Source organism: Sprattus sprattus, assembly GCF_963457725.1.
Source record: "Sprattus sprattus genome assembly, chromosome: 4".
In the NCBI taxonomy this organism is placed as follows: Eukaryota; Metazoa; Chordata; class Actinopteri; order Clupeiformes; family Clupeidae; genus Sprattus; species Sprattus sprattus.
Genome location: NC_137923.1, coordinates 45039899 through 45181470, shown reverse-complemented (window position 1 = coordinate 45181470; position 141572 = coordinate 45039899). Strand labels below are relative to the sequence as shown.

At 43.0% G+C, this 141572-nt stretch overlaps 7 protein-coding genes across 15 annotated transcripts; 3 read left to right on the top strand and 4 right to left on the bottom strand.

The window, feature by feature from the left end:
- Positions 1-12685: 12685 nt before the first annotated feature.
- On the bottom strand, positions 12686-16292 carry cdca8 (cell division cycle associated 8; the record flags this gene model as incomplete). The annotated part of the gene is made up of 10 exons (XM_080836337.1): positions 12686-12721; positions 12951-13037; positions 13476-13605; positions 13929-14024; positions 14139-14221; positions 15224-15297; positions 15392-15461; positions 15641-15678; positions 15799-15927; positions 16199-16292. 10 exons carry the CDS (start codon positions 16290-16292, stop codon positions 12686-12688), a joined length of 837 nt encoding a protein of 278 aa, XP_080692463.1.
- Positions 16293-17178: 886 nt separating this feature from the next.
- airim (AFG2 interacting ribosome maturation factor) lies at positions 17179-18714 on the top strand. Its single transcript, XM_080837916.1, has 4 exons — positions 17179-17696; positions 17774-17953; positions 18083-18201; positions 18484-18714. The coding sequence occupies exons 1-4, from the start codon at positions 17428-17430 to the stop codon at positions 18519-18521; spliced, it is 606 nt and encodes a 201-aa protein (XP_080694042.1). The 5' UTR covers positions 17179-17427; the 3' UTR covers positions 18522-18714.
- A 1002-nt stretch (positions 18715-19716) lies between these two features.
- On the bottom strand, positions 19717-21952 carry cldn35 (claudin 35). The gene has a single exon (XM_080837249.1). It carries the CDS (start codon positions 20859-20861, stop codon positions 20172-20174), a length of 690 nt encoding a protein of 229 aa, XP_080693375.1. The 5' UTR covers positions 20862-21952; the 3' UTR covers positions 19717-20171.
- Positions 21953-27648: 5696 nt separating this feature from the next.
- Positions 27649-45338, bottom strand: ago4 (argonaute RISC component 4). 6 transcript variants are annotated; one of them, XM_080837683.1, is made up of 18 exons: positions 45183-45338; positions 38986-39169; positions 38736-38856; positions 38069-38250; positions 37423-37559; positions 37079-37213; positions 36420-36531; positions 35926-36073; positions 35613-35732; positions 34074-34235; positions 32633-32781; positions 32332-32516; positions 31894-32053; positions 31324-31639; positions 30481-30615; positions 30125-30226; positions 29580-29779; positions 27649-29418 (listed from the first exon to the last, which is right to left on the bottom strand). In XM_080837683.1, the coding sequence occupies exons 1-18, from the start codon at positions 45199-45201 to the stop codon at positions 29310-29312; spliced, it is 2676 nt and encodes an 891-aa protein (XP_080693809.1). In that variant the 5' UTR covers positions 45202-45338; the 3' UTR covers positions 27649-29309. The 6 variants fall into 6 exon arrangements, with proteins under 6 accessions (XP_080693809.1, XP_080693810.1, XP_080693813.1 ...); XM_080837684.1 differs by having other exon boundaries at positions 32633-32766; XM_080837687.1 differs by having other exon boundaries at positions 32633-32766; positions 34107-34235.
- A 13191-nt stretch (positions 45339-58529) lies between these two features.
- Positions 58530-72404, top strand: brd2a (bromodomain containing 2a). Of its 4 annotated transcripts, none has more exons than XM_080837399.1 (12): positions 58530-60827; positions 63941-64256; positions 64525-64662; positions 65277-65424; positions 65610-65809; positions 66097-66552; positions 67545-67673; positions 68277-68480; positions 68859-69160; positions 69410-69720; positions 70422-70550; positions 70731-72404. In XM_080837399.1, the coding sequence occupies exons 1-12, from the start codon at positions 60796-60798 to the stop codon at positions 70862-70864; spliced, it is 2499 nt and encodes an 832-aa protein (XP_080693525.1). In that variant the 5' UTR covers positions 58530-60795; the 3' UTR covers positions 70865-72404. The 4 variants fall into 4 exon arrangements, with proteins under 4 accessions (XP_080693525.1, XP_080693524.1, XP_080693523.1 ...); XM_080837398.1 differs by having other exon boundaries at positions 69410-69732; XM_080837397.1 differs by having other exon boundaries at positions 68277-68492.
- A 1319-nt stretch (positions 72405-73723) lies between these two features.
- On the top strand, positions 73724-78412 carry hsd17b8 (hydroxysteroid (17-beta) dehydrogenase 8; the record flags this gene model as incomplete). The annotated part of the gene is made up of 9 exons (XM_080836939.1): positions 73724-73829; positions 74755-74957; positions 75107-75223; positions 75405-75500; positions 75737-75822; positions 76285-76369; positions 76723-76765; positions 77081-77155; positions 78090-78412. The coding sequence occupies 9 exons, from the start codon at positions 73724-73726 to the stop codon at positions 78107-78109; spliced, it is 831 nt and encodes a 276-aa protein (XP_080693065.1). The 3' UTR covers positions 78110-78412.
- Positions 78413-81250: 2838 nt separating this feature from the next.
- LOC308363531 (uncharacterized protein) lies at positions 81251-126446 on the bottom strand (the record flags this gene model as incomplete). Its single annotated transcript, XM_080836336.1, has 66 exons — positions 81251-81397; positions 82352-82594; positions 82718-82786; positions 83033-83145; positions 83531-83807; positions 84017-84070; positions 84179-84214; positions 85851-85904; positions 86112-86273; positions 86386-86439; positions 86933-87040; positions 87182-87235; positions 87335-87388; positions 87797-87850; positions 88101-88154; positions 88241-88348; positions 88439-88492; positions 88771-88824; positions 89643-89696; positions 89997-90050; positions 90162-90269; positions 90393-90446; positions 90565-90618; positions 90733-90840; positions 91120-91227; positions 91341-91394; positions 91669-91866; positions 92998-93051; positions 93341-93394; positions 93493-93546; positions 93641-93685; positions 93776-93829; positions 94371-94415; positions 95489-95542; positions 95645-95698; positions 96018-96125; positions 96486-96539; positions 96714-96758; positions 96995-97048; positions 98117-98161; positions 98551-98604; positions 98699-98743; positions 99541-99594; positions 99808-99852; positions 99974-100027; positions 100507-100551; positions 100767-100820; positions 101030-101083; positions 101281-101334; positions 102776-102829; positions 102990-103043; positions 103251-103307; positions 103447-103533; positions 103737-103811; positions 104126-104188; positions 104322-104363; positions 104605-104658; positions 106106-106330; positions 107745-107873; positions 109489-111567; positions 113373-113486; positions 115136-115258; positions 115638-115797; positions 116758-116968; positions 118134-118295; positions 126332-126446. The coding sequence occupies 66 exons, from the start codon at positions 126444-126446 to the stop codon at positions 81251-81253; spliced, it is 7524 nt and encodes a 2507-aa protein (XP_080692462.1).
- Positions 126447-141572: the final 15126 nt, after the last annotated feature.

Genomic DNA, 141572 nt, shown 5'->3' with positions numbered 1-141572 from the left:
TACGCAGAGACAGATGCTGTGGCAAATCTAATCCAGCATATATTTATTGTGTGTGACAAGAAATATTGGTAAATGTAATGCCTCATTTTGTAAGCTGCTTTTTAAACTAAAATTTCCAAATGTATTTCTAGTGTTTGTGTGATCAAGCCAGGCAGTTTCCTGAATATCAAATGCAGCAGGGGAAAAAATGAACACACATTTGAGATGCTTTTATGGGTGGTTCATAACACGTTACAGTTTGACCTATAATATTGTGGACCCCGTAGGATCACATTTCAGCAGTCATGGCTTAGAAATGTAGAATTGTGCTCTAAAACTAATATTATTCATTCTTTCTATTTAAATGCACCTTTGGGGGATAAGCTGATAAGTGTTATCATCTTACATTTTGCAGAATTATTGCTTACCCAGATTTCTTCATTTAGGTTAGTAGGCTCACAGCCACCAAATTGACCGGCTAGACCACACCAAAAGACAGTGTTCATTTCTTCTGTGTAACGGGGGCAGTTGAACCACTTTACATACCATGTGACCACAGACCATTTAGATGAAGAACACGATTTCTAGTTACTCGTTTAAGGGGAAGGACAGATGGAGTGAAATTAGGAGTTGACCTTTGAAGTGGAAGGACGAATGCAAGTAAGCATTTCAAACACATTCACACAAGTACAAGAAAAGAACGGGCATTCTAATATCCGTATGCGATATGGATTGACCTACATATTAATCAACTTAAGGAGCAATAGATTGCTTTGTAATTACGCAATTTTAAAACGTTTGCACCAACGACGGAGATTTATCAGTCTAATCAAGGTGTACAAAAGAACCAGGTGTAGGACGCATTAATGTAATGTTTTTATTCATTATGATGAAAGTAGTCCCGTTTCTCACAATCTCACTCTCTAAATTGCAGATGGCTATGACCTTCATCACAATATGTCGTCGTACTTAATTTGCGAGCGCTTGTAGAGAGCGTGAAGAGGACTGCTGCGCGAGACGCCCCATTCATCACACCTTCCGCGCACGGACCGCGAACTTGTGGCTGTCACGCGCCCATAGATGCTTATTTCCCCTAATTTATTTATCTTTCTGAGGAGAATGCCATCTGAGCCAAATCCAAACAAGGTCACCTCGCAACACCCCAATTTGCCAAGATCACACTCACCATACGTTACTTGTCAGAATACTAAAATCCAAGCATCAGTCAGCGCGAGATTAAACATTAAAAACGGAATGTCCGGGTCATATTCAAATAATGTATTTCCTTAGAGGTGGGACTAGTCCATGACATAAGGGGAACACAGAACTTTCGGGTTAAATAGTAGCCTGACCAATCGTGGGCTGATCAATCCTGCTACCCATGGGCGTCGGTTTGGGTTTGAAAAGTGCTGGGGTGTGATCTCATGCATCAAAAATGTCCATCTATAAACTGGTGATTAAGCACTTTTAAAAGCTATTCAATGTAGTGAGATTTGTTTTTCAGTTGTCCAAAATTGTGGGGACGAAATTGTTGACAGCAAAAAGTGGTGGGGCGACATCCCCAGCATCCCCAGCGTAACTGACATGCTGCTACCACACCCAAGTGTGTAGGCCTACAGGATTATAGGACCATTGGCCTCACATGATTGGATTTTCAAGAATTTAATTCAGGTGTTGTCTAATCTTAAAACACACAAAAGATCATGTGCAGTAACTATATGCCTGTGACTCAGCTCACAGAGCCCCTATAAATCTTGTGAAAGGGAGGGGGTTCTGCATAAAATACTGCTTATAGATTGTGAATAGGTTTTTTCCCCCTCTATGAATACCATTTTATGGCATCTCATGTCTTGCATTGCTCCCTGCGGCAGCACATAGCCCCCTGGTGATTCTAATGCTTTATCATATTTCTCTTTGCTGGGGGGGTCATTTTAGTCGCGAATGTGGCCATAAATTATTTCAAACTGCATTTTCCAGGAAACTCAGGCCTGGCTTGTACTTGTCCTGTCTCTAAAAGGGCTACTTTATAAATTCAGATTTGAATTTTGAAGAGAGCATAAAAAGATGGCACAATCAGAGATGAGATCACACCTGTCACCTGCTGTCCAATAAAAGGTGGTTGAGGCTTTCATTACATCCCCAAGTCCTCTTATTCATCTCTCGGATATTATTATGTGCTATATTAGTCTGTAGTCTATCATAAGAAGCTTCAGGGCACTGCACAATCTACCAGAAGCTCTATTTCTGAATCTTGTTTTAAAACTAATTTGGAACTTCCTAAGTTGCATTTTAATTAACCTTATGCTTTCTTCCCAGTATTTTTTCTTCTAGTCGTATTTCTCTTAGTTTTGCTTTGGATTATGTTATGTTGAGCTTTCTACATTTCATAATATTTATCTGTATTTGAATTGACTGAAATAAAGAGAAATATTATTCTCCCCTTTTAATTTGTTGTCTTTAATTACCCTGGGAAACATCCACAATTATTATGTGCTCTTTTAAACCCTTTCACTCTACCTCATTTATGAAAGGATTCTTGGGCATTTAACATACTTGACCCATTTGCAATCAAATACACACACAAGTAAACCAGTAATTTTCATTGCCTCAGCTCTCCAGATGACAGACACAGCTGTGTAATATAACCTTATCAGAGAGTCCGTAAAGCTAAGCTGAGGTCAGAGGAGGGCAATAGAAGTAGGAAGCCATCCCTTTGTTTATGGTCATCTTCAATACAGGAGAATGCAGGGATGTCCACAGAAAGAGGCTGCAAGCACACATTTCTGACTAATGTATGCGTAGACACAGATTTAAACAATGATAGCAAACACTCCCCACATAGAAAGTGTGTAATGTGGAAATCTGCCACATATTTCATTGTAATGATGCGGCTCAGATAAGCTGAAGGTATAAAGCCTTAATATAGTGCTCTGTGTCATTTCCTGGGCTATGCGTATCACGGTAAAGCCTGATTTCCCGACGCAGCCAAATGTCACAACTCAAGTAAATTCGGTGCAAGGGTTGCCGAGGGTGCTTGGTGCGGCCATAGATTAATCTACATCTGTTTTCATCTAACTGTTCGTTCATCTAACAAATCACTGAGAGACTCATAAACCACCCATAAAAATATAAGTAGATTCAAAGCACAATGGAAAAGATCCTGTTGAAAGGGCGTTTTCATGGCGGTAGCACAGGCTCTGAGGTGTTTTTTATTAGCTGCCACTGTGGTGCTGATGGTAACATTCCGATGGCAAAACTCCAGAGTGCCTGGCCTGTCTTGCTCCTCCCTGATTGGCTGGGTGCATTTGGTAAAGGGGTTAAAGTAGCAGACTGGCAGATGGTGGGAGAAATCCCACTCCCCTCATTGGGGGAGGGGGGGGGGCTCCACTCAGGCTTTGGACCACTCAGGCTTTGGACCACACTCCTTGGACCCACTCAATCTGTGGCCAGCATACTCTGCACTGGCAAAAGGGGACAGAACCGCCTGGCCCTTGCACTCTATGAGGACCTGGAATCTGCTAAATGGATTCCCTGAGCATGTATACTGTCAGTGCAGTGAGGGTGGGAGTTAAGGGTTTGAGATAGATTAGGGGGGAAAGGAAGGGAGGGGGCATAATATAAACACGGAAATGCAGTGGTGTAATTAGTGGTAGGTGATTAGAGCCTTGATGCCCTCTAACCATTACATTAAGGCCAAATCAATGGACATCAAGTCTGAGGGGACCTAAAAACAGCCAAAATCCAACACTTTTCAGTGCCATGACTTTAGTATAATGACCTGAGTTTTGTGCAGATGCCCTCTCTTGCTCCTCTCTGCTCTGAAAGGGCAGTGTATTATTACCATCAAACCCAGGCCAGACAATCTAACAGAGACAACATAGACCAAAAACACTAGAAAAAAGAAAGGGCAACAAAGCAATCAGTCATGTCAGCAGGATAAATATAGGCAATGTTGATGTAGCCCGCAGCTGAGTTCTACTCGGGCATCTCAGCGGCCTGACCTGCCAGGTATGGGGTGGTGGGCCTGTCCTCTTCACTAGCCTGACAGGTCACTGAAGCATGAAGGTCGTGCAGGGTTTCTTGCTAAAGGTCAGCGGTCCTGTGCCTGGATATATCTTTCCTTCTCACTCTCTACCTCCTGCTTCAGAGCACAAGTGCTGCATCATCCACTGCAGACACACCTCAAACTGCTGCCAGGTTACCAGCAGACCAGTCTGATGTAACATATTGTATTTCATAAGAGTAATATTTTTGGTTCATATTTTTTGAGTTCACAACAAAACAAGAACACATAAACAGACCGAAGAAAACTTCTGCATCAATTTCCACTGAGGCTCCTGTCAGCCAACCAGCCCATGGACCGGTCTGATGTAATGTATTGATTAAAGTTGCGGCCATCTTGCATCAAACATGAAACTCTATGGGCCAGGTTCCCAGATGAGGATAAGGTCTTGTTGAGACTAAATGTTCTTCATTGAAAGAAGCATTTGTTTGTTCAGAACCAGTTTGTTCAGATCCATCTCTGGGAAAAGGGCCCATGTAGGTGGACGTTTGATACCAGAGTAATGATCTAGGAGGATCAAAAAAGGCAGTGTCATGGCACCATGACCTCAATCTGCTCAGAAATCATGCCCACTAAAAAGGCATAACCAAACAACAGAAGCAAGTGATCTATCTTCAAAGAGTCTTGCTATTTGTGTTGACATCCTTAAAAGTTTGCAAATCGTCATTAATGATATACTTTTGTTTGGGTCAATCTTTTTTGCTGCTGTACTTACATAATGCTACCTTTTTAATAGTTTTGGGTATGAAAATTTGGAACTCATTTGAATAGGTTCTTATGTTCAGATTGCATCTTAAAGATGACAAACGGTAATCAGCCAACAGCATGACAAGAAAGGTGGCCAGCCCAAAGTCTGATTTTTCACGGACAACAGAAACCTCGCCCTTCTAGTCTGCTCACCTAATGAATTGGTTTTACCCTGTTTGGTAGCAAATTACCCTTCCCTACCCTCCTAATTTTCCCATTTGCTGTGTCATTTATATGTAATTTAGGCTCGCATTGGGACATATTACTCTCGCAAATAGGGTGATATACTTTATCGGAGAGCCGCTTGATAAAAAGGGTGCACATGAACCAACATCAATTGCGATTTGAGATAGACTGAGTCAATCTCTGACTCAGTGGAGGCTGAGGAAAATAGCAGCGCTAAAAGGGCATCTGGGCTAGGGCTAATTATCCCTCGGAGGCAAGTGTGTGCTGTTTCACCGCCATCATATGGTCACTTTTTTCCCCTTCCACTGGCCGTAATGACTGAGCAGAGTAAACCCACTTTAATTCATTTCAGTTCCCCTGGCCTAGGTAGTGTTTGTCTTTCATATCCTTGGTGTATTAACAGGGACGCTCTGGTCACAGGGATAAGAGCTGGCAGCCAGGCTGTATCATATCCCATATCAGAGCTCTGGATCGGCTCAATCAGTCTTAAATGGTCTGCCAATCGTTGACGACGTCCATGGATTTTTCTCTATGTTTTTTAGGTTTATATGATGCATTCATTGGGTCTACATGCCAGCAACTCACCCTTTGTCTATTTAGCATCTGTCGCCAAATATTTTAGTTCCTTCAGCACCTTATAATTGGCTCCATGGCTTCTTCATGATGGAACTCTTTCACCAAAGAATAAGAGGAGCACAACCCCATGAATGTGAATCCAGATCTTAGCCATAATTTGCCTCAATCATGTGTTAGTACCAAATTGCATCCTCACATCACTGGTATGGCTTTGCATATACATTTACAACATTGCACTTACAGCTATCTGGCAGGAACTGACCATTGACACTTTCCCATAACCTCTCTGAGCCTCGCCAGCCCTCAAGGCAATGTGGCAGACGAAGAGCCTGTGAGTAAATTGATTAGGGACTGCCTGACGGATGGGCATCGTAGGAGGACAGGACACCCGTCAGAGAATTAATTTGGCCAGCGAGAGGGCCTTGCCAAAGCCATTCATCTTGGCACAAATTTGGTAATGCCCCACATCCCAGGGCTTCATTAGGCGGGATTCAAGCACTGATGCATGTGGTTGATTTGCTTTGCTGATGTATCAGGCATGATTGTTAATAATGATGCTTCTGAGGAATTTGATGAGAAAAAGTGAGAACGAGGGATTAAGAGGGATGTTGGTGTGTGGTGGTAATTGAGAAGATTAATTGAGATAAAAGCAAGAAAAAAAGAAAGGCTTGAAAAGGCTTGAAGACAAAAAAATATGGATGTCTTGGAAAGAGTAGCACAGCTCAGCTGAAACACTGGCTAGTCGGCCTTGACCATGACGGATCACTCTCTCGATAGGCCGTAAGGTGAACACGGTTTTCGTTTCAGCCCGTTCCACTCACTGGCATCTACACAATCTTTAGCTTATAAAAAAGAACGAGTCGTGGTTAGTTACCAAAAAAAAGTTCGTCGCTGATTTTCCAGTCGATTGTCTATATGGCTTTGTTTTATGCAGAACTAGAGACGACAGAGCGTAATAAGATTTTTGTCGGGAGCCGTGCCACGGTTCGACACGTGATCATGCTACACCAATGAGAAGGCTGCATTTGTCAACAGAATGGAAAAATGGCGGCTCCCGTGTGGTTAGAAACATCGTTAAAGATAGAGGAAAACATCCGAACATCCTCAAAAGTGGGCTAAATTAATTCTAATTAGTGCTGTATAGATAGCCGCGTATAAGAATAACAATGAGGCAAATATACGATAATGTTATTTTTATGTTAAGTTATTTACATCAAGTTTGACATACATGGGAATACCCATTACTGAAGATCTTACATGGACTGTGAACACCCACCGAAGAAATCAAGGCAAAGACTGTACTTCCTACATCAGCTGAGGAAGTTCAGCACCATCAGCTGTGTGTCCTGACAGCATCACTTGGTATGGGAACTGTACAGCCTGTGACTGCAGCACCGAATCATCAGAGCATCTCTCCATATTCTGCAGGAGACCTGCAAGAGAAGACCTACCTACCAGCGCCCAAGGTATTGTAAAGGATTCCTAACATCCTGGCCATGGACTTTTCAAAACACTGAGGTCAGGCAAACGTCTCTGCTGCTACAAGACCAGAACAGAGAGACTGAGGAGGAGCTTCTTTCCTCAAGCATTCCTTATCCTGAACACACACAATGACTATAAAACATCAATTACACCTTTTTTCACACACTGCTCTTTAAACTCCCTCTTGCTATTTATGAAAAATATTTCTTGATCTTTCTTTCTCCACACTCGCACAGAAAAAACAGTAGTATTTTTATGTATGTGACAAATAAACCTCCATGTATCAATAAAAGGCAGTAATTGTAAATACCAATGACCATCTGTTTGTTCATTCATTCATTCTTCCACAAATGAAAACAACACTAATGAACCATAAAAACACTCTTCATGAAACATGAAATATGATAAATAAAACTGTGCAAAACTGAATAAGAAATAACAGATTAGGGACACTCAGTCCTCACTGTTAGTGTCAGTGTCAGGACAGTTATCTTCCAGTTCATACAGCAACGACATAGGTCAACTACATGCAACACAGTCCTGCAGAAAAACATCTGTCTGTCTCACGGGCACCTTTGCAGCCACAGTGTATCACATGCAAAACACTGTCAGGGGCTGGATTTCTAGTCATCCAGGTGACGTGCAAGTTGCCCATCCTCTATGCCAACCATATCCAGCAGGTGATGGAGCACTTATATTATGTTTGAGACAGGACCTCATTATTGCAGCCTGGTAGTTTGCCCTTTTGCAGTGCTGATGGAGGGCATCAGTGGTAGGGGGAATGGATAATTCTGGCAAGGCTGATGATGTCATACAGAAAGCCTTGCTTTATTTACATTATCAGCAGCCGACTGATCATATAAGTGGCATACATACTGGCAAAGAAATGCAAATGTTGACTGCTCCAAGTTTAAGTTAGTACCTAAACTTTTAAAATCCTTTAGGTACTCATCTTTCTCACATGCAACAGAAAATGTCTTTCTTTTTCCTTTGCCATAAAAGGCACTTGTGGAGTCACACCCAGAGAATGTTTGAATTCCGATCAAGGCTGAACACACACTGGTTCCAAGAGCTGATGACACCTTGGTAATGTCAATGATACATGTCCTGTTGCCAGTCCCTGTGAAAACATATAAAGTGCATGGCAAATCTGTCTGCACACTTACAGCAATGACTGCCACATCTGTAGATGCCAGACAGTGTAGCGGGTTAAAACGGAAACAGGGTTCACCTTACAGCCTATATGAGGATGTGCATGTGTGTGAGTGTGAGTGTGCACACACTGGGCACCTTCACGAGGCTTCTCTCCAGTCTTCTCTTCCACACACACACACACACACACACAAACAGAGTTGAAGACCTTGTAAATGTTTTCCCACATAGTATGTTTTTGCATATGAAAATGCCAGTGAAAATGCCTTTACATATTGTAAACATATAAAAGGTCAGGCACATTTATGTGGACCTTCCCTGCCATGTACTATCAGGTGACGTTTTAAAGACCCAGCTTGTTTAGAAGTTTTTCCACATGGCATGAGTATCAACATATGCATTTGAGAAGGGCAAACTTCACACTTCAGAATTCAAGCATTTAAGTGGCTTTTCTTCACTGTGCAACCGCTGATGGCATTTCAGACTTGATGTCCTAGTGCAGTGTTTCTCAACCACTGGGCCGTTGCACTTATCATCCTTATTACTACTGTATTTTGTGCTGTGTCTTATTGATATAATGTATTTAACCCTTATTTAATGTTAATCACAATTACAAACGAGGGTCTGACAGGGCTTACAATTAGGTGTGAGTGCTCCAGATCAATTAGGAAAAGTCAACCCCCTCGCTGGATTTCTAAAGTTGGGATGATTATTGTATTTCTGTAAGTGTGTGTGTGTGGGAGAGAGAGAATCTGGGAGTGGAGCTGTAATGTTATAGGGGAATGAGGGTTTATTGTTGTGAATGAAATCTCACCTGTGAGTGTGTGTGTGTGTGTGTAGGCTATGTGTCGATGTGGAGTGAAATGTGTGTGTAGCCTACTGTATGTGGGGTGTGTGTGTTTGTATGTGGAGTGTGTGTGTGGTTGTTGCCACCTTAAGTTTTTGCCCATTTTCTTAAATCCATAGTGTCAAAGTTAGTTAAACTCGCAGGCAAACATAGTTTTTGCAGGGGCAGTGAACCAGCTCAAGGATCACCTTTGGAGCTGGTGGAAGTGACATCCAGAGTCATAATTCTTGTCTTTGTTCATCTGTCAGACGATGTCATCATTTCTTTGTGATTTCTAAGAAATGCTCATGAGTTCTTACAATGTTGCATGGAATTGTTTGTGTATCATCTAAGCCTATGATTTCTCATAGTTAAGATCACCTCAGCTGACGTAGGAAGTACAGTCTTTGCCTTGATTTCTTCGGTGGGTATTCCCATGTATGTCAAACTTGATGTAAATGACTTAACATAAAAATAACATTATCGTATATTTGCCTCATTGTTATTCTTGGACGCGGCTATCTATACAGCACTAATTAGAATTCATTTAGCCCACTTTTGAGGATGTTCGGATGTTTTCCTCTATCTTTAACGATGTTTCTAACCACACGGGAGCCGCCATTTTTCCATTCTGTTGACAAATGCAGCCTTCTCATTGGTGTAGCATGATCACGTGTCGAACCGTGGCACGGCTCCCGAGAAAAATCGTATTACGCTCTGAAGTCTCTAGTTCTGCATAAAACAAAGCCATATAGACAATCGACTGGAAAATCAGCGACGAACTTTTTTTTGGTAAATAACCACGACTCGTTCTTTTTTATAAGCTAAAGATTGTGTAGATGCCAGTGAGTGGAACGGGATTCGTTTTCTAAAGGACTTTTCGTGCTTCACCTTGCGGCCTACGAGTGAACACGTTAGGCTAGAGCAAGTTAAGAGCCTTCATCTTTAGTCTCCCCGCAAACACATGACTGATGGTAACAGGCATCACTGCATCCTGGAGCACAGTGCCTCTTCACAGAAGAGCGGCTGCGATGCACTGTCTCCCCGGGTGATTTATGCGCAAGGGTCAATGCCACCGGCCACCAAAACCCCTCCTCATCCATACAACACCTGTCACTGGTGCTGCGCGGAAACGTGCGCTTATTATAGAGGAAGCCATGCATGAAATATGGCCATCCGCCCCCTTTTTTGCTTAAAAAAAGAACGAGTCAGAATTCATATTCGCCAGGAAGGCTCTACCGTGATAAGTAAAGCAGGTACGCACCACTGAATCCGCTAACGAGGGAGCTGAACCGCACGCGCCACTGATCACAACATCTGTCGAGCAGCTGAATCAGATTTCAGCGCTGGAAAACCGAGTATCAGCGGAGAGGAAGTCAGTAGAGGACTCGGAGGAAGTTACGCAAAGACAAGGAAAGAATAAACTAAATTTAGATCTGAATCCCTAACAAAACAACACAAGCCACTACCTGCAATAGTAGGGCAACGAGTTCACCATTCCCTGGGCATTTACTTTGCCTTGGACCTAACAGCTGAGTCCTGCGAGTTCACTGCATCTAATTGGATGAACTTGCCGAATTAATCATGAGCTGCAAGGTTAGACAGACAGCAAGGTGAATAGGCCGGAGGTGAATGCCGTGGTTATTGCCAAAAGAAACCCGAAAGTATTAATCGTGTAATGCTCAATAAGCAGTAGCCTACTGATAGGATAAACTAAGAAGTCATGGATGCGTCGACCATTTAAAAAAAAAAAAAAAAACGAATGGTTAGCAGACCAGTTTATTTCATTATTGGATGTTCGGGCGGGTACTTTTCACTCCAAAGCGAGTCTATTACTACTAAGTTACAGCTCCTCTTGATGCAGAGTCGGCTTTCAGTTTTTCTCCTCAGTAGTTAATGGAAAATTTTCCCTAACACTCTTTTGCTGTATCATACTGCCCCCCTGTGGAAAAGGTTATATTTATGGTCACTGTCTCAACCCCCTTAACAGCATTATGAAGTACATTCCCTCTTTTAGATTGAGTTTTCAGAGGATGGTGTGCATTGATTTGTTCTGGCTGCTGACTGTTGGTTGAACCTGGCCCTGGATACCAACATTTAAATAATTCCCACAGCTCAGCTCCATACTAGTCTTACCCCCCACGCCCACCAGAACCATCTATCTAAACCATTCCGATCAATAACCAACAGCAAAATCCACTGCCTTAAAACAAATTATGTCCTCACCCCCTAGCTACCAAGGCTTTTTAAAATCTACAGATACTCCTGCTCGCCCACAAGAAAACTAGTGGAGCATTTCCGTTAGATAGAATGTCAGTGGCACATGGAAGGCCTTGACCCTTATATTATATTTTTTTAAATGCCTGAAAACAAAAACTATACTAACAAAATTCTGTTTCATATACTCAGCATAGTAAGCTTGGCAACTACACCCATGTCAACACACACAGCTTAACTTCCACATTACACCCATGCCAAAATCTTTAGATGTGGTTCAGCTAAAGCTCCACTCCTGGATGGCCCAAAGCCTCACATGCAGCAGGATGCATAATTAATCGACAGGAGTACGGTTTACCTCGTGCACAAACCACCTTCGCAGAAATTGAATTCCAGGTCGGGGTATCTTGTTGCCTTGGCCAAGTAGGGCATCCGGTAAATTAACGCGTAGTGAGCCCAGCAGGATCCGAGCTACCCACACTTGCTGGATCGCATTAGTTACCGTCGAGAGGGCTGGGTGGGGTGCAAAGCTAAAAGGGCTGTGCTCATTTCATGGTTCCCTTTGCAGGGATGAGAGATGTGTGTAGCCACATTTTTTTATATGGAAGGGTGCAAACTGGCTCAAGCAGCCCCAACTAAATTTTAAAAGTGGACAGCTTTGATCGAATGCAACACAGTCCATAAATATATGCTCTGCAATAAGCGAAAATGTAATGTCATGTGGCCTTCAGAAAGAACATGAGGAAAGCCCCCACACAAATCCTATATTATGTAAAACCATAACTTGAGTACATTTACCCATACATACAAATGTCAACAGCATAAAGATGTGGAAAAACCCATTCAAATGTTTATTTGTAAAGCATATGATGGCGTATGATAAAAGGTTTTCTTGCTTGATAATAACAACACAAATGGAAAGTCAAAGTTGAATAATACTGGACAACCACCCAAACAACTACTAGGAGAATGAAGCCATTGCATGGTACATCTAGGCAAGCCTCTTCCTTAAGTGGTCATATTAACAGTTCGGTACAGAACGGGAGCGTCCCAATGACCCATCTGTTGCAGTAAGGAAGCAGAATTATATTATAATGGATGTATCTTGAGACCTAGAAAACAAATGAAGCCACCGGTTCTTTTTAAAAGGGTATCACTGGTCTCAAGGGGCCCTGGCTGACAGTTGGATTCAACAGACTTTCACACATATTTACAAAACAGAAAAGGGAAATAAGCTATCCTACACCAGACATATCAGTCCAGAGTTATATACATTTCAGGTTTTTTTTCTTTAAATTCCCCCTCCCCAGCTCAGCATTTCTATCTTTAAAAAAATAAAAACACAGAAAAGCACTATAACAGGAATGTCAGAATGACACTGAAGAATTGTCCAATAAAATAGTTAAGTGAAGGAAGTAAAAGAGTAAAACTCAAAATCAGGTCCTAAAACTATGCCGTCACTCCGAAGATCCACAGAGTGCCGTTAGCCGACTCTGAAAGAAAAAGGGGGGAAATAAAATAAATTAGAGTAGAGTAGCTTTTTCAAAACTGATATATGTTGTTCAGCCTTTCAAAATATGAATGTGACCAAAAACAAATACATACAAACACCAGCAACAGTTCTAAATCATGCCTCAACTGAAAAAATTCTGGGGGGGGGGGGGGGGGCTGGGGGGTCCCAAAGCCTTCATACTCTAACTGCCTGTTTCTCAAAACACCAACCTGTAGCTGCCGCATACTCCTAATAGTATTCTCATCCAACTGGCTTAAGTCAACCGAGTCCATCTCACTGGCCAAAAGCTGAATGCACTGAAACACCAGAAGGAAAACATGTTTGTGGCAACATCAGATTATTAACATTAAAATTAGGAGGTCATAAACAAGATTTCATATTGAGTTATTCAAGCTATTCAAAGACAAGCAAGTGTCCTAGCAAGGATTATAAATGATGGAGGTGGCTCTCATTTAGCCACATCAAGGAGAGGTTGCTTCTCTTCCACCTCTCATGCGACATCACGCTTATGGAACTTTACATTTGGAACACACCATCTTTATCCGCACACTGTTAGATTCACATGGTTTTTTTTGTCACTTTTCTAACAGTACATAATATTGACTGAGTGGTTAGTTGGTTCTAAGTTAAAGTTTGGTAAATGACAGTGAAGGCATAGAAGTGCAGCAAGGATTCTAAAGCCCTTCTGATTGGAGGCGGCACACATTTCAGCTGGTACAACTCCTCCAGCTCACCTCTCCATTCCCAAGGGGAACGTTGATGACTATATCCTGACTGCCCCCGGCGATAGGCGAGCCATTTACAGAGATGCTGTAGACCTTCTCTCGGTGGCGGGGGTTCCTCACTGCAGGAGTCTTGGGCAGCCTGAGAAAAAAAAAAACATGTCAAATGTTAGCATGACCTTTGGCCACAAACCTCAGGCAGTACACATCAAGTCGCCAGCTGGCTTATATGAAAACATTGTTTTCTTAAAAGCTAGACAGAAAAATACTAACAAATTTTAGTCTTGAACCCTTTGAACGGCAATTCTGGCACCTTGTGTGTCCATTCTCTCACATTGTAAATCCTTATTCAGGAAGAAAGTGCCATAATGTTTGCATTTCCGACAACAATAACAAGTTATTATGAATCGCGATGGGAGTCGACATTCACAGTCAGTCTCGACCACTGTGTCACACTAGGCCCACCTGGCGTCAAATCGAGGGGTGATGAGCGGGGTTGCGCCCATGAGGGAGGTTTCCACAAAGCTGCGAGCAGGAGTGTACAGCGCCTTCTTAGCAGACCTAAGAGAAAAGAGGTATGGTATGATGACCAAGTTATTGAGATCAATCAAATGTACCCCATACCAAAGGACCAGTCAAAGATAGGGGGCAATCCAAACTGCCTGGATTTCTTACTTCCTAATGGTACCGTTCTGCTTAAGGACGGAACCCTTTTTGCTCTTCTGCGAGGTCGATGGCACCTTCTTGGATCTACCAACCTGAACAGAGAAATAACAACTTAGTTCACAGTCCAAAAGAGGGTGATTTGAAGGCCATTAATGACACTTTAGACGTGCTTGTGTGTGTGCCAATGGGCAGCCGTGGCCTACTGGTTAGGGATTCAGGCTGGAAACCGTAGGGTGGCTGGTTCGATCCCCGACCAGTAGTGTGTGTCACTATCTCTGCCATAAACAGTCACTAGGGCTCATTTCCATTTCATTTCCAAGGCCAGTTCTGTTTTCATTGACACTTCCGGGTCTTCATCGTGCCTCCTCTGGGCTTACGACTGAAGATCAGAAACATCGCTTCGGTTTCCATTACATTCCTTTTCTTTAATAATTCGGCTATAGGTCACAAGTGCCTGGCAACCAGATATTGTATCGCATGATATCTTACTTGCTTGTGAAATGGGTGGATGGGTGACATTTACACCAGACAGCATGTTATAAAACCCCAGTGATATGCTCACAGAGGCAGCTTTGTTGTTTTTGTAATTTGCTGCTACGTTCTATGTTTTGGCAGTCATGCTGTGTTTAGCACTTGTGAGCACCAGACAGCTGTACTGTGAAGAAGGATCCCGGCTTCAACATGCAGCACATGTTATGGCTGCCTCAAGCCCGATGTGCATTGTTCGTTGCTCAGCAGGATCTATGGTTGGGCAGTTGTTATACTGGTTAGGTTGGGTTGCTACTTGCTATATATAAGTAGTTGCATGTGTCAGTAAAAGGATTGGCTGCTGTGGGAAGTCTCCAACCAATAGCTTCTCATGTGTATAACTAAAATATAAAAATTCTGAAAAGTTGTTTGACAGACCAGTTTATAGGAGTAATCATCATCATTATCAATCCTTATGACTGCAATACGTCCAACATTCTCTCTACAGGCATCATACAATTAGCTATTTTGTCCGAATAATGGTTTGTCCTTATTTTTAAATAGTAGTTACACCATCTTATCTTATCAATTGTAATTGTCATGATAAACATCCTAAATTCTCTCACCTTCTTCACTGTGGACTTTGGAGGGACACCTTCCTCATGTTCATCAGATTTGACTCTGCTCTGGGTCTTCATGGCTGCAAAGAAACAAGTTGGCATGAACAATGCAACACTGGGAGGATGAGAGGGGCAAGGAGAACGCAAACACAATGAAAAAAGCCAGTGTCTTACATTTTTTGGTGGATTTTGTATGGTCTTCAGCCAATGTGCTCTCCACTTTGGCAGCCTCCTCAGCATCCTTCTGCAAAAGGCAAAAATAGGTTTGTCTTGAGTCAACATTGCAAAGTAGACCATCTATCGCTAATATTTAAAAGTCCAGAGTAATCATGAAGTTGGGGCAGGCCGAGGTGCATAAACGAGCATCACAAGCTTTAGACACAATCAAATCAGAACCAGGGAAAATACAAGCCAGACAATCACCTTTTCATCCACGGCTGGCGATTTGGGTTTCTCTGAAGCTTAGAAACAAACAAATATTTTTGATTACCATGACAGATTACCAATTCAATTTAATTCAATAATTGCAATGTTGGTGTAGAAAAAATTACGTTCTTAAATACTCTTACAGTTACACGTACCACAAAAGTCGACCCAGTTCATTTGACGAACCACTTTAGGCAGTTTGATAAGTGCCATGTTATACAGGTGGTCTGCATCCTTAAGCAGGTTGTTGGTCCTCTCCTTCAAGCGCTCAACAATGCTCTGGACTGTATAATATCAAGAAAAGGTTAATAGCAATGCATGGTATGTATTTTACAGCATTAATCTTCTCAAACTCTGTCCATGTTGTGTATCCAGAGAGTACGATTCATTACTAATATGACAACAGAAGGCCATTTAATAAACAGAATGTAGTAAAATTACTTTTCAACAGTAGGTGGTCAAACTTAATCAAGTCACAAATCCCAGCCTCGTTCCTGCTAAAAGTAGTTTTCAAGCCATTTACAAACGTTGAGTTCGCAAGAGGGAAAAGCTTACCTTCGCCATCAAAGTCGGCTAAAAACGCTTCCAATTTAGCCGTTTTTGGGTCATTTTTTTGTTTTTTATTCGTGGTCCTTTTTCTTGGTGCCATGATCTATGGCAAAAATAACATTCAGAAATGACGATACTAACAAAATAGCTAACGTGACAATAAAAATAACTAGCATAGTTCTCTGTTGTTAGCCAATATGTAGGATAGGAACACGGAGTTCCGTTAGTTAGATACACATTTGCACTTGTTACTTTGTCAGTAACAGGGCAAACATTATGCTGTATGAAATGAAATCTTACTCCAATGATTGGGTTGACGGCGTTAAATCATGTAAGCTCTATAATAAAACCGAACTGTTGGCTATCTATCCTAGCTATGTTCAGCATTCGTCACCCAGTTGTGTCAATTATCCATATCATAGCTACTTAGCGGATATGTTAGCAGGAAAAGCTACGCTTTACAAACGTTAACACAAACAATAGCCAATGATATCGATTGCCGTGGCAATCTTAATGTCTTTGCTTTATTATAAAGATAAAAACATGCTAAACAAATTATATGTATACATATTTTCTTACGTGTAGGATGTTAGACTCCTTCGTCTGTGTTCCCTCTTTCTCGGCACACACAGCACAGTTAACTGTTAAGAAAGGTTTTCAAATTCTGTCGCTGAGAGCCATCCAGCCACTGAGAGCAGACTTGGCTATGACATCACGAGTCGCGCTTGTTCATCCAATCACCAGTCCTGGAGGCTTTCCCCATCTTCCTATTGAAACCCGCTTTGTTAGCACACTAACCAAAAGACCAATTATTGAATGACAAACTGAATTGACAGAATGAGAAATGAATACGGATTGGTTGTTGTGCAGATTCGACCACCATAACAGCGGAAGTTGATTAAACGTGTCGCTAAAACACTTCTATGTAGTGACTCTCTTTAGATTTCACAGATTACTTCGTGAAACGTCAAGGTTAGAGTGTGTGTCTTAAGAAATTGTCAATATGCCAAGGTATAGGTTAATTTATTCATTCATAACATTAACGATGTCCGAAGAACACATATGATTTCAGAAACAGATGTTGACAGTCAATCAATGGGTTTTTACCTTAACGTGGTCAGTTTGAAAGCTATAACGATAACTTTAGCTAAACATCTTGTCGGCTCTCCTGTAAGGTTTTTAACCCGTTCAGAGTAAATCGTTTGCCGTAAACTGTTACTGGACTAGTCCTGAAAATGGACCAACTAGGTGTTTCAACATGTCATCAAAATCTAAAGCAGTGTTTCCACACGTTGGAAACTAACCACAAAGCATGGAACTTAGTGCTGACTGAATGCACTCCTCTGGTCAGTTCGCTGGGAAACTTAGGGGAGCAATTACGGGCCCTGGACAATATACAGCTCGGTGTTACTCAACTGCACCGCTTCCCCGATTTGCAGGAACGTCTGCGTTTTAAACTTCTACAAGCTGTTGATGTTGTTTTGGGCAAATTGACGGATAAAATGTAAGTTGAATGCTTTACGACAACACATAAATGGCATATGTCTGAGTCCCTCGTATGAGTGCAGTTCCATCTTCTAGGGACGAGCTTCAGAAATTGCTGAAAACCCTGAGCAACCAGGTTTCTACAGTGTTCCAGTTTTGCGAGCAGAACACGGGTATACTCGACTTAGCCACCTGTACCTTGAGGTCTGCCACATCGCCATCCATAGCAGACATGTTGGAGTGGCTTCAAGATGCCAATAACTACTACCGCCAGCAGTATCCTTATCTCAGTAATGCTATGGGGCTGTAGATACCTTGTTTGGTTTCACTTCCATGGCAGGGTGGGCAAAAGGGGACATATATGGAATATTTGATTACTGTTTATTTTTCCTCAACTGAAGACAGATTCTTGAGGAGAAAACACCTGTTGCAAGTGCTGAGACCTGATGACCTCTCACTTGTGGAAGAGGTTCTCAAAAGATGGGAATCTGTTGACTCACCTGATGGAGAGGAGCATATTTCAGGTACCCTCACTGAAAAGCAATGTGTAACCTTTATTTGCAGAGTGAGTTTTAATTGAACTCCTTTAAAGAGTAATTGCAGTGTTTTGTATAAAATGTCATGGTAACCTAGCTAGCTAACAGCCAAAACAGCCTTGCGAACACCAATAACAATACTGATAAAAGGTAGAGAATGATGTATTTCTGCACTATATTTAAAGGATGATGCTTCAAAAATAAAAACTGCATAATGTCACTCTAAGCTTTCTCTTTTAAGGCCTTTTTGTATGTTTTTTCTCTTGACAGACACACTGTCCAGAGTCTCTTTCTTTGTTGAATCCTAACAATTACAACTCCTCACATCCTAACACCCTGAAGACTGGATAAAGTCTTGGACATCTAACACTGTCTGTCTCAGCTTTGTTGTCTACTGTCCACTCAACCTGGCTTTGAAAAGGGACAGACCTGAACAGGAATGACCATCTGCAGTGAATGCATCCAGAGACATAGGAGATGCATCTGTGTTCATCAAGAGCAATGAAGGCTGGACAGTTGGAGAAATTGGACAGGAGCGACTTGAGCTATGCTGCATGGAGTGAGCTCAGCATGGCTTTGTCTAAAACTGACTGAAGTGCAAGCAGTCTGCCTCGAGGCTGTGGTGTATTGATGAACAGTTTGCAGAGGAATGGGAACCAGTATGGTCTGGAACTGTCACCTGTGTTTTTTTTCATGAGAATTCCACCTCTTAGAAAATAAATTACTTTGATATTTCCAAAGAGTGGATAGTAGTCCTTCAGAGAAAGCCATTATCATGACTTACTTTTTATCTACATAACAATTATATGATCATCATTTTAGGATATAAAAAAATAGGTCAAATGTTATTTGTATTGTCCTGTAACAACAGGGGGCAGGCTTTAGCTAGTTAGCTTCAGCCAGCCTCCCTCTGCTTGAATGTTGGGAATGAATCATGCTGTATAAAAGCTAATTCTCCATACCTTTCCAAAAGAAGGCCATTTTTCAAACAGCTTCAGTTCCTTATTTCTTTGTATCATAGTATATATGTTGCCAGCTATCTATATTCATTGAGTGAATAACAGGGCAAATAAACATGGTTTCTCCCAATGATGTATTGTAGATTAGTCAAGCCATGCACAGCCTAGATTATGAGAATGTTGAGAATGCATCCTTTTAACTTTTTTTTTTTATCTCTGATAAGAGAATTTCGATTACCTTGACCACAGATTTTGTCATAAAAACACATTTCCCTTGATTGTACTTCAAACAGCAAGGCTAATGTTCATTGTTAAAAGTGAACAATTAAATGTTCTTTTAACCCTGTATCATTTCATTATGATTCACTTGGCAATGGTTAGGTGAGAGAATCACTAGTCTCCTTCTTTAATCCACACATTTTTTTATTTGTGTCTTCAAAGGTGGTCAGATTTTTATGTCACATAGTGAATAAATGCAGACAGGTAGATACACCATTTGCCTCACTCAGTAGCACACATCACACAAACAAATGTTTTAATGGTGTCAACAATACGTCCTAAAACATACGTCACTGCGATCTAGCTTTTGTGCTGTCATATTTTTCACAGCAGTGTTCTTAGTCACACTCAGAAAACTCAATAAATGTCTCACTGAAAGAATAATGCTAATATTACAAAACACATGGCAATAAACATTTGAAACAATAACGACATCAAGAGAAATGTAAGTAATTTAAATAAATACTTGAAATGAAAAAAACAGCATTTCTATACATCATGCTTATTTCAAAACTTAAAGGGAGGAAAAAATAGAGGTAGGAGCCCACCTTGATTTTGCAGCAGGTCTTCAAATCCACTTAATCCTTAACTTAACTTAACTTGATCCTTAGTTTATATAAGTTTCATATGTCTCCCTTATCAATCATTCATTGCATACTGTAATCCTGCTATCAACCTTCCCTGCTTAAACCCTTTTTTAGTCACTTACATTCCATCACGTCAGACATACTCCTTGAGGGGCAAGCTGTTGCTGGAGATGGGTTTGGGTGGGTCAGGTGCAGAGGGCCGAGTGCTGGTGAAACTCCGTGCTATGTATCCACGCCGATAGCCTCCCTCTCTCTCAAGGTGGGGGCAGGTGCTGCTTAGGACTGCCCCGCTAATCATTAGGATAACAGCGGATGCCCAGCCCAGGTAGATGGCCTGGCCAAGCTCCCGCTTGTGCACAAGGGGCACGCTGGGGTTATAGAAGTCCCGCACCACCGAGTTGGCGGTCCAGGAGATGGGCACCAGCACGCACAGGCCCGTGAGGATGAAGAGCACCCCGCCGGAGAGAGCTATGCCAGCCTTGGCATGGCGATCGTCCGCGGCACAGGTGGTGCACTTCATTCCACAACAGGACACTGTGCATGATAGCCATCCCAGGAAGATGGCCAGGCACATCAGTGCCCGGGCAGCCTGTATGTCTGGTGGGAGGGCCAACATGGAGTCGTAAGTCTTGCACTGCATGTGGCCTGTAGTCTGATAGATGCAGTTCATCCAAATGCCCTGCCACACGATTTCCGACGTGAGGATGTTGCTGCCGATGAAGGCCGTCACCTTCCACTGGGGCAGCGCTGTCACGGCGATGGCCATAATCCACCCGGTCACGGCGCAAGTGAAGCTTATGAGCTGCATGCCCGTGTTCACCATCCCTCCGTCCTCTCTGCTTCCCACGCCCGGCCACAGCCTGGACCCGATTTTTGCTGCTGGTGTTTCTGCTGTCAGAGATGACGCCCCTGGTTCCCCTATCCAACTCTTTCCTGTGGTCTTGTCTAACAAGCCTCTTCTCCCCTTCTTTCCTTTCACTACCCCTTCAGCTTCCGACTGATTAAAAAACGTATGGTTAAGTTCCTAAATTCTGTCTAAAGTCTCTCTTGACTATCTCTGACTATGTTTCAGTAACTCTTCTCAGGCATTGTCGTTCCTCCTGCAGCCTTCCCTGTTGAACTTTGAGTGATTAATTATTGACAAGCCAGGAGAAAGACCCGTTGTCAGACCACTTGGCTGGGATGGATTGACCCGCAGTGAAAGCCAGACTTCTTGATTAGCTCGTTGTCAGTATAAATATGTTGCATGACACAACCAGCTGCATTGCTCCTGTCCCATTCACTCCACTGTAAGCTAAGCCATTAGCCGACGGCGGGGACTTGTGTCTAAGTTACAGTCCAAGTTCAGGGTAGGTTTACTCAGATGGGTGAAGCTGATAAAAATTTGATACCACAGCCCGCTACTGAGGGTGGATCCTTTCCAGGGAGGCGTCAAAAACATCTGAGGTTCAGGAAACTCAAATGAGCTTGTGAGAAACACAAAAACACAAATACAAAGAAAGAATTGTCCTCAAAATATCAAGAGACAAAAGATAAACAATCAGTGTTTAAACAGTCAGTGGTGTCTCTGAGCTTTGAAACTATAAAAGGAGTTTTTCCTCACTTAGCCTTATTTGTCCCGTAGCTGTCCAGTATAGTGTTGTCTCTCGCTCAGTCTCGGCAGTAATGAGGATATTGTCCATTGGCGCACAGTTTGGCCAGCAATGTGAACAGGCAGACCGTACAGGCAGATTCGCTCCTCTCTCTCCGAGTGCTTTTAAGAGCCCTCCTGCCAGATGAGGGGGATCAGGCCGAGAGAAGCAAGAGGGGTCAGGCCATGGGGGCCATCCTAGCCTTGACAAAGCCCCTCAGTGCAGCGAGCCCCAGCTGGGTTTAGCCTGCTCCGGTAAAAGCCACAATCACTCGCAGAGACATCAGGACGCAGAGACAGGTGCACGGCAAATCACACCAGTCTCTTTCATCGCAGAGGACTGACACGCTGCACGGCGGTAGACAAAGCCTCGACGGAACCTGGGAAGGGCAGGGAGAAAAAGACAGACAGACAGAAAGAAAGAAAGCACGCCAGAGCCAGTGAAAGAGGCAGGGGAGGGAGAGGGGGATGAGAAGGAGAGTCATGTCTGTAGGTGGATCAATAAACACAAAAGGGGGGCCTCAACTGTGAGGTTTAAGCCCCCTAGTTTTCCACACGGACACAGGGAAAAAAAGGCTTTTGCTCTGCTTTTTGGTCACGCAACAGTTAAAGGGAAAAAATATTCTTTTAAAAGATGGGGGGGGGGGGGGGGGGGGGGGGGGGGTGAACATGATTGTTTTCATTGGAAGGGTATGAGGGAAGCTGAACAACACCAATAAACAAAGCTAAAAACCATATGCAATAAACAGCCCCAGAATCTGGCCCCCCCTTTGCCTTAGTGATTGGACTTACAGGAAACAGTTCACAGTTGTGTTTCCTGTTAGATACCACAGCAAGGATACCAACCTGATGACTGATGACAAAAAAACATTGTTCTGAGCCGAATCGCCATTGTGGCAATGAAATCAACTTACTTAACCTGCCTAAATAAGCACATAAATTACAATGATGTTATACTGCTACACTGAGCTGATAGCACCATTTGGGATGGGAAGAGGGACCTCAGCCAGGAACATTTAGCACTAATAGTCGGGCTATTGTTTTGGTGGTTTTGTAGAATGGGCGGATGTTTTTTTTGTTTGTTTTTGAGAATTTCTTTGTTCTGTTGTACGGTTCTGTTCCTTATCCCCTCCACCCTCAAAACATTGCGGGTAGAACATCAGTGTCCATGTCGATGAATTAAATATCATGGCTACAAGATCCCCAGTTCAAGTTTCCTTTCTCATGTGGCCTCTTCTCCATGGCAACGGTGGTCATGGAGACAGGGATGGGACACAGGAAATGAAAGAGGTGGGATATACAAAGAGAGGCCAGACAGATGAGATTTGGGGGGGCGGGGGCGAACAAGGACGCTTTTGGTGAAAAAACTCAAGTGGATCTTTCATTATCAAAGCCAACGACTATTGTTGCATGTTAGAACAATCAGACAGTCAGCACATTTTGTCAAATGAAATTGTAACAGTGCTAAAAATGAATAAAATGATTATGATAACTGTTATAGCAAAAAACTAAAGGGAAACTTTTATTTTATGACACAAAGATTTATTTTAGCTTGTCCATTTAAACAATTGGTTGGTCTTTTTTTCTGTCCTACATAAACTACTAGGCTAATATCATTAATGGCTGTAGACTAAACAAATCCTTTTTTTGCAACAGTTTTATTGGCACCCGAAAATCTGGATAATACTGATAAGACCGGATTTATTTGTTCAGTCCCAGAGGAGTGCAACATGTTTTTCCATTACTTGTTTTTATTGTTTAGTATTCCCATTCCCATGTGAATATATAAACCTATTTCAAATAATTGCCATATAGCTTGTAAACAGCCATCTCCTGTTTCTGCGCAAAGCTACAATGCAGAGCAGAGGCCACTAATTAATTTGGTGTTGCCAAGATTCTGTGCTGTTCCAGGTCTCATGTTCATTCATGAGGCATCCTCTACCCTTTGTGTGGGTTGCCATCTAGCGGTATTTGTGTTTTAGTGGGCTAGCAGCGATAGTGAAAATCAACAACTGGCATAACACAACGCACCACCTTCTACCCAACAAGAGCAAAATGGCTGTCAGCAACCTCAAGGCTTCAATGCTTTTAGCCATAAAAATAAACTAAATGGTGTAATCGATTTTTTTTAAACACTGATATGGTCTCAAAAGCACAAAAGATACCAAAATATATTATACATAATATATATACAGTGCCACTTGAAAGTATGTGAACTCCTTGAGCAGTTAAGAGATTTCTGTTGTTTCACCATGATTTAAAAAAAATGTCATCACCAATTTTCCGTAGATGAAATGTCAGGTTTATGTTTATCAATTGCGTATACTTTAAACATATTTGTGTGCTTTTAGTCAATTAAGCAAAGCAATCAAATGAGACATCCTTAGGAAAAGGGTTGGGCAACACAGATTAAAAGAGAGAGGAAACCAAGCAAACTATTGTAGTGCCAAGGATCAACAATGCTGAGAGGAAGATATCCAAGGACATCAGGAAGAAGGTACTGACAGCTCATCAGTTTGAGGAAAGCTATAAGACCATCTCCAAAAGATTCCAGCTCCATCCATCCACTGTAAGACAAAGAATGCACATATGGAGGGCATTCAACATGACCACGACTCTGCCTAGAAGTGGACGCCCATCAAGACTATCTCCAAAAAGCACCAGAAGAATAATAAATCTGGCAAAAGCCAACCCACACATCACCTCTAAAGAGTTGCGGACCTCTCTGACAGCATCTGGGGTAAATGTACATGCGTCTACAATCATAGCATAATTCTGAAGGAAAACTGAAACGATCCCACTTTTCTAGTGCATGCTTTGTCCTTTTTATGCTCAGCAACATTATCACACTAAACCTTTATAAAAAAAAAAAACACAGTAAATGAGACCGTGGTTTGACTGCTATGACCTGTACAAATCAGGAAACACTGTAGGCACTGTAAGGCATTGGCAATAATGCCACAGTAATGTCAGTTTTAACAGGTATACATGTTCTGAAATTCAAACAATTGCTGTCACAGTAGTCGTCATGTAGGAACATGGGACCTCTTGGCTGTAATCAGAATGACCATTGAATGCCAAGGAATATCATCACTTTCAATTTGGTGTGCAACAACTTCCCTTAACAGCAGGCCCCTGTGGAGCTGCATAAAATGATCACATGAAGTCCCCCGCCATTAAATCAGAACCAGCTTGGACATCTGTGTGACCTATAATTGTTTAAATTACAGTCTGTCCGTTGGCCTGCATGTTGGCTGTGGAAATCACTTGGATCAGCAGTACTCAGGATCCCTAGGGATCTGTAGAACAGTTGCTATAAACAACTGGGTCTTGTTCTGCAGGATAGAAATGACTCACTAACTGATGTTTTTAAAAATTCTATAACTATTAGCTGTAGATTTAAAGGTCATGGATGAATCTGAACCGATGGCAATATTTGACAAGTAATTACAGTAGGCAGGAGCTGATGTGCTGACAGCTCAACAGCATGTAAGAACAAGAACATTCCTGAATATGCCCATTAGATGATATGTGCTTTCTCTTATAATACAAGTGTAACATCAGAAAAAGAGGGCAAGGAAAACACACAGACACAACAGGAGCGAGGCATTAAAATACCAATTTATTACTTAGTTTGCACAATAAAACACAAATATTCCCTGCAGGCTAAAAAAAAGAAGAATTTTTAACATGTCACTTTAGCAATACAGCAACTGACCAAGCACCCCGTCAGAAGAGGCTGGCTATAGCCCCCACCCTCCCCCCCAGACCTTCCCAGCAGGACCTCAAGGGCGCCCCCCCAACCCCTATTGCTACTGGTTACACAGCTCGGAACACTAGAGTTAAATCAGCACAGCGCTACACACCAGTATAAGAACAGAGAAAGAAAAAAAAAATTAAAGAAAAGAAAAATTTAAATTACAAACACACATCATCAAATAACAAATAACAAATCCTTGTATATATATCAAAGAGGAATTCAAAAATAAAACCATGCTCTGTTGATGTCTGAGTAGGGGTGTGTGAGGGCCAGGTACAGAAAGAATTAATAAAACGTTTAAAAAGAGGTAATCCTGTTGCCGGGAGCCCTACAAGGGGTGAAGGGGTAGGGTCGCCACCCACTACAAGGAAGTGCATTTGGGAGGGTTGTGGGCTGGTCAGTGCCAAGGTATGGGGCAGGGCATGGAGGGTGGCCAGCGAAGGACGGCAAGGGAGGGGAAGAGAGAGGGAGGAGGACGGGAGTCTTCACCAGCCCCTGATTGAAGAATGTACCTCGTTTGACTTGTGAGCGAGTGCAAAGACTCCCAAGTCCTCACCTCTGACCCCCCTCCCTCAACCCCAATGGCCCCAACCCTACCTTAGCTTATGCCGCAAATAAATGTAATTTCTGTAGGAATCGTTATTCGTTTGTATCTCTGTGAAGTCCATCTGTCCTTAAGAGACTCTGCAAATTTTGCTACCCAAAAAGTCTCACCTAAAATACTTAGACATAATTTTTTTTGTTTAAAAAAAAAAAAAAAAACCTTTATAAGATCTTTTGCTTTTTCTGTTGTCATAATAAATAGTCTCTAAGAGTTTTCTTCTTTCTTTTCTCATAAGGACGATACTCTGGCATGCAAGCGAGCAAAGTCTTAAAAGTTTTCAAAACTGTTAACGAAGCCTAAAGAGCTAATCCACCAAAAGCACATTCTCACTGATTGATACAAGCATAAAAATAAGGAAAAGAAAGAGTGAGAAAAAAAAAAGCTAGCACAGAAAATACAAACACCGCATATAGATCAGACCAACAGCCATAGCAACAGACAAAAACGAGCAGTTATAGCTTTTTTTTCTTTCTTTTGAAAACTTGTAGAGGAACTTAAAAGCAATGCAAAAAAAACATTGGGTTGGGTTCATATTGCTTCGCAGTGAGAATAGGAGTTTGAAAGTGAAAACTGTCATGACGTGATAAGAAACTGGGACACACTTTGAGGGAATGGTGATGCCAGTATAGGGGGTATCAATCAGTGTGGCGAGGAGGCCCGCTGGACATTGAGGTCCCCATGTTAACCTTTCTACACCCCCCCCCCCCCCCCCTCAACTAGTCTCATCTGACTCCCCATTGGTCCTGGTCAGAAGGGAGCGGTCTCCACGCCCCCCGGGGGGGTCAGCGCTCAAACTCATTCATAGCAAACCTGCTGCTTAACCGGTGGTTTATTATAAAAGGTTTTTTTGCCGAGTGCCCCCTCCCTGCCGAGGCGTGGAGTGCCGCTCCCACCCAAAACTGACCAACCCCCACCCCACCCCACCCCAATACCTGACCTCTCCACCCAAAACCGCTGAAAACCTGGGAGGGACCTCAAGGGCCTCCTTCTGGTTACTAATCGCGTAATCTGAAGGGCAGTGCTTATGACCTTGAGCTCCAATGGCTGGCATACGATAAGTTTGTGTTTTGCGTCTTTTTTTTTTTTCTTTTCTTTTTCATAAATGATCCAAAAAATTAACAAAAAAAACCCAACAATTTAGTACAGACTTTTCAATAGATATAGATACACATGGTCAAATACACACAACAGGATAGAAACATTTTTTTACGTGTAAAAATTCAAAACCACCGCCTGCTGCCATTTTATTCCTTTCCAGCTCGTCAGCTTCTAATAATTTGGCCTCCTTTAGGCTCTGATGATTGTCACTTTAAAAAACTTGCTCTCAACCAAAATAATGTTTCAACCATAAACATAATATGCTACCTCAAACAAAAGGAAACGAAAATAAGAAACAAACAGAAACGCCTCTGTCAAACCAGTGGGCAGGTTTCTGAAACAGTGCAATTGGACGACCGCAGGCCCTTTAGGACGAGAAGTCAATATGAGGACAAAGGTAAAGGAAACTAACGTCCAACCAATTCCGTCTCCAGAAAAATTACAGAAAAAAGGAACATCCATCAGGAGCCAAAAGGAGAAACCCCTCCCCCACCCTCCCCAGCACACACACCCCACCTCCTTAAATCAGCATATTAGGCAAATGGACCCAGCACACTACCCATGCACACACACCACACACACACACAGACCTGCACACCTTACAAATATCACAAACTCTGCTGAAAGATCCAAGAGCATCTCAATCAAAGCTGAACTAAACATCTGGCTGTTGACAGTCTCCACATCATCTTCACCATCATCATGACCATCATAGTAAGAACAACAATTAACAACAAGAGCAACAACAATGCATCATCTAACTCTAAGAACAGTTAAGATAAGTCACGAAAAAAAAAAGGTCTCTTATTTATATTAAACTCTTACAAATCTGATCTGAATGTATAAATGCATAAAAGGTGAGGGGAAAGGGAGAGTGCCTCCTGTTTGCCTTGCCAAGTCAACCTTAAGTACACACTACGAACTAGGTCTGAAAAGACCAAAACAAATTTAAAAAAAAGAGGCCTTTCTTCGCTAATCCACCAGACCTAGCTGTTGCATTTACCCCATCGAGACACACAACAGTCTACCCACTTCCTCAACCCCATCACCCTCTAAACGAGGGCATAAGGAGGTCACTCAAGACACCACAGGTTACCGTGGCAACAAAAGTGACTCCCATGATGCTCTCCCTGGTCTGCCACACAGAAAAAAGGAACACGATACTTGATGCTGCTACGCACCACCGCCAGCTTATGCAAGTCAGTAAAATCTACTGAAAGACGCTTATATTGTAGATGTAAATATTTTTATATATATTTATATATGTGTGTAAATATAAAAAACAGAGGCATTTACAGCAGTTCTCCTTGATATCCCTTTACAATTCAGTGGCCTGCCATGAAACACACACACACACACACACACACACACACACACACACACACACACACACACACACACACACACACACACACAGCTAGTCTTTGCAGAACAGGAGATATAGAAGTCGCAATGGGCAATGGCTACCCAGGTCACCTCGCTTGTAAAAGATTTTGAGAGGAGAAAGTTAAAACACAGTTGTAAAAAGGAACAAAACATTTTCATTGTCATCACCTCTGAAAGTTCAAAACGCCCCACGCACCCCCACCCCGCCCGCCAAACCCCATAGACATTTGTGACATTTTTGTTGCCCAAAAAGGGCTTGAGGTAAAAGTGAAGAGAGTCCTGCTTAGCTGAAAGAGGCAAAGCTTCACTTGCCAAGATGGCAGCTGTGTGTTGCTTGCGCTCAGTGTATCTTACAAAAAGAAAAGAAAATCATAAAACAAACAATGACAACAACAATACATTTCAACATTCAAAATGAAGAAATGAACAAAAAAATGGCTCAATTTGGGTTTTCTTATGTTGTTTTTGAGTGTGTGTGTGTGTGTGTGTGTGTGTGAGTGCGAGAGTGAGTGAGTGTGTTTTTTTGTTTTTTTTTCAATTTTTTTCTGTGTGCATTGGAAACTCGAAAGCCTCTCAGTGCTGGATTGCTGGTAGAATGGCGGTTCGGTTGGGTCTGGGTCTGCTCGGTTTGGACTGACAGCCTGGTTCGCTGGCTTATGGAACCGCTCCGTAGCAGAAGAAGACGCGCGCGCAAGACAGAGATAGAGATAAAGAGAGAGAACGATAAATGACAGTAAAAGAGTGGAGAAAAACTATTTAAAAAGAGAGAAATGGCGCCTCCTGATGGCTTGGGTCAGGCGAAGTACATGGTGTGCTGGGTGTCATAATGAATCTGGACCGCCTTGGCCAGGGCCAGAGGGTCACGGCCGTTACTCTGGCCCGAGACATGGCTGCCCTCCGCACTGTATAAGAGGGAGAGCGAAAGAGGAAAGAAAAGAGGAGGGGGAGAGAAAATGAACAATCTTTTTTCAGTATGTTGGTATAATTACTTACTTACTTACTTACTTAAAACACTTTAGTCAGGTTAGTCAGAATGGGACACTGGGGTTCCTCCAGGTCTCACCTGTCATGGTCTTTGTCCACCAGGTGGTAGCGCGCCCGGAAGGCCACCAGGCGGGCGTAGTAGGCTGGCGCGGGGATGGAGACGGAGCGGGTGCAGCGCACGTAGGTGTGGCACAGCTGGTAGGTGAGCAGCTGCAGCTCGTCCGCTGTGAAGCAGTTGTCATCCCACAGGACGTGGTAGTGGGAGGGCCGACTGGTGCCCTGCAAGAGGTAAGTGAGTGAGAACCACATTCTCCCTCAACCATCACACTGCAGTAGACAGACAGACTGCCTCAACCCCAGGTAAGTAACTCAAGCAGTTAGCGAGGTTCGGTTTCAAAAATGAGCCATCAACTTATAGTGATAGATAATATAGTGAAGGTATTTGGCAGAACATTTTGCCAAAAAAAGGAAGAAACCATGCCGAGTCTTATCAATACATTTTAATATCCCATATAATGTATGGAATGTGTAAACACTTCATTTAAAAAAAAAAAAATAGATAAAATAAATGCAAAATGTCATGAATTAGGTAATTCATCTGGGAGGCGAGGTACTGGCACTAACCTGAATGCCCGCATGGCTGCAAAGGTAGAAGTCAAACTCTGAGGGATGGGTAATGGTGCTGTCGACTGTGGTGCCTGCTGGGACGTTGCCACTCTTCCCCACCTGCAGAGGGCAACACCGCAGAGGAAAGCTAAATTAAATATACACCAGCAGTCACACTGAAGGCCTCAATAAACTTCAACGACTCCGTGGTCACGCAGTTGCCTCGACTGACTCATTTTCATTTATTGTTCTCCGACGGTTGTGTGTGTTGCAATGCCATTTAAAAAAAAATTAAAATGAGGATGCTAAAAGGCCTTAGCCCAGGTCACTCACCCTTCACTGAGTGAGGATGCTATAAGGCCCAGGTCACTTACCCGCTCAGCCTTGTCGGAGCAGAAGAGGCGGGTGTGGTGGCGTTTCTGCACCACGATGTAGGTAATGCCCGGCCGGTAGTCCTCCTCCAGGCTAATACAGGCCTTCCTGATGGCGATCAGCTCTGGCCAAGCCACCTGATGAGACACGAGAGTATTTAGCCTGAAGTGCACTCTGTTTTGCTCTCTCCAACACACACGCACAAAATAAACAACCACAGATAATTATTTCTGACAATCTCTCCATCTCACACACCCACACATATTCTATGATGCTTTTTACACAAGTGTTTTCAAAGCGAGAATGCTGCGCCTTCATTCTGCCTCGCCATTCTGTTCCACCTCTGAGATTTTCCTTTTACCTGCTGGGTATGAATAATTAAGAACAACTTTTTTTCTTGTTCTTTTTGACACACTGCCTCTTCATGCATCTTCTCACACATTTAAAAAAGGTTTGGAACCTTTCATATAAGTCTAGTCATTACTGCTAATCTGTATCATCACTTGTGGTCAGTGGATGCGGTGTATAGCTCCTGTCGCTAATGAGTTGCAATGCAATTCTCACCAGTTTTACTAAACATTTTATAGTTTATTCTGAATATTATTTATTCTGTTATTATTCTCCACAGAGTCAGCACGTTCGATAACACAACATTGTACGTTCATGAATAGGCCTAAATGTTTTATTTAAAAAACATTTGAATGCTATGTACTATGCAATAGTACATCAGTCTTGTCACTCACTCTCTCTCTCACACACAGACACTAACCCTCACAGACAGACAGACAGACAGACAGACAGACAGACAGACAGACAGACAGACAGAGACAGAGACAAACACAAACCTGCTTCATCTGGCCCTCGGACACCCCGCCTCGGTAGTAGATAATGCGTGTGGGCTTGAAGCGCGTGGCCTTGTAGAACTGGATAAGCAGCTCGCGCACCATGTTGGTGAGGTCCTGGATGACCTCCTGGCTGTAGAGCTGCTCCTGGGCCAGGTCCTGCCGCGATGTCTGCACGCGGACCGTGGCGCAGTAGCGGCTGGGGTGGCCGTCCATGCTGCCCACCACCGCTGCGATGGACGGTTTCTTGCCGTCGCCCGCCGGAGGGTGAGTCACGTCCGCCCCCAGGAAGATGACAGGCTGCTGGAACACTGAGGGCCTGAGGGAGGAGAGGCGACAAAGTGTCAATCAAAATACCCCTGTATCAGTTACCACGGAGATCATCAATTTATTTATTTTTTAATGTAAGATGGCATGTTAATTCTGCTTGAATTAATTTCAACACGTCACGCTTTGACAATAAAAGCATGCCAGCTAACTAGTTAGTCATTGTTTTTTTTTTTTTATAAGGGTGGTATATAGAGCTGAGGGGGTATCTGAAGTAGTGGGACCAAACAGTGTCCTCCTACTCACCTCTGATGGGGCACCAGGACGTTGTTGATGCCGCCTAGCTTGGCGTTGATCTTCAGGCAGAGGTTGGACAGGGTCTGGGGGGACGTCTTCACCACGTTCTTCACCTGGACACACTGGGTGGCCATGCCCAGGAGAGTATCCCCAACGCGCTTCACCTCCGCTGCAATGGAGAACGGACAGCTTAGAGTTAGCATGTTAACATGAACATCGCACGCACCCACGTACGCACACACACACACACACAAGGTGGGGAATATTCCACATACTTGACCGCTTCCATAGAAATGAGGGAGGACCGCAAGTTCATTTCCAACACAAGCACACTAATGCATGCCTGGTTAAAACCAGTCGCCTGCTTAAATTATTGTAAAAACAGAGAGAACGCTTCACTTTTGTATTACTGGTAGTGCATTAAAGTCCTTAGCCATTCCCTCTCACCATAGACGGGAGTCTTTCCAGGCAGGATCACAACGATGAGCTGCAGGCCCACGTAGGACATCTTGAGGTGTTTGAACATGGGCTCCACGCTGTCGGCTCCCTGAGCGTACTTGCAGAAGCAAGGCTGGCCCTGGATGGGCATGCCAGCGTCTTTCGAGATCTTCCTCAGTTGGTCAGTGAAGCTCCTGGCGTCATAAAAGCAAACATTTAAGCAAACTGGTTTACAACTTGCCACGTCATCAGGGAAGGAAAAGAAGAGAGGAGAGGATGACGAGCGAAATGAAGAAGAGGAAGCACTCACTTGAGTAGGTCCTCTCGGCACTGCTTCTGAGGGGCGAAGCACGCTACAGCCCACACCTTGATTTCGATGCCGGCGTAGAACTGCTTTCCCCTCATATCCCACACGCCCTGGTTGGGCGTGGCCACCGTCTTGTTCTGGGGAGAGAGTCCCTACATTCTTAGTGAACCCCTCGGTCTCTGTTGCGGATGCTCACACAAGCCAACCCCTGTACCCCCACCCCCGCAAAATCATCCCCTCCCAACATGTACACATCAGAAATCAGAAACAAATCATCAATTCATTTCAAAACCTGGCCCTAAACATAAAGCATTTAATTTAACACTGGGAGTGTAATTATATTATAATTATATACTTGTTTCCACATAAATAACAAGCTATTGCTGAATAGAACCCATATTATTGCCCAGAGTAACATCTTACTGTGGCAATTTACTTCACATGTTAAGACCCCAACTAAACAAGCATCACAGTTCCAGTGTTCAGGGCTTTAAAAACTGTTGAGTTTAAACATTAAGCACTTAACTTAAGCAAATGGTAAACATTCATATTTGAACCAATTTGGGTAACAAAACACCCTGAAGACTGGAGAATTCGGCTAACTGTAAATCACACAGTATTAACATGCGTGTAGGCCAGCAAAAGCATTTTTTTAAAGCAAGCACAATTACAGCAGTGTTTAAAAATCCTCGTGCCAAGTCATGTTGCCCAATCTCTTCCGTGACAAAAATAAAAAATTGTTAACATGAGGCAGCCAGATATATCCTGTGGAAAAGTTATAAAAACAGACAGAGTTGCTTTTCTCCTCACAAGTGTCATGGCCAAATGGTGTTGAAAAGCCCTATCAATGAGCCCTCGTAACTAAATGTTGTAGTATGTGAGACACTCAAGGTCACTCGAGTGTCCTGTATATTGTATTGTGTGAGGAGAGAAGCAGCTCAGTAAGATCTTTCCCCCAAACATTCATCCACTCTGAGTCACAAAAAAAAGACTATGTTACCCAGCAATCCCTGTTACCGTTTTCAATCATATATTGGAATGTGCTTATATTTAAATGTAGGACTACAATCCATTAAAGTGAAACAGTGCTTTGGTAATGTTACACACACAGCCAATTTAGAGCAGTGTGAACCCAAGTCACCGGTAACATGTCTCCCACTCAAAAAAACAACTGGTTAATAAGTAACCTAGTAGCTCCAGGGGAACAGTTACGCTTCATGAAAGAAAAAAAACAATGTTTACACAAATGTCAAATGCAAAAAGTCCGTATCAAGGCACAAAAACATTCCTTCTGAATGGCTGGGAACAGTGGAGTCTAATATTTGTCCTCATTAGGTTAGTCAAGCCAACACACACACACACTCACTCTCTCTCTGTCTCAAACACACACCCACCAGTAACTCATCCCAACCGTAGCCACCCTGCCCGGTGCCCCAGTACTCACCCTGCCACAGTCCCTGCCAGTGTCAGTACTCACCCGGCCCCCATACTGCAGCATGGGTGCTGGGAGGACTCGCCCGGTGACCTCAGTCATGTCGTTGTGCACGACTATGCCAAACTCTTTCAGGTAGGGGTCGGGGCCTCCCACCATACTGTTGCTTTTGACCTGGTGCACAGTGGGGTCAGAGGTGCTTATGAGCAACGTTAAGAGGTAGGATACCCACACATCCTATATTATTATTATTTTCCTGTTTTACCTTGCTTTACATCTTCCTTGTGCTCTATTTGAACTTCAGTTGGATGTGTGCACCTTATCATTTTTCAACGCTAAGGGGTAACATTAATTTCAAATGGTGGGGGTACTTCACACTTCCTTAAAGATGCAGTCCGCGATTCAGTTTTCGGTTTCACAAAAAGGACGTTTATTTGAACAGTCAATCAAATAACACCCCTCCCTTCCGTGCTGCTAAAGCACCGTGCTGATTGGTTTGGATTGTTTATGGCTCGGTCCGAGCCACCATCTTAGTTTCCTAATTTACAGAAGCAGGACTGTGTATGAATGCCCGTTATTTAAGTGCAAACACTGACAATGGCAATAGACAACTAGAGGACTGAAAACTAGGGGACCCCAAGAAGCAATTCACTGAATCTGAACAGGGGGAGTAGATTTACATTGCAATGTCATGTTTATTCCACCTCCGATGGCGGTGCCAACCTCCACCCACGAGTATTGCTGCTGAAGACTTGGATTAGTGCATCAAAATGCAGCGCAATAGCACTTGAGGAATGTTATGAATGGCACTCCATACAGAACCACTGGAGCAAGAAAAACAACACCTGAAAGACAGTTTTTGGGGGATAGAAGAAGAAATCGCCACTACCTGGGTGTAGTGTTTGTGTGTTCCCACATTTGGATTCAATTACCTCCTTTGACTGTCAACAATGCAGCACCATACATGGAAACTGACACCTTGCGCCTGAAACTGGAATGTGAAAATGGGCTCGATGTTGGGAGGATTTACCCAAGATGGGAGCTCTCAAAGACACAAGGAATTCAGTCAAGAATATGTGGAAACATTTTACAGCCCAGAAAGTGGTGCATTAGTTTCAGAAAGGAACAGTGATCTAGGAACTGTAGAAGTGCACACTTGCTGTGCACACAGGCATGCAGAGTACTTCAACTACCAGTACTTCAGAAGGTTGAGTATACTGGACAGTCACACTATTAAATGTAGTAATCAAGCGATCATGAGTTTAAGGATAGTGACGCCATATCATCTCAAAGTGCTGTGCACAACATCTGTCGGTGGACAATGGGTGCTAACCAGACAATCGGTGATAAGTAAGGAAGTAAAGAAGTAATTCTGGTCTCTGATTGGTTAAGACCTGTCACCTGACCGGAACGGAAAACACGATACACGACAACATTCACACTCTGGTTCTGAATCATCTGAACCTGGGCCAGCGACAGACTAACAGGTAACAGGGTGTTGTATGGTAGGTCTGGACTGGAGGTGGTCCATCTGTCTGCGGTTGCACTCACCAGCCTGCTGATCTCCTCCTGTCGGTCAGGTGCTGAGCGGGCTGTGGCTTTGATCATAGTGGAGGTCTGGTTGTCCGTCAGCTTCTTTATGCACCGTTGGCCTGCTACTATATTACAAACCTGCAGAGAGAGAGAGAGAGAGAGAGAGAGAGAGAGATAATATAAGTGCAAAAGTTCTTAAGCTCAACTGCATTTGTAAGAGTCTATATGTTGTTATCATAGGGAGGTTACACAAGTCAACTCTGAAGTGAAATCAACATGCTTTGATGTGTCTCTGTGCTGGCGAGCTGAAGTCAGGAGCGGGGATACTGACCTCCAGGGGCAGATAGGTGTGCTTCTGTTCCTGTCCCACCTGGAGGCAGGGAAGGTGGGGGTATTTGAGCTGCAGGCTGTACTTTTGTTTGAAATACTGAGCCACTGTGCACTCCATGGCCTGGCCATTTTCTAGCTGGAGGGGGAACCTGTACAAGAGAGAAAGCACTTAAGACAGTCAGAAACACACAGCACCTGTGCACACAACAGCTGTCACACTACTGCTACTGTTAAAACACTACTCACTAAACACTAACATGATCAAGCTGCTGCAAGTGTCATTACTAGTGCTTGCCAACTTCCACTTGTCTGAGTAAAAGTCCACGCCCTTCAGTGTTCTGTGCACATGCAAAATAACTAGAGGGCAGATATGGTTTCTTTGTAAACCTCTGAATTAATAATACAAACAGACCACAGCTACTAATGTGTGTATGACATTCAACTAAGCTCGAGAGCTCTCTGTGCTTTGGGTGTTAAAAAAGGGCTGGCACTTACGTCTGATGGCTGGCTGGGCGGCGGGTGACATTGCACACACGGTACTTCCTCTTCATCTGACCGCAGTGGGTGACCTCCACTTTCAGTCCTTTAGAAAGCCCAGAAACAGAAACTGAAATTCTCATCAAGAAGAATGGGGTACTAAAGGCAAGACCTATCAAAAACTACTTAAACTAGACAAAAAAAACACAATTTTTACTCAAGATATTGTGTTGACATGCATGTATGATCTGGTCAAAGGCCAATTACAAGTTGTGCCCATCATTTCTACTAAAGAGATAACTACAACCAGAAATAATAACTACCAGCAAATGCAAGAAATTCCAATCCAATTATAACATCACTGAAAATATCCTGTCTCAAATAAATAACTTAAAAACTTCAGGTTTTCACGAGCCAAGAGGTTTTGGCTCATCACACTCAGTCATTAAGATGATATGATATGGAAAAGTAAGCAAACATGAAATATAAAAAAAATGTGTGAGTAAAGGCATGCAGTTATTTTTTAGATTTTTTTTGTGCCAAAAAGGTTTTAAACCAATCAAAGGTAGTTGCCCAAACACTGCCCAACATAGCAGCAAGACTCAACACATTTATTTGAAGGGGGCCTGCTTAAGCTCTATGGATAAACAAGGACATAATAACACATTTACACACACCTCTAATCTCCTTGGTGAACTTGACACGTTGCGAATCTGTGAGGGGTTTGGTCTGCTCATTGATGTTCTGGATGTCCAAGACTTCGCACATGAATTCGATGACAGGCTGGGCTCGGTAGAAGGCAGTGGCTGAAACTGAGGTGAAGAGACAAACACAAACAGGATTACTCTGTCTTCTGGGTAGTGACCAATGGCAAGTCATGATACCCCTAAAAGAGCTTTTCACCCCCACCCCACCACACACATACAAATGAAGTGCTATTTGAAGGATGTTGCATTCTGCGGGTTGCAAACCAATAACAACTTGGTTTCCTCAGCACCGAGTTGCTGAACTGAGGCCTTACCATCAATGTTGAGCATCATGTTCCACATAGCTGGGCGGACGGACTGATGGAAGCCGAACCACACCTCCCTGCCTCCACCGAGGGGGTGGTAGTAGCCCTCGGGTGGAGAGAAGAAAGAGCGGCCAACCGGGGTGTATCTGCATAAGAGGAGAGAGAGAGGTCAAAATTAGAAAGGAGCCCCTCGAGGAACAGAACTCACTTATTTTTGACCCTTAGAAAGCTTAGTTTGGCAGAACACACCGCCATCAACACAGGTCTGCAAGTCACCTTCAAACAGTGTAATGGAGTTCTGGTCTAGCAAAGTAACTACCTAAATAGCAAGCAAAAACTTTGCCAACACCACCAACAGCTCAGTTGGCACTGATAAAAGCTTGCCAACATGGTAACTGGTCTCTTTTGTTGATATAGTTAGCGATGTTGTGCTGTAAAGGCTTCCCTTTCATATTGACTGTGTGTCTTGTCCCAGACCACAGAACTGCATGAACTATCACATCCTGGACCTGACGATATACTATCAAAATGAATTATGACTATCTTTTGCTTCACCAAAAGCATTGCCAAAACAAACATCATGACTGCAAGTGTTACGTTTCTATTTTTTTGGCCCTTGTTTGATCCCATACAGGACAGCCTTGCCCCATGTTACCTCATGGAGGGCAGATGACGGGTGATGACATCCAGCGCCTGCACACAATCCTCGGGGACCTCCGGATGATGACCGGAAAGAGCATCAATGAGCATCTGCAGGCTCACTACGGACACCCACTGCAGAGACACCTTGAAAGTCTGGTCCTTCCCTTCACCTGGCAGAGTCACCTCAAGATCCACCTGAGGGCCGAAGGGAAACGGAGGAGTAAGGGGAGAGAGAACCAAATGATTTAGAGGTATATTACAAATATTGCAGAGGCATATGATGAGACCATGATGATGTTTGAAATAACAGCACAGATAGTGTTCTGTGGTTTGCTTTCCCTGATCTCCCTCAATAACCTCACTGCAGCGCAGATATTACACTAAGAACAAATTATGTTTTCTAAACAAAGTTCAGGAGTAGCCCATGGGGATTGCCAGCTGTTGGTCACCCCACTTCCACATTCCAGGAGATTTCAATCTGCCTTACCTTTCCCTACGTCACATGCTTAATGGCCAGCTACCAAGCCAAACATGCTTATTATTAGAGGTCTAAATCAAGCAATCTGATGGGTGAACTAGTGAAATTCAAATTAGAGACATTAACTCTTTAATCTGGCCCTGAGCATAATCCTGGCTGCGGACAGCACCCCACTGGAGGTTGTAAAGGAGGGGTCCCTTACCCGGTCCCTTCCAATGGGCAGCGGATGGGCCGTATACATGTTCCTCTTTCCATCGTATCCAGGCTGCCGGTCCCCAAAGATCTGCATCTTGAAGTGCCTGACCATGGTGTCAACCACCTCTCTGTGAGAAAGAGAGAGAAAAAGAGAGAGTGTGTGTAAGAGCAAGCACAAGGTATAGAGAAAAATCAACGAAAGACACAAATGCACCTTTGTTTGTTCATGCAACTGAAACTTAAACACACACACACACCTGTTGACCCTCCGTGGTCTTTTCTCCGGCTTGATGTCGATGTCATAGTGGTAGACGTCGATCTTGGGGATCTGTACCTGAAAGTGATTGGCCAGCAGGCGAATCGGCTTCCCAACGGTGCCCAGGCCGGGCCGCCGCGGCGGTTGAAAGAGGGAGGTAGGGGCCGGCGGGCCTGGGGGAGATTCTGCACGGGAGCGGGGACATCCCGTACGATCAATACATATTTTATGAACGTCACAACACACATCAAGAACATAAGGCAAGATACTCATATTACCTTGAATAGGACCTTTGACACACACACACACATTTTTCAAATGTAATGAGGAGATCTGAAACATCCTTGTGAGACAGATACAAGTTGCTTTGGTGGTTGTGCTTGGCTGTACCTCAAGTAAATCCCCCCCAACCCCCCCCCCCCCCCCCCCCCCCCCCCAACACAGTGTGAATTACTGCAAAAGTATGCCACGAAATCCTCAGTCCTTTGAGTGAAATTCAAGTAAACACAAACCAATACAAGCGTATGCTTGGCAGACCTGACACACAACAAGAAAGGCTGTTGCGGTGGACCTTGACCTCTGACCTAGGAGGCCACAGGGGACTGGGAGAACAATATAGAACAATGTAAACCCAATTACCGCCAGCCCAATGAAAACCCACTACCCCGCCCTCCTAAACGCACACAAGCCTCCCAGACAAAGAACAGCGTGCCTGAGACAGACAGTGGTGGAGCCATATGGGGGCAAGAGAGAATGGGATTACTCCTACACACACACACACACACACACACACACACACACACACACACACACACACACACACACACACACACACACACCTGTATGTACGTCTTATTACTAACACAAATTATCATCTAGTTGAGTCTTAAACGGGAGTCTTAAACGGGAAACATGGTCATTATATATATACATACGCATGTCTTAACTAAATTTCCGACAAAGCCTCTTGGCATGGTTCCCCTTTGGTGAAAAATGCTGCTTCACCAGACTCGCCTTAAACAACTGCCCAGTATTGGGTTCCGTCCCATGCACCAGCGGGTAGGGACAGGGGAAAGTCCCTCGGAAGGTTTCTGGGAAGAACTACTGTACCAACAAAGTGTGACACCATCGTCTGGGCAACTAGCCTCACTTTTAATGCTTGAGGTTCAGAATAAGAAAACGGGAGTATGGAGGAAGACTCGGGACTAAACCAAATTGGGAGCATGGGAGTAGTGCGTGCTCGAGTGCCTGTGTATGTGGGCAGGGGGAGGGCAGAGGAGTAGCGTATGTGTGGGTTTGTTTTTGGGGAGGGGGGCTGCTATTGGTGAGTAATATGTGTTTGGGGGCGGAATTTTGGGAGTGGTGGGGGAGGGTGGAGCCAGAGTCTCACTGATTTTCCAACTGATGAGTAGCTTGCAGGGGTCCAGTCTCTAAAAGTCCTGACATGCTCCAGTTAGCCAGTGAGGCGGAAAGGGGATTGGTATGGGGGTAGAGGGTAGATGGTTGGGGGGGTCAATCTATACTACTGTTTCTCCCTCCCCTGTAACCAACCCCCTCCTCTTCCCCACCCCACTAAAGCGCTCTTTCTGTCTTCCAAACTCTCCTGAGCCACTGGTAGCTCCTGTCTCTTAGTCCTACTCTCAGAAAAACTGACTGGGTACGGTTAGCGGGTCTGAGTGGGTCTGTAAGTTCTGTCAAGAACCAGACACACACCGACACACACACCAAAAGCAGAGACTGATCTATTTTTAGGTCTCTCAGCTGGTGCTCAGGAGCTGGGCTGGTGTCACCGTAGTCCTTGAGTGGAATGCTGCACCCCCTCACACGCTCATAGCTTCAACCACACACAGTCTCACTGCTTCAACCACACACTGTCTCACTGCTTTAACCACACACTGTCTCACTGCTTCAACCACACACTGTCTCACTGCTTCAACCACACACTGTCTCACTGCAAATGTCTGGCTTCAGCACTGACCTCACCGCCACGGTTCATCCATCAACAGGATCCCCATCACTGAGAACGTGCTGTACAACACACTTCCTCCATTCGATAACCCTAACCGCCATTCTGGTTTTTGGCAACGCCAAACATTGACATGTCCACCATGAATTTCAGGCATAATGCTTTAAAATTTGGCTACCCCCCTAACTCATGGATGGATAGCTGATTAATATCTTCTCCAGACCAGTTTTAAGAATTTGCTATGGCATCCTGCCGCAGTAGTTTACACGCTGATGGGAAATTATTAGAGAACACAGGGCACTAGACATAAACCTGAGTCATTGATGGATACAAATAGTCAACTCTGACTAACCTATATGAACGTCAACAGATGTGTGTGTGTGTGTGTGTGTGTGTGTGCCAATGTAGATCTAGGCATGACCCTTGCAAACCGCCGGTCGAGCTTAGCATAAGGTCACGGAGGAGTGCCCTGATGAGTGGGACACTGCCGCATGTGTGACACCCAGTCACCTGTGAATCACCTGGATTAGAAGTCAGATACACTTTTCGCTTGCCAAATTTGTGATGCCCTGTATGCACAACCCAACATGTCTGTTTCTGGCCTCATGAGTTTACACCATGTAAGCTGGGAAGTTAGAGCAAACTTCTAAATCTTACCGCTGCTCTCTACTTAGTCTAAGTCATGTTCACATGTGCATTGGAGCTCGTTTTAGTTTTGTTTGTGTGCTAGTTCATGTAGTTAGTTAGTCTCCATTGTTGCTTGTCGAAGTTATTCATGTAATGGGCTTGCCCAGTTAAAGCCAATTTAAAGGAATCATTTTGACACAAACGACATAAACTAATTTAGAAAAGAAATTGCATGACAACTGTGTAAAGTCCCATTGGCAAGGCCTACTCAATTTTGCAACCAGTACATTTTCTACCTGGCTATCCTGTTCAGAGATAAATAAAAAACAAGTCTTTTCAACAAAAACAACAAACAAAAAAAAAACCGCAAATATTAATTATAGCCAATTACACATTCATCTATAGGATGATAACTACCTCCATCCTACAACCTTCGAAAAGCATATCTGAAGACAGGACAGAAGACAACTCAACAGGCAAGAGAGGGACCTAATCTTTTCACAGCGGTTCCGTTTAACCCTCTCTGCAGGTAGCCCAAATCACACAGCTTCACAGAATGCTTAAATGGTGCAATCAAGGGGAAATTTAACACAAATCTGATATAGCACATATAATATAAACTCCCCCAGGCCTACGCGGAACATTTGATATAAACTTAAAAACTTCTTGATATAAACAACGCAACTACATTCACAAAAAAAACGCTCATTTCAAAAGTATGAACGTCTACTCATCTGACTGCCTGAACTTTCGAGTCATGGTACTGTGGTTATACCTTTCACCTGAGCAAGTAATTTTTCAGTTTTTCTCTCCGTTTCCTTACAAGTTAATCATCTTTAAGTTATTGTGAGTCTTAGAAGTTCTGTAGAAGCAGCAGCCCCAGCCACACCCCTTGATTGAACTATGAATAACAATTTACCTTCAAATCTCATCCATGAAACCAATCTGTTAGTCAGATCTCATGTCGCATGTCACACAGGATGTCACACAGGATGATCTATTATGATGTATACACATATACTCTACACATATCAAGTAAGAACATAATAGTTACACAAAGCAAATTCAGAGGCCATGTGGCGGTGGATGACATAGAAATACAATAACTTGGAACTTGACTAGAAACATACAAGAACAAATTCACTCTTTTGGCAGTGGCTATTTATCCTGAAGTTAGGTAAAGTAACGCCAATGTTGATCAACCAACCACCTGAACCCAAGCTTGTAAAGCAACGCATTCACTCTTCAACGTGCCTTGTGGGATATAAGGTTGTTGAGTAACAGTTTGAATGGCTGCTATCATGGTAGCCAAGTAATTCAATGAATGCTGGCTGTATTAGGAGGTGCCCTCTCATACTTAGAAAGGTAGACACTTCAGCCTACCTCTTTAATTGTAATTGTATCCTTTTGCACTGAAAAAAAAAAACAATTGTGTCATGCACTCTGGACTGGCTGTAGGTGCTTTGAGCAATGTACACCCATTTGAATGATACACTGTGGTAAAATCTGGTCATTTGTATTGCCTACTACTGCAGATGAGCAGGCCATTTTACATGTTTTGCCTGAATATAAAATGAGCATTTCTACCATTAGCTGAATAACAGCCATTTCCTTTACCATAAACACAGCTTTGATATCAAGGAAAAATTAATAACAACCTTACCAAAAATATTTGGTGAATGTGTATGTTTATATTACAGATGAAGTGAGCAAATAATGACGCGGTATACTCTAATCCATTCTATAATGTTTTTATGTCTTTGTTTTAGGCAAAGATTACTTTTGAATACCGTTTTTTTATATTTTGAAGCCTGAAACAAACTGATGAGAATGCACTTGAGTTTTGAGAAACTGTCATTTACGATTGCATAATCACTGTAGGTCTTCGTTTTCATTTCCTGACAACAAAAAACACAAATTGGTCTTTTGAAAGGGACATGCATTTATCAGACAATAAATGAAACGCAGTGAAGCCAGGTTGAATTATTATATAGATATTAAATTAATAGCGGCTCTTCCAACAGTAATGTCAGAATTTTTCAAAACTGATGCAAAAGACTGCAAAACCAATTTTCTGAGAAATCATCACTCTATAATTGGCTAGAGACATTAACTTAACCTTCTGTTTACATGTAGTGTGAAAATGGAATGCCTAAAGCGCTCATTTGAAATTGAGAAATAAATCTGACAATGCAGCCATTGGAATTTGCCTTCTGAACATGCATTCTGTACAGGCAGTTCTGAATTTAGATGTAAGGACCTGTGGCCCTCGTGGGAAGACTTGCATGGTGTTTGTGAAAATAGCAATGTGAAGAAGTGTGTACTGCTGTGTTTTAACACTCCACTGTTACGCTCTAACATGCTTTCGCAAAAACAAAAAGTCCCTTTTTTTTAATTTTTTTAAAAGTTCAAAAATACACTTGGACTAAAATGTGCAGACAAAATATAAAAAATGTGGCCTACGTGTGTGTTTGGCTCATACTGTCTGTTTTGGTTCCGTTATTTTGTTAATATGTTACACAATCATAATTGCAGTAATGATGACTAAATAGCCGTTATCTCCGTATTCTATATTACCAAGAATAAGCGAGCCACAGGAAATAATTACACCAATGTTACGGAAACGGCAGCCGGCGATGTGTACAACCCGAGGTAGCATAGAATGGAAACGGTAAACTACATCGAATGGCTTCCACTGACGACCAAAAATGTGGAAATTAGCGATCGTAACTTTACAGTGTAAAACGGAGTAATGCGTTGTGTTTATTTGCTTCCAAATAAAAATAAATAAATACAATCAACTAAAGACAAAGAGCGTCGAGTGTACTAAACGACGATGCCATCTTGATGCATTGTTATTGTAGTAAACGTTAGCTATCGCTATGTTGGATAAGGCCAATAAGCCTTGTGCCACAATCGATAGCATAAATAGAAAGGCGATTGGCCTCAAACACGCATTATTTACATTGCAAAGGACTTGTTGTATTCGAGTGGTGACAGATACGCGGAAACCATTCCGTAGAGCATGTTTTTTTTTTGTGAAGGCATGCTCATTTACATAGTCACTACTCTGATCACGCTGCTCGAATAGGATGCAAAAAAATCTTTGACGTTAATTCCACGTTGCTCATGCATTCCTCATTCTGTGCACAATATCGACTTTCACGACATTAAAACGAATTAATACAAACACTATGAACATGTCTAAAACTGCAGTTTGGTAGATTAAAACGAGCCAAGATGGTAAGCTTGCTAACTGCATGACAGCAGACGTGCGTCCACACACACGACACGGAAGAAAGTCTTGGTTAAATCCCCCACACAGTGCTGCGCTGCCCTCCTCCTTGGCTACCTGCTGCTTGAACGCCAGCAAACAAATTAGCTTGTTTGACCAATAGTTCTGGTTTGATCACATACTATAATGTTGAAGCTCAATGAAGAAGAATCGCCCAAATTATTCATTGGACAAATACATGAGGGCCTGATAGCCTCGTTTGTTTTCGTTCTCGTCGTTGAGGCCTATCATGCAATCATCCACGGCCCCCAGTGAGGCAATCCATTAGCCCGCACTACTCTGTCATAAGGCTTCTCATTTTAGCTCTTACCGGGTCCGAGCGCTTCCATGGCCGAGGGCTCTCTCTCCGTCTCTGTCCCGGCCTGGCGGCTCCGTACCGACACTGATATTGGGGGCGGTATCTCGAAGCTTAGTGGGGCTAATTTAAGAAATGGAAGAGGTGCGTAGATATCCACAGCCCGTCGAGGGTGCGTTGTCTTCTGAGTGATTTAAAGCAGATCCTGGGGATATTTAACCGAGCATGCGTCAGGACGTATGAATCCAAACTGCGCCTGCGCGAAGCGAAAACAGTAAGCTGTCTCACAGACAATAGCTGTTTGGCAAAAGTAACGTTAATCCTAGTTGCTTCTAAACACGGTAATTGATTTATTTGTAAATTAGGGGATTATAATTGACAGCCTCGAAACAAATTATGACCAAATCATCATCTTAAATGGAACGTATTATATCTCAATATGAAACGTGCAATGTGTGAGTCAGATGTAAAGAGAGATGCAAAAGTGTGTAATGTGACACTTTATTGTGTGTTAAAGGAGAGACGAACTAGGTGTCTCACCGTTGAGCAAATTGCAAGCATGTGGTCTTTTTACGTATGTGAGGGTGAAAACTCTCCTTCCTTTATAGACCATGTAGGCCTACACACGTAGCCAAAGAGATAGGCTACTGGCAGTATTTGCACTTAGAGACAACTATAATGTTGATGTTTTCTAAGGTTAACTTCACTCGTAATATGTCATTTTAGGTTTTGGATAGATCGCCTCAGATGTGGCTTGTGATTGTCAATGGTCTCAGCGGTCTTCCGATTTCCTATTCAGTTACACTTGGCTGCCCTCTTGGGGTCAACTATGTCATATGCAACAGGTTGGACTTAGTGCTGCAGTGCTTACTTTATTACCACCGTTTTGGTTTGAACAAAACGTGCTCTTGGCTGCAAATTCCATCTTGGATCACACCCAGCTCTGTCACTGGTTTGGGCACCTTCGTCCAAACTTTGATTTAGCCCCTCACAAGCTAATTCACATTAGACAGGGAGTGTCTGTGAACCATCACATTGCCATTGCTTATTAGTCCCATGTTGTTCAGTGCAATGTTTCAACTATTTGTATAATGTGTGATTCGTTATTCTCTTGTATCTAATAAACAAGCCCCGGAGCGGTCCATCAGAACAGGAGACAAAGCACAACACCTGCCAACTTCTTAACACTGTTCAAGACTGGGAACTCAAGTTGACCGAGGGACTCAGTTCATTAGTGTATAATCACCTGTTATTATGAATTGTTTCGTGAATCATGTTTTTGTTCACTTAGAATCAGTGGGCCTCATTCTCGAACGCAGTTGAGAAGAATTTAAGAAGGACTTTCTTCTGAATTCCACTTCGGTGGATTTAGGAAAACATTTGCCATTGTCGATAGTGATTCTCATCTGGGATTTCTTCTGAACTTCAGAATATTTTCAGAACGTGAAATAGCAGTCGTAAGTTTGCCGGAGTCTTCTCAAATGCGATTCCTCAAATAACCACAAGATGGACCAGGGACCATGTATTAAAAGGGTTAACGGCTGAATTTGTGAGAAACCGTTGGTGATTGCGTTCACGTCAACTCTACAGACATCCTCCTGATTAAAATAATTATAATAATAATAAATACGAGAATTTTTGTATCATTAACATGATTCTACGAGGCATCGTGATGCCATTAAATAAATAAAAGGACTACACCAGGATGCTAATCCAGTCTATTCTTATTTGTAGATCCACGTTAGTGGAATGAACTGCCTAGCTAGCACTACCAGAGCAGGCGCGTCCCTTCTCTACCTAAGAAGCTTTTGAAGACCCAACTCTTCAGAGAGCACCTCCCTTCCTAACTGACACTTCGATTAGTGCTTGACTTGCACTTACAGCAGTTGCATTCCTGCACTTCTTTTTTTTTCTGCCTCGTTTTTCTATTTCTTATGTAAAGTAATATTTATTGTTACACTAGGTCTCTATTGCTCGTAGCTTGACTGTTCTCAAGGGAGCTCCCATGTAGCCTACGTCACTTTGGACAAAGGCGTCTGCTAAATGACTGAATGTGAATGTAAATGTTCACAAACACTGCAAATGTAAGTGAATAAATACATAAGCACTAAACCCAGTCGCGTTAAAATAGCCATAGTGGAATAGAATGGACAAAAAGTCAAAGTCAATGTTTTGTTGCATGTACCAAATTGCTTCAGCACAGCAAAATTCTTACGACTTGGCCAGCATCATCATCTACACAGTAGACGTCATACAGATAACATATACCAAAAAATAACATAAAACTCTATAACACTACATATAACATATAACATGTTACATTAACATACAACAATTTAAAGAACAACATATAGCTCTGTAACACTATAACACTTTAACAATAAAACATATAATATATAACATATAACATTAACATTCAACAATTAGGAGTAGAAGGGCTAGCAGCAGTTTAAAGTGTGGCGTGAGGAATGTTAAAACATTTTTAAAATGTTTTTAAAATTGTGCAAATATATCTAGGAAGTGTATTGTATGAGTGGGGGAACAGGGAGTGAGTGGAGGTGGCGACTGTTCAGTGGGTCAGTGTTTAAAATCTTTTGTGCTTTCCTCAGGCATCTAGTGTTATAGATGCCTTGCACGGAGGGGAGATGGCTGCCGGTGATACGCTCCGCTGTCTTCACCACCCTCTGCAGGGCCTTGCGGTCGGCAGGCGGAGCAGCTACCATTCCAGGCAGTGATGCAGCCTGAGAGGATGCTCTCAATGGTGCATCTGTAAAAGTTTGTGAGTGTTTTAGAAGACATGCCAAACTTCTTGAGTCTCCTCAAGAAGTATAGCCGCTTCTGTGCAGTTTTGACTGCTGAGCCTGCCTGCATGGACCAGGTTAGGTCATCCTTGATGTACACACCGAGGAATTTGAAGTTGGAGACTCTCTCCACTTCAGCTCCCTCGATGTGTATGGGGTCCTGACCCCCCCTCTGCAGCTTCCTGAAATCCACGATCATCGTTAACGTTGAGAGACAGGTTGTTGTCTTGGCACCATTTTACCAAGCCCCTTACCTCATCTCTATAGGCGGTCTCATCGTTGTTAGAGATGAGACCCAGGATGGTAGTGTCGTCTGCAAACTTCAGAATGATGTTAGAACTGTGTGTTGCCACACAGTCCTGCGTGTACAGGGAGTACAGGAGGGGACTGAGTACGCAGCCCTGGGGGGCCCCGGTACTCAGGGTCAGTGAGGAGGAGGTGTGGCTGCCCATTCTCACCACCTGGAGTCTGCCCGTCAGGGAGTCCAGGATCCAGTTGCACAGGGGTGTTTTAAGACCCAGGCTCCTGAGCTTTGGGACGAGCTTGGCAGGCACAATAGTGTTGAATGCTGAGCTGTAATCCACAAACAGCATCCTCACATATGTGTTGCCCTTTTCCAGGTGGGAGAGGGTGGTGTGTGTTGTTAGGGCAATGGCATCATCTCTTGATTGGTTTGGACGGTATGCAAACTGAAAGGGGTCCAGGGTGTTTGGAAGGGTAGAGCAGATGTGGGTTCTGACCAGCCGCCCGAAGCACTTCATAATGGTGGAGGTCAGTGCTACAGGGCGGTAGTCATTCAAGCAGGTGACTGATGTTTTCTTTGGTATGGGGATGATGTTGGCCTGCTTGAAGCAGGTCGGGACTTCAGACAGATGCAGGTTGAATATGGAGGTGAATACCTCCGCAAGCTGGTCAGCGCACCCCTGAGGACGCGGCCTGGGACTCCATCTGGCCCGGATGACTTCCGAGGGTTCACCCTTTGGAGCTCTCGCTACACGTCAGCCACGGTCAGGGACAGAGGGCAGTCGTCCTGGTCCTCGGCCAGTCTTGCGGAAGGAAGGGGGTTGGTTGCCTCAAACCTTCCGTAAAAGGTGTTGAGGTCATCAGGGAGAGAGGCGGCAGGCTAATCATCACTGCTATTTCTCCCTTTATAGCCAGTGATGTGTCGCAGGCCACCCCACAGGCGTCAGGGTGGCCTGCGACACAGCTGAGGTAGGTGGACTCCAGCTTGTCCCTGTGTTCTCTCTTTCCATCTCTGATGGCCGTTCGTAGGTCACATCTGGTCTTCCCCAAAGCCTCCTGGTCACCATAGTTAAAGGCAGAGAACCGTGCTTTGAGCTTAGCACGAACATTACCATTTACCCAGGGCTTTTGGTTTGGAAAAGTCTTAACACTGACCCTAGGTACGACATCATCGATGCATTTGGAGATGTATGAGGAGACAGAGTCTATGTATTCATTGATGTCCCAATCAGCTGCAACACAGAACATCTGCCAATCTCACACATATACATCCTGCAGTACCTCCGCGACCGGGTTAAGTTAGATCTGTGTTTTCTGCTCGCTTTTCGCTTAGACATGACTCGCCTAACGAAGTGTTTTCGTGTGGATTCGGGAGATTCCGACAGCACACGTCCTAACACATGCCCTAACTAGACGTAACGCAAAGCGTTACAAAATATGACCGCCGAACTGTTCAGTAGGTTTTGGCACAGAATGAGCCATGGTTGTCAGTGTGTTTGTGTGTTTTTATGTGTTTTGTCTGTGTAAATTGGTTTGTGTTTAATTTTTATGTATTAAAGGAATTATTTGTGATAGATTTTGATGATTTTGTTATGTAATGTTTTGTGTACTACTTTTTTGTGGATTGTTTTGGTATATTTTTCTTTTGCAATGTAGTTTGTTAAAACAGGTCAAATAAAGAGGTGTGGAAACAAAGTGAAGTTTCCAACCACCAACAGGTGGCGCTATAGGTGATATCAGTCAGGCATATGTACGCGTTCGGGCTGGATCCAGCGTCCACCCTAAGACATTTTCTCTGGATCAAACAATGTACGCAAGAGTTATAAGAGACTTTGTGTTTTGTGGCAAGCACTGGCAAGTTGGCAAAGTTTGTGGGTCTGCCACGCCCACACCTTCCGACTAATGAGAAAATCTTAAATAACTTTTAGTCGCCCATGGCTGAAGAGTAACCTGACCACATTTCAAGGCGTTACCATTAAATGTGTCGGAGGAGTTCGATCAGATGCGAGGTGTGCAAATGCCGTCAAAACGCATCTTCCACTCAAAATGGCCGACTTCCTGTGGACCTGCCACCATGGCGTCAAGAGACTTTTTAGTGCGTCCAAGCATGATGAAGACGTGTACCGGATTCCGTCAAGCTACGCCAAAATAACCCCAATGCACAGGGTTTTTTGCAATGTTCTAGGGGGCGCTACAGAGCCATTTTGCTCCATCCATGGACAAAAACTCTACCGAAGATGGACGGTTACAGGCTTGATCTCCCTGGCAAATTTGGTAATTTTTCGAGCAATTTGACATATATTCGATTAAAACACCTAATTTTTGCTTTTAAATTTTTAACTAGGTGGCGCTATACATGTAATGACTGGTTATGGTATGGGTTGACATGGCCCCTTGACACAAACATACAAGAACAATTTGGCCCTCCAAGGCCCTACGGTTCTCCGATATTCGAAGAAAACTGTGTCACGCCACCTAAAGGCCAGTTGGTGTACAACCATATAAATCAATTTATTGGATGCCCCCCCGTGAACGGAATTCCACGAAACATTACGTGCAGTCAGAAGGTGTCATAATGATCCCACTCCTCCGATTTCGTGCAGTTCTGACCTTGTAAACTTTGTGAAAAAATGTTTACAACACTCCATTTTTGCTTTTTCATTTGTAACTAGGTAAACCTATACATGAAATAAGTGGTAGTGGAATGGTTGACGTGGCCTCTTAAGACCAACATACATAACAAATGTGGTCCTCCTAGGCCCTACGGTTTTCGACTTATTCAAAGAAAACTGAATCGCCCCACCCTCTTTAAAAGGGGTCCAGTCCGACGGGGGTGCAACGGATCAAAGCGAAAATCAGTGGTTCCATGCTTATCTAGTAAGGCTTCATGCCCACCAAATTTCATGCACCCCGGTGTTTCAGTGTCCCGGAAATCGCTGTTGCGCGCAGTTATAATAAGGAGTATGTATGCAAATCCACAGACAAATCCACAGACAAACCATCAAAGAGAAGGCATTTTGTGTTTTTATGACAACTGATGGCCACTGTAGGGTATCCTACACACTTGAAAAGGGAGGGGTGATGGAGGGGTATTCACTTTGTTACTTTGTTGTCCATTTAGAAGGAAAGTCGGGGCCTGATCCTCCTCAGCTGGGAATAGCTGTGTGTGTGTGTGTGTGTGTGTGTGTATATATATATATTGACTTGGACGTCTTAACCCTCATTCTGCCCTAATATTTAAACCCGACCACAGCCTCCTAACTGGTGTTAGCAACTTTCCATTTTTACGTGCTACTAGATTATTACTAATTTAGGAGTGTTTAATATGCATTATTATTCTATTTTATTAAGGCTTTTTTTCTATTTGTATGTTTTGGATGGAAGAGTGTTTTTCATTTCTGCATGATTGCCGGTGACACTTTTTATATATATGAAATATATGAGTCATGGACAAAAATGGTTTTGTATTCACATGTTTATTTACTTAGTTTGCATTGGAAAAACACAACAAAAATCTGAGAAATAATGCCAAATCTGACATTATTCCACATAAAACTCAAAAAAGGGCCAGACAAAATGTTTGGCACCCTCAACTTTATAATGGGTAGAACACCCTTAAAAATAAAGAAATACAAATATCTGAAATCAATTGCTTCCTGTAACCATTAATGAGGTGTCTTACACCTCTCTACTGGAATTTTGGACCACTCTTCTTTTGCCAACTGCTCCAGGTCTCTCACATTTGAAGGGTGCCTTCTCCCAACTACTGATTTGAGATCATGCCCCAGTTGTGCTATGGGATTAAGATCTGGACTCATATCGGACACTTCAGAACTCTCCAGTGCTTTGTCTTAACCATTTCTGGGTACTTTTTGAAGTGTGCTATGGGTCATTGTCCTGCTGGAAAACCCATGTCCTCTGACGGAGACCCAGCTTTCTGACACTGGGCCCTACGTTGTGCCCCAGATTTCCTGATGCCATGCAGACAGTCAAGGCATCAGGTTCCAGAAGCAGCAAAGCAACCCCAAAACATCGGTCCAGCTCCACCATATTAGCCTGTAGGGACCGTGTTCTTTTCTTTGAAGGCCTCATTTCGTTTTCTGTAAACTGCTTTACCAAAAAGCTCTACTTTGGTCTCCTCTGTCCACAGGACGTTCTCCCAGAATGATTTTGGCTTTCCCAAGAAAGTTTTGTCAAACTCCAGTCTGGCTTTTTTATGTCTCTGTGTCAGCAGTGGGGTCCTCTATGTCTCCTACCATAGCATCCCATTTCATTCAAATGGCGACGGATAGTGCAAGCTGACACCGTTGTACCCTTTGTCTGCAGGGTAGCTTGAATTTATTTCGAAGTTATTCTAGGTTATTTATCCACCATTCAAACAATCTTTTGTTGCATTCTGTCATCAATTTTTCTCTTCCTTCCACATCCAGGGAGGTTAGTGACAATGCCATGAGCTGTAAACTTGTTGATGACACTGGCAAAGTGGACACAGGAACATTAAGATCTCTGGAAATGGACTTGAAGCCTTGAGATTGTCCATGCTTTTCTACAATTTTGGTTCTCAAATCCTCAGACAATTCTTTGCTCTTCTTTCTTTTCTCCATGCTCAGTGCGGTATACACAGACCCACAACACAAAGGTTGAGTCAACTTTGCTCCATTTTAACTGGTTTCAAATGTGATTTCTATATTACCATCAGTTTAATTAAAGATTAAAGGAGCATTACATGCTTAAAATACAATTATTTCTTATAATTTTGAAAGGGTGCCAACAATTCTGTCTGGCCCTTTTTTGAGTTTTATGTGGAATAAAGTCAGATTTAGCATTATTTCTCAGATTTTTTGTGTTTTTCCAATGCAAACTAAGTAAATAAACATGTGAATACAAAAGCATTTGTAATTGCAACACTTTTCTGGGAGTAGTGGTGCATTATCTGACAGAAGTGCAGGGGTGCCAATATTTTTGTCCATGACTGTATATAAATGTAATGATTGTATATTTTCTTTACAAACTTCTGCAGCCAGCTGTCCCTCCATTGACAGGCATTACCAAGATATCGCCCAAAATGCTTCACTACAGAAATGGTGTAGTCAGATGATTAATGGTGATTAAATGAGCAGACTAATTGCCCTTGTTATTCAGGCCAGTTAATTTATATTTAATAACACCACAGAATGCAAACTCCAGGCAGCTGGTTCTGTTGAACCTGCAAATATCATATAGGTTCCTTCTACTCTGTGGAGGCCTACTGCACCATCTTAGTGGGAACTGGAGTCTTGGTTATCTTTCTGACCAAGGCCCTTCAGAGCCATACAATGATTCCAGGAGGTAAAACGGTGGTTCTAAGAAGCTTAAAGGCACCCAGTGCAACTTTCGAGGCTTAAACATAAACATTCAATTTCTAGTCTTTTTTACACGTAGTAAGTTTCAATAACTCCATACCATTACATATCGACATTCAAGGAGCAAAGATGAGACGTCGTTGTGTGGTGAGAACTGATAGAAAATCGATAACAACAACAATCGCCGCCATTTTCTTTATTTTTTGTAACCTACAATAAATAAAGCAGGATTCCAGTCAATGGACAAATGGCCTCTCCCCACCGGCGATTGTTTTTGTTTACGATTTTCTATCAGTTCTCCCCACACAACAACGTCTCATCTTTGCTCCTTGAATGTCGATATGTAATGGTATGGAGTTATTGAAACTTACTACGTGTAAAAAAGACTAGAAATTGAATGTTTATTTTTCATTGAATGTTTATATAAAGTTGCACTGGGTGCCTTTAAGGTCAGGTCCAATCCGATACACTTTTTGTCAAATTCAACAAATTGCCCCAAAGAGTCTTCTTCTTTTCTTCTTTTTTTGTTGTTCCAAATAGTCCTCTAGCTGTTGGTCCTGTAAATGGAAAACAAACCTAGTTGCTCAGGCCGAGCTATGACCCCATCCAATCAATATCTTGCTTCAGGAGCACGGAAGTATAGGGTTGAATTTAATTCGCTGTTGAGCTCAAAAGCCATCAATCTTTCGCGAAACCTAAACGCGGACTGCATCTTTGATATATTTCGAAAGTCAAAATGTTGTTAAAAGTCTATTGAAAGTCTAATCTTTTATAATTGCAATATTTTAAGAGATTTGTGTTATATTTATAGAAAAGAAAAATGTGGCGCTTTGCAACCGACCTTTCATGTTGTTTCAGAAGCGCACTGGAGGAACATGGCCACTAGATGTCGCTGCAGAACACTGAATTTGTGGAGGCAAAGACATTTGATGATGACGCTGTTATATACATATGACTGGTTTCTACATACCGGTAGTATAAGAGCTACATTTTCAAAATGATACAGGAAAGGCCGGTCATGGTGGGCTTTAATGAAATCCAGTTCCGTCTGTATACTTCCCCTAGCTGTTATGCAGATGACACAAAAATATTGACTGTTACATTTATCTGCAGCATTGTCACCTTGTCTTGCTGACGTAAGGGCTTGGATGACTAACAACTTCCTCCAGCTAAACAGCTCTAAGTCCCCTGTGGTTCAAGCCCATGAGAAAAAGAAACCAACCACCTCTCTAGCTCTACGGTCAAGCACTCACCGCCTGTGTCCTTCAGGTAACAGAGTGCTGCTGCTGATATAAGAGTGCATCCATGCAAATTCTTACATGCTACCTCTCATAAATGTATCATCCACTCATCTACACACACTCTCAATCCTTCATCTACAGGTTCGCAAGACTAACTAGCAAACAATGCTCAGCTGCACTACCACAGTTGTTGAAGTCTTCCAGGCCACATCAGAGAACCACAGACTTGAAATAAACACTCAGTTGCCAGTTTATTAAGAACACTGGGCTAAAACTAATGCACTCCAATACACCAATCCAGCAATCCATCTTAACTTCATGTAGATTGTATTATCCAGTAGCCTATTTGTTTAAACTAATTTTGAGAGCTGTTGATTCAACTGTGTCCTAATTTTGGAGGCTGCAGTTTTTGGTTCTGTTAAATTGTATTGTGTTACTGACACGTGTTTGTTGTTCAGTCCATTTCAAACAGTGAGGCTAGGCCAAATAACAGAAACAGAAACACTTTGTGTTAAATTCAACACAGTTCAACAGCACCACAAACTACACTCTCCAAAATGATCATAGAGATGAATTGCCACCTCTCTTAAACTGTTTCAACGTAAACTGAATATTATAATAATCATGAAGGGGGATTTATTGCACGACTTTTGTATTACACTGCTTTAGCTTTCACTGGGTGTACCTAATACACTGGCAACTGTGTATATACAGTGGGGAAAATAAGTATTTGACCCCCTGCCGATTTCGCACGTTTGGCCACTTGCAAAGAAATGCCTGATCTATAATTGTAATGATAGGTCTATTTTAACAGTGAGAAACAGAATATCAACAAAAACATCCAGAAAACTGCATTTTATAACACTTATGAATTTATCTGCATTTGTTGCAGCACATAAGTATTTGAACCCCTACCAAACAGCAAGAATTCTGGCTCCCACAGACCAGTTATGTGCCCACGAGGCACACAGATTAGTCCTCTTGAGGCCTAACAAGGTACACCTGATCTCAACTTGTGACGTGTATAAAAGAAACCTGTCCAAAGAATCATACTACACACATTCAACCTCACCACCATGGACTATTCCAAAGAGTTGTCCAAGGACGTCCGAGATAAGATTGTAGATCTGTACAAGGCTGGATTGGGCTACAAAACTATCGGCAAGCAGCTGGGTGAGAAGCAGATAACTGTTCATGCAATTATTAATGGAAGCAACACCAAACAACTGTCAATCGCCTTCGATCTGGGGCTCCATGCAAGATCTCGCCTCGTGCAGTATTGGTGATCATTCGAAACGTGCGGGATAACCCAAGAATTAAACAGGGGGAACTTGTGAATGATCTCAAGGCAGCTGGGACCCCAGTCACCAAGGAAACCATTGGCAACATACTACGCCGTAATGGTTTGAAGCCCTGCAGCGCTCGCAAGTTCCCCCTCCTGAAGGAAGCACATGCAGGGCTGTTTAAAGTTTGCCAATGAACACTTGAATGATTATAAGAAGGATCGGGAGACAGGATGTGGTCAGATGAGACAAAACCAAGCTCTTTGGCATCAACTCGACTTGCCGTGTTTGGAGGGAGAAGAATGCTGAATATGACCCCAAGAACACCATCCCCACCGTCAAGAGGTGGAAACATTATGCTTTGGGGCTGTTTCTCTGCCAAGGGTACAGGACGACTCCACCGCATCGAGGGGACTGGATGGGGTCATGTAACGTAGAATATTGGGCTTGAACCTCATCCCTCCCCTTGAAAACGCAACCTTGAGGATTTGGAGAGGATCTGCAAAGAGGAGTGGACCAAAATCCCTCCTGAGATATGTGTAAACCTGGTGACCAACTAAAAGAACAGTCTGAAGTCTGTGCTTGCCAACAAGGGTTTCTCCACCAAGTACTAAGTCATGTTTTGCAAGGGGTTCAATACTTATTTGCCGCAACAAATGCAATCAATTCGTAACTTTTATTCAATGCAGTTTTCTTGATGTTTTTGTTGATATCCTGTCCCTCACAGTTAAAATAGACTTAGCATTACATTATAGATCACACATTTCTTTGCAAGTGGGCAAACTTCCGAAATCGGCAGGGGTTCAAATACTTATTTTCCCCACTATAAGAATAACTTCAAAACAAAACAAATGTGTTTCATGAATAAGATTCACTGAACATCTGAGTTTTTTTGTGAAACTAAAATCACAACCCCTTTTATTGGCACAAATCAAACTACCAACACATTTCCTGGCAGGCTTTGTTGTTGTTTGCAAGGCAGCAAATAGGGAAAAATATAGTGTGGACGGTGGTGGGGTTGCCTTAACAATGGACCAGCATACCATCCATTCTCACCTATACAGAGGGAGTGTGAGCAACTATGAAAGTGTTTTGTTCATGGTTTCAGCAGGCAAGAGACAAATGTGAGAATTGCTGTGGAATACACAGACTGCATAACACGCCCAAAACCAATCTCTAACCAATAACAAAAAAGCCACAAACAATTCTCTGTATCAAATATGTTCAAGTTTGAAACATACAAAGAGTAAGAGACTGCAGCTACATGTGTATGGAGAATACATGCATTTGTGGTTTGTGAAGCAGGCATGTCATTGATTGATTTTGGCTCGGAAACTGAGCTCTTTAAGGGTAGTTATTATAGCAGAGTTTATACAACAATCTTTTTGCAGTTGCGGCCCCGGAGAAACTCTAGGATAAGGTGTCAGGAATGCAGCATTTCCCTCTGTTTTCCTATAGACTCCTAGTCTTAGAAGTGAAGAGATCTTTTTATTGGGTTATGATGAACTGAAAGCAAACCGTTTTAGTCAACAAAAAAAGAAACACGACACAAGTGTGGAAATAAAAAGCTGATGAAGTAAATCCCTGCCGGCTAGTGATTTGTGATTGACAACTTCCTAGAAAATAATGCAGGGGCTGTGACTGTAGTTGAAAATGTATGACAAAAATGTTAAGGCAAGACGAGGCTGGATCATGATTAATCTGTTGTTAGTATTTCTCTTTAGCTTCTGCGTCAGTTGTCAAGGACCGGTAAGTGTGGAGGGCACTGAAGCGAAAGGCAGGTTGCAAGGAAGAGCTTAGCAACCAGTCCCCCTGCTGGCCAAGTGGTCATGTGAAAGCGACTGCAGCAGACTGCAAGTGATAAAAACCAGTCACCGGGTAGACACATGGATGACACAACTTGCCTTAAGTCCTCTTATTTATTTGTACTGGGAAGAAAAGACAACAAGATTACTTGTTTTCACAGTATCTCCTGGTGTTATGAAGGGCTAATCAACAGCAAAAGTGGAAAAATAAAATGGAAGGTCTTGAGACAAATGCTTTGTTATCTACAGTTTAGATTTAACTTTTTTTATTCATTTGGGCTTCTCATCCCGTTTCACAGTATAAGGCTACAACAAAATGTAGCTAATTCTTAGCAAATTATTATAGGCTCTCTGACTGCCATGCATGCAACCTGTCACTTTAGGCCTGTGTAGCCTGGGGAAATAATCAAGCAGTCCAATTATTTGGGGGGTTTGATAGCATCAAAAAACTATGTAACTATAAAATAGTTAACTCAGGACAGCTTTCGTATACGGCTTTAATATATTCTTTTCTCCATGATTTCTTAGTGACCGGTTTGCTTCTGAAGGCTTTTTTTTTCATCAGTGTAGAAAGGACGTGTGTGACGCCTCAGTTGTGAGCCTGCGCAGAAACATCTCTGGGCGCAGTGGGAGCATAGAGACATAAGGATCCTCCTATGTCTGCGAGTGTGGGAGCCATGTTTGTTTGGAATGTCCGCGTAGTTGGAAGCACTGGGATTGTAACCGAAGTAAAGATAGCTGTTTAGTGCTTTAAGCACTAAATTATATACTGTCAAGAATATACAATGGAGACGGAGTAATACGAAGAAAACATACTCGTTTTTATTTCATGGAAAACTTTTGCCAACCCACGTGATCATCCTCATCCAATAGGGAACCCGCTGACGTTGCTGGTAATATGTCCATTGTTGAGGTTTCTTCGAAATAACCGAAAATGCGTTAAAATATACGGTAAAAGGCATACGCATGGGAATGGAATACCCTTCGAAATGGCTTGTTCGATGAAGACTTTTGTGTGCTTCTTGCTAATGCGGTGTTGTGTCTGGCTATGTTTTTTTTTTAACGAACTCAATGCCAAGAATCCGATCATAATCACATATCACATGACGCACCATCCCCCACCCCGATCCAATGAAGGAGGAAGAAGTCGGACATGTTTGGAGGAAATGTTGAATAAAGAAACGTGGCTGAAGACAAGACGAAAATAAGGAAATGTCTGACGTATGCGGATTTTGAGATGGACTTTTTTTTCCTTATTATTATGAGTTACTGTAATTTGGTATATTTTTCTCTTTACAAAGGGCACATGCACATACTATTTATCAATCTTATTTTAATAGTCTAGTTATAGAATTCACTACACCATGCATTTTATGGTTTAGAAGATGACCAAGCAATGTAGTCAGCGTTTTTAACTTCGAAATTTGATAGAATGTCATTGCAACAAACGTGTAACCTTGTTAGTGGGGGTGGGGTAGTGTAGTTGCATTAGATAAGGCAACAATGCAATGTGGTAATCAGCTGGATACGTTGAACATTCTGTCTTGGGATTTGATTGTTTAGTTTTTTGTAGACTATATATGTTGTAGGCCTAGTTTTGGTCGTTGAAAACATTTGATAATTTGGATTGCTAAGTGAGCCTAAGGGCACAAGTATCAGCCTGATCTTAGTTCGCAGAAGAGTAAATAACTTCGTTCGTTGTTTTTTTAGAGAACATGGCGTCTTCACAGTGCATTTGGGAATAATTAGGCTGCTTGATGAAGTGGTGGGTTTTGCCATTGTTTATGTGCTATCTGTGACGTCCTTAAAACAGCTGCCAGATAGTCCTCTAACTTTAGAAAAAAACATGTGGACGTTTTCTTGCTATGCCATTTACATTAGTTTGTCGTGTCTTGTCTAGGAGCGTGGAGTCATACCGAGCAAACCTGCGTTGGTGAAAGTGCTGTGTCATTTCAATGGAGGACATTTTCTGTAGGCCTTGTAGAGTCTCTCCAGTCGAGAATGCCTGTGGACTTAATGGGTATTTTAAAACAGTGAGCCTGAGCGATCAGATTTCGTGTCAAGACTTATTAAATACCAGATGCCCATTGCCACGTGGATAAAATGTTGCAAGGTCATGTGCTGCCTCTCTTGTTAATGTTATAAGGTTTCGGTCATCAGTCTAATTTTTTGTGTTGTGTCATTAATATCACATTAGGTGAAACGGGTTCAATTCTAAGAGCAAAACGTTGGGGTTTGGATGCCGAAGAGGCCTTTTTAAATCGTAAAAAGTCACGGCTTAGTCACGACGTTGCAAAATGGCGACCGCACATCAGGGTTGCGAGGCGAAACGACTGCAGGGAAGTAGAACATAGCGTGGATCTTCCACTGTTATGTGGCAGTAGTCTGATACGCGTGATGTAATCAACGAACCAATGGTGTGCCTTGAAGTTGCTCTCTAAGCCCGCGCTTGGGTCTCAAACACCAATCGGGGTTGTCTATCCATCCACGTCGGTTTAATGCAACCGACAGAACGCTATTGCCATTTGAATGTGAAGGCTTCTCACGGGAGAGCGCGGGCAGCATAATTCGGAAGATTGTGTTTTTATTCATGCTTGGTTAGACCAGTGGTGATCAGAGATCCCGGTAGGTACTACTCTCTGAAATCGATGGCGGTGAAACGGCTGGGAGGATTTGGGTGTGGCTTATATGACCGACTGCAGGGCAGGCGAATTGCTATTTCGGGGGCGTGGTTCTATTGGGGTACTTAAGCCAATGGTGGCGGTACACGGTTTATAAATAGTCGGGCGGATCCATTTAGTCGCCATTTCACTGAAGCTGTATTCAGGAGGTTGGAAGGAGACTGGGAGGAAAGAAGGCGATACGAGAACTTGAGAGAAACGGGTACACTTAACAGAATCCGGATCCATCCTGATGGAGACGGCCTTAAACCCGCCCCTTGACAGGTACCGATCGGAACATTTGTCAATAAGTTTGCAATCTGACTGAGTATTGCTGTCCACAACTTGTTTGTAACTTTACATTTGTTGATGAGGTTTGGCATGTCAACAGCACTGACACCTGGTGGAGTAACTTGTACAAATTGTTGTTGAACTCAGTAGCGATAACTGCGGGTACTGGCAGCCGAGCGCAGGGCACGGGGGTCATGCCATTGGTCATTTAAATAAAGCTGTATGTCTGGGGCAGACTGGGCATACAAGTATGTGTGGTAGAAACGACACTTTGAATGGACTATCTGACCGCCTTACCCAACGTCATTGCGCCGTCGCCATTTTCCCTAGCATTTGTAGCTAATTGACATGCACTGGTTAGTTGGACCTTCTCAGACTTGTAACGGTGTTTTTCTTGGAGTATGAGGCCTTATTGTTGGTTTGCTGGCAAGAGATGAACTCAGTAGGTGAACATTCTTACATATGTAGCCTGCTGTATCAGTCGGGTGGGAACTTGCCAGTTAGCTTGTATGTTAGCATATACCCATTTTAATTGTTGAAGACCAGTCCAAGGGTGGGATAGTTGCTCTTCGGTTGCCTAGTTACACGTGTGTCCCATATATAAATCAGGTAAGCACCCACCGCGATAAACTTACAAAACGCCAGTTGTAGAAGCAGTCCCTGTCGATACATTCAGATAGTGTACGTTAGCTCGTCATGCAGCGTTATCGTATTAACTAAGTTTTCTGTAGGAATGTATAGTTTATAGAGTGGTTTAAACGCAAAATATCTACACATCACCACATTCACGCAAATGACATGCATTTCTGTACTTATGCCTTTTTATTGAATATAATAAAAAGTATTGCAAAATATCAAATGTTTCTAATTTTGTATCATTTAAGACCAGATATTTGTTACGGACTACTGATATTTTAATTTGTTGACATGGTCTCTAGAAGCTATAGCTATGACTCGTTTAAAGGTAATTTAGAGTCTGGAAATTGTGAAGTTCACGTGAGCTCCTGCAGCAGGGGTGTGTTGTATTTGCGTAATGCTTCAAAGTAAGTGGTGCTTCTTCACTACCAGTGTGTTAATTTCTGTGAAGATTACCATGTAAAAAGCACACCTCTGCCACTGGAGCTTTGGCCATTTTATCTTGATGGAAGAACCACACAACAACATGCTAGTGGACCCATGTGGTTAAGTTAAGGATTGAGCTGATGGGGCAGAAAAGCCCAAAGCCCCCTCCCCCAAGTTTTTCAGGTGAGCAGTCCCTCTGAGACGCTTGTGATGTAAGCCCCCAAACACAGATGCATCCTTGTCACTTGTTCCATTAAGCCAGTTAAATACTTAAGGCCCCCAAAAAGTGGAATTAGTAGTGAACCATACAACAGCTTAACCATTTTGTGATTTGGCTAAACTGCGTCTAGATGTAAAGAAAGTAGCCAAACGAAGGACAATACTTTTTCCATATAATCCATATATTTCTAAACTGGTTCAGTTTTAGGAATTAGGGTGGCCTAATTTGAGACTGACAGGTTTAAAGGTAAGTCATCTGAACCAAGTAGTTATAGTTAGCAACATGGATCAAAGGTAAAATGGTTTGTCCCTCTGTCTGAATATCTTTTTACAAAACAAGTAAACTGGAGATTTCCTATGCTTGCTATTACAGCCACAAGCACAAGGTCATCATTTGCATGTTCACTATGGCCATTTGAATGGCTGTGTTTGCATCTGTCAGGGCAAGGATATGTTAAATGTGTGAGAGTGTGACACCAGTGGCCATCGTTTTACTCTGTGTGACAGTCATGTAGGGTTCAGCTCGCATTGCTCCCCAGTGGCATATTTTTCTCCAAATACAAACCTCTAAATACCAGCATTCGGAATAACGGTTTTATCTGTAGCTCAAACTGCAGAGGCTTGTGAACATTATGGTGTGTGTGTGTGCATGTACAGTACTTGCCCCACGCACAGTAGCCAACAATGTATGGCCTTGGTTATCAGCCCAGCAGACCCATCACAGCACAAGCCTGTACTGTGTATTGTAGGTTGCTGTTTGGAGGGGGTGTGTGGCTTGGTTGCCATGGTTATGCTAGCCTGGCAGCCAATGAAATGGACACGTTAGCTTGGTTGCCATGCGACATAAGGGAAATGGGCAGTAAAATGCATGCAGGTGTTATTTCACTTTAGTTATTTAGTTAACTCTAGTATCCTCCCCCACCCACCAGCTTAGGCAGGTGCTGTCGAATAACTGTCTTGTGGAGGCTTGGTTAAACAGTAGACAAACATTGCTATCTTCGATTTAAGGGAAGAGTGTGCATCCTTTTGAAGGAGCTCCTTGCACATCGGGCGGAGATTATTTTTCTTTTGAAGGCCTAGCCTCCTATGATGGCATTCTGTTTTTGTAGCTGAAAAGCCAAAAGCAAAGCCCAGCATCATTATTCCTTTTAAGTAGCAAATTTGGCCTGTGAAAAGCACCAGGGTGCCTCAGATTTTAAGTCTTCTCATTGCAACCAGTTCAGGACTTAACCGTGAAGGGTTCTGTTTATAGGAAGCAGGTCAGGTGAGTCATCAGTGACAGCCCTGGCAAATCTTTAGTGTGTTTGCATACAAAGTCAATCATATACCATGAACGCGGGCGGGGTTGTGTAACTCCAGAAACCAGCAGCAGAGTCTATGCAAACAAGCATAGGGATGTGTAATGGTATTTGGAATAAGATGTGGAACACATAAATCAGTCAATCAATAGTAGGAGTAAATGGGGTTCAATCCAGTGGTTTTGGAATAAGTGTGATTTAGCAGTTGGTCAGTTCCTCCTCTCATCTTTTCTAGGTATCTTGCTTCAGTTCCAGTTTCTCTAGGCTATATAGGTATTCCACTGTTTTTTTTTTCCTACTCTCTTTTGCATCTCTTCCTCCCTTTTCTCTCTATACTCCTGTCATTAAATCTCACTGCTGTAATTTTCTGGATCTCCATACATTCTTTCTCCCTGTTTTCCTTGCCTTCGTCTGCCCCCAAAACCACCGCTCTTACTCCTTAACCCCCCCCCCCCCCGTCCAACATTTTTCTCTCACTCCTCATATTACCTCTCCATCCTCACCGTCTCCCTCCGTCCATCCCAACAGCCTCTCTCTGGGCGGGGGCGACCTGGTCATGCAGGGCATCACCACGGTAATGGAACAACAGCAATCAGGCGGAGGGGCAGGCAAGCGCATCCGCAAGCCGTCGCTACTCTTCGAGGGCTTCGAGGGCCCCGCGCTGCTGCCCCACTCGACACCTTCCGGTGGGCCACACCAGCCACCAGTGCGTGACCCTGCCCGCCAGGAACGCATGACCAATCAGCTGCAGTTCCTCCAAAAGGTGGTGGTGAAGTACCTGTGGAGGCACCACTTCGCCTGGCCTTTCCATGAGCCAGTGGACGCCTCTAAACTCGCCTTGCCTGTAAGTGCAGCACCTAGTACTACACGTTTTGATGTTTGTCAAGCCTCTGATAAGTCACCCAAAGAAAACATGGCAAAAATGACTAAGACTATAAGTTTGTCATTCATTGGAATTTATACCAGAAATATTGCATATTATAGGTTTTGCCCTTATGTCAAAGATATTCTTTAGTTATGACTTGGAAAGTAGAGCCATTTAGTCCTTACTGATAATGGATGCCTGTTTCACTCTGTCACTATGCTAAGTGTCTGTAACTGTCTTCTGTCAGGACTACCATAAAATCATCAAACAACCCATGGACATGGGCACCATCAAGAGGCGCCTGGAGAACAACTACTACCGTGGAGCCAACGAGTGCATGCAAGACTTCAATACCATGTTCACCAACTGCTACATCTACAACAAGGTAGGTACACTCACACTAATGCATGAAGGTCTTTAACAGTATTGACCAACTAGGTTTGCCATCTTAACATGGAGCAGGTGCCCCACCATAGACTCAACATATAATACAAACTTTGATGAAAGGCTTAGTTAGAATTAATCATATATGCCAATAGAAAGCACACGATGACCTGAAGAGACCACATTTTAGATCATGCATTTTGTTTGCTAGGTATTCAGTATTTATGTTTGTTTCATTCCTCATTGTCACAGTGTTTAATTTTAACTGACCAGTGACCAAGGTTCACAACTAGAGGGGGCTGCAACTATACCATGTGCAGTTTTATCTCTAGACTGAAATGTTGCTTCAGCATAGTACCACTGGAGTTGGATTTAAAACACACTTCCTACATTTAAAACACACTTCCCACATTTAAAACACACTTCCTACATTTAGATGATGCACTTCCTACATTTAGATGATAAACTTCTTTTTATATGATAAATGAGTTGGTGCAGTAATGCAACTTTGTTGTTCTTGCTCACATATCCTTTTTAGTGTAGTTTTGTAGTGTTCTGTGTTGAGGAATTTAAATTAATGTCATCATATTTCTAACCCATTTATGTGTCTTCCAGCCTACAGATGACATTGTTCTGATGGCTCAGTCCTTGGAGAAGGCTTTCCTTCAAAAGGTTGCCCAGATGCCCCAGGACGAGCTGGAGCTGCCCACACCTGTCCCACGCGCCAAACCGGGCAAGGTGGGCAAAGGCCGCCGAAACACAGGTGAGCAGTAGAGACAGCTGGAGGGTGTGAGTGTGTAGGAAGGGGTACTGCGTATGGAGTAATCTTTCTTCAGTCACTGATGTGTAGTTCAGTTCAAGTTCATTATCTTTTTCTCATCTTACTCAAAGCATCGTTCGCCACTATTGTTCATCAGGATAACATCTGTTCTCTGTCTCTGCCATCAGTTTCCGGTGGTGTGACAACGGCCCACCAGGTCCCGGCCATCTCTTCGCTTTCTCAGTCAGTGTACTCGCCCCCGACGCCTGACACCCCTGAACAGATCTTTGCAGTCCCCCCACAGACTCTGCTGGCTAAGAGTCTGCCCCCCACACCCCACAGTACCCCCGCCATGCTGGCCATCCCACCGACTCAGCCCACCACCAAGGTAAGAGCCATTGCATCGCCGCACTCCAGTCTACAGGGATTTTAAGAGAGACTGCGCTTAGCTGCTCTTGTAACCCCGACCAAAAAGATATATATTATTTATTAAACATTTATATATAATATATAAGAAATGTGTTACTTTTAACCTTCACTCATCTTTAAGCAAATTAATGGGCACACTACAACGGGATGAGACCGTGTCCTGTGGTTAACACTTTCAGGTCAGATCTTGTGTACCAAACAAATACTGTAAACTAACCCCCCATTTTTTTTTCTCTTTCTCTCCAGAAAAAGGGTGTGAAGAGGAAAGCGGACACGACCACCCCCACGACCATGGTCATGCCCCTCATGGGTGTGGGTGGCATGGGTCTGATCCTGGGGAACGGAGGCGACTCCCCTCTGGCTCTCTCGTCCCTGGTCATGGACTCCAAGCCCACCTTGGGGATGCTGGGCATGGGCCGCGGTGGGGGCCTGGTGGGCAAGGCTCCAGCCCGGCGCGGGGGCAGCGGTCGGCCCATCAAGCCGCCCAAGAAGGACCTGCCGGACTCGCAGCAGCACCAGCCGTCACGGCGGGGCAAGCTGAGCCCGCACATTAAGTACTGCAACGGCATCCTGAAGGAGCTGCTGTCCAAGAAGCACGCTGCCTACGCCTGGCCCTTCTACAAGCCCGTGGACGCCTCCATGCTGGGACTCCACGACTACAACGACATCATCAAGCACCCCATGGACCTCAGTACCATCAAGGTGAGCCTGACCTTTTAACGACAAACTCACTGAGGTTGGGTTCACACAGCTTACACGAAATTCAAAACTGCCACCACAAGTTATAAGTAGTTAACGTGGAGTTCAAATCCTGAAAGCGACTTGCTAGTTAAATGATATTAGGAACCTAAAAGGCGTATGCGTATAAAATACATGGTATCACACTACGTTCACAGTAAATAACTTATTTAGTTGTATGGCATCAAAGGCAGAGCCCTGCTATACACACCCTTGGGGTGTAACAGAATGTATATTTGTTCCAAAGTCACATTGGCAAGAGCAGTCGTATGAAGAATACGCGGCAAGTTCCACCTGGAAACCTTGTTATAGGTGTTAGCAAATTAGCAACATGCCTTGTTAAGCTTAGATCAAGCTGTATGGTGTACACAGTAGTCCGAAGACGCGCCTGCTTCTTTCAAATCAACTGAGTTTTGTGACCTGTGACCTATGGGCTTTTTTTTTTTACCAGCCGTACATAGAAATATGATCAATGCGAGACTGTTTATTTTTAAGCCTTAAGGGGGGACTGTACCCTAGGTGGAACAAACTGTAACTCTACTCTATGTTCAAAATAAATAAAAAGAAACCTAGTCATCTGGGGTTGTACCCACTGTACCATACTCATACTGAACCATGAGGTCTAAACCATGGTGTGAACCAAACCGTGACTTCTGTGTACCATCACACCCCCACCCTCCTAACATATCTAGCTGTTCTGTGTACCATCACACCCCCACCCTCCTAACCTATCTAGCTGTTCTGTGTACCATCACACCCCCACCCTCCTAACCTATCTAGCTGTTCTGTGTACCATCACACCCCCACCCTCCTAACCTATCTAGCCGTTTACCTGGTGCAGACAATGTAGAAACGGCAGCAGGCCACACTGTGCAAAGGCAGAAGCGAAAACTCAAAACCAGGTTGTTGATGAGGGGAAATGAACCATGTTTTTGGTTCTCTTCTCTCCCTCTTAGATGAAGATGGACGGCCGGGAGTACAGAGACGCGCAGCAGTTTGCCGCCGACATCCGGCTCATGTACTCCAACTGCTACAAGTACAACCCGCCCGACCACGACGTGGTGGGCATGGCCCGAAAGCTGCAGGTATGTTTTTCACTACCACATTTGACACACACTCACACATACACAAACAAGGTTTGCTTGATTTGTGCCCAACATGCGTGCGCGCACACACACACACACACAGTTTCACTTCACTTGCATGCAACAAACACAAACTGCAGGTATCTTGTCGTGATTCACACACATTGCTTCACAGATCACAAACACTCACTCACTCACTCACTCACTCACTCACTCACTCACTCACTCACTCACTCACTCACTCACTCACTCACTCACTCACTCACTCACTCACTCACTCACTCACTCACTCACTCACTCACTCACTCAGGCATGTCTTGTTTTTCCCCAACATACACACGCACACACATAGACATAACACACGCCCACAGAAGTCTACATACCCCGCGCTTTGGCTCTAAAGCATGCTTTCACTTGCATGTTCCAGACCAGAACTCTATGCCAACTATCCCAAGGGAAAATAAGCTGTAGTAACACTTTCACTGGCACTTTTAAGGACCGCTTGCAACCTGATCTCACCAGACACTGACAGCACAACACTCCTTTCGCTTGCTTATTTACACCCAGACGCTTACTCATGTCCCTGCTCGTCCTTTTTCCCAGGACGTGTTCGAGTTCCGCTTTGCTAAGATGCCAGATGAGCCCATGGCTCGCATGCCACCTCCGTCTATGGGTGGACACTCGTCCTCTTCCTCGTCTTCTTCCTCGTCATCGTCAGAGAGCGACCCGAGCAGCGAGAGTGAGAGCAGTCCCAGCTCTGATAGTGAGGAGGAGCGTGCGCACCGCCTGGCTGAGCTGCAAGATCAGGTGTGTAAGCAGGTACACAGCACAGAAAGCGTCGCAACTATACAGGCACACACACAAACACAGCCAAGCAATGTAATTTACGTGTTCCAGGATCTTAGCTCACCGGTTTGTTTACCATCACAGACTTTGTCATGTTTTGGGTTACTGGCAGTTATTTATTAATGGAGGATCTCTATGCATCCAGTGTTCACCAAGAATGAAGTGGAAAAGCAAAGAGAGAATTACATACACTTTCAAATTATGAACTATAACACAGAAGCGATCATCATATAGAAATAATATCTAAAATCAGAAGAAAGTCACACACACAAAGGTATTATAGCATAAAGACAGAGCAACACATGGCTTCATAACTTGACCTTTGACCTCTTTCTCCAGCTGAGGGCAGTGCACGAGCAGCTGGCTGTGCTCTCGCAGGCCCCCATTGTCAAGTCCAAGAAGAAGCGTGACAAGAAGGACAAGAAGAAGAAGAAGAAGCCAGAGAAAAAAACAGAGAAGCACCGGAGCGGCCGCAGCGCCGTGTCGGACGACGAGCCCATGGTGCGGCCCGCCAAGGTGCCTAAGCTCTCCAAGACGCCCAAGGTGCCCAAGACGCCCAAGACCAAAAGCAAGAGCAGCAAGGTGGCACCCACCTCCACTCAGGGCAAGAAGGGGGCAACGAAGAAAAGCAGCAAGAGCAAGTAAGCAGACATCTGTCTGTCTGGGTGTCTATCAGTGACTTCCTAAATCTGGCTCCTTCAGCACCACAATAAGCTTTTAGTCAGGTCTTATGCTTGCAGTGTAGGTTAACTAACCCAACTAATTAGCCTCCAACCTCAAGTAAAAACTCCTAGATCAAAGATCACCCAGCCCACCCTTCAAGCCTCACTCACACAACCACTGTCACCCCTAACGCTATCTGTTCTCTCCTCCATCCTCCCCGCTTCCAGGTCCTCCAAGAAGGTGGTGCCTCCGCCTCCGCCGCCTGTGCCACTGATGCCCCACTACGATTCGGAGGAGGAGGACGAGACCAGCCCCATGTCTTACGACGAGAAGCGGCAGCTGAGCCTGGACATCAACAAGCTGCCGGGCGAGAAGCTGGGCCGTGTGGTGCACATCATCCAGGCGCGTGAGCCCTCGCTGCGCGACACCAACCCAGAGGAGATCGAGATCGACTTTGAGACGCTCAAGCCCTCCACACTGCGCGAGCTTGAGCGCTACGTCATGACCTGCCTGCGCAAGAAACCACGGAAGTCCAATGGTGGGTTTGAAGGTGATCTTTTGCTCTGTAATGGTCAGAGCCATGCTACCTTACCCCCACCCCCCCACATCAGGTGCTTGTATGAAGTTCAGCCCTGCATGTTCTGAAACAACACTACTCTTTGCTAAGTGAACATTTGCACTACCCCAGCTACCCTTGATTAAGTTTAAATGTGCAAGACACTGTATTGTTGCCAGATATTGCAGTTCAGCTCTGTTCATGAAGCACATTACACACACACACACACACACACACACACACACACACACACACACACACATTTAGTGGTCTTTTTTCCCCCCATCAAAACCAGCTTCCGTACTGGGAGGATCTCATACATTATTTAAATCTTTGTTCTCTGCACAAGTGTAGAAACTGATAGTTAAGTATCTCAGTGACGTTTGCCTCAGCAATTCAATATAGGTCAAATAGAGCTGTAAAGTGGCATTAAGCACATCTGGTTCAATACGTGTACAATACATAATAAGTGGTAATGACCGGGATGGCCACCAAACTGGGCATTATATTTGAATTGGCATACATTTACCTTTTGCCACTTATTAGCTGGTACTTCAACTCTTCGCCCGAGTGTGTGTGTGTGTGTGTGTGTGTGAGAGAGAGAGAGAGAGAGATCCTGCACCATGTGGTGATCACCATGTGCTTCTCTGGGTGTAACCGTGTGCTCTGTGCCAACCCTGCAGCGATCAAGAAGAACTCAGCGGGCAAGTCTAAGGAGGAGCTGGCCCTGGAGAAGAAACGCGAGCTGGAGCGGAGACTGCAGGACGTCAGCGGGCAGCTCAACTCTGGCAAGAAGCCTGCTAAAACCAAAGGTAAGATATATACACACGCACACACCCTTGTTCAATTTAAAACCGCTTGATTTATCTGTTCATAACTGCTTTTACCAATGTTTTATATAAAGTTAAGTACTGCTTATCGTCTTGTCGTCTTTTCTTGTCAGTCCTTTCATTAATTTAATTTTGGTGCCGTTTCTGCTCCCCTCCTTGCAGTGGAGAAGCCCAGTGCAGTGGAACAGCATGCGGTCGCCTCTCGTCTCAGTGCCAGCAGCTCCAGTTCAGACTCCTCCTCCTCCTCCTCCTCCTCTTCGTCCTCCTCTGACACCAGCGAATCAGACTCGGGCTGAGTGATGCTGCCAGGACAGGCCTGGCTCCCTCATCCGCCCAGGCTGGCGCGGCAGACAAAAGAGGCCTGGTTACAGACGTGTGTTGGCACCAGGGCAGAGAGAACCTTTCCTCCTGACCTGCGAACCGTGAGAGCCCCACGAGATCACCGTAGAGAACAAGATGAGGAAGAGAGTGGAAGAGGGGATGTCACCCGCTGTAGAATGATGACGCTTCTCCCCAAAAAACAGAAGAGGGGGAGTGATTGAGCAAAACAGACTCCTTCTCTGGGGTGGCAGGTCTACCTATTTTGCCCCCCCTTCTCTTTACCATGTAAATACATGTCCAAATATATAAATATCTATTTTTCTTTTATAAAGAAGAATTTTAAGGAATCCCCAAATGGGGGAAAGAGTGAGTGGTCAGACTGTTTTTGTTTTGTTTTTGTAGGTTTCTTTTTCTTTCTTTAAAGAGGAGTTGGTAGATCCGTTTGGTTTGGGTGGCAGTGTATTTGTCGGAACCTGTGCCGCTTTTTCAAACGCACACACAAACCAGGGCGGTGGTGTTTTGTAGCTTGATACATGGTTCTACATCAATGTCTTTGCTTGCTTGTAAGAACACTTGCTCCCTCCTATTCCAGGCTTTAACCTGAAGTCAACCCAAGCTTCCCCAGCACATCTGCAACATTGCAATACAGTAACATTGTATAGACTTGCATCTGAATCCTTGCTTTCATGTAATAACGCATGCAAATGCCTGTCTGGATGTCAACTCTGAACAGAAATGGTCCCATCAACTTCTGTAGATATTTTCCCTTTTGTTCTGTGAGTTTTTGATGGAATCTCCCTCTCCATGTCCACCCTTAGAACCATACTCTGGAGGCCGATTTAAGAGCTTGGAGTATTTTTAGTACACTGTTCCCAAGATCCAGAGGTATATCAGCAAAGATGTACATGAAGCTTTAATGGTTTTTTTTCTTTTTTTTCCCATCCTTTTACTGGTTTTGTTTGGTTAAGGTGTGCTGGTGTGTGTATGTCTGTGTTACAGTTATTTATTATTTGCCTGGAGACTTCAGATGCCTAATGCAGGCGTTTTAACAATTGAATAGATCCCTAGCCTACAAACGCTTTTACTCCTGTTGATTCGGGAGTGGTTTTAGTAAATATCGCACCACTGCTGTTAGAACTACTGCACGGGACTGTACAGGTGTAAGAATTACAACACAATACTCATTTCAGGTGTCCTGCAAGAAATATATGTACATAATTAACCGTTGTACAACTCCGGAGCATGTATGTAGCTATTGGTAAGACATGGTTTACCCCTTTTGTTATGCTGATTTCTGTGTCCTGTTGTTCTTCATGTGACTTATCTGTTTTGTTTTGTACCTTTTGCCTCATCTTCTTGCCCTAGGGTTTTGTTTTCTAACAAAAAAAAAGAAACAGTTGTCAAGCTACAGGCATCGTCCAACTCTTTCTGGAGAAGGATCAACTTCTTCAGTTTACCATCGTTTACATTGGGAAAGACTAAATAAAAGCAATGACCATTCTTATAAAAAATAAACACTGTGTCTGTCTCTCTGGTGTGGAACCATTATGGGAAAATATGCCAAAGAATCATCCCTAGAATTGTAATGCAGAATTAATTAATCCATGCCAAACTCCTTTGTAGTCTGGATAGAACTTGCCTTCTGTGCACAGATGGCCTAGGCATAGTTACAATCATTAACAACATTAGGACTAATTGTTAGTTATTATTACAGTGTGTGGAAGAGGGGGGGGGGGCATCCTTTCTGCTGTGCTGACGTCTCGTTAAATAATACAGCCTTATGGGGCGAAATTATTTACACTCTTGTTGCAACTACCACCTGAGGAAGGAAAAGATTCAGAATGCAAAGCCTGAGCTAGTATTAGGTGAGTTTCATTCCAAAAGACTTGCAAGCTATATTCACAAGTTTCCCAGTCCAGAACTGCTACGCCTTTGGCTTGTTTGAGACTAGAAGTGTGTTCACTTGACCAGAGGCTTAAATTATCAATGAAAATCTGTTTACATCCAACCCTACAAACTAGCATAGCTGTTTGGATGTAAAATGTTAAGACTGCACACTGCACAAACCATGATATTCCCATCAGAGCTAATCAATCATGGTCTCTGTACAGGCCAAACATGAAACCTCTTACAGAGTGGAAACACTGACCATAATGGCCCTCAGTGTCTGTCTCTTGCTTAATTTGCAGGTTCATAAAACAAAGCACAGCACTTTAAACATGCATTTGGATCCTGATCTGTGAGTAGATCACGTGCACTACACAGAGCTAGGCTAGAATATCCATTACTGGCAGCCTCTAATTCGCTGCTAATTCACCTAGTTTCACTTGAAGAATGCTGACCTATCGCTAACGGCTCCCTCAGAGGTGTGTTAATCTCTGGCATGGAAAGACAGGTGGAGCAGCACTGAACAAGACAAGCCAGCAAAGCTTGTCTGACATGGAAGACATTGGGAAATTGTTCAGTAGAATGACCTAGAGGTGAATCTCCTTCCCAAATAGATGATTGTTATTTCAATATTCTGATGCGATAAAATAAATGTTATCTACTAGAAAAGTTATCTACTAAAACTAGCAATTAAAAGACATAACAAGCCCTCAATCTCATAGACCCTCATAATCTCATGTTGACTGAATTAGATTGCCATATCTTCCCTCAAGAGGTAGGACAGAATGGTGAAAGATGGTAGGATGTGAAAAGCTACATTTCATAGTGCTGTTAAATCTGTTGCCATTTCAGTTGCAAATCTAACCCAAGTTGCCATTGCTGTTCATATTTGTTGTCACAAATCACTTAAAAACATGTCCACCGGAGTGCTTGACATAAACTGTCATATGGCGCCATCCAGTGGCCATTTAGAGCCATTTCACAGAATCCACAAAACTGTCATGGCGGTGCCCATACGTCCACGACTGATATCAAGGTTAGCAGTAGTCACAGGTGAGCAAACAGTACAACACGGTATATTTTCACTTTGAGTCACTATTAACCAAGGGCCGCTTCCTCCTGAAAGCGTTGCTTTTTAATTGGGAAGATGGCTCTCCCTCTTTTTAACTCAATAATGGTATGGTACGGTATGCACTGTATGTTCTCCAGCTAACTTCCAAGTAAAAGTGTCAATGTTATTCTAAAATTAAATTCTGCCTCAGAAACGCCCCGGGGTGAGGGGCTTCTGGCTGTTCCGAAAAGCATGATTCACTTCCTGGCTGCCTTACTCATCGATACTGACTAAGAATTTCCTCAATGATTTTGATTTGCTCGATACTTTTTCCCTTCGTCTCAGTGGTTTCGGTCATTGTTATGACGTCTCCATCCGCACTGTTCGGGTGGGGCCTGTATTCATTATATTAAGGGAATACAGAAAGTATGCAAAGATGCTAAACTCATGACAGTTTTCATTATTCTAACGTAGGTACCTGAAAAGTCTGGCATACCAATTACAGAAATATAATGTCCAGCAAACCAGTAGCCTAAGTGAAGCCTTTTTTTCCCATGAAAGATTGGATTGCAGTAAATTGATAGTAAAATGGTCTAGCTGCACATACACACACACATTAGCACATAAATAGTCACCTAATATTCTTTTCAATGTGTCACATCTCACCTGATTTGCATTTCAGATTGATTCTTCTACCTCGATAGACTGTGGAAGAAGTGTCATATGTGCCTCAAACCTTTGGCCTTAAATGAAGCGCTATTTGGCAATTCACTTTACAGCAGTTAGAAGGGCCTTAGAAAGGGATGTGTGCAGAATGTTAACTTCCTTTAATTAAGATCCAACAAAGGAACACGAAAGAATACAGAAGACTATTTCGTAATTGTGTAATCTGTGGTGTAAACTGTAATATTTTTCCTGTTCCACCAGGAGGGGGCAGTGGTATTGGGCGTGCAGTTTGTCAGCGCCTTGCTGCAGAGGGTGCCTCACTGGTGGTAGCAGACCGGAATGTGGGATCAGCCAATCAGACCCTTGAAAGCTTGTCACATGATCATAAAGGACAGGAACACATGGTTGCAGAGGTGGATGTTTCAGCCCGCAGCAGTGTGGAAAGCCTGGTGAACAGTATACAGGTGTGCTTGGGATTGTTTATTCAAGTGATGTTTATCAATAACACTACAGTGGGTCACACACACACACACACACACACACACACACACACACACAAGCACCACCAGGGTCATTTGCAATAATATTAACCTCTGCGACTTGTCCCAAATAGCGTCGCTACTTCCAACCCCCATCTGTATGTGTGAATGCTGCAGGCATCACACAGGATGAGTTCCTGTTGAAAATGGAGGAGGAGGACTTTGACAAAGTAATTCAGGTCAATCTAAAGGTGTGGCCAATGCCCCCCCCCCCCCCCCCCCCCCCCCGCACACACATACACACAACCATCACCATCCTAAATGTGAATTATTTGTCTGTGAATTAAATAGCTTTTGGGGGGGTTTCAACCTATTATCTTTTATATTCTTTCTCTGTCACAACCCTCCTCCACTCACGCCTGTTTTTCCCAGGGTACCTTTCTCATCACTCAGTATTTCTCAAAGGCCTTGGTTGCAGCAGGAGCTCCTAAAGGCTCCATCATTACCGTGGGCAGCATTGTGGGCAAGGTGAGTCATCCTACACAGACATTTCAAAAGCAGCCCACAGGACATTGTAACGTAATGAATAGCGTGCTTTTACATTGTTCTTCATCTGGTCTTTGGTCCTATTGCATTGTTAAATCCCATTAGATATTTATAGAGGGACTCTAGCATTTGCAGTGTGAAGGTCAAGGCCTCATTGTAATGCAGTGTTATGCATGCTGCCATCAGATGTTTAATTCATGCGGCTGCCTCTGTGATAGGTGGGGAACGTCGGCCAGGCCAACTACTCTGCTTCCAAAGCTGGGGTGCAGGGATTGACCAGAACAGCTGCCAAGGAGCTCAGCAGGTGAGACCCATCTTCGTTTAATTGGACTCAAGCTGGGGCACCAGTCTGTCCAGCCATGGAGGTTTTACTAAGCAGGTTTACTGGGTTGTGCAGGGAACTGCACTGAATACTGCACTTCAGATTTTGGGTGTTTCCTGTTTTTAGCAAACAAAAATGTTATGTTGCCTTGTGGAGTACCTCACTGGTGTGGCATAGTCACAGATAAACAGGCAAAGAGCCCTTAGTCTAGGGAAAGCAACAACAGTTTGTAAGAATGAAATAAAGAACTCACGGTTCGTTAAGATATGATTGACTCAACTTTTAGACTAAGAAGTCTTATTTATCAGTCTTATACTGTATACTTATTCTTGGAAGATTGGTTTGGATGGGTGGTCAGCGTCCCTATCCTTTAAATGCATCTCTATGTCAATGTAATCCTGATTTACCCCATGATTTGAACTGGATGCATTTCTCCTTTTTCAGATTTGGCATTCGGTGTAACTGTGTCCTGCCAGGTTTCATCACCACGCCAATGACAGACAAAGTGCCAGAAAAGGTGCTCAGTAAGGTAAGAGCCAAAAAGATATGCATTACTCTTAAACCTAGAAACTAATACTATCAGGATGATTTGTCTGCTGAGTTTTTGCATACAAGATAAAGATAAACATACTAGATAAAGAAAAATATACTAAATAAGGGGAAAGTGTTTTTATATACTATTTCATAAAATATGTCATATTAAGCTTATGAAGAGTTCTTCCTTGTGCAAAAACCTCACATTCCTCCCACACCCCCACACTCACAAGAATGGATGTGGAACAATGTTTAAAAACATGTAACATATAGATACATACACAGCATGTAACAGTTTACTTCAGTCTTTAAAGTGCAGTGTAACACTGGTTCTGACACTCTTTATAGATCACCTCCCTTGTTCCGTTGGGGAGGATGGGAGACCCTGCAGGTGAGCACAGGCCCCTCTAGCATACAGATCCAATAGAACATAATGGCATAAGCATAATGGCCTGCTTGGCGTATCCTTTACATTAAAACAGCACAGACAGTGTATAGTGGATTAGTATATTGCTGTGAGTAGTACTGCTTTGCTATGGGTATCATATCACTAGTACAGGATCAACACAAATACAGCAAGAATGCTGAAGTGCTTAACTCACACTGTTCATAGGCTACAGTTTCCAGAATTGCATTATTATGCCAAAAAACAAATCATATTTGGACTGCTTTCACTTCAGGTTGTCTTCTGTCTGTCTCTTTGTAGAGGTGGCTGATGTGTGTGCCTTTCTGGCCTCTGATGACAGCCGCTACATCACTGGAAGCTGTATTGAAGTCACAGGTAAAGGCAGTGTGATTGTTTTTCTGTGGACCATTTTGACAAGGGTACAGCTGATGCAACTGGTGAAGAATGCAAATTGAAACAAGCATTGGCAAAATGGAGGTTAAGAGCAATTACGTAGGGTTGACCCAAACATGCCGGGGATGTGGTGTTCACTAAAGATAGCTGCACATTCCTTTTATAAGGCATGAATGTTGGAATAGTGACAAAGGAGACAGGCATTGTTTAAATCAGATAATACTTGATTTGTTGTCTGGTTCTCCATTTTCAGTAACAAGAATTGTCCAATAATATGAAGCCCTCAGGTTGCATTATTTCTGATTTACATTTAGTTTTGGACATGAACGGTATTGCAGGGTTTGTACTGATATTACCCTAAATGTTCATTGTTTCCATTACATATATCATTTATTGGTCTACAGCAGCGGATTAAGTTTCGTAAAAGGTTGTTAATGTTTGAGTTCAACAGCCAGTCAAATTACACTCCTCCTTTTCTGTGCTCCTGAAACAATGTGTTGATTGGCTGGAATTGTTTATGGCTTGGTCCGAGCCACTATGTTATTTCCCATTGACAGAGCCAGGGCTGTGAACAAACACCAGAGTTTTTTAAGTGCAAACACTGAAAGGACAGCATGAGGACCATGAGGAACCAATTCGCTGAATTTGACAAGACTGTTATGTGATTACAATCATGGACGGCACCTTCAAAGCATCAGTGTAGGGGAGAAAATCTGTTTGAGTGTAGGGTAGTCACCTGTTACCGCAGAGTAATTGTTGCCAAATTAGTCTCACAAGAGAGACTATGTACAAATTGCTAAAGCCAGAAAGCCAGAATATGAACCCCATAAAATCAGCAATGTATGAAAGGTATAATTAAGCTGTACTGGTCCATCCCTGACCTAAGGTGGATTGGCTTTCATCTTTTGTGTTTCAGGTGGACTTTTCATGGGCTGACTCAAGACCACAAGTGGAGAATGACTTGACAGCCATTAGGCCTTAATTTTTTTTGCATAATTGTACATAATTTTATGATTTATATTCTATGAGATTGAATCAGATTTATAACAAGTGAGAAAACTATATTTGTAATTTGTATGCCATTCTTTGTTGAACATGATGGAACATATCTGTATAAATCTCTGCACCTATGGTAGCTATTTAATAAACACTATGACAATGGATAAAGAGCACTAGTCCCTGTCATATAAAGTGGATGTTAAGTTCAAAGCAATTGAGTGCTTTGAGACAGACATACTCGGATGTAAACACACACACACACACACACACACACACACACACACACACACACACACACACACACACACACACACACACACACACACACACACACACACACTGAGTTAAGTACCTTTGCAACAACAGACACCAATGTACAGGCTGTGAAAGTGCGTCGGCGTGTGGTTTAATGGGAAACTTTGAACAGAAAAAGGGACAGTGAGCTCAGACACACAAAAAATCTCACACTGTGAAAACATGATCAAAAGCCAGACTGGGTAGATGCTGCAGGAAAACCAGAGGGAACATTAAAGGTGGAAGTTGTTTAAGAAAGTTAATTTCTAGTCATCCTCACTGATGGACCATGGAGGATAATAGTGAGAGCCTTATTTACTGACTGCAGTGAGAAGAAGAAAGGGAAATGTATTCAAACCACAAACCACCATTGTCCTGTGCAGCATGCATCCAGCCCATAGCAAAGGTTATGACAAGAAGGAGCAGATTGGGGGGAAAATAAACAACAAAGAAGACAAGCAGCTCTTTTTAAAAAGATGATATATTACAGAAACAGAATTAAAAAAAAAAATTACTTACAAACATTATAAAATATTTTTTCTCTTTTCAGCACCATATTTTGATGAAACAGATGTCTGTCTTTCGCTGGAAATAAAACAAACAAATAAAAAGGCACCTTCTGCACGGCTTTCTTGTGAAAACCAAACAGACAACTTTTATTTACCCAGGTTATTTTTCCATTGGTCAAACCCCCATTCCTATAATATTACATGAGAATCAAGGCAACACAAAATGAAAAAAAAAAATCAACAAAATTGTATTTCACCATTGCTTTAATTAATTATATTACAATGTCTGGTAATTCCCCCCCTTCCCACCCTCCCACTTGCTGTCCCTTGCCCGCTGTGGTCCCACATCCATGCCATCATGCACTCTTTGTTCCCTAGGTTCACTTACATGAAACCTCTATGACCCATAGAAGCCCAGCCAAACCTAGCCATGACAAAAGTAAAGGATCACACCACAAGTATGATTCACACCACAAGTATGATTTCCGTTGCGTTAACATGCACAGACCACGAGCATTGCACAGATAAGTCAGATTAGGTTTTAATGTATATATTTAATTGATTTATGACCCATCAAATGAAAACTACAGGAAATAAATACAAACGAAATACCACATTTTTCTTTCTTTCTTGAAAACGGCAAGAGTTTGGTAGGATTTAGAGCACCGTGTTCTGTTCATTCCTTTAAAAATAAATACAATAGAATATCAGTATCTCTGTACAAATGATTTGTAATGCACAAAGTCCAGCCAAACAAAAACAAAATCACTGTTGACATGAAAGGGCGGCATAATCTAACGAGTCGTGTTCCTGCTGAACGCTGCCTCCTTTGGTAGAAGTAGCACCTAGCAACACAGTTTTTGTTTGTGTGCTTTTTTGTTTTATTCATTGATACATACAAAAAGACGAAGTACCAAAAAGAGTGCATACATACACAATTTACACCCCAGGCACAGTTGGTCGTCTAAAATACCAGTTGAATTTGGCGAAAGGTCAGATGTTTTAAACCACTTTCGCCACCTTCCAAAACATCAATACTGGATTGGTATGATGACATTTGTGCTCAAGCCTTGCCTATAAAACTGCAGCCGTAAACTGAACAATGGCAACTTTAATCAACTCTACAATACATGTACAGCAAACACATCAGGTTCCGTACATTTGATCACACTTTCTCGCCACACTGCATGCAACATTATTAACCAAATAAACAAGTCACAAAGTACAGAACACATTGCTGTTAGGATGAGATTTTAGATTTTACGGTTGGAAAAATGGGCCTTTCTCATACTTAGGCCAACAGCTGTGCCATTCAGCTGTGCCATTCTTAGAAACACACTGTTAAGGCTTCACGCAACAGCATGAATAAATCAAGTGTGTCTGTGTAGATGTACCTATGAACAGGAAGTTTCTGTCAACAAAACACACTGTAAGCCATGTACAACATTATTGTTCCTGCTTGATATTCCTTTGGTGTGTGCCTTTCTAAATTTCATATTCCTCATTCCGATTTTTTCCCCTTTATTTGTCAGTCGGCAGGTGTCCATTCTCAGCTGGCGAAACTTCCATGGTTTATCTGGGGGTTGCTTTTGAGGGCACCCATTTATTGCGTTTCAAGACACAGGACGTGGAGTCACGGGAAGGGGGGGCTGGGCTTTCTATGAGGCTGGGTGCTGAGGGACGAAGCAAAGAGGTAGCGAGGATGAGACGCCTCGAAAAGAGAATCAGCAGACAGGGGACAGGAGTGAGAGGGGGGTCTCTGAAACCTGGGGGGTGGGGTGGGGATGGGGGGTGGACTTGGATAGTGGCTGACTCTTTGGTCCAGCCTCTCATTACAAAAGAACACAGTTCTACTCGGGCCAGAACACTCTTTCCTCACAGTTGATCTTTGCTCTCCCCCTGCGAGAGTGTGGGTGTGTTTTACTCTTCTCTTCTTGTCCGTTGGTCTTTGGGAGTCGTTTTCCCTGGGCATATTCTTGAGTGAGTGCAGGTCTGTTTAACAACAGATCTCGTGTATTTCTATATGCGTGTGTGTGTGTGTGGTGTATGTGCATGTATGTGTAAGTATATGTGTGTATTCCACATCCTTAACTTAAAAAAACACTGAGCATTCATATTGGCACATCTATGTGGTTGTATCAATATGTGTTGAATAAGTGCATGTCCGTGTATGTGTGTGTGTGCGAGTGTAGTGAGTGCCTACATCAGTGTTAGTGTATGTCTGTGTGCTTCGAGTGTGTCGATGCTTGTGTTCCCCTCTCTCTCTGCATGTGTTTTAACCCAGGAAGCAGACAGGTCCCACTTCAAAGCCAAATTTCTGGTTATTTTCCCCAAAGTCTGAGATCTTCATGTCCAGGAGAGGGAGTTGCTCGACCTGTGGTGTGTTCACCTCCAGCACTGTCCTGTCGTAACCCTTACGATACTGCAGATAGAGAGCACACAGAAAGCCACAAAAAAACACACGTTATTTAGCATTACAGTGGTAGTGCTTTACACTAGAGTAATGAAGTAACAGAGCTGGTGAAGTAGAGCTGGTGAATAAACTAAGCGGTATTTCAGCAAGTAGGTATGTTAACCATACTCAGGTTAGCTTGTTGCTAACATGGTCAAAAGTCACATCCCCTATTAAGCTTCTTGTTTTAGAGCTCCCAGCTGACTAGAAAAAAAACATGTACCAACAGTGGCTAACTATTTTGTTAGAATGCTTATTATTCACTTTCTTAGGTGGAGGTAAGTGGATACCTTTGTGCTAAGTACCAAGTTAGCCATTGTTAGTCCAGGTTTACAAATTGGTGCAGAGTTTAACAAATAAGCTTGTAGATTAGTTAGCGTGGCTCCGCCCGCCTATTGTCCACAGCTCAGTATTCTGAGTTAGATTGGAAATTTTTCGCAAGATGGATCACAGGACCATTTTGAGTGGCCTCCAATCAGTGACCAATAGGGGTGGCTAAGTGTGATGCTGTTGAAGTGAATCATTTGAAATGTAAAATAGTGGTGGTAGACTACAAACAGCTCTAGCAACACTAGCAAACATTAAAGAATTGAAGTCAGAGCAAGAAGAATGCTTATATATCAGCTTGCACTGTTAGTGGTGAGGTAGGAAGTATAGTAGAAATGTAAATAGCAATCCCATAGTGGTCAATGCCGATTGGTTCAAGGCTGGTCCAGTGCTTTTAAAATTAACCTGAAGTCTATGCCTATTAGGATGGAACCAATGGAGCATGGTCAGACCCTGTCTATTCACAAAATTAACTTGGACGTGGTTATACCAGACTAGAGAGCAGTATCTGTATGTTTTTGGAATACCCCCATCATCTCTGTGAATTCTTTCATAAACCACATGTGTAATTATCCCTGACAGCCTGTTGGTACGCACCGAGCAGCCATCCTCGAGAGCTTTGATGTAGGGGCTGGTCTCGAAGGCGAGCTCCTCCTCGTTGGCGCCCTGGAGATGCAGTGCCCGCTGGTACTGCTCCTTGTCCTTGGCAGTGCGGTCGGCCCAGGCCACGGAGCGGTGGCAGTGGTAGGTGAGGTTCTGGCGGGCCTGGACGCTCAATAGTCGCAGGAAGCCAAGCTGGACAACGCCCACTGGTTCACCGGTGGAGTCCACGTATGTGAACTGAGGTGTGTGGGAGAAACAAATGGTCACTCGAAAGAATGTTACTAAGCTACCATGATTCCATTCCTTATGTGATGGAGCTTAGCATTCTACTGTGATGACAAAATGCACTGGAATACTCACCTTGCTGCCCTTTGTAAATTTGCTGTACCAGGACCCAGGAGTCTCCTTGGCCCAAGAGTTTGATTTAACCTGGCAAAAGAGAGGGAGAGTGGACAGAGAGAAGGAAAAGGGGAATGAATGAGGGAGAAGGAAAGAAAACACAACACTCGGTCGATTACTTGAGTATTATGCATTCCCATTTCCTATTTTAAAACAAAACTCACAGGCTTTAATTTCCTAGATACACATTGGGTCACTTTAATTGAGCGCTACAGCTGCAACAGTCTAACAAAGTTGATGATATGGTTTTAAAACTCATACAGATCTTAGTCTTACATTTTCCACGGCCTTGCTTGGGTTGAGACATGTCTCTCCACCTGATGTAAAGTTGCAGTAAACCTTGAAGGAGTCGCGAGAGCATCCCTGGTTGGGGTCAATCCAGTACTCTCCTGAGGGTGGCACCAAAGAGACAGCTTGGTCAAATAACTGTTCTGTGGTGTCTATTATGGGATATGTTAATAATGTAATACTTTCACATTAGTTTAATTTACTATTATTAACTAGTAAGTCACAACAGCAATTGATCTCCCAAAGTTTTTTGTGACTGATATATGCACTAACTCTAACACTTGTCTCTTGTCTTGTCACGCCACAGTAGCATAGCAGCCTGTGCTTAACCACTTACCATCTCTGTATAATCAATAGTTATCTCACGGCTTTCAGTGTACGGCTGTACAGATGCAGAAACACTCTGAGCTAACCAAGCTAACCAGCTTAGCATCTTTGTAGTGTTATCCATAGTACATGGTCTATATGATGTATGGGACCCCGTACCGTCTTTGTATTCAGGCTGACTGAGCATGAGGTCCTGGCAGGTACGGGCTGGGCTCTCCTGGGTTCCAAGAGGGAAGCGCATGGCCTCGATTTCCTGGCGTAGGGAGTTGAGGGAACCATAGATCTCCTCCATACCCTCGTTGCCTGTCAGGAGCTCAGTGCCGGTGGCATCAGCTGGTGTGTCAGAGTCTGAGACCATCTTACTGGCATCAATGGAACGCTTGGACTTCCTGGGAATTTGGATGGGCAGTGGCTGGATGACATCTCCTGGTGGGCCCTATTTGTACAAACAAAATAGGAACAGATTTATTTTGAATTCAAAAATGTTTATAAAAGGTAAAACCTTTTGTCTCTGCAATTTGTGACAATCTCTAATTATTAACTGATATGAATTTGACATAGTAGCTGTAAGTCAGAAAATGTCCATGTGCTTTGCATTTAGTATATACATTTATTTTGTATGGCAATATCATGATCAAAACTTACAGGAGCTCCAGGAGGTCCTGCTACACCCTTCTCTCCCTTGGGGCCAGCTCCACCCTAAAACAAAGGACACAGGGATTAGTTTCTGTCGTCATCTGGTATTTCAAAATTGTGTTGGGACTGCTTAAATTCTCAAACAATTAAAATGAAAGGTGGAATACTCACAGAAGCACCTTTAGCACCCTTGACACCTCTAGGGCCCTGGGGAGACAAACAAACAATGAGAGGTTAATTTCACCAAATTCACATCAGCACAGTTCAAATATGAAGTACTCCTATATTTCAAACTGTGATATATAGATGCAGTGACAAATCTAGCCGTAGTTTAAGTCAATAAAGATATATAAGATGAATACTGTCCCAGGATGTGAGAGTCAAGTACCTGCCTCACCCAAATGGTCTGTTTATCAAGGAAATAAGCAATTCACACCTTGGGCATCAGCCGCATCACCCATTCTGGTGCAAATTCTCACAGCCATCACTTGTCAAATAGGTTTGGGAGTGAGCCATTAAGCACCACAAAAGTCCTGAATATTCATTGTCCCTGTGACATGAACTTTCCTTTCCGACAATTAGCGCTATTTCTATTGTGAATGTTAGTATAGCTCAGATTGGCCATGTGTAAAGGTTCTAGATTTAGTAGTAGACTCTACTCCACGTAAAGGCGCTCACATGCTTGTCCGATCGTGCTCTCCGATCTCACGAGGCACGCCCTTAAACGCCCTCCTTGAAGTGGGGCCACACCTTTGAGCACCTCGGAGAGCCATCCGAGGGTGTCGGATGGCCTCTGGAGCACCGCTTGAATTTTCTCACTATCCGATCCGAGCTGTCCGACACCCCTGGCTAAAATGACGTTTCCTGTTTCGTTCCCTATATGACAGCACCTCCGTTTTTAAAAAATCCCTGAGAGATCGCTGGGAACCTGGGGCTGGAGGTCCAAGAGTGCATTAGGAGTTGGAGGAAGATCAGGGACAAGTTTGTAAAAATGAAAAAAACTATGAAGGGCACCAGCGGCGATGCAGGAGGAAAACCGACATCTCCCTTCTTCCTTGCTCCATCGTGGCTCTCGCCGCATATAAAGCATAGGGAGACGTCGTCTAATTACAGCGATAATAAAAACATTTCTTGGTTTTCGAACAGCCTCTTTGTGTTTGAGTTAGCAGAGCATGCAGTGTAAATGATTAAATTGTAAAGAACCTGAATTGTAGACGTAAAAAAGCAGAACTGTTTGTGTGGTATAATAATAGAAAATATTCGACAATAACCGCGAGCTTGGTCATTGTCGTTAGTAATTCATTTCACAACAACAGCCTCTGATCATTAACTAAAAATACACGGGATAAAAACAAACGATTTCTTATTTGATAGTTTGTTGTTGATGATGTAATGGCCTTGTAACATCATAATAAAGCGTTGGTAATCTCCACAGCCCCTCGTAGAACCATGCAGGTAGAGGTGAGTCGTACAATCATCAGATTAGAAAGGGCGTGTCTCTCGTGAAGTCGTACGAGGTGAATTGGATAACCATGCAAATGCCTTAACTGGTGCGACTACAGCCATTGTGTGCCAGTACAATGAAGAAGGAGACAGGGAACATAGGACAGTGTTGCCCTGGGGTATAGCTAGCCTTAACTTAGAGAGCAGACTATGGCTGACACTGTAGTTCACTTACTCTTTTAATAATTAGGATATTTTATGTCAACAGAAAGTCAGGGCGTTACTTTTATGTGTCAATAATGGGATTCATATTTTTTTTTTACAAGGAGACATAATTTCCCCTTACAACACATAATGTGGCTTAGAAGTTTGTCACTTTGAGGAAGTAAAATTAACTTACAGTCAGACCAGCAGGACCAGCAGGGCCGAGAGGTCCAGTACCGCCAGTCATACCCTACAGCAAAGCAGGTCACATAACAAAAGTACAATGATGAAAAACAATGGTACAATAGGAAAGGAAATTGGAAATTGCTGAACTGAATCATGTCAGAGAACTTCAGTTCAACAGCTTAAGGCCAAAGAACCTTTAAGGGTTCTTGATTTTGCCATTTCTTTAGAGTAGACAGAAGTGGGAGAAATAACGACGATGGATGTCACTCACAGTCTCTCCCTTGGGGCCATTTGTTCCCTGGGGTCCTGAAAGTCCTCTGTCACCCTTCTCTCCCTGCTCACCAGGAGGTCCGATCAGACCAATCATACCTGGATGTCCCTTCTCACCCTTGGCACCGGGGTCTCCACGAAGTCCGGCCAAACCTGGAGGACCCTGAGAAAAAGAGAAACAGAGAGAGGTAAATAAACCACACGGGAAGTAGAATTACTTTTCCAATTATGTTCAGCCATGATCTGATTCTCTAATGATTATTTGATTATCTTACGAGAGGTCCAGGAGGTCCTTGCTGGCCAGCAGAGCCTGGAGAGCCTTGTTCGCCCTAGAAGACAAAATCATCTTTTGAGGATCTTAGAGAATGTCAAATCAGGTATGAAGAAATAATACTGACAACTGGCATATGCAACGGTGCCTTAACCTCAGGTTTAAGGTGAGATTCCCTTTATCAGTGCTTATTGTTAGGAGAGCTATAAATGTCAGTGAATTTAATTCTGTTCTGTTAAAATGTTCTGCAGAGCACAGTGCACATTCCAACAACTTCCCCAACAGTGTATAGAGAGGGAGGGCTTGGGGTTAGAGCATTATACAGTTGTTTCATTCAAACGTTTCCTGTCGAACTGCTCCAAGACTCAGGGAGGTCTGCTCACTATTTTTACCAGAGGGTTATTTTTACCTGGCAAAATAATCTTTTTTTTAAGCTTTTTTGGTGCAAGAGAGCAGTACAGATTGTACAGCGGCCTCCTGTGATGGCCTAGGCTGCCCACTCCTCGTTCCTGGAGGAAGATGTAAAACGGATGAAAAGCTAAGCATCATACCACAGATCCGGGAAGTCCTCTCAGACCCTCAGTTCCTGGTTTTCCTGGGTTACCCTGAAGTCCGACAGGGCCGGTCTTTCCTGGTGCTCCATTGGCTCCTGAACCTCCCTAAAGCAGAGGAAGAGCCAGCACTGCTGTTACCTTCAGTTGCCACAAGTCTCTGAGAAATATAATCTGGGTAAATCCTAATTTTTCAACTGTTAGACACCATTATTTAGAGTGCGTCATTAGTGACACCTGGCCACTTACCTTGGCTCCCTTCTCTCCCTCACGTCCCTCTGGTCCTCGTGTGCCGGCAGGGCCCTGACCATTGAACAATCACAAGTTTAAGATGTTTAATCCAAATGAACCATTATCATGTGTAATGAATGCACTGTGTTCAATATTCCACACAATACATACCCTCTTTCCAGGAGGCCCAAGTGGTCCATTCTCACCAGAAGGCCCCGGAGAGCCCTAGATTAGGGTGAATAGAAGAAAACCGATCATAAAAAGACTAATTACAAAGTATATATCACTATTGGGATGAAGTGTCATTCTTTGCGAATGAATCAAATAAACTGCATCATATCATATCAATTCAAATCTATGGATCTAATCTAAATCTGCATTTCAGTCAAACAATAATTTGACATGCAGTTTATTGCTGGGGGAGGATCAGAAGTGGAGTAGAAATGGTCCACCTCTACTCTGGATGCTATTGAACCTGGGTCACTCAGAAGGAATGCTTTTTTTTTTTTTTTTAACTTGCAAGACACATCGTGCTGACAGGGTCTAGAAAGTACTGCAATGGTAACCATGGTAACTAAAAAGAAAAGAAGTTGAGCGATACTTAGCAAAGGTAAAGAATTGATGGTTACTCACAGATTCTCCTTGTTCACCGTCCTCTCCTCTGTCTCCCTTGGCTCCATCAGCTCCCTAAAAAACACACAAATGCATGTTAAGGCTTTTTAATGGATCAGTTTGTTTGGTTTAGTTAGGCCTTATTCATGTTCATCATAGCAATAAGCAATCACTTAAAGACAACAGTATACCAAATATCTTGACCATCATTTCCATATCTGCAGTATAATAAAGCTTTGGCCTACATGTCATTATCTCAAAATATCTAATGCTGAATTTCAACTCATGGCATCATTTACAGGATAAGTAACAGGTCTGTACTCACTCTTGGGCCAAGCTCACCAGGGGGACCAGGATCACCAGGGAAACCAACAGGACCCTACAAAAATACATTTCATGTGTTATTTTTACAAGCTTTAAGTTTTAGTATTTTTGCATTGACTGACACGCATGGTTTTCACTCACAGGGTTTCCTTTAGGTCCGTCATCTCCGGGAGCTCCTCTTCCGCCTCCTGGTCCAGCAACTCCGGGTTGTCCAGACTCTCCCTTCTCACCAAGCTCTCCACGAGGACCCTGTCATTAGACAGTATGGCTGTCAGTCATGGGCATGATCTGATATAGTATACCTCAGGTATAAGTGGGATGAGAGCGGTAAACCATTACCTTCTTTCCTGGCTCTCCTCCAATACCAGGTGGACCAGACTCACCAGGGTCTCCCTGTTAGTGAAATATATGTGTGGTTAATCCATAGTTTTAGTCATTGTTAAAACTCACTCATCAAGCAAGTTGTGACACCTAACCACCAACGAACAGGTGTTAGCTGCTAGCAGAAATGATACGAAACTGTAAAAATGGTGAAATAAATTACTTTACTGATATTACCATTGGATTTATTTGCTACAAACATAGAGGCTAACAGTGTGTTTTGCCGTATGGTTCCTCGAGTATGTGTACTCTATACATCCATACCATAGGTACACAATTGTTAAACTTACCTTATCTCCCTGGTTACCTAAGTTGCCAATACCTCCAGGAGGACCTTGAGGACCCTAATGAGGAAAAATCATACGAGCAGGAATAAAATAAATATTGGTCAGAAGGATTATTAGAAGGATACAGTTATTTAAATGTACACTTTAATTTGATCATATGTTTGTTTCAATTTGAACAAAAAAAAACTGAATAGCTCTTTGACATGAGAAATAATTGTTTTAACCAACTGAAACAAACGTGTTACAATCTTTCTTCTGAGCATGCAGCATTATAATAATGTTGATATTGAAATGGCAATTCAGTGGTTAATTCCTCATTTGAACTAGTTCAGTGGGGTTTAAAACTACATCTAAAATGATATGCAGTCTAACATAGAACATATCATTAGTATACAGTATACCACCATGTCAGGCTATACATGGATAATTAAAGTAAATTATGTAATACCATGATTTCCTCTACAGAATATAATGTTATTTTAGTGTAAGGGGGGGCCTGCAGCTATATACTGAGAAGAGGAAAGTACTCTCATATCCTGTGTTGACACAAAAATGTAAAAATGATCTAAGACCTATTTTGTCTCTATTACTCTATAACTTTATTTCACCCATGCCACGATTCCTCGTGTCAGTCAAAGCAACGGATAGACAGTTATAGCCATGGCGACAACAGGCAGTTATATCAAACAGACCGACAAACAGAGGGATGGACAAAGAGATGGACAGATAGATGTACAGAGACAGACGAACAGAGAGATGGACAGAGAGATGGACAGACAGACAAACAGAGAGATGGACAGAGAGATGGACAAAACAGACAAACAGAGAGATGGACAGAGACAGACGAACAGAGAGATGGACAGAGACAGACTTACATCTGCTCCATTGGGACCAGCTGGGCCACGGGGTCCGGGAGGGCCAGGAGGTCCCTGGGGGAAAAAACACAAAGAGCCAAGTCAGCCTTATGCCAGGCTATTCATTCCATTGTTTATATACATTTCAATTAACAATCAATATTGATGTCCTTTTTGGATTTGTGGTGGATTTGTTGAAGATGTGTAGTTATAGTGATAAAGAAGATAAAGATATGCTATTGATACAGTGATGTGCAGATGTGCTCGTAATCCTTTGCTGTAAAGTACTTTGAGCTGCATTGTTTTGTATGAAAGGTGCTATACAAATAAAGTTTATTATTATTATTATTATTATTATCAAGAGTGGTAACTCACCATTGGGCCAACGTCTCCATTCTCTCCCTTCTCTCCAGATGGGCCGGGCAATCCCTAAGCAGAAGAAAGAACAGCTTCAAACACATTCCTACAACTACCTGAGGGTTCAAAAGTTATATGCAATACATACAGTATGTTTTGAGTGGAAAACAATTATGTCTATACCTGCAGACCAATAGGACCTGGAGGCCCTGGGAATCCTCTTGTTCCTTCATCTCCTTTGGCTCCAAAGATACCCTGCTGACCCCTGGCACCTGTCTCACCATCAGCTCCCTACAAAGTGTGCGATTAGAGGACTCAAAACTCAACCTGCATCAACGTCCAAACAAGCTAGTGGAAAACGCAATCAAAAGCTATTAGAGACAGCATCAAGATGTCGATTTATCTCATACTTACAGCAGCACCGGGTTGGCCAACTGGACCCATTGATCCTGGTGGACCAGGAGGACCCTTTTGAATAAACAAACAGATATTTAGGGATAAGGAATATTGACAAAGACAGCCCTTGCAGGAAAAATAGTAAGATATTCTTGAAGTATACTACAGCGAAGATATCTGTGTCACTCACATGCTCTCCCTTGCCTCCCTTAGCCCCCTTCTGGCCATGCTCACCAACTTCACCCTGTTGGAAAAAGAAATGTTATACAACACACAAAAAGACATCACTCTAGATCCATTGTTCAGAAGGGGCCACATATTGTATTATAATAGCATCAGAGGTATTGGGGTCACTGGCCTTGTCTCCGTCTTCTCCAGAAACACCTGGTGGTCCTGCCGCGCCGGGGAGACCAACTGGGCCTTGGAGTCCATCACGGCCACCTGGGCCCAAAGGTCCTTTCTCTCCCTGAGAGAAGAGAAGAGAGAGTCAAGACTGGGTCACAGCAATGTGGTTGAGTGACAGGGGACATATGCAATCAACAATACCGACAGCAACTCATTTAGCCAATTAGTCTTTTAATCCCATACATTATGAGATGATAATATGAAATAAACCAGGCAGACAAAATCTATGGCTTATACCACAACTGATGCTGAGACAGAAAGCTATACTATAGTAAAGGCAAAACATTATGTTGAAATATGTCCCGTGACACAGGCTCTGTGTAGGGGAGGACAAACTTACAGGAACTCCCTTCTCTCCTGCAGCTCCAGGTGGTCCCTGGAGTCCTGGTCTACCTGGGGGTCCGATGGGACCTGCTCCGCCCGCTGAGCCTCTCTCACCTGATGATCCCTAGAATTAAGAGAGTGTCATTTCATTAACACCAGTCCCTCTTATGAGTACCCAATGAGTGAGCAACAACAGAATATGTTTGTTTGTTTTTAAAAGATGTTTGAGAGACTTACGGCTGGGCCAGGAGGACCAGCTGGGCCTTCACTTCCTTTGAGTCCAGGGCCACCCTACAAAAGAGCATAGCGGTTTAATATCGTCACATCACCACCACAGCAAATTAAATATCCCTGCTGAAATTGTGTGAAGCAATGACTATTCAACAAGTCTTTGTTTTTTGTGTTTTGTCATTCTGTGGCCAATATAGAAAAATATAAAGCAACAGGTAATGTCTTTTTTGTTGTTGTGGTAAAATAGGTCAAATAATTTGGTTGTGAAACAATATCCTAATGTTAGCATCTAGCATTAGCATTTATCCAGATGCATGCCAGTCAGCATTCTCACCGGGGTTCCTGGCAGTCCTCTCTCTCCAGGGAATCCTCTCAGACCAGGGGGTCCATCTTTTCCGGGGCCACCTTGGGGACCAGGATCACCCTTGGTTCCCTCCTTTCCAGAGGGTCCAGCCAGGCCCTGCTCACCTGGTGGTCCAGGGGGGCCGGGATGTCCACGCTCACCCATTTGGCCGGTCTCACCTGCAGGACCCTATGACGAGAAGTGTTGAGATCCAAATGAGAGGGGTTCTATTCCAGCACCCAGGATTAATGTCCTTCATATCAATTAAGATGGCACCACGAACACAAGTGATACATGTTTGTGATCTGTTATCCACCGGTCATTAAGAATTCAACCTTAATAAGTGTTGAATGTAAATTTAAATATGGCAACAATAGAGAACAGTTAATTGAGTCTTATTCATGTAATTAACTAATGAGTGCAATTTACTAATCAACCATTAATTTACAACTGATACAATTGCAGAGTGTATATATATATACAAATGAGAAAAAAGCTTTCCTTGGACCGGTTTATATTAGGTGTATGTCCATTGCATTAAAAATTAGGTTGGCTATCCCTTCTAACATAAAGTCTAATGTAGGCCCCGACCTTATCATATAAGTGCTAAGTAGGCTCTAAATATATCACTAAGTGTGCTAGTTGTAGGCTACTATACTGCAAGAACACTGCCATTCAATATTTTCCCTGTAGTTGGTTATTTAGGTTTCTCGTTCCATTTTTTTTACCCTCAACCTGCACCCCCTTCCTGTAACTCCGGCCCCACACTTTGGGAACCACTATATTAATTCTAAGATTAAGTTGCCAATAACAGTAATCCTTATATTAATTAAATACAAATACATAATTGATTTCAGATTGCAATTTTGCACATTTCTAAGATCTTTGGAGATTCCAGCTACAACTCTTATCAGTATACAAGCTTGTCACCTCTGGCCTAGAACTCTTATTTTTCCCCTATCTTTATTATTTAGTCAATCAATCAATCAATTTTTATTACTGAGTCAATCACCCTTTTAAGCAAATTTCACATTTTATGAAATAATGTTCATTGGCCTGTATCATTAGTCAGTATATACCTATGACTGTACAACTGCAAATTATCTCCAATAGGTCCCTGCATAGCACATTCAATCTAGCAAATTTATATTTAATTGATTAATTATGTCCTAAAGACGGACATATATATGGAAAGAGTACAAAACTATAGGCCCTTCGGTAAAAGTGAGTATTTCTTTTCCGTGAGCAGACAAACTCCCACTACCAAGGTCAGGGGTTTGAACCCTAAAGTTGACCCAGTCTGTTACAAAAAGGACATACCTGAGGTCCAACAACACCTGGAGGACCAGCGGTTCCAGTCTTGCCTTGGAATCCCTATAAAAGAGACAATTAATTGGTTAAATATGAATGTGTCATAGGCTATTAGGGTCTGTCAGCCACTGATTACCAATGAGTATTATGGGATGTACAGTAAATTAGTTCTGTTTTTTTTTTTTAAGCAAGATTTTTGATATTTCAAGCCAGGGTATGTAGCAATACACAGTATCCAAACAATGAGCTGAGCTCTGTATTAAATGCCAATAAATAACCCTGTAACTTGAAAGATATGAATTCATGATATGAATGATTGAATGTGTTATTGTAATAAGGCTTTACAACTTACAACTTCGCCTCTCTGTCCAGGGTGTCCGGGCAGTCCATCTTTCCCTGGTGGTCCCTTGGATGGTTTGAGGGAAGAGGTAAAAGTTTAAATATAACACGTTTTCTTTTGCTAGACTGTGTAAATTGCATTAATGCACAATAGATTTTTCTTACGGGAGGTCCCTTTGGCCCGGGGAATCCATTTGCTCCTTGAGGTCCTGGCAGTCCCTGTAAAGAACAGTGACATGATGTGAGTAATAACAGCGATATTGGATCAAATCGGATATGAAAACAGGGGACATCTCTGAGTCTGATCACTCACTCTCTCTCCTAGTGGACCGGGAGGGCCGTCGCTTCCTGATGAACCCTGTGGAGAAAGACAGTTTAGTCAATTGGTTTACCTGAGCTCAGGTGTTGATCATTTCTCTTAAATGACTCTTCATTTCCAGAACCCTACCTTAGCTCCACTCTTTCCGGTGGTACCACGAGGACCTCTCTGTCCCCTGGGTCCCTAAAAGAGATGGGACATATGACAATTCAATTTCAGCTGAGACTGAATTAATGAAGATGGTAGTCAGCTGAAGAGCATGTACACTGCATCAAGTAATCTGAGCTAAACTCTAATTAATTGTTCTTTATTCTTTCATATCTGATGACATTTAAACTACACTGAACTAAGATGCCTGTTTCGCAACACTAAAAGAGTGATAGGTCCTAGGTAAGTTCAACTGAGTAAATTATGAAGCTGAACTGTGATAAAATTATACAAACATGTGACTGAAATGGAAGAATTGAATTTACCTAAATTGGATACAAACTCATCAAGACTAGCGTTAAACACAAATCTAAGCTAATATAGCATGGTATGACACTAAATATAGTGAACTGAACTGAACTGAACAGGGTCATAATAAATGTACCAATTCAATTAAATTCAATTTGACTTATATAGCGCCATAACAATACAATTTTCTCAAGGTGCTTTATAGAGCCCAGTGCCTGAATCCGTTTCATAACTTGTAAATCCATTAAAGTGAGCTGTGTCAACTTACAGTTGGTCCTCTCTGTCCTCTTGGGCCAGGCTTTCCAATGAGACCCTACAAAAAGACACAATTTAAAGATGAACAGTTAAAGGAATATAAACTTTGACACTTTTTTCTCATTGTCGAATCTAATTATTTCTTCATGTCTGTCAGGGGCGGAGTGGCCATCGGGAGCAGCGGGATTTTTCCCGGTCGGCCGGTCGGCCAATAATCTATCGAGAACCAGCCTGCAGACCGGCCTTCGCAGCCGTCGTGTCAAATTCATGAGCGGCCCATCGAGATTGCACATACGTCAAATCATGGTCCCGTGAAAATCTCTAAGTTCTCTGAGAGTTGTGCAGTTTAACAGTCCAACCACTATTTAAAGCACTATTTGTCTCTGTACATCACACCTATGGTGTGTGTCAAGCTCACTCCCATTAATCCAACCTTCTGATTTTTTTTTAGCCTCCTATATTGATATAATTCTTTTTTATTCAGACGCTCCATTACTTTCATGACCACAAATATAAATTGGCCAGCGATTTAATTCGTTTTTTTTGTTGAATGTAGAATGGTCGGAGCAAATTGCCTCATGGGAAATGCGTATCGTTGTGCCTTTATCAAGTGAACCTAGGGAGATAAATTAGCGGCTATCAGGGAGAGAGAGCAGGTGAAGCGGACCTGATGGAGGGACATAAGAGAAAGGAGAAAGGAGGGGGCAAAAAGGCCAGACTGAAAAAGAGGCGGATGCTGGAGGAAAGTGCATCAAAATGTACAAGAATTACGGATTTATTCAACCAGCCGTCAACTAAATGCGAGTGAGTTGACAGGACACATAGTTGTGAATTAGCATAACATTTGAGCCAATACGGGACGCGATTTGTTCCGTATTTCCATAAATGTACATATACAAATACACTGTCACTGTCACTGTCATGTCTGTCACCCACACATCAACACTAAATCTAACAATAATGATCAAAAGCCGCCCGTTTGTTTGAGTAGTTGATATGGGAGGTGGAGGGGATGCGGGTTGGGCCAGTTTTGGGCACGTTGTGTGGGCCGGTGGTGGGCCGGTGCAGTCAGAATTGTCCCGGTGGATTTTTGTGTCCCACTCCGCCCCTGATGTCTGTGATGACTCTTACCCTTGCTCCTTTCTCGCCATTTGTACCAGGGAATCCTGGGAAACCGAGAGATCCCTGTGGACATAACAAATAAAGTCAGGTGTGTGAACACCTAGCCCTCTTCTCAATTAAGGAAGTTAACATTGTCAGTCAATTATAGCTATTTCTGTCACTGACCTTGATTCCTTGTCTTCCAGGATATCCAGGCAGACCAGGAACACCAAGTTTACCCTTATGTCAAAAAGTTTTAAGATTAGACAATTGAAATGTATCTCACTTCAGAACAACATTATACTGCAACTATATACTAAACATTGTTATGTACTTCAAATGAATGCAAATTGTAAAAAAAAAACTAAAATAAAAAAAAAAAAAACTCAGTGTCCACTCTTACAAAAGGTTATCTCAAGCATGACAGGGTAATTGAGATTGTCTTACATGACGAGGACCAGTAATGGCTTCACTTGAAACCTTTAAGGTGTTATCCTGAATCTACATATCTTTGTTATCATTGCCTGTTTTAAATGAATGATTGCTTTTGTTGACTCACCTTCTCTCCAACAAGACCAAGAGGGCCGAGCTCACCAGGGGGTCCAACACGACCTTTTGGCCCCTCTGGACCATCCTCTCCCCTGGGTCCAGGAACTCCCAACTCTCCCTATTAATCAATTTAATGCATTGTTATTACATTAATTAAACAAATAAATGATGGTGTGTTCAGAATGCACAGTTATCATTGATATAACCTTAATGCACACAATGTTATCAGCATGAAGTGAAAATACAAGGTGATATTGAAGGTTGATAATAAAATGATCAGTGTAAGACTGTAAAATGGCTACAGTCTGACTACAGTCCACATGCAAAACTTAATTTTTGAAATTAAACAAAACTGTTGATGAAACATTTGATTTATCTAAGATGTATCTTAGATCAGAATGTCTACAAGTTGGGATTTGGTAGGCAACAACTCATAATATCTTTATTGTGATGTAGGTGCCTAATAAATAAGCCTTACTCTCTCTCCCTTTGTTCCAAAGTCTCCTTTGATTCCAGGGAATCCATCTTCACCCTAATAATCCAGAAAATTGACTTCATTAACACAGAGTAATCCATCATATCCATAATCCAACAATATAACATATTGATTACTTTAATGTTTGATCCACTTAAAAAGGTTTGGTAAAATTTTAACAAAGAAAGCACCATAGTTACTTTCAGTACAAAAGGTAAAATAGTCACTTACCTTCTCACCCTTGTGTCCCTTCAGTCCACGAATACCTTGCTCTCCCTGTAATATTTGTGTGAAAACTTGGTGAATATTTGAAACAGTGCAGTACTGTCACACAAACAATACACATATAAAACTGCACCACATATTACAGCGTAAGTGTTAGTCTGCTACTGTTTTGAAAATAATTGTTTTAAGTATAGACAAGTTAAACATGACATAAAAAGTCTTAGGCCTACCATACCAACACATTTAATCAAGTATTGACATAATGGTATGGTTTTGTCATGATTTACCTTCACTCCACGTGGGCCAGGATAGCCAATAGTACCCTGAGGGCCACTGGGTCCCTAAAATACAATAAAAAAGAGAACATTAGAGTAAAATAGATTACTGACATTCATTAGAATTAAGTTGCTTTTAATAGAATAAATGGTATACAATGTAAGATACCACCTGTGTAAACTCTGCAAAATAACAATAAAACTAACTAACCTTTTTGCAACTCAAGGAACTTTAAGAATGAAGACATTATATTAAATTAAAATGTAAAAGGTAAATTAAAGTTTTTGTCTGAAACTAGCAAGCTAAGTAGCTAACAGCCAAAAGGCCTGCCTTACAATCACCTTTTAGCACAGTTAGCCCTTTCTAAGATTTTCATTTTCAATATATTTGACAACATAGTGCAATAAAAGCTGTTTAATTTTTCGACTTAGAACCCAGCGACATATTGAAAAGCTTCTAGTGGGACCCACTGGGGGTTTTATCTCTCCTTCACACTGAATGTAGCATACTGGCTGAAAACAACATATAATAATTCAGCAGTCAGTTCAATTATAAATCACAAAAGGTTGCGAGGGTCCATTTCCTTGGAGAGTTTACAGCTTTACAGTAACATTTACTGATTTTACTGCAGTGCCTTCCCCTACCATATCACTAATACTGGCTGTTCAGTATTTGTCTATATGCTGGTAATACACTGCTAGCCAAATATATATAATGGTAACATAATAATTCCATAATTGAATGTGGAGGGGCATTGAAATGGTGAGGAGATACTGTGGATTATGTTAGAAATTACTGAAAAGGGTATCATTTACATACATGTGCTGAGCTTCTTAATTTCATTTAATCCTTACCTATGGCTGATATAATAAGGCATATTCCATATCTCTGTATGTTAAACAAGTTACTATTAATTGTGTTGCTTATATGAAGTCATTGATTCAATATCCCTCAATACTAAGTGAATGAAGGCGCCCTCAAAGTCAGCCTTTCATTCATGGCCACAGCTGGGGCATTCTTTTCACAGACAAAAGGCCCATAGATTTTTTTTTATTTAGTTCATGTTCCTTAATACAAAGTTTTCCTGGTTGAACACGATATTTAATCAGTGACGGCATTTGATCTGAACCCACCTGGTTTCCTTTGGTGCCACCAGGCCCCTCCTTTCCTGGGTGACCCTGAGGGTAAGAGGAGAAGAGATCAGTGGGGAGGCAGTCTGGACGTATGTGAGGTTGGTGAATTCTTTAATCCACAGCACAATGAATGCATACATTTATTGGTCTGCACAAGGCCTTGGGCCATACAGTGCTCTTCATGCATGACTAAAAAAACGTATAATTGGGGTCTTATCTGCTGATACTCATTTGTAATCTGCTGGAGAATTTTGCTCAATAAATAGACGTTGCAGTATAATTTCAACAAGTATTCAATAAGAGACACATTTCAAATTCAGTACGTTTTAGATAACCGCTGGCAAATTCTATGTCGGTACCCTGACACAAACTGCAAAGAGTTTTTTGGGGTCAGTAACTGGTTCCTTCTCACAAAGAAAAAGAACAGTACTTACTGGGGGGCCATCAGCTCCTGGCATGCCTGGCAGACCTGGCTTTCCTCTTGGACCCTGGAAGGAAGCAAACGGGCGTCATGCCACTTCTGATGGACGGTGACAGATGCCAACTTAAAATGGCAGAGTTTATTTCTTAGTGTGTGTTTACCTTCTCGCCTGGAGGTCCACCAGCTCCCTGAGGTCCTGACATTCCCTGGAATTCCACGGTAATTTTTCAGGTTAACATAGATATATTTTACACGCCACTGGATTCTAACTGATCTGCTTATAGGTTACATTAAAAGTCGTCAGTTCTTTCGATTGCATTCACATCAGCTCATGTGCCATTTCAAATTTTAAATGAATACAATTAGAGGATCTTTCATGGAAGTGGCTGCGTTAGTAAAATAACACATCTGCTACTAGACCTAACTGTGGGCAGATGAATGGAAGTGACCATATACAATTGAATAAAGCTAGCTGTTAAGCTAGCTGTTAATCCAGCTTTGTATGAAACAATGCTGTTGAGTTACTGGACTACATGGGTGTTACAAATGATGATTAACTAGTGCAGTTTATCAGTGCACATCTGGATGTGTTTTAGCTACCTCTGGGATGTTTATTGGGCAAAGTCTACAGCCTATATGACTAGCTATAATTATAGCCTGCCAATGCACTGGCCTATAGCATAGACATTCTATTTTAGAAATAGCAGCCTATTCATTTGGCAACCTTAAATGTACCAAATGCAATAGCCAATGTGCTGATCTAGCCTAAAGTACACTCTGAAGGAGTCCATTAGTATAGAAGCTATATGTTATCATCTTATCTAAATTTGTAAAGGCGTATAATAGAACTTCAACAGGGACCTCTGGCTTGTGAAAACCAATCTTCCAGACTAAAAATATGACAGATATTTGACAGGTCCAAGATTTCAGCCTGTCAAGAGACCAGCATTTGAACCATTACTCCGCCAGGACCACAGAGGTATATTGAACTTCGACCTCTTACCTGAGTTCCTGATTGACCCTGCTGTCCAGGAGGACCAGGCTCTCCCTGGGGTCCCTAAAACAGAAGATCAGGAGTATTGATGGTGAGTAAGGCTACCAGACCATTTAATAGTTCAGACTTATTTTACTATTTGCTATAGATGTTTCTGTTCATAATAACAAATATCATATCATCATGGTCGAAATCTTTATTTACGACTTTTGTCTGACAACACAGATGCCTCTGGAGAAATGTGTAACTATAATAATCGAGCAAAGAGCAACTAACCAAGTTTCCTTTAGGACCATGGGGACCATCGTTTCCACGCACGCCCTAAGAGGGAGATTGAGATTATTAGAGGATAAATATGTAAGTATGGATACCCTGATTATTAGGGGATAAGTACTGTATATAAATGTGAATACCCTGAAAAGGTGAGTGGTTGAATACTTACAGGAGGTCCAGGGAGACCAGTGGGACCTTTGGGACCCAGCAAACCACGGGGCCCCTAAAGTACAGGAGAGAGGAGCAACAGACACAGGTGAGGAGATGGACACAAGAGGAACAGAGACAAACTGTCATCACTGCGAACAATGCTGTGGCCCAAAATGTAAGACATTTGACCTGATTCTGTCTTTAGCCATCAGTCAATCAATTCAATGGCCACTGGTTAACTAACTTATGGTCGAATTAGAAAAAAGATGGCAAGAAAAAGCCAGAATAGCAAGATAAATCAAAAGAATACCAGCATGGGGCTTAAACCTCAATACTGTAAAATATCCCCATTTCTTTATGAATTAATCACTGCAGTAGGCTTCCTTGTTGCATTTTGGACTAAATATTCCACAGTAAGCCAATAACAGCTTTCTTTGTACTAAAGAGAGCACATAATAGAGTGGTGATGCAGTGTCTTCAGGTATACTGGAGGGTAAACATGAAATCAAAATGACAAACAATCAGGTATAATTTTAATGTTAAAATACTCACTGGTTCACCTTGACCACCTCTGGGTCCGATGTCTCCATCATCTCCCTAGAAACAAGACGGAGGGGTTCATGAGAGCAGAGGAACATAGATGTTATGACAGAAATGATAACCTCCTTCCATACCCACATCACTCTATGTTTAGCTATCATAGCATTACTGCTTTGACACATATCTGTTCTAACACTGCGTCAGTACACAAAATGTACAGTACACGAAATGAGCATTTGTGGTACACATTTTCTCATGATGATTATACACACCCTCTCTCCATCCTCTCCGATAGGTCCTGGAGGTCCCATTCCACCTGTATTACCCTACAGAGCAGAAAACACAAAGACTTATAAACGTTTGGCACTATACATCACCCACTCAGAATGGTTTCCATCTACTAATATGGGGTATTTCTGGTGTCTTGCTTGCTTGTATTTAAAGAAGTGGCTTTAAATAAAATTGCACACTATAAGGAGATTAGTGTTCAATTCCAAAAGGAGTTCAGAGCTGAGGAGAACCTGATGATACTCACCCGATGTCCTTTGTCTCCTGGTAAACCAGGTAGCCCATCAAAGCCACGGTCTCCCTAATAAAGAAAAGTACACAAAGAGAAACAAAATTGCATTTTCAACTTTTTTCCACCATTGTTTTATACAATGGATGCATTGGCAGTGACATGCATCGTAAATAATAACTCATCATAAAAAGTACCACTTAAGTTCCACCTAAGTTCCTCTTCGTGGATAATAAAGTCAGGTGCTTTATAAAAAAGGTTAGGTGTACCTTGGAACCAGACTCTCCTGGCATACCACGCGCCCCGTCAGCTCCAGCACGGCCCTGTGAGGAGGCACAGAAACACATATAACTCCTTTACCGTTCAAGTCTACACAAAGATTCCAGCTGACTCCATTCTGACACAGCACAGTGGCTCGTGTTACCAGTTCACTCCTCACTCAAACACCTAAATACTTAAAGGTAGAGTAGGCAATTTATTTTAGAGGCATTTTTGTTATATGTCTATTTAAGTTCTCTTTACATCCCAACAGCAATGAGTAAATCAAATGCTTTGACAATAAAGAGATGAAAAAAAATCCATTATCATTGGCAGTTGCAGGGCTGTAAAAAGCAATTCCAATCCCTGCATTCGGGTCGGATGTCCTGCCTGTCTACCTACCTACCTGTGTGCACTCTGCCTGTGCACATCACTGGAGTCTTCCACAAGGCTGGCAGCCATATTGTCACACAAGAATGGTATAAAAAGTGCCGAATGGCTGCAAAAGTTCAAGAGCTGTGTACCAAGGCCTCCATGGTTAACAAATACAAACTCTGGGAAACAAACTTAGAAGCACAGTCTGATACGTGGGTTACGGCAGTTGTGAAGGCACAGTTACCCAACATACCTCCTCCTCTCAGTCTGGCTGACAGTCAACCAACCACTCAGCCACATAAGTCTGTGGGCAGCAATGGAGATACGGACGAAAGGGTCCAAAGCCAAGCTGGACAGTTCAGTAAAAGCACCCACAGAGACAAGAAGCCAGGAAGTTGTCGGTTTTTATTAGGTTTTTTTGGCAGTTAGCATAACAAGTTATTATCCATTTATAACCGGGCTATTACTTAGCCCAATGCAGACCCAGCAGGTCAGGAGGTAGCAATGGCGACAACTGAGGGAGTTGAAGGGCCTGAAAAGTTATGCCATATTTTCTGTATTTTAGACAGGTAATTATCTGGTTTGTTGTACGATGTTATACGATGAAGGAAATGTAGCTAGCTACGTATGTAGCTTATGTATTAGCCCAACAGTAACGGCTGTGGACTATGTAGCTATTTTTACACGTAATGATACCTTGTATGTAATCTGTGTAAATGGTGTCTGCATTGTAAAGTTAGTTGTATGCAAGTGTTGTTTGAGGGTATTTTTCATATTCTATTTTTGCTTTGAACCGGAAGTTTTTAAATGTGGCGATGAAGCTTATTTCTGTTTGATAGTTGTGAGACATGTGAATGAGAGCGATGACAACTATTTGCTGTGCAACTCTGTGGACTCGTCTTCAAGCAATAGTTCATGTGTTTTGGAGGAGCTGCATTGGAGGGGTCTGGATGAAGGGGCCGGGATTTTTTCGGTTGTATTCTTTTCAAATCTAGCGTACTCTTGCTGGTCTCTCCAGCATCGCCTAATCTACCTTTAACAAAGGCATGGCACCTCAACTGTGGCACAGAATTCCAAATTTCATTGTATGCAAATAAAATGACTACAAAGGCTTTCAAATTCAAAACCTACCCTGCGTCCAGATTTGCCGGATGGCCCAGACAATCCCTGAGGTCCTCTAGGACCCTGAAAATATAACAACAGAGGTGTCCCTCATGAGTCCCCATGGCAACATCACATACATCACAACAAATAACAACCATAGAATGATCCAACAACTGTGCAACAATCATGTTTTTAGATGCATAGTCAGTGTTGCGATTTTGCAGGTGTGGGGGTTCGTTACCTGAGGGCCTGGGTCTCCACTTTCTCCCTTATGTCCAGGACCACCGGGAGTTCCCTAAAATAGATAAAACCCATGTTTTGTATTTTCCATTGTACCAATATTTTTTCCGTATATATCATTTTCTGTATCAAATGTATAATGTTAATAGTTATAGTCCTTTGTGTTGCAGTGGTCGTAACTCAAAAACATTCTCTCTGATATTTTATCACAACTTGAATTAGTAAGAAAACCAAACGGGGGACAAAGCGACTATTTTCTTACCACAGGTCCGTGGCGGCCGGTATAGCCCATTGGACCAGGAGGTCCTTTCAGAGCAAGCTAAAGGGTGAAAGACAACATCAATTACAGCGTCTAGCTGGCATTTACCTAGTCCTACTCTCTATTCACAACGTCACTGGTCAGCAAACAGAAGTGATTTAGACTCTACAGGAGTCCACAGAGGGAAGACGCTGCTTACCCGAGCCTGAGACAGGATAGCCTGGGCCTGGGCCTCTTGTGCTGAGGCAGCTGGGCCTTTCTCTCCACCGCTGTTTCCAAAGCGGAACTATAGGGAGAGGGGTATCAGATTGGTAATTAGTATTGACACAAATTACTGTTTACGAATTGCGAACATGTCGTAAATTATGTGAATGAGCATAAACCATGGACAAGACCTCCATGAAAAGAAGTGGGAAATGAGTATGCAGTATGAAGTGTGAGTTGTGTGTGCAGGCTGGGATGGGTAAAGCTGAGGTAGAGGAGACTCACAGGCAGCATGACGGAGGTGCCAGGAGGTCCAGGAACTCCATCAGCTCCAGGCAGTCCAGATTTACCAGAGGGACCCTGCAGGAGGACAGTGCTGTGGTCAGGTTTTTTTTAAAGATTTTTTTGGGGCTTTTTGCCTTTAATCAGATAGGACAGTGAAGGTTTGACAGGAAATGAGCTGGAGAGAAGAGGTGGGGAGTGGGATCGGGAAATGACTGCAGGTCGGATTCAAACCCGGGTCCCCGTGGGCGTTCAAGCCCGTTCATGGTCGGGGCTGTTGCTCCCACCACAGCTCCCCATGGTCGGCTTTTTGAACATCAGGATAGCTTATGCATCAGTAAATCAAGAACACGCCTCAATATCCATATTTTAGACACAGGAGACACACTCACCCTCTCTCCAGGATCACCAACAGAGCCAGGAGGTCCAGAGGGGCCGGAAGGACCAGGGAGACCCTGAAAAAGAGAGGTATTGTGGGTAAATGTAACTACGACAAATACCATTTAAAAGTATGGATGACCTTTCAACAGTGATGTATATCTATGATTAGAATTGCCGTGGATATTATGAAATATTAGAAGCACTCACTGCTGGTCCTTCGGGTCCTGGGGGTCCGTCAATCAACATGCCCTGGAAGGACAGAGAGTGAGGGGGGGAGTGAGATACTTGGGAATTAAGGTGTCCTAGGTCACTAGGTGTAATTTGGTTAAACTGAGAAATTCTTTGGTCAGTTATTTTGTTAAATGTAAAATGGGATGTAAGTCTATGAGGCATATTGTCTAAGTTGAGAACACATTTCATCTGTATGGATGCGTCTGCACAGAGCCCCCCTGTAGGTGAGGTGCAGGGTAGTGATACGGTTCCCACTCACAGGCTCAAGGACAGCAGGGTCTCCCTTCTCTCCCTTCTGGGCACTCACGCCGGCCTGTGGAAAACAGATATGTAACCCAAAACACAGCTAAGTCAGTGCAGGTGAACCATGAGAGTTGCTCTAATCAACATCAGGCCCACTGCCCTCAGCTGAACGGGCCTCTTCGGCGAGAGGCTGATGGACCGGTAAATGAGGAAAAACAATAAAGTGGAACTGAAAGAGAAAACTATGACATCAGAGATGTGAGAAGGTTACAATGAGGAAAGCCCCATGATGATGTCATGGATGGGGCTACAGTATGAGGGAGCTCCATTGAGATTGGAGGCTCAGACTGAAGGTTATGATATCATCTGAAACCGACACATTGGGGGAAACTAAGAACCTATGTCATGCTCACATGATGGTCACCAAGGTCCAACAAAAATCCATGAGAGACGTACCTGACAATGCATGACATTTTTGTGTTGTGAAATAAGACACTCAGACAGAATTCCAGCAGTCTGGTGATTTTACGCTGGAGTGCTCCAACATATGCACCTATATTACATTCAATTCCGCAAATCTGAAACTTTACCCGTGTTTTCTGTGGTAGCTCCAAGAGATATAAATGCACTATTAGGGATCTCATTGAGTTTGAAATCAAAAACTCAATACAGCACCGTATATCCTACATACCAACCATGCGCTTCCTACTCCTGTCATTCCAAACAGCCTATTTAAATAAGTTTAGCCTGAACTGTTACATTTTAAAATGAAAACTGTTACCTGTAACAGATCAATATTACCAGGTGTTTGCGAAATCCTTTTCTCCAATGGACAAAATAAAGGTCTGCAAGATTTCTCCTGACACAACTGAGTTGGGAACACTGTTCACTGCACTGTATCTAGGTTCTTTGCATTGGTTGAGATTACTTTAGACACATTTCATCATAGATGTGAACAGTTAATCTTATATACAGTATGTGCCCAATTGGAAATCACCATTTAGTATTTTGGTCTAGGTTGGAATAGTCTAACTCAAATGAAGCTCCTTCCTTGACCATTGGCCCAGTTCAGTTTGTGTCAGTGGAAATATAGTTGGAGCTGCAACAAAACTAGTCTTCTAGCAAAGCTGTCTAAATATGATACTGAAGAGCCAGCAGGTTTTTTGGTTTGTTTATTTTTAATTTTTTCTGTTGAAGGGCCTGATTCACACAGCATTTGGGCTCAGGTTTTGGTCCTCTGTTGTACAGGACAAAAGACTTTTGCACATGTCAGCAGAAAATTCATTTCTGACAAGGCACAAGGCTGTGATGGAAAAGAGTGGTCCTCACCAAATTGGCAGGCTTCCTGAAACGGTTGGAACCAGCTCAGAACTGTGAAAATCAAGCCCTTTTCTCATAGGTATATTTGCACTCCATAATGAATGTACAGAATATCAAAGAATTACAAGCACAAATCGCATTTCAGAGTCAGTATGAGTTCTGAAATAAGGATTTGGTGGGAAGCGAGCATTACTTACGCCTCCCTCGTCCGTCACTGCGGACAGAGCAGGGCCCATTTGGCCAGCGTCGGTCTCTCCCTCGGGCGCCGGCTCGTTGTAGTCCTTGTAGGAATAGTCGTATTCCTTCATGCCAAAGTCACCGGTCACATACTCCTCTGTGAAAGCCTCATCTGGAGACTGAGATGCCCCCTCGCCACCTGACTTGGTCATGTCTACCTCCTCTGTCACCACTGGCTCCTCCACCTGGGCCAGACCATTGGGAAAGGAACGTGGGGGTGGATGGGTTGACAGAGAGGAAACACCAAAGACGGAAATTGGATAGAAAGGGACAGGAAGGTGACAGGAAATGGAAATTGAAGGAGCATGAATGTTTATCATAGATTCCAAAGTTGAGTGAAAGAAGGAAGGTAGAGATTTCACAGACAAGAGAGGTCAAAGAGGAAAAGGAGGTGGAGGAGGAGGGAAGGGGCAGGGAGATTCAATGAGATAAGGCTTACCTGAGATAATACATAGACACTGGGAGAGGGATACAGGCCTAATACAGATAACACTGAGTTATAAATGATCATCTATCAGTCTTTATGAAGCCAAAGCTTGCATCCTCTTTCAGTGCCTATGGAAATGTACTTGCTGCATGCACATCATTCCATGAACCAAACACTTCGCTACAAACATACAGGTTGTTTCATGTTGGTATGCATCCTGATTTGAACCCAAATCTGAAATGTCTAGACATTGAATGCAGAATGTTATGAACCACCACATAACAACATGTCATGAATGTGTTTTGCTTGGTAAGAAACACGAGGCAGCTACAATTATGGCTTATGTGCTAGCGATAACTTACCAGTTTGTCTGAGATTAACAAAATACTTTCACACTTAAAAACCTTTCAGCTGTCACAAATCAATTAAGTCGTCTTACCGTAACTTCAGGTAAATGAATATACGTATTTATGAGACATTTATTTTAACTAGAACAACGTTATATACCAATACCCCCCAAAATGACCATCAACATTAGGCTACTTCCATATTGTTTGTTAGATCAGTACAGTTGAATGAGATAGAATGCATGATATTCATTCTCTTACAAGACCAATATTCTTATATGACTCGCACTCTCTCAAGATGTTTGTTCTTATGTCAAGTGGAAAGCAGTTGCATCCTGTCTTGATATGAGAACAAAGACCAATCTTGGGGTTATTGAGAGTGTGTGACATATAAGTATGTTTGATAAAAATGAATGCTATGCATTCTTCTTGAGAGAAAAGTGCTGCTCTTCTCATGGCACTTGTGGCTACGGTGTGATACATTAATGAGAGCAAAGAATGAATGTGCTTCTACAATGTGTTAGAAACAGTCAAACATGTTAAAAAGTACTGTACTACTTGACTATGACTATGTTAATTTAAACCAAAGGGAACTGGACTCACCTCCACCATTATTACACTTGGGTGTCTATTATACCTGACTGCAATCATTTAATCTTAAGAATCTGACATCTTCATTAAACCACTAGTGGAAGATACCATCTTGAGGAGATGAAACGGCCAATCTTCTTGAGAAAGTCTGGCCGTATCTTTTTAATTCAATTTTTCAACACTATGCTTAAAATATGTTTTTGACTAATACTCCTACCAAAATGTCAGGTTTACCTGGCCGGGAGTTGCATCATGTCCAATCACCTCACCATCTGGTTGTGGGTCTGCTTCCTCCTCTAAGGTGTAATAATAATCCGTCTCAGTGGGGGTGGGGCCACTCTCTGAGTAGACAGGATCTATGTCCTGATTGGATGGGGGCCAGGAAGTAGGTGGGATCAGGGTGGAGATAAGAATATTTGAGGAAGAGTGAGTGGTTAGTTGGAGTTAAGATCCCAATTACCGTGTTAAAAAGGAGAAGAAGACCCAGGGTCACAGAAGGTATGCTTGTCAGTCCAAATGATTGTACTGCCAAACATTGTAATTTAAATGTTTTTAAGATATTACACTATGATTGTAGTGAATTGTGAAGCTGGCATGAAAGATTTTGCCATAAACCTTGTCATCCCAAAGGCTTATGGCATTCAACAAGATCTAATATCCCAGCAGGAATTTCTTCTAAAAAATTCCAGAACATATTAAAGGTGCCACAATGCCATGATGGGGTAATAGACAAGAGTGAACTTAAGCCCCTTAGAATGTCAGGCATATGACCTAAGCAGGCCCAATACCTGACCAATCCTTTGGCGATGATCAGAGTTGCAATCATCGCCAACAGCACATTAAACAATGAGTTATGTAGTCTTCTGTTAGGTCAAAAAGATTTTCTGAAGAAATTTGAAGGACAGAGGTGAACAATAATACATCACTACAAATCACAGCCTCACAGAAAGAGTGAATACAAATACTTGGTCTTCATCTGCACCTTACCATATTGACTTGATTTCCAGGATACAAAAACAAGCTTTTTTGGATAATAAGTTTTTAGGAAGTGTTGAACCTGCATTGTACTGTTGTATTAGCATACAATGCAGATCGACTAAGGGAATGCTAACAATTCACTCTTTTGTTCCGTGAGACTGTTTTACTCATATTTTGGTAAAATATGACAAAGACAGAAGCATCTCAGATACACAGTGGAATGAAGACAGGACAGCAGAAGAGAAAAGGACAGAGACAGATTTGAAAGTTGTGTTGTGTTATTTAAAACATCTACAGAATGTATTCGGATGTGTGGTAGCGTACTGTCACTATTTAAAAGATAGCATGCGTAAACTTTGTCTTCTTACTACTCACTAGACAAGAGAGACAGCAGAACGAGTATAGGACTTGGAGTGCAGACTCGAAGTTACAGGAGATCAAAATGGGAAACAGATAGAAAACTGTGCAGATAGTCATGCGGCAATATCACAGTCCGCTATATCATATCGTCTGTCATGATCGTACCGATCATATGATATGTGAAATGGTGCAGAAGGTCTAGGTCAGTATGTACCAACTTTCTGGGGACCAGGTTGCCATTATTCAGATTTTAAAGATCCCTAACCTGACCCTTCAGAACCATGCAACTGTCAATACACCAAAAAGACTACACTGCTTCCTACCATCTCCTTTTTTCATACAATGGCTAACACTGCCAAGGAGTATTTTTGCCAGTCTAAATTCCGAGTTATCTGATCTTTACTTGCTTTACTGACATTCAACTGTGCTGTTATCAAATTACAACATCAACAAATCACACATTGCAGAACTTTACCGTCAAGCTTAATACATAACAGCAGAATAACTAAGGCTACATATGAAGAACTTTCCCTGTCTTTTAACCAAAATGCAAAAGTCTCTGTGGAAAATAACATGGTCCCCAGAATAATTAGAAGGGACATAAAGCTCTGGACAGCCAACACGGGCTCTCTATTTGTACCTGTTGATAACCGTTGGTCGGTTTCTTCGGTTTTTCCGGCACAGGAAGGCTGGTGCCGCTGACCACAGACTTGTCGAAGGGAGGGAAATTTTTGGAGGTGGATTTGACGTTATTGATCTCGACTGTAACCTTGGCTTTCTCTGGCTTGGGAAGAGGAGGAAGTGGTAGAGGCACAGGAGCTGGTGCCTCTTTCTTAGGAGGTGGTTTCACGAAAGGAGGTTTTGGACGTTCTTCGACGGTTTTAACGGTTTCAATTACAACGACCTCTGGTTTTGGAGGTGGTGGTTTTGCAGGTGCAACAACTTTGACTTCTGTTTTAACTTTGACCACCTCTGTTTTGGTGACTTCAGGCTTGGCAGCAACAACTTCCACTTTCTCTGTTTTGATGACCTCTGCTTTTGTTGGGGCCTTCACCTCAGTTTTTACAGTCTTGACTTTAATAGTTTCTGATTTGGTGACCGGTTTAGTTACTGTGACCTTGATCTCAGTTTTAGTGACCTCAGCTTTGGGAGATTTGACTTTCACAGCTTCCTTTTTGGTGACTTCTGGTTTGATGGCTACCACTTTCACAGTCTCTGTTTTGGTAACCTCTGGTTTGGCGGCTACCACTTTGACCGTTTCTGTTTTGGTAACCTCTGGTTTGGCGGCTACCACTTTCACAGTCTCTGTTTTGGTAACCTCTGGTTTGGCGGCTACCACTTTCACCGTTTCTGTTTTGGTAACCTCTGGTTTGGCGGCTACCGCTTTCACCGTTTCTGTTTTGGTAACTTCTGGTTTGGCGGCTACCACCTTCACGGTCTCTGTTTTGGTAACCTCTGGTTTGACAGCTACCACCTTCACAGTCTCTGTTATGGTAACATCTGGTTTGGCGGCTACCACTTTCACTGTTTCTGTTATGGTAACATCTGGTTTGGCGGCTACCACTTTCACCATTTCTGTTTTGGTAACTACTGGTTTGGCAGCTACTACTTTCACCATTTCTGTTTTGGTAACTACTGGTTTGGCGACTACCACTTTCACCTTTTCTGTTTTGGTAACTACTGGTTTGGCGGCTACCTCTTTCACCATTTCAGTTTTGACAACCACTGCCTTTGCTGGTGCAACTTTGACCTCCTTCTTCTCAGTTTTTACAACTTTTACTTTTGTTTCAGTCTTTTCTACTTTAACTTTAGTGACTTTGGTTTTGGCCTCTTTGGCAACTTCAGTTGCAGCAGTTTCAGCGTTAGCAGTCTCAGCTTTAGCAGCTTCAACTTTTACAACTTTTGGTTTTTCTTTCTTTTCGACTGTGGCCTCTACTTTCACTTCAGCTTTGGCGGTTTTTGCCCCATTGCCATTGACTTTGCCATTGCCGTTAACTTTTTTATCAGTGGCAGCTTTGCCATTGGCCTTTTTCTCCTCAACAGCCACTACTTTCTCTTCAACAACCACAACCTTTTCTTCAGCCACAGCCGCTTTGCCGTTACCATTGGCTTTGCCATTGGCCTTTTTCTCCTCAACAGTCACTACTCTCTCTTCAACAACCACAACCTTTTCTTCAGCCACTTTGGCCTTGCCATTTTCTTTTTTTTCAACAGTGGTGGGAGCCTCAGTTGCTTTCCCATTGCCATTGGCTTTGCCATTGGGCTTACCATTGCCATTAGCTTTCTTCTCCTCAGGTCCCTTACCATTGCCATTGGTTTTGGTTTCGCCGTTTTTGCCATTGCCATTTACTTTCACCTCACCATTGACTTTTTTCTCTTCTGCCCCTTTGCCATTACCATTGACTTTCTTCTCAGCCCCGTTTTTGGGAGCTGCTGTAGCAGCAACGGCGGCTGTGGTTGGTTTGATTTTTGACAGGAGGATATCAATGGCGGTGGGCTTTGCCTTGGTGGGTTTAGCTGCAGCAGAAGCAGGAGCTGCCTCCACTTTGGCTTGTTTGGTAGGTTTGACTGGGGAGGCAGATGCTTTTGCTGGTTTAGTCACAGCTGGCTTGAACTTTTCTGCGGTAGCCTTTGATGGGGCAGGCTTCCCGAGGGCAGGTTTAGCTTTAGCTGGAGCAGTTTTGGGTTTACTGGCCTCGCCATTACTAGCTTTGCTACCCTATTACGTGTGTTGATTAGATGTGATATGTATTTTGTATGGGTGTGGGTGTTGTGAGATGGAAAGAGACAGCGAGAGAGACAAACAGACAGATAGACAGACAAACAGAGAGACAAACCAGGGATGGGAGGGGTTGAAAGCAAAGGGGATGGACAGATGGAGAGAGAAAGACAAAGATTGATGTTTTGAGACACAATGAAGCTTGGATGACTGGTTGAGACTCCTCTGGCATTACTGGATATAGCCTCATGTAACGCAGTTCTACACTAAGAACAATCGTACCCAAAAGGTGTTACAGCTACACCTGCATCATAAGAAGAAATAATATACCATTTTGCCAGACAACAAAGTAACTATTTAGGCCGTTTTCTCCAGTAATGCCAACCTCCATATTAAAAAAGCAGCAACTTTGTGCTCATGGTTTGCAGGGGCACTGGGTGGTGGGTGGAAGGGTCGAGTAGGGGTGGGTGGGGGGGTATGCGGGGGGGTGGTTTGGCTGCTCAGGTAAAGCCAGCACTACTCAATATATTGGTCATGAGAGGAGACCACATTGAGCTTTCCAACTGTGCACAGAGAGGACAGTGAGAGGGACATGCTAGAGATCTTACATGAGATCCTACATGAGATCACACAAAGCATGTCATAAGATGGAGTGAGATGTCGACGATGGAGGATAAGAATTACATCCCATTGCCAGACACATGCATGACATGCTTAGACTACTGTAAGTGTCAGATATTATTAGGAAACACTATAGTATTCTAAGTACCAGTAGTGCACTATAAGTATGAGTTCATATTATACATAAACTTAATTTTAGCGGGTGAATAGTTTCTGTTGTTATGGTAGACACATGTGAAGAGACTCTACTCGATTCTGTTTAGAAAAACAACCATTAATACCCCATGCTGGTAGACACGTACTAAAAAAAAGAGATTCGATTTATAACCGATTTTCAAACACACAGGAGAGACATAGGACACACAAGGATGCAGATGCAATCTGATCAAAAGACAGGCAAACATACTAGTACACAATGAGTTGTTTAAGACAGACAGTATAAACATCAAGACAGACATATCATGTGAATAAAGCGTAATCACACAAAAAATGTCAATTCATGCAGATGTCATTCACTCGATCTATCAATTAGACATGAGTACAAATCAGACATGCAAACCTATCTCTTTAGCAGTTGGTCAGACCCAGTGGGAAATATCCGGATCTGTTTGTTTGTATTCATGTTAGTGTTTTTGTGAGTGTGTGTGGGAAAGGAGTTTTTTGCGTGTCTGTGTGAGGGAGAATAACTGCACGTTGTGGAGTGTGTGTATGAAAAGGTAATGGGTGAGGGAAGGTATGGCAGTACACTATAGTGAATAACCCCCAGTGCCCCTGTAAATTAAATACTTATACACAGTTACACAAATACATTCAAACATATATACAACACATAAACAATAAATGACTGACAACATGTAAAATAAATTCCAGACAACGGGAAATTCAACACTGACGAATCGTGACGACGATGGGACGGGGACGGATGAAGGCGACAGGGCCGCAAACGTGTTAAGTACAAAACGGGAGGAGAGAAAAGAGAAGCTGAATGGACGAGAAGTCTAGAGACTAACTGAAAATTATGCTTTTGAAAAAGTACTGAGACCTGGAGGTACTGAGAGAGACAAAGCACTAAGAATACTATTGCCACACCACTTAAGAAACAAATCAGATCATAACAGCAAATCTAATCCATTCCTCTCTTTCTCACTCCTCTCCCCCCTTTGGTTCTTTTACTCCCTCTTTACCTGTTCGGCAGGGGGCCCCGTATGAGGGAAGGGGGAGGACGATGGGAAGGGGGTGCCGGTTGTTTCCTCGTAATAAAAGGGGTATTCATAGTCATCCCGCTCTTCATCAAAGTACTGAGAGAAATGGGGGGGGGGTGAAGAAAGAGAGTGGAGCCAGTGGAATGTGTGAGAGGAAAGGTAGCGAGCGTTTGAATGTAAAAGAGAAGGAGAGAAAGAAAGAGGGGGGTAAAACGACAGAGAGTTCAAAATTCGAGAAAATAAAGCAGTGAGAGTTTGAGCTATTCACAAAGAGCTAGTATGTCATAATGCATGGGTCCTCCATTGCATATGCTGATGACAGACTTAGCACCTTTGTGAATCAGTCAAAAAGCACAAGGAAAGATAAACACATTTTGTTCATTTATGAGCACACCTGGAAACAAATCATAATATCCTCCCTTAAATAAGACTGTCCCACCGGAGATCACAACACTATATCAGGAAAAGGAACACTAATTAAAATGGGGTTTCATATTATGGGAGATGATGTTAAGTTTGATTTCTATTTCTATGTGTATCTATTTGTTATGTAATGTGGTAATATGGAGATAAATATAGAATGATGCCCAAGGATGGATATTAAATGATTTCCAATAAAGTATAAAAATAAAATGTCAAATAAAGCATGACGGTCAGGTAAGGACAGACCCTTGTGTCATCATCACAGCCCATCTGAGAGACAGCAGAGAGAGGCCACATGCTAGCCGCATGTCTTAATGCACCACTGCTCTCCTGTTCTTCAGGTCTGCTGTGCTGAAGAGATTGCTCATAAAATGAAACTAGAGAGACAAACTGATACAAACAGTGTTTGTGAGGACAGAGACAAACTTTGACCTTTGATGAGATGTAGATGACCAAGCAGAAGCCCGAGTTTATTATTAGAATGGGGAACACTGTGGAATTAGTCGTCGTGGTTGCGGTAACAGGAAAAAGAAGGTACTGCAATGCAACTTTGAGACAAACGTTTTGGGGGTAAATCTAGCAGCCGTGTCATATTGTGTAATTTACTTTAGCTGTCAGATGATCTAGGCATGTCCCTGGTGAGTCACAGTGAATGTCGGTATTTAGTCTGAAGAGAAAGGTGGAGGCAACAACAGTACACTGTATCCAGTGACTTAGTCAGTGCCGACCTCTCACATGTGCATTTAGCCATTATCAGACATTTCCACCAAGACACCAGACTCTGTAATGGATGTGGCCTTGATCTGGTCCTGATCTGCATCCAGATCCACCCAGTCCTCACCAGATCCACCCAATCCTCACCAGATCAGTGTCAAATCCCTTTCAGAGTCACCTGCTGTCTCAGCATCCATAGTAACAACAAAAGCCAAGAGACCAAATTTGGTTATACTACGCTACTCAAGAAACACTGTAGCATTTCGCTTCCCATCATTCTGAAGCCAATGAGAATTAAATCATTTCTACCTAGAACCCTCAATGGTGCTCTTTCACTGATCCTAAAGGGTTCTTTAGTCAGCTGTAGAGCATTTCTAGGAACATTTGAGGGTTCTCGGTAGATCTTTTCAGAGCCCTTCTCTGAGGACAAAGTAGGAGGCTGAGCACACTGGCATTGCAGAAAGCCAGCCAAACAAACACACACTGTGACTCCTGAGGGAGTGTGTTGGCCAGCCGGTATGGCATCATTGTTTCTGTGGATTTTGTGAATTTTGTCTATATGTAGAGTGTGTTGTGTGTATCCCAGCGTGTGGTGGGGTGCTACTCACGGGAGGGTTGGGGTCCTGTGACTGGATCCTTGGCAGAGGGGAATCACAGTCTGGGCTGTAGTGCTCACAGAAGTCAAACGCAGCCTGAGAGTTAGATGCAATCAGCAGCTGCTGAATATCTCCCTAAAAGAGAAGACAATGGAGGCACCTTTAAGACTCAGCCAGCTGTTGTTAATATGAGAGCAGTTATCTCATTTTGAGGTGAACCAGTTTTAAGGGTATGGGTGAGGTTAAGAAAAAGTTGTGTGTATGGGATGCCTTCACAAGAGATCTTGCTTTAATATGGACTCCAAAAGGCAGATTATGATTCGTGTGTTGCTGGATTATATTTGTGGAGAGATAGCATTCATTTGGTTATATGTATTGAAGATTGTACCACACAGTTCATTAACAGACATTCCAGCTGAGAGGGCCTACCATTTTCACACCCTTTTCATCAAGCTGCACCTCTACTATCTCTCACACTATCCCACAAACCCTCTAACCATGACCTCAATCTGACCTGGAAGACCTCATCCAGCAAGCGAGAACCGAACACGGTGATGCCCTTGGTGTCAATCACGGGGTTGTTGCTACGGGGCAGGGTCTTGGTCAGACGCTTCTTACAATCCAAGAGCAGGGTGACGGTCTTCTTCTGCACGGAGATGGCAATGCGGTGCCACCTGCAGGCAGGGAGGAGGTAGGGCACAATGGTGTCAACATGATACACGGGTCCAGAAGGGTGCCTGTCAGGATGTGTGTGTGTGTGTGTGTGTGTGTGTGTGTGTGTGTGTGTGTGTGTGTGTGTGTGTGTGTGTGTGTGTGTGTGTGTGTGTGTGTGTTTGTGTGTGTGTGTGTGTGTGTGTGTGTGTGTGTGTGTGTGAGTGTGTGTGTGTGTGTGTGTGTGTGTGTGTGTGTGTGTGTGTGTGTGTGTGTGTGTGTGTGTGTGTGTCTCTAAGGTTGTGCATATGTATATACTGTTGTAAACGGGAGATAAGCGGGATAACGGCCTCCGAGCTGTGCAGTTCTACAAAGTGAATGAACTTCGCGGAGCAACAGTTCTTTGCCCCGCAGCGTCCATTAACTTTGTAGAACTGCACAGCTCGTCGACCGTTATCCCTTACATGTGCACATCATGAATGCATTACATTATGTTACATTATGTATAACGAGAAGGGAAAAGGTTGGATTCTTTAAAATAGAGACTTGATCCACCAAGCTCATTGTGGACACACCTTGGAAAGACACACGTTAAATAGCAGAGACAACACAGTAGCAGGATAGCACAGTTCACAATATTAGCCAGTGAGAGTGAGGGCAATGGTTAGGTAGCAAAGGTCCAGACTTTAATAAATAGCACAAACACAAAATGCCAATAATATAATAAATGCATTGTAGCCTGAAATTAAAGCCGATAGTGAAACACATAGTGTATGCAACAATGTAATATTGTAATATTGACAATATAATGATCATATATTTATGTATGTGTATATCATTTTCAAATGGTCAATAATGTAATAACCTGACCTTAATGATAAACCATTAAAGTGTTGGTTTGTCAATATCAAAGTCTAGACCCTTACAGTGGGGACAGTCAGCTGGGTAAGGGAGGCGGGCAGGGGGCGGGGGAGGTTACTGACTTGCCGTCGGCCAAGTTGACACCCCTGAAGAGCGGGTAGTCCTCGGGGGCGGGCTTGCGGTTCTGGTCCTCGTACAGGAAGACAGGGGAGCGTCCCAGCTCCAGGCCCAACTGCTGCACGCCCTGCTCACTGTAGACGGACAGTAGGAAGGCCTGCAGGCCAGCCTTGGCCTTCACCAGAGTCATGATGGAGAAATTCTCTGGGAACGGACCTGCAGGAGCACAAACACGGAGGAGAACGGGAAGGAGAGAGGGGGGAGAGAGGGGGGGAGAGAGGGGGAGGGAAAGCGAGAGAGGGAGAAACAGGGCCAGTGGGATTGGGAGTGTGGGAGTGAAGCGCACAAGATGAATGGGAAGTGCAAGGGATGTAGGAAGGAGAGAGAAGAGAGAGAGAGAGAGTTAAAAATGAAGACAGAGGAGAATGATGCAATCAGAGTCAGAGATGGAGAGATGAAGACGGAGAGAATAGAAAAAGAAACATCAAGGGAGAAGGGAAACAGCATTTTTGCCATAAAAGGATAAAGAAGCAATGAAGCCAAGATGAAGGCGGAGGCATGCCAAACAACAGTGAATAAGAGAGGAGAGGAGAGGAGAGGAGAGGAGAAGAGAGGAGAGGAGAGGAGAGGAGAGGAGAGGAGAGGAGAAGAGAGGAGAGGAAGCAAAGTCAGAGTGAATAAGAAAGTTATTTTCATGGTATGGATCATTGAACAACATCAGAATACTTGTCCTAACAGGTATTATATCACAAGTGTCATAATGATAGCTTAGGCACAGACTAAATCAGCTGAATTTGTAGCTCTGGGTTCCTTTAAATAAGCATGTATGGTCAAGTTATATGCTCATTGCAGAGAGTTTCATGTTTGACATTTCTTGGCCTTCGTGCCGCACACTTGTTCCTTAGCTTTTTAATTATATGCTACGATTTCAAAGAATTTCCAGCAACATCACTGTCTTGCCATAGGCCCAGAGGATAATTGCAGAACAAAGAAAACAGAGTAAAGAAATGTGGAGTCACCGTAAAACCACCAAGAGACCAAAAAACTACAAAAGCAAAACATACAACATGAGAAAAATATTCTGAAATGGAATCTGCAGGAGCAAAAACTATTCTGTGTGTTTTTAGGAAACAGTTGCTGGGAATAGCTTGACGGTACAGTGCGCATCACAAAAACAGGCCGCAAATGTACACCAGATGATAAATGTAATTAATGTTCTGATATACTTTTGTCTTGCATGTCGTAACTGAATGACTGCACAAATGGTGTCAATAAAAAATTGATTAAAAAAAAAAAAAAAAAACAGGCCGCAAACTAAATCAGTATTTTGTATTATTTTCAGGCATCTTGGATGGCCATCCCGCCAAGCCAGGAGCGGTACCTGAGAAGAGCTGACTGGTGGGGACGGAGATCTGGGCCTTCTTGGTGATACGGTAGGCATGGTCAGAGGTGCCGGGACGGCGGGACGTGCAGAAGCCTGGAACCTTCTGCACCCCCTCAGGGAGAGAGGGCAGCTGCAGCACCTTCAACACGTCCACTGGATCTGGGGGAGACCGGGAGGAGGGAGAGGAAAACAGATATAGGGGGGGGGGGGGGGGGGGGGGGGAGAGGAGCAGATAGAAATGTATAGATGTAGAGAGACAGAGAGAAACAGAAAGAAAATAATTAGTTTCAATTTTAAAATCTGATTCATATTTATGACATTACCAAAGCACAATCCAATGAACTACTTCTATGATAGCATTGTTTTAGAATTCAGAATGAATCAATCAAGGGCAATGTTTTTCAACAATAAGGTGTCAGCAAGGGATAAAATATGGCTTGCAAGCTCTGCTTTCATGTTCCCAGGGTGTTTTGTGGAATTTTTCAAGGAAATTCACTAGAATGTGATACAATTACAGACAGCATTCCAAAACCCCCCTTGAATTTTTGACAATTCTAAAATAGTTGTGAACTGTTCCGGAATTGTTTAACTAGCTTCATCTGTTTGGCACATCAGAACTACCAGCAGACCCTTTTGAAGTGCTTCAGTTTTAACCCTTTAGTTGCCTTTAGTTGGACGTCACTGAAGATGAGGAAGAATAAAATAACTGCAGCGAGATCACAGAGTTATTTAAATGAGTTATGATTGTCTTGCCTCAAACTGGTTTACAAAATGTAATGGTACTAAATCATCTGAAGGTTAAATTATGTGGTTATGCATTGGGTTTCCAAGCAACCGCAAATAGACTAAATCGGTTAGATTTTAATTTAGCGGTTAGTTTCCTCTGTGTCCTCGCCAGCTTCCCAACCACATTCAGAAAAACAGATGTAATCTCTCATTCAGTTTGGTCATTCAAGTCATTTAACTGCCATGTACAGTAGACTCTGAACACAAATAACAAGGAGGAAATATTATTGGTCTGTCATCATCTTGAACTCACTTGAACTGAATTCCAGAACCCATGTGTTGAACCCTTTTTCCAACAATGAGCCATAGATAATGATTATAAGTCAACATATAGTAAATGGTCTCGGAGGACAGTCATTCTAATGCCACAAAGGGATTTTCATTGCCATGGACTGTTAGTAACAACCTGAAAGAGCAAAGAGAGAGAGGGAGGGAAGGAGGGATGGAGGAGGGGGGAGAGAAAAGGAGGTATAGGGAACATAAGGAAAGGAGGAAATCCCAATGGAGAACTTTAATTCAACGCACCATTGAGATCCACACACAAGAACTGAGGAGAGAGAGAGACTGAGTAGAAGAAATGTAGAGAGAGAGAGAGAGAGACTGAGAGAGAGAATGAAAGAGAGAAAGAGAGAGAATGAAACAGTGGTGGAGATGGCAGCTACTGTATCATATTGCCAAGCAGGATGAAAACACACAATGTGAGCCTCTGTTTAAAGAGCCACAGTCACACACATACACACATACAACCATACACACACACACACACACACACACACACACACATATATATACACAGCTGCTCCCAGGGTCTTCCTGTCCAGAGGAGGCCCAAAAAATATGTTGACAAAAACACCACCTCAGGTTACACACACCCACACAAACACACATTCTCTCATTATCTTACACACACACACACACACACAAACGCACACTATCTCATTCTCTTACCCACACACAAACGCACAAACGCACTGGTATGTATATTTAGGAGGCTCAAAAAAATTAAAAAGGACACGGCAGGAAAGGCGGATGAATGGAGCAAGAGGCCCCTGCGCTTTTCTCCAGTGCCACCCTGCTAAGTATTCACACATGCCCCAGGACCACCCCACTCCCCACCAGGCCTCAGGTGACACCGGAGGACCTCTGGTAACAGTAGATGAATAACAGATCTCTCAGCCCCCGCCACTTCAGTCATCATTAGATGCTAACAGCAACTCCTTCATTGGCCATTTCCTCAGTTTAAGACATACAGTAAAGTATTTGTTTTCAATGGGACATACAGAGGGCCTGGTGCAAGAATGCAGGCATCATGAATGGGGTGGTTTGGGTACGATGGAGAATCCTGAAGTTTTATGTGTTTTTCTAACTTACAAATAGCAGATGTTCAAATGTATAATGTAAGACTGCACTGAGTACAGAACACTGGTGAGAACAGTGCTACAGCTGTGACCATACCGGTATTTATCCACTAGAGGGGGTAATATCAAAAGTACTATGCTGATTAAAGTGTAAAGAGTGAGGGCTGATTGTCCAATCAACATTCCCTTGCCATTAATGTTGTTGATGCTCATCCTGAAGAATACCCTGAATACACTGGGGAATGCGAATGCAAATACAAAAATCACACATACTACATAAACATTAATAACATCAGTGTCATGATCTGTATGTGTGCATACCGTGTAGGTGTGTGTGTGTGACCTGAACCTCACACCACTAGATACTGGGCACCCTGGAAAAGAAATGCCTGAACAAACAAAGCACTGCAACTCAAACATGCGGAAAGCACACAGGGCGACGGCAAACAAATGCCCTTTGAGTGGCCTAAACACACACACATCACAACACAACAAAACACAAGCAAAGAAACACACAGATCACCGGTGGGAACGATTAGGCTCCCCTCACACAAACCTGGTAGGACTCCGAGGCATCAGAATGTTTGCCATCCACTGTAAACACCAAACAGTGAACAAGGAAGAGATGTTCCTGCGGATGCCCCCTCTCCCCCTCCAACCCTTCCCCTCTCGTCGACCCCTGCTCTCCTCTCGCTCTCTCTGTCTCTTACTTTCTTCCCTTCATACTTGTGCACCGGTGTCAAATACCAGAGAGATACACCATCTGACACCTTGACCTCTACACTTTCACCTTTCTACTGACACAAATGTGTTATTGTGTGTGTGTGAGAGAGAGACAGAGAGCAAGAGATGCAGACAGACACACTGAGAGAAAGAGAGAGAGAGAGAGAAATAGAGAGGGAGAGAGAGATGCAGACAGACACACTGAGAGAAAGAGAGAGAGAGAGAAATAGAGAGGGAGGGAGAGATGCAGACAGACACACGGAAAGAAAGAAAAAGAGAGAGCGAGAGAGGGCAGTGAACACAGAAGAGCAAAGAGCAGAGACAGAAATAGACAAGTAACAATAAATGAAAGATTAATATGGCCATAAAACAACACAAGATGACAGTCAACATTGAAGAAGAGGAAGTGGAAGAAGAAGAAGAGGAAGAAGAAGAGAGTGGGATTGAACAGATGTGAGCAGACAGAGAGGGCCCGTGCTCTCCATTTCCTCCATCTCCACGTGTCTCTCTCCACAGACGACCGCAGTAGTTAGGCGTGTATGCACAGCACTGAGTCGAGCCTATAATTTGCATCATCATTCTCTATATTTATGATGTATGTATAATGCTCCACTTTTGCACATAGAAAAGCTATCATAACCTCAACAACTATAATGAAGGGGTATTAAAAACCCTGGATTTAAAAAGTATTTTATATGAAAGCAATGCACATCTTGTAACTGTGACAAGGATTTCCAGAAAACATACTTTTTCGGCCAATTTTCAGTTATAACTTTTTAAACAACTAAACTAATCTGGTTTTGATTGCAAACATCTCTAAGCAGATACATAAATCTCCCTGTGAATCCATTATGTTCCTCAATGGTTGGTAATGTGTTGGACGCAGAATGCTGATTTTCAAAATGTCTGTCATATATCCACTCTCCCTCCAGTGTGAGAACTGTACTAAACATATGCATAAACTTAAACGGAGATGAATTCAACAAATCACAAGAGAGACTCATTAAAAAAAAAATGTAAGTTCACTTCCAAAACCTTTCCAAATAAGACAGCAGACCTTTCTGTCAAAATCAGAATGCACTGGATTTTAATCGACATTTGTACCCGTATTCTCTCTGCCAAGACTAGTGCCAACATATGCCCAGCATGTGGTTGGGCATGACTCAAGCTGGCCAGCTGGGGAGGGTGTACACTCCAACCACAATGGCTTCTAAAGGAGCACTGTGAACGGCAAAAGAAATATAAAGCTTAAATGGTGCCCCCTCAGCTACATACAGAGTCCTGTAAATACACCAAGTTAACGTCCTGCGGCTTATCCGCTACACTGGAGATTCAACCCAAAGCGTCAAGCCTTAACAATTTCCCCAGTCTTCTCCAGGCCCTTCTCCACAATAAAAGCTGTCCAGTGTACATAAATATCTCAAGCCAAACTATATGAAATGTGTAGGTAGTTAAGTCGAGTAGCTCTAAAAATGTTTAAGTGTTTAAAGGCTCTTTAGTGAGGACATCGGGAACTACAGATGGCAACTTTAAAGATTCTCAGAAACACCATTTAGGTGCTCTTTGTAGACAAGTGAAGGGTTCTTGTGTCAGGGAAGACCAAAGAAGCTTGTTCTCTGGTATATGAGTTCATAAAAAGTTCCTCTATACTTGTTATCCAAGATTAACCACCCACTAGTCAGAATGGTTTGAGAATTTAGCGTGATTGAGCACTCTCTAAAAAAAAAGACGTAAAATAAAAACGTGATTGATGTGTGTCTGAGTGGGAGTGAGGAATCAGCAGAGAAATTAAAGGAGAGGTGTGAAGTGAAAAACAGAGAGAAGAGAAAGGGTGTAATCATCATTGCCTTCAGGAGACACCCCTTTGGAGGAGAGGAAAATCCCCTGTGGTGAAATTACCCATACTTTCATGGAGAAGTACCTTGAACACTGACATGAATGTTCTGGAGGACTATGATTTACAAAGTGTATTATCATCCCAGACAGGCAATGGGTAAGGGGCCCCCAATCTTAACCTTTATTCTGTACTCAAACTGCCATTTGAACATTACTCTGTCTGGATTAAAATAAGCAGGGTGTCTAGGAGATGCTGGTGAACTCACCTTAAGGCCACTGAGCTAGTGACCTGAGCCACGTTAGCTAAGCAAAAAATGAAACCCCTGAAGAGCGATCATGTTTTTTCCGCCACAAAATGTGGAACATCATAGCATCCTATTTCTGTAAGACACTTCAGAGGCGGACTGTGATGCACGCACATTTTGACCATGTGCAGCAGCCATGCATCGAGTCTGGAGAAGACATCAACTAGTCTATTTAAACATAAACGCACTGGGATGCCACAAACTCCCAGCTCCACTTCCCGCTTCCTAAATAAGTATGCACTGGTAGGAGCTGAAGGGCAGTGTACATGGTCACTCGCTAACTCCAGTCCAAGAGGCCAATGCAGTAACATAAAATCTCTCAGAGTATGCAGATGCCAAAAAACTCAATGCTGCTCTCTGCAGGGCTGTGTGTCATGTGCACACTTCTCCACAAAGTGGCAGTATTGAGGCCATCTGAAATGCTTGCAGATTATGTGACCTCACACGCCGATAGATGGGTAATTCATGTTTTAAGTGTGGTCGTGATCTTGTGGGGGCAGCCATGACAACAGATTTACTGCAGTCGTCTGGTCTGCAGGCATACAACTCAGGTCAGATGGAGGTTATGAGTATATGGACGCGCACACACACACACACACACACACACACACACACACACACACACACACACACACACACACACACACACACACACACACATACACACACACACACACACACACAGCTGAGTGGTTGTCTGCCATTCAACTAGGAATGAGACCTTCTGGATCAAGCAGCAATGTACTGTGGCCTGGACAGGGCAGTGAGGCTAAACAATCATGCACAGAGTTTACCTGAGCAAGTGATTAGAGTAAGCTTAACTACTGACAGGGAGGAAATGAGAAAAGGAGGAGGGAGGAGAGGGACCCAAAATAGAGGAATGGGCCTACTTCCATATGACTGGGTGGCGGGAGGTAAACGGCAACAATGAACAAAAGAACGGCTTGAAAAAGCAGTGGCAGTGAACAGACGTTATGAAGGGAAAATTGAAGTAATGGCAGGTGACACGCTGTTGAGGAAGAGAGGCACAGTGGACACCCTCACGTGCACACCCGCTGTCGAGTATCCCGGGCATTTCCTCCACACACAGTGCCTCCATTCACTCCCTGGTGAGGGAGCAAGGGAAAGAAGGGGTAAGGGAGCGGGAGAGGGAGTGGGTATGTTTTGCTTAGCGCACCCCAGACAGGCTGTTCTTTGAGAGCAATCACTTTGAAATGAGTCTAAGGAACATCCATGTTAAACAAATATCCCCCACCTTCACTCTTCCATCACAAAAACCTTCTTTCATTTTCATACCATCCACTCTCTCCTTTTCTTTGACATTTTATAAAATTATAATACAAGACGTATTATTTCATATAATTTCATGGACGTGAATGGACTTTTCAAATACATAGACTGAGTAGAATCAGTGCAGGGTGTCAGTAATAGCAGGTTTGCGCCTCAGGTGATCGCTCCTGAGGCAGGTTGAGTGGACGCGCGTGCACGCACGCACGCACGCAGTTTCTTAACCAAAGGGCTTTGTAGCGAGCGCAAGAGGGGGCGTGAGGGAGGGCTCTAGGTGCTACGCGGGGAGAGAAATGTTTCAAATAGTTCAATGCAGCTCGATATTCGATTTCAGTCTCACATCTGCAGCTTGATGCGCTGCTTTTTAAACTAAGGTGTCAAACCCACACACACAGGGGGGCATTCAGCGGCACAGACTGAAAAAAATCCCTCGGGTCTCCACTCGCGCATTTGCACAAACATGACTGTACAGAGCACACACACAGGTAACACTAATGCATTCACTGCCCGTCTGTCTCCCTGGGACCCACTCTCACAGTAGCTCGCCGCTGTATAATAACCTATTCATAAAACGCGAAAATGTTCAGACTTCCTCCAAAATACACACGGGAGTCGGACTAGGGAAAGCGCAATCGCTTCTGCAATCTGAAATCGGACCTCGAGCCAAGGACCACAGAACTCAGCGCACAAATTGCTTAAAAAAACCTCACGCAAACCGCCACCAGCTTAACACACAGAAACCAACCCAGCTCTCAGTCATTAATGTCTTCATAAAGACCCGTTGATTCTCAAATTACTTCTATACTTCAATAGAAGTATTTAGTTGTTCGAAAAGGTTACACACATCCAACGTAATGTCATCCGAATGTCATCTAAAACTGAAATAAACGGATTTCAGATTAAAAATGGATCTGCATCTGAAAGAGGTTATCGTATCCTGAAATCCATGAAAAAACTGCTGTCGTTCTCCGCTACTAACGCTATATCATACTTCTTGTCAAATCAGGTGCAAACGCGGATTGGATTATGTGGATAATGCAAACACATTCCCAAATATCGTTTGAGAACATGTTGCAAAAAAATGTCCTCATGAAATTCCAATAAAAGGTGTATCACCTGCTTAATTGATACTGAATCTGAAACGTCTCAATTTGCTTAACAACTATGGTAGTAAAATAGGTAGATACATTGTGAGGCAAGTAACAGGTAACCAATTCAGAAATCATAAAGTGTTTCAAGCTATTCCGTGGACACCGTCTCAGCCTCTGTCCGGTGATTCCACTTTCTGTCTGTAAGGGGCAGGAGGCTGGATAACGATCAATCTGCGACAACACTGATGCCAACTCACTATGGACAAGCCTTGATGAAAACCTTGGCAGTAAAATGCACCGTCCTACCCTATGGCCCCGTCTGGGATAACACATCAGTGGTGCGCAACGTTGCCATAGCACACCTTCAGATTAGATCCAGTGAAATGTAAAAAGGGATAAAAAGTCCTCGGTAAACGCTATAAAAAGTAACGTAAATTCCAAGCCATTGTAAAGACAATATGAAATAAACTGTAGCTGTCACATTTCATGTGAGGGCAGCCAGTAGGTAGACTGACACCTGTCAAGGAAGCACTTTAATCAACATTAATAACCTAAAATACCAGACTTTGACCTACATGTTACAGAGAAAGCTCGCAAAGCAAAGGTTTAGATTTCGTCAAACAAACTCTCCTTGAAATCAAGCTACATGCAGACACTGGTGTGCGTAAAAGCGCAAATAACAACCGCATACATTTACTGACACATAACAGGTGCATTCTCACTAGACAGATTTAAACGCAAAATGAGTCTATACTAATAACAAGAATTACCTTTAAATCCAAGTTTACGAAAAAGAAGAGCGATCTTACCTGCTTGTGCCAAAGGCGTTTGGAACAAGGCGAGAGCCAAAGTCACCAAGGCGAGCGAGAGATCCATGCTCCACGGTCTCCGCTTCTTCCGAAACAGGCATTCTCCAATATCCATAGTGAGGGGTTTCAGACGGATTGCTTGTACTACAAGGCAGGACAGTTTTGAATTAGAGATACCTTCTCCCACAGAAAGTCAGTCGTTAGACTGATCTTTCTGTGAGGCGAAAATGATAAAGGTACGCCTGAAGAGATGCCTTGGATCTCACACCCACCTTGTCTTGAAAAAGTTACCTATCTACCTATCCTATGTACAAAAACTTAAATACTAATAGGGGTTCGGGAAATAAATATTTTGTTTTTGACTTGATTCCCTAACGCTAAAGCCCCATTGAGCCAGCAGAGTTGATATGAGTGCCCAAAGCGGAGAGAGCAGAGAGAGACTTGAAATCACTCTCTCCCTTTCTCTCTCTTTCTCTCTCCCCCTTCCAACTTTCTCCCACGAAAAGTGAGGGAGCGTGTGTGTGTGTGGAGAGAGAGAGAGTGAATGAGAGAGTCACGGTGGAGGAAGAGGGAGGGAGAGTTTGTACGTGAATACGCCCGTGGTACACGTAGGCTACGTGTGCAAATGAGCTAAAGGTGCGGACAAAGATATAGAAAGGGGTCTTTATGGAAAGCTATCAAAAGATGACCTTAGCGACCCTGGCATGCATATACTCACTGCATTTCAAGGAATTCCTGTAGTTTTTGTTTGAAACTAAGATCGGGGTGTCTGAACATGTCAGATTTTTGTTTGGCTGTCATACCTTTTGAAATTATTCTACTTCCAGTTCATGTCTCTGTCTTTGAGGTGCTCGTATGGCAAGCTCACTCTGGACTTTTTGCTACATGCGATTGTCTGTCTATAATAACGTTTCCGTATTTATCCCTGATAAGACAGTTGAACCGTGTGGGGCCGGTGGGTCCTAGGAATTCTAGAAGAATGTACCGCAGCCAATCAAGTGAAGGAATGCATTCTCCGTTAACCATACCGTGAAACCACGCCCACACAGACCTCTCAACTTTGCTTAGTCCACCAGGCGTCCTGATTGGCCAATCCCACGTGGCGTAAATGCCAGGTGCAATAACCTGGAAGGTAAATAACGGATTTGTATTTATTGTTAATGCAAGATGTTAAGCATTGTGAAATAATGATTTGTTGAGGCTGTAACAGCTCTCAGATCTTCTTCAAAAACCTGTGGAACGTCTTAATTTCATGCTATTCAATCTAGAAAAGGTAAAAGCACCATAACCTGCAGAATAGAGAGTTAGAATAGAATTGCACATATATAGAATTTCCACATCATAATCACCTTCAACAACATTTACATCTATCTGTTTCTTATAAAAACTAGTTCAATCATGAATTCAGATTTAATGGTGTCAGCCCAGTTTTTGTTGTGGAATGCTTGGTTGGTTTTAGTTAAGCAAGAATAAAAATAATTAACGCAGGAAGGAGGGTTAACCATGCATTCACATTTTGTCCTGCAAATACTGAGAACTGTGTGGAGAGCATGGAGATCATGATTCCATGATTTTTCTTCATATTGTCATTTTTCTCCATTGCATTGTTTTACAATACTCACAGAATAAGTCTCTTCTGTTTTAAATTGGTCTAGGAGATGTGTTTATTTTTTTATTTATTTTTCATTTCATTACATTATCTCATTAAAGTATTAACCACTGTTTTCAGTTTCCCCCAGTCGTTCTCCAACTCCAAGTAATTTTGGTGCATCTTAAGTATCTTGCCAACTGTGTGCATTTCAGTGCAGTTGGGCACTGTATAGCTGGCATTAGGCCACTGTCTTTGAATGTCATGGCACACTCCGGCAGGCAATAATTAAGCGTAATTACTTTGATGTCCATTCCCTCTCGCTCTCCCTCAGTCCCTCTCATTTCTCCCTATTTTTGTCCTTGATTCGGGCAGAAAAATAGGCCTACCTAGCATGCGGTATATTTCCCCCCTTTGCTTTCAGTCTCTACCATACATAGATGCAGTAGCCTACAATTGCAATTGCTTTAAGCAACTGAGACCTTCACTTATGCCCATCTGACTGCTACTGTTCAAAAGTGAGCATTTCAACAATCCTCTAACTACAGGGACGAATGTCCTTTCATAAGATTCTAAGAAAAGGTTAAGTCACCAAATCTGAATGAATTGCTGCCAAATGCCAAATGCCATATGCAAAGTATTAAGACATGGTTCTATTCAGTATGAAAAGTGCTTCAACTGGACCTTAGTACCAAAAATAGCAACGGTATGTAGAGCCAAAAAGAGAAAAGACAAGGTGGTCATCCAAGGTGGACCACTTGGGTATGTTTTGCTTTCAGATGGTAAACAAAAACTAAATTCGAGACAATGGGTTTAGAGGGTTTATTTTAACATTTCAACAACACTCATTCCTCCCTGGGTCAAGAGCCTTATGCCCTGAGAAAGACTTTAGTGGTGTACCCGCAAACGGACAATAGAGGGATAGAGAGGGCTAGAGAGAGACAGACAGAATGGAAGAAATATAGATAAAGAGATGTTGCATGTGCTTGTGCTTCCCCGGGCTTGGTGCCCTGTTCGGCCAGACCCTGTTTCCATATTAAAACATAATCACAGTCTATGTTTACCCTGCGGTATACCCAGTAGCACACAGCGAGAGAAACAGAGAGAAACAGACAGAGATAGAAACAGCGAGTGGACATATCCCTTGAAAAGGGGATGTAATTCATTGATAAATGGGCAAATTATTACAGTCATCCTCAACTTTTGTTGTGATAACTATATACATTAAGATATAAATTGGACATATTTGGATATAAACATCTTTGAACATCTTTATCTCTTCATAGGCCAGGCCTGGATAAGCTGGTGGTTGGTAACATCATCATAGGGCAACTACCAGCAATGATGGCAAATCACATTGGTAACCCATGTGCCAGTGAAGATCCAGCTTACAAGATCCTCCTCAGGTCCCACACGAAAATAGAACCTTAACACAGAGCTCTGGCTATTCCTCAAAACCTTTTATGAGGCCCTGAAAAACACATCATGAGCAAGTCGTGGAATCTGGACTCAAGGCTCTTCCTCGAGAAATGCACCAGTCGGCACTCGTGGTTCCGTGTCATCCCAGACACTAACCTCCGACCACCTACAGAAGCATCATGAAACATCACATCTGCTGAAATTAATAAAGCCTACTAATTAGTCCGTGCTAATTTGAGGGTGGGCAAGACAAGCTCAAGGCCTGTGGTTCCTCTCAGCCAAAGGTGGCCAACCACACGAACGGGTCTTTAAACATACAAGTGCGAGTGACATGTATACAAACAGCGATGCTGTCAGTCAGTGAGTGTTGTCTACTGATAGGCTTGTCCTATGTGCCAATACAGGGCACTTTCCAGAAGGGGGGGCCCAGAGAGAGAGAGAGAGAGAGAGAGAGAGAGAAGAAGAGAGAGAGAGAGAGGAGAGAGACCCAAGAGGGGTGCACAGACAGACAGAGCAAGTGCTCGTGGGTAGGCCAGCTATTTTCAAACTGGGACCTTGTAATTACAATGAAATGACCAGATTATATTGCAGACTTCCTTGAGAAGTCTGTATTTTACTGGGCTGGGCGGCAAACCACGCACACACACACCCTTGGCACAGGCAACACACTGAAATAGATCAGAAAAAGGGGGAGGAGGAAAAACAGATAATGTGTGCATATGTGAATGTGTGTGTGTGCATTAAAATATGGCAAGTGCATCGAGGACGAACATCATTGCGCACTTGATATAGCACCAGGAAAAGAAAATTGAAGCAGATAGATCTAAAGACGGGAGGTGAGGGATAGAGCGATAGAGAGAGAATGAAAAAGAGAGATAAAGAGAGAGAGTGGGTCAATGACCCTGGACTGGGGCCCTGGACACACCCAACTAACCACATACCTCAAAATAGGCACAAGGAGAGGAGGGTTGGGGGGGGGGTTGAAGAAAGAAAACACCCACATGAGTGGCGCATTGAGAGGGCCATAGTGAGTGAAAAAGAGTAAGAGTGTGTTTGTGTGTGTGTGTGTTTGTGTGTGTGTGTGTGTGTGTGTGTGTGTGTGTGTGTGTGTGTGTGTGTGTGTGTCTGTGAGAGACAGTCTGTTTGTGTGTGTGTCTGTGTGTTTGTGTGAGAGTGGGTGTGTTGATCTATGTGTGGGGTGACTGCTCACAACCTCCCAAGGTTTGCATGCCAGCTTGTGTATGACCACTGACTATGTGTGTGTGTGTGTGTGTGTGTGTGTGTGCGTGTGTGTGTGTGTGTGGTGTGTTGTGTATATGTGTGAGAGAGGGAGTCTGTGTTTGTTTCCATGCCAGTGTATCTGCTTAGTGCTGCAATTTATTGCACCACCCAAATGCGTGTTTGTCCAACTGTGGGTCAGCTGTGTGTATGTGTCACAGTGCTTGTGTATAGTCAGAATCTATGTCTTTATGTGTGTGTGGATGTGTGTGTGCATGGCACTGAGGGCATGTGACCATGACTAGGTATGTGTGCCTGTGAGTGGTTGTACTTTAACACCCTGACGTGTGTGTTTTTAAAAAAAGGACCAAATTGTATTTTTGTGGCTGTTTCTTCTGACAGTTTGGTGCGGTACATTTAGCTTTCTAGCTAGACTCTGCTCCAGACCATTTAGCACCATCAGCTACCATTAAGGCTTAAGGATCATTACTGTGGAAAGCCTTTCATCACCGCTAAACACTATAGTACATTCCTACAGAAAGGCCACCGATGGAGGTTTAGATGAAATACAGACAATTGGGTGTCATTCGTTTACCTCTATTTCCCTGCTATCTATTCATAGAAATTGATTAAATAAAAAAGGAAGAGAGAGAGTGATTATTCAAGGACAATAAAACGGATGAGCAGGAAGTGAGAGAGCGAAATGGAAGGGAAAGATGAAAGCAAATATAGACCCATTGAAAGTCAAGGAAAGGAGAGCGAGTGAGTGAGAGAGAAAGAGAGGGGCGCTTAGGATGGACTGCATTTAGGTGAGGGCAAGGGAAAGAAGCAGAGTAGGAGGAGAGGAGAAGCGAGGAGGAGAGAGGAGGAGAGAGAAGGAGAGAGGAGGAGAGAGCGCACAGAGCTGTGGAAAGGTACAGAGAGGAAAAATCATAGGAATGAATAGGAGCCGGAGGGTGGGGGCTCTAAGGCATGCCGAAGGAGGGGGCATGAATGAGGGCCATTGACGGAGGGAGTGAACGAGGGATCAAACAGTATTTGCACAGGGAGATTCCAGAAAAAAAGAGAGAGAAAGAGGGAGGTGGGGGGAGGAACTCAAAAAGGAGGAGGAGGTGGAGAACAAGGGTGGGGGCCCCACAGGTCTGACCTGCTGACTAAGGTGTGGGGTGGAAGCTTGGGGACCCTGATGAGTGACAGAGCTAGAGAGAGAAAAAAAGAGGGAGGGAGAGAAATGAGACAGACACATAATTCCATGACTGGACAGTACACATCTCTATGGTAGGAATAACCACAGCAAATATATGAGGGGGAGGAGCAGAGAAGGGAGAAGTCATCTCTTTAAATCACAGTCACTGAATGCCCTACTGGGCAAAAACAATTCATCTATTTATATCACAGTCACTGAATACCCTAATGGGCAACCACAATTCTCAAATGGAATTAAGCTCCGGCATGCAGTGGATGGACCGCGTGTGTAACTTCTCTGTGCACCATGCGGCCCTGACCAGGATTCGAACCCTGGCCCGTACAGCTACCAGTCTATAAAGCTGTCATTGGGACAACCTAGTTAACTTAACTGTCCATTCACCCTTAATAGCAACAGACATCTGCCAATTACACTCCAGGGGCCGTATTCACAAAGCATTTTATCTTACCACTAAGAGTGCTCCTAACTCGCGCTAAAACATTTTACGTAGGAGTAATTTCTTAAAAGTGATTCACAACGCCTCTGAGACCTACTCATACTAAGGATAATACAAACTCCTAAGCTTAAGATAAAAGCACCGTTGCTATGGATGACGTCGATTCTCATGCACGAGTTTAGAAGGGGTGAGGACGGTGATTGGTTGTTGACAGGCTCTCTCATTAAAAACTCATTTGTGACGTCCCTCTAACAATCCCACTATATCAACTGAAAATAAGAGAATAAGCTAGGCTTCAAATTAAGTCATATTAAATAGTTATGGACAGTGCAGTTAGCAGAATGCACACGCATGATGACAAGTTTGTGCATCCAACGGGAATGACACTTTGCACGTTAAGAGAAAAAGAAAGCGATCAATATAAAATATGGCAATTGCATGTAATCAAGGCAGTAATAATTAAAGCACCCAGCAAACTGTTAGGCTATTATATTTCCAGCCCTTGACCACTTCAAATATCAGCACATACGGCCCTTCAAGCGAAACGAACGTGAAACGTAGCCTAAGCGAAAGCCTACTGGTCCCAGGACCAATAGCCACTGTCACCCCAGCGGCATCCAGCTGGTAAGTTCTCAAAAACCTGCTGCAGACCGCTCTCCGTTGAAATGCACGAGTCATCGGTACATCCAGGCCACGGTGGGCGAAAACGTCCTCATCTTTTGATGGGGCAATTATTGTAATGTGTGTCCCGTCACTGGACATTCCTGCGATCGCCATGGAATTTATTTTGATCTTGTGTAATTGGCGATTGTCCAAAGGCAACTGGATAAACTGTTGGATGATGTGGGGTCTACAGTGGGTTGATAGTTTGATGAATTAAACGGCTGACTGATGATTCCCAGTGTCGTCATTTGCGTTTTCCGCGAAGCCAAATAGGCTATCTTTATGTTTCCAAACATTTCACTTCGGGACACATCGTTGTTTAAAGGCGTCATTGCATCCCGCGCTAATTCTACGACAATATTAATACCTTCACTGTTTAAGCAATGTCTTTTATCAATTCCAAGTCGGCTGCAGCCATCTTACGATTTTTTGTCAATAAGTCTTAGTGACTTAGGACTCCTCATGAGGAGTTTTAAGCTGTCTTAGACTTAGGTGCTACTTTTAGGGATAAAATACTTTGTGAATTGCTCTTAGTAAAAAAAAATAGGAGTCCTAAATTTAAGACTGACACGCCCATTATTTTTAGGAGTTTCTCCTAAATTCGCCACTTATGAGCTACTTTTAGCCCTAAGATTCTTTGTGAATACGGCCCCAGGGCCTCTCCTAGTGGATGAACAGTTCAACTTACAGTGCCAGTAGTTGCCCCAAGATTCAAACCCTGGCAAGATGGCCAAGAGTTTCACAGCCAACAAAGCCTTCCGCAGCCCCTTATAAACACAAGCATTTCTTTACATGTTTCCTATGAGTCACTTGTGTTTGCGTAGGCTGATGCGTTGTATGAATTCTATCAACTCAATGAAATGTCACTAAGCTCCCACACTCTATAAAGAGTTTATAGCAAGGCCACGCCGGAACCCTGCTGTGAGACCTCATGCTTTTCAGATTGTACGCACTCATTTATATGTTCTTTGAACTGCGCTGAACTAGAGAAGAACTTTATTGAGAATAAAGCCACACATCTCAAGCAAGCTCCTACAGCACACAGCTGCAACAATCAGCCAGTAATATCACTGCAGCCAGCATGTGAAGCACAGAACAACCCCTTTAGTTGTACGTGGACAGCAAATGCAAACGCATGATGTCTAATCCTCAGCCAATCATCACCTCTGTGACACGAAGAGATGAGGGCCAGATACAAGGACAAAAAAGCAAGTGCTTGCACAAAGACAGCAAGTGCGTCAACACAGTCGAAATTAACGAAGACAGCGTGCGCCTCAACACGGTTGAAACAACAAATATTAACGGATGGAAGTTGAGCCCCAGCCAAACATGACCTCCAGCCACAGAGGAGAGAGGCCAGCGAGTAGGAGGTAACTGGCTGAGTGGAGACCCAGCGGAGACCCAGCAGAGCACTGTGAGGACCAGGCTGCACATGACCCTTGCGGATACGAGAGGGTAAACCCAGACGCCGGCTCCATTCATGTTCAGTGAGAAAGGGCATGGCGCGCACCGTCACACCGATGCCAAAATGACCCGTGCGACCCCTCACTCTGTCCACTGGGGCGCATAGCTGACCGAGGCTATTGTGACGGGGCCGCCGTCGTATCCATTCATCTCCTGGTGATGACAAACGCCTGCTCCCGACTGAGGGGAAGATCGTCAGCGCCAATCCTGGCATACCAATGGAATTTGGAGTAAAATGCTGTGCTGTCTACATCTGATGTTTTATTGCCGCTATGCAACAGTAGGAGGGCCCTGTGGTCAAATAAAAGCATACACCTCTCAACAGGCATGCATGATTTATGAGAAGATTACTCCCAATTTACCAATTATTCCCTTTGCTAGAGTGATTTGGTCTTGCCACAAGTTTTAGTTCTTTGCCCTGCATGTGTGGCTGATGGTCTGTGCTCCAGACAGCAGACAACTACCTCAGAAGAGCACAAACCACAACCAATTAGGATTTCGTTTTCTTAGCCAAGTTATTCATGGAATTAACAACAAATAGTAAGAGTTAATATGTGGGCCACTGCAACCACCTTACAGGCTATGGTTACACAGAACCTCATTGCACCTACCTACTGATATGGGTATTTGTTCCTACCCAGCAAATGCTGATATGGGTATTTGTTCCTACCCAGCAAATGCTGATTAGGGTTTTTGTGGTGTCACAGCCTACCTAGTTGCACTGTAGTAATAATGGTATATGGAATGATACTATAATGGTATATGGAAAGCCACATTTTTCTACCATATCCTACCAGTGTCCTGTCACCAAATCAAAGAAATTAAAAGCAGGTAAGTGTGGTAGCTGATGGCATACGCCTTCCAGTGCACAACCACTCCTACAGCCTGAGACAGCGCAGCTCCGATAGCGGGAACGAGCGAACGAGCGAGTAAGGGTTCCCGCCTGTCAGAACAGAGCTAAACACCTTGGCCCGAGGTGTCTGTCCACACGGCCCATCCCAGCTGGCCACTGCTGGCCGGAATAATGCACCTTTGTGGCTCCCAGTCCTTCCAGAGACGCCCTGGATAGGTGGGTGGGTGGGGTAGGGTGGGGAAGCACCACAATGGAACTGGTCAATCTGGAATGCGCTTTGGGGAGAGAGCAAGGAGGGAAAGGGGAATGTACCACTGGGGTGATGAGGAAGGGGGGGTCGTGGTGGGAGTGGGTTGGGATAGGCCGAGGGGGGGGGGGGGGGGGCAGGCAGAACAGAGGGGCCTTTTGTGAAGAGGTAGGAAAGGGGGCAGAGACGGGCCGTGCCGTACAGTAGGGGCCTGGAGGGAGAGGTGGGCGAGGAGGAAGAGGAAGAGGAGGGGGGAGGAAGAGTGCTGCTGAAGCCTCGTCCTCAGAAGACGTCCTCCTATGAGCCTAGGCTGCCTACAAGTTTGGGCCCTGTCCACGAGTTAAGAAGTTAAGAAACATGATACTCCCGCAAGGATACCGATATCAAACACACACAGCTCTGGTTTCATAGCAGACCTCTGGCCCTCAGGCGTTTGAAAAAAAAAAGAAGAAAAAAAACATACAGATTCAAATTATGTAGAAGGAACAGAGAACATCTCGACATACCGTGTGCAGACACTGTCGTGCACCAAAAGCCATAAGCACATAATTACAACATACACCCTATCATGACAGGCCCTATGCGGTATATATATGTTCATGGAGCCAACTGAAGCAACATTTTGAGGTCCCTCAAAACCAAACTGACAGAGAGAACTCATAACTAAGAATAAGCCACATGTAGGGAACACAAACATCATGTAGACGCAACATAAAGAACATCTATAGGTTTGGGTTGGTATGGGTTGTATGATATAGATACAACTGGTGATAGCTTAATGGGCCTACCAGCCAATACACACTCCCTTGTAAGATGAATTATAAGTTTGTGCGTTTGATGCGTTTCTCTCATCCCAAGAGAAAATATCTGACTTTAAGACCAAGCTCAAAGCTCGCTTCTGAAGTCAGTCCAGTGCTGACAAGAACAACGGGCAAAAGAATATAAATATAAAGCAAACAACAAGAGGAACATAAACAGCTGTGCAGCTCAATCAAAGTATTTATCGCAGTGGGATACGTTGTCTTTGAGGACTGTTTCCCCTCCAAACGCAGACAGAAAGGGAGACATCACTCTGCAGCCCAAACATGCAGCAACGGGGCTGGGATCTAGTTAATCAGGTCAGTGGCAGCACACAAACCATAACAAACCAGTGTATTAAGGGAACATTTGAAGCCAAGCAATTCGCCCCTATCTCTCGTCCCTGGAAGATCATCAAAGAACTTTCGGCCATTTCTGCCTGCTCACGTCCGGTTTGCTCCCTTACGTGTTGGGCCTGGTAGGACTCACTGTAGGACAAATAAACCTTCTAACGACACGCACTGCGTGGTCGCTCCCTTTCCCTCTCTTCCTTCCTGTTTCTCTTCCCTTCTGGCTCCCATTTCCTCCTGCTGACACATGGCACGCCACCAGCTCACGAAGGTAAATGAAATCCCCTTGGGAGAAAGTGGAGTCAAGCTATATGTAACCGTGGTAATAAACAACAATTTTAGTGTTAGGGGTTGGTTAATTAGGTTCATTCTCCGAGTCAACATCTGGACGTGTGGTGTGTGTGTGGTGACATAACAGGTTCATGAGCATCTTCTTCAAATAATGACCTCAGGAAGTAAGACACACAGTTAGAGGAGTTAAGCCCTTTTAAACCAGCTATTTGTAAAAGCAAAGTTTAAACAACGAATCATACTGCCTATGTGAGAGATAAGTATCTGCACACAGGCGAGGTGTAAACAGTGTCATCTTCTTAACATGTTCATTAAGATGCTACATTATCCCAACCACCACTTTCTCTGCCTTTTTTCTGTCCTTTCTGACCTGCCCAGGAGGCCGACAGCCAAAGGTTTCTTGTATGCATCTCTAGAAACTATTTACGTTCAGAGTGCAGTGGAGGCTGAGTAAAACAGAGTGGGGGACCAAATCAGTTCAGTTGACTGTCGTGATGTTTTTTTGAATGACGACATATTGAATTGTGAGATTGCTGACGCATCATATTGAACTACATCACATGCCAAGAATTAAACAGTTATTAGTAATATAAATGCAAATTGATAGCATTTATAAGCAAGACAATTAAAAAGTATGTTGTTTTAATAGTCCACTATATGTCACTGACAAGTTCTTGATTATTTCATATTAAGACTTTATTATTGCTAAGGTGTTTACCAAAGCTTATCAAAGTATAAATACAGGCCAACAACAAAAATAACAATAATGTGACACAACATGTTTATCTCTGACACAAGAGTTAAAATTAAATAGATTAGAAGTCTACTGTACTACAACTCTCATGACAAATAACCAAAACAAATCATCAAATATGTAATACTCTGTGTGAACAACCTCTTAAGCAAAGCATTCAGACAGACTGACTGAATTGTATTGTATTGAGTTTCCAGTCATGCTGAACACCTGAAAGTGATTTAAGAACATTTTCTAAATTTATAATATTTTGAAATGTTGCATCTCTTAAATGTTCAGGAATTCTTCCTCGAGTCAGCACCATGAAATCATATGTTTTGTCTGGGGTTGAATCTGGCCACAAGGAGAAAAGTACTCAGTGTGCATTTCCCTTCAGAGAAAAATCTGAAATTTTAGCACGAGAATTATATGTTTCGGGCAGAGTCCAATTCTTGTTTCCCACTGCACTCCGCTATGTACTTAGAGGCTTCCATTCTTGCAAAGTATACTTCTCAGAATACATACGCTTCATACAAAAAGCGGGCTGCAGCTCATAATGAAACAAAGAGACATGCAAATTCTTACTGCCATCCACAATGAGGCATGTAGAGCATCTAACTAGCAGCACTAACAACAGGCACCAGAAGTCTCCCATAAGTGCCAGCCCATGCCAATGACTGAAATAGACACAACCCCTTTTTTATTCTGTAATGACCATGGTGTTACATCTAAGCAGAGGCCAAGAGTATGACATTATTTGGAACATACACACATATTCAAAGTGTAGAGCTATTATGGAGACATGAGCACGTTTGCAGTTTGGTTATTTATTTGCACAAACCAACCTGTTTGGAATCAGGAAAACCATTTCCCCAGACAACTTCATCTATGGTCCATTTAATTCGGGGTGAAAGTAAATATTATGCGCTGGCTCAAACATAGAGCAGGCACTGCCTATTCCAGGACTTTCTATGGGCACGGTGGCTGTGTGACAGTCCCTCTCCCCTTGGTAGTGATTTGGTATTCCAAGTAATAGAGTATGAGAGATCCTCAACAACCTTGTCGAACCAGAGAGAACTTCAGACAGATGGACTTTGATGTTGCACATGACAACATGAACGTGAGGTGTAATGGTGTCTGTCAATTAAAATAACGTATGAAAAAAAAAAAAAATTCACGTCAGGGATATGAAGAATACCCAGAACACAGAACAGACTCTTTATTAAAAATGTACTTTGCGGCCTTCCATTTTACAGTGGCAAAGTGTCAATTTTATCAACCACTGAGGCAAGCTTCACAGATATTCTTACACTAGTTTCACCCTTTGTTGTTGGGCTTTCTGATGGTTTCTTCTGGACTGAAATACTCAGATGGATGTATCTCACAGGAGCAGCTTCTTACATGGGTAAAATGGCATCCCAATCCTATGACATTTCTAAGACCTTAAATCAAAATAAGAAATGCCCCTCAAGACCTACACTTGAAATGATTTCCCAATGGCCATGTCAGTCTGAAAATGACTGGAAAGTCCCCTCCAGTGGCAAACAAGTGGCTATGGAGGACTGCTAACCACCACCTTCCCTTTACAAGACAGATGGACATGAAATAGCTGTCACCGAATGGACATCCACCCTTCCCACTGAACTGCCTCTGTCTATTGTTGGAGAGAAATGGCCCCTCAGAAGGCCATCTCATAACAGTTTTGTGAATCTCTGTCTTTGTCTGTGTGGATAGCCACTAGTTTTCAATGGCAGTAATGTTTAATTGCACCTGATAAGTTGAGGAAAGTAAATTTCGTTATTGTCTAAGTCCTATACTATCTCTGGTAAAGTGGCTACTCTCCATTCCCTAACCAAAGCGATATCAATGAGGATTCTATATAGCGACAGGTTCAATCTGATTGCACTGCTAGGTACTGAGGTATTTGAAGAGAGGGGTGAGGAGAGGAAGAAAGATAGAAAGAGTGAGTGAGGGAGAGGGAGAGAGAGAGAGATAATAATGACAAAAATAGTACAGGGTAGGGAAGAGGAAGGGGTTTTAAACTGAGGTCAATCAACCAATGGTCAAGTGTGAGTAGCATGAGAGGTCTCAGAAAACTAAGACACAGAAGGGAATGACAAAAAGAGAGATATAGAGACATAAGTAAAGAGGAAAAATGTTCTGGTTTAACAATACCCTGTTAAAGGCACCCAGTGCAACTTTCGAGGCTTAAAAATAAACATTCAATTTCTAGTCTTTTTTACACGTAGTAAGTTTCAATAACTCCCTACCATTACATACCGACATTCAAGCAGCAAAGATGAGACGTCGTTGTGTGGTGAGAACTGATAGAAAATCGATAACAACAACAATCGTCGCCATTTTCTTTATTTTTTGTAACCTACAATAAATAAAGCAGGCTTCCAGTCAATGGAAAAAATTGCTTCTCCCCACCGGCGATTGTTCTCACCACACAACGACGTCTCAGCTTTGCTCCTTGAATGTCGATATTTAATGGTATGGAGTTATTGAAACGTACTACGTGTAAAAAAAAGACTAGAAATTGAATGTTTATTTTTCATTGAATGTTTACATCAAGTTGCACTGGGTGCCTTTAAGGTGGATGTTTCTATAATCATCTCATCTAATCTAAACCTTCTTATGTTACATTAAGGTTAACTGTAAGTATGCACTGCAACACAGATGCATTCTTCTTGGGGAACCAACCTCACGAAGAAACCAATATTCTCCACAGTGTAGCGGGAATCAAATAATTCGGGGGGCAAGGGGCAACAAAACTGTGATTAAGCTAGGCTATATCTCAGATGAAAACCGGAAGATGAACTTACGAGGAAAAGGGACAAGAGAAAGAATGAGTAGTCCTAGAGGCTACTGGGACAATTTCTGAAAATACATCTGTGAAAAAATACAAGATTTTGAATGTAGACTGGTGAAGACTGACCACTAGAGGATATAACAAACTTAAACTAAAGTAAAAAATACATTTTGTTGATATGGTTGGCTTTCAGTTTTCGTGCACGAGCACAAACGTTCTTTTTCAGTGTCAACTTGTACCAAAACAGAGAGGCCTTTGTAACTGCTCTCTCTAGTGGTAGATATCGTAACACCAGGCGCATCTTCTACAAAGCGCTAGTGTTCCCGAGCGTTTGGTGGACATTTAGGATAAGGGGTTGGACTGAAGTTCTCAGACTTTCAGAATTTGTAGCACCTTTTGTACTGGGTCTTTTACCTGCTCTGGAGAAAACATACACGTATTTGGAGCACGTTGATAGATCAATTTCAGAATAACGAGATTTTAGAGTAACAGCATTACGAACAAGATGCACGCCCTTTCCCCACAATCCAAAATGACTAGTTGCTGACGATTCTGGATTTAAATCCAGTCAACTGTTACATTGTTTATAGAAGAACAGAAGTTAGGCTATTCCTCTTAATTTCTATATGTATAAAGGTGTTCTAAGTTCAAGGTACGCAAGCTACTCTCAGTTAGGCCTACATAGACCAGTAATTTCCCCATTCAAAGTAAGGCCACTATACATAGTACAAGGTAGCCCACGTAAACGCAACACTCCCTAAATGCCACTTATAATTTCACCCTGTAAAAAAAAAACATACACTCGTCCAAGACCTATACGGAGGTGTCCACTCAGAGCATATGGTTGAGAAAATAGAGGGAGGAGAAAGAGGTGGAGGGAGAAAGAACCGGACTTGCGGATACACATAACCCTCAGTTTACCGTGGGGCAGGCGTGATCAAACACCGGGGTACGGTGTACCGTGTACGTCCGACTGTATTCCCACCCATGCTTTCCTAAGCGCGTGTGTGCCAGTACTCCCTCTCGTGGGTACCTCGGAGAAAGCAAGCCTGATCGCTCACCCAGGGCCCGGGGGTCCTGCTGGACTGAACACCGTACCAACCTACAGGCCCACAAGGGGGACCTCAATTGGCTAAATGCAGCCATTTCTGAGGGAAGC

Bases quoted from the DNA above. Each gene is read 5' to 3' on its own strand.
- airim (XM_080837916.1), top strand. From the start codon at position 17,428: ATGGACCAACTAGGTGTTTCAACATGTCATCAAAATCTAAAGCAGTGT. The intron at 17,697-17,773 runs GTAAGTTGAATG...TCCATCTTCTAG, and splicing joins GGCAAATTGACGGATAAAAT to GGACGAGCTTCAGAAATTGC. The intron at 18,202-18,483 runs GTACCCTCACTG...TTCTCTTGACAG, and splicing joins TGGAGAGGAGCATATTTCAG to ACACACTGTCCAGAGTCTCT.
- cldn35 (XM_080837249.1), bottom strand. From the start codon at position 20,861: ATGGTGAACACGGGCATGCAGCTCATAAGCTTCACTTGCGCCGTGACC.
- ago4 (XM_080837683.1), bottom strand. The intron at 38,857-38,985 runs GTGTGTGTGTGT...TCTTTCTCACAG, and splicing joins AGACCACGGAGGGTCAACAG to AGAGGTGGTTGACACCATGG. The intron at 30,616-31,323 runs GTTTGTGTTTGT...GTGTCTCATCAG, and splicing joins CCGAGGGCCAGATGAAGCAG to GTGGCTTGGCCAGAGCTGAT.
- brd2a (XM_080837396.1), top strand. From the start codon at position 60,796: ATGGAGACGGCCTTAAACCCGCCCCTTGACAG. The intron at 60,828-63,940 runs GTACCGATCGGA...CCATCCCAACAG, and splicing joins TTAAACCCGCCCCTTGACAG to CCTCTCTCTGGGCGGGGGCG. The intron at 70,551-70,730 runs GTAAGATATATA...CCCTCCTTGCAG, and splicing joins GAAGCCTGCTAAAACCAAAG to TGGAGAAGCCCAGTGCAGTG.